Raw genomic sequence first — 121,057 nt, 5'->3', positions numbered from 1 at the left:
CCTAGCAATCCTCCGTGCTCCCCCTATCCATCCCTCGCTCCCCCTCCCCACCCCAATCCCTGGCCACCCTGCTGCTTTCCCCGTAACCCCTGCCCTCTTCACCAGCTTCTTTCCCGATTCTCTTCTGGGGGTTCCCTCGCGTCCGGCCTCCCCGCCGCGAGCCCGGACGCAGACGTTCCAAACACTTCCCGCTGAGGTCCCAGGTCTCGTGGATCAGAGAACGGCCGCCCCGGCTCTGCCCATTTCGAATTCCTGTCCAGCAGAAGCATCCTACGTGGCTGTGGTTTCAACGCCCCCCCGAAGCTTGCGGTGGCTAGTCCGGCCGCAGCCGCAGCCAGAACAGCGGGGGCATGAGCCAGACGCGAGTGTACACCTTCCTCGAAAAAACACGCTCACGAGTCAAAGCAGTCCAAAGCACAAACACGCAAGTGAGACCTGCGTCACGAATGCCAGGCCGCAGCCCCAGTAGGGCTGCAGCGTCAGACGCCAAGAACCCAAGATGGCAATGCGACGATCAGGAAGGGCGCATAAAGGGAGCCTCTGTGAAGTGACTCAGGGGCGCCTGGGTGGCTCAGTCGGTTACATGTGCAACCAGCGGCAGCTCCGCTCATGGGTTCGGGCCCCGCGTCAGGCTCTGTGCTGAGGCTCAGAGCCTGGAGCCGGCTTCCGACTCTGTGTCTCCCTCTCTCATTCTCTCTCTCTCTGCCCCTCCCCCCGCTTGCACTCTGTGTGTGTCTCTCTCTCACACGAAAATAAACAAACACTAAAAAAACTTTTAAAGTGATTGAAGTTTTTTGAAAATAAGCAGCCATTGGAAAAACTAGGACTAGATTTTGCTGCTCGTGTCTGTTTTCAAATAGAGGAATCTGCACAGTAACTCACGTAACCAACACCGCTGATCAAACGGTGTGGTGGGGTTGGTTTTTGTTTTGGGGGGCGGAGAGTTGGTAGGAATATTTCAGAGCAGTTCCTGTCGTCTTCACAACTAGCTAGTGGTCATTTCACGCACATTTCTAATTTTAGAGCAGTTCCTTTCCTCTTCACAACTAGCTAGTGGTCATTTCATGCACATTTCTGGAACTGTCAGTTTTTGGAAAACTCCCGATCAAGTTTCTTTTACGTCTGAGCCCTTGCACATACATCTGCTCTTTCTGGTACTGCTACAGGTCTGTGCCTTAGAAACACAAAAACTCTCACCCATCTTCCGTAACTTCCGTCACAAGAGAAAGAACCGTGGTGCATTGATGCTTATTTTTTATGTTCCGCTGAGTATATTCCTGGCAGGAGACAATTTCCATTTGGACTAGGTGTCACTGATCGCCACGTTCTCCTACTGACAGGTCCGTACACGGGACGGCTGGATGAAATTTCCACAGAGCACCTTCTCTGTCTGGGTCTGCACATCTCAGTCTTGCTTCTCTTCCATGACCCAAACTCTACGCCCGGCGCCGTAGGACGTGTTTGTATCACAGTGTAGTCCCCGGCACTAAATTTCCATGTCACGAACAGTAGGAGTCTGGCCGGATGCCATGTGCCTCACGGGGCGGGGGTCCAGCAATAATAGGGAAGTGACTGAGAACCCCATACACATATTTCCCTAACTCCACACTAAATGGGTTTCCAGCTCAGTTTCCCTTTAGTCAGATGCCAAAAATGCCCGGCACCGCTCGCCGCAAAGAGAGGCGTTACGGAAGGGAGTGAAAAGAAAAACCGGCATTAACCAAGATGCGTCAAAATCTCTTACAATTGCAAATTTTACAAAAATATATGAGCATATTGTTGTGCCCTCTCCCAGGGCACGGGAGGAGGCTTATACAAACAAGGGGGCCCGTGGCTAAGTCTCACTAGCTTTACCGTAGATCCAGGCTTATCAACAAAGAAACACCGTCCAGAACCTGTGAAGAAAGGTTGAACTACTCGTAAGAATTACGGACGTAAGAAATGAAACCGCTCTTCATAGAAGAGGCAGCCCAGACGGCCATGATGCTCTGCCAAGATATTCAACCTCAACAAACATGAAAATTAAGACAACCAGATGAAATGTTACGCCATGCAAACTAGATCATGTTAATAGCTCAGTAATGCAGGATGTCGGCAACGTTGGAGACTTATATATGGCTGCTGGACTGTAAATTGATACGACTTGACCATACTGAGCAAAGTTGAATCGCACAACATCCCTAAGTTTCTGGGGAGTCCCCAGAGCAGACCCCCACACACCTGCGCACAAGAGACATGCACAAGGATGTTCACTGCAGCACTGTTTGTGACATAAAGCAAGAGGAGACTAACTGTCTGGGTACAGGAGTGACAAATCGTCTAAGATTTGTTCATAAAATTGAAAACGATCCAACCAAGGATAATGAAACCACTACAACGAATTAACGGGTTAATTTTTCGGTTTTAGAAATATGGATATAATATTTGTCAAGTAGGCTTCATTCCCAGTGGAGCCCAACACAGGGCTTGAGCTCATGACCCTGAGACCAAGACCTGAGCTGAAATCAGCTGTGGGATGCTTAACTGACTGAGCCACCCAGGGGCCCCATTATGGATATAATTTTCAATCATTTAATTTAAATCGTATAATTTTGAATCATCTCAATCAAATCACATCAATGTCAAATGACTTACAGAGGTTTATATCACTTACCCACAATTAAAGAGACATAAAACAGTTGTTTGTATTAGTTATGGATTCATATATACTAGGAAACTTACCAGAACGTACATGGGAATGATGTACATCTGTAGCAGGATTCTCTCACAGGCTTTTTAATTTCCAGGAAGCAACTTGATTCATGCCGGCCCTGCTCGATTGGGTTCGCACCCAAAGAACTGAGCCCCGAACGTCATGTGGCACAGTTTTTTCTACACTTGCTATTTCTTTGTCTCCCATATACGGCAACACACACAGACATGCAGTCCGATTAAGTAGCCTCGGTTTACGAGGTCATGAGAGATGTTGTCACGGAGGCGCATAGCCAGGTTACCTTGAAGTTTTCTCTCCCTTTGTTTTCTCTCTCCTTAGGGAGGAGACGGTAACCACACACCCACTTCAAGACTGTGGCTACTGTCCAAAACTGTGAAGGATCTCGGATTTTGCCCTCCTTCCAAACGAGCAACGTAGCCCGCCAGGGCCAGGGTCACGGATGCCGGAAAGAGACACGGGATTCCTGGGTCAGAGACAAAGGACTTCAACCCTCAAGGCAGAGCAGGCGGTGGGCACTTCACGTTTGCATCGGTTCCCCCTGCTTCCCAAGGTCCGCGGGGGTGATGCTAAGTGGCCCAGGTGGGGGCCAGGGTTCTGATTATAGCTGAGGAACCCCAAACCTGTATGATTTTTATCTGTACACAGACTAACACACACACACACACACACGTGGTCCATACGTGATCTACCGGTTCTGCCTCTCCAGTGGAACGCCGACTGGTACGGAGGCCATCTGACTCTGTCAAATCTGCTGCTACAGGACTTGGTCTTACACAGATGAGGAAACTGAAGTCCGCTGATGTGAGTTGCTCCGTGCCGGTGCCAGAGCTGGGATGGAAATTCACGTCCCTCTCTCTGTGCCCATTACTCTCAGTGCTCTTTCCTCTGTGCTGTTTACGCCAACATTCCCCAGAGGCGAAACTGTATTGGTCTTCGAGATCTTCGCTGCAGAGAATCTTTACTCCTTACAGCGTTAAACTTAAAACTCTCCGGGGTGCCTGGCGGACCCGGTCGGCAGAGGGTGTGACGCGTGATCTCGGGGTGGTGAGTTCGAGCCCCACCCTGGGTGGAGCGATTACTTAAAAATAAAATCTTTTTTAAAAATATTCTGCACAGATGCAAACACTTGCCTGTCCAGGCAAGCTCCGCTGAGCCTCGGCGACAAAAATGGCCAATTCTCTTGTCCCTAGTCCAATTCCAGATGCTTGGTGGGTCCTCACGCGGTGATTTACAAGTTAGAAGTGGGTTACTTGCTCATTTATCGCCCTGTCCCTGGTCCTCTCTGTCGTCACCACCAACTGCAGAGGAAGGGGGCACAGCGGCCCCAGGTAAAAATGATTGCTACACGCCCTCCACACCTGCTGATTCTCCCCTCATTCTGTGCTTTCTTATTGTCTTTGGCTGCCGCCCATAGCCAAGTGTGATGCAGTCATCAATAGTCACTTCACCTCGATCTGATGTCCTCCTCTCTGGAACTCGCTTAATTACTAGCTAAGTGACCTGATAATTTGTACGGCCGGCAGTATTGTAAGCAAGAAAAAATTAACTAGATATTCGCCACAGATAATCTTGACATAATAGAAGAAGGTTTGTTTGGTTTTTTTGGTCTCAACCCGAAAGAATCACAAATTGGGGCAGGGTGGGGGGGGGAGGACTAGAGTAGGTCAGGCTCCAGGAGATACATTCTTAGGGGGTTCTTTTTCATTGGCTTTCAAATCCTCTCACTTGTTATGACCGACTCCATTCATGGGTGATGCTAAACCAGTGTTTTTTTCATCTGAAAAGTGAATGGACTACAAGAGATGCATTCTAAAACCCCTGTGACAAAACCACCCTTCGGCCACCAGCAGTGTGCAGGGGCTAAATTTACTTTGCCATGGTGTGGTCGTCATTGGGGGAGAGGGAGAGAGTAAGGATCTGTGAAAAGAAGGTACACATTCTCCCTGCCAGTGATCCAGAGAGAAGGTGGGAAACCACAGAAGAAACATGCCAGCGTTCTGGGCATCAGTCTTGGTTTGGAGATGAATGAATTTCACTGTCTGCTAAGAGTATTTTGACTAGTGAGCGAAAAGATAATCTTCCAGAATGGAGGGCTGGGTGGGAGCTCAACAGGGAACTACAGACACAGAATTCAGACGCAAAGCAGTCCTTCCCATCGGATTCCATGTATATGAAGGCCAAGAACAGGTTAAACTAATGGTCAGAAGAGTGTTCCTCTTGGAGGTGAGTATCGCCTTGGAAAAGGGCAGCCTTCTGGGCTGCTGAAAACATTCTATACCTTGATCTTGTCGAGAGTTCTGTAAGTAGTTACATTTGTAAGCATTCATCAAGCCATATGCTTAAGGTTTATTTACTTCCTGAATGTTACATCCCAATACAAATTTTAAAACATCTTAAATAGAGTCCAAAAAACATGAAGGTTATTGAATTCTTGGTAGAAGAAAAACTTCGTAGTTTTCTAAATGTATGTAACCTGTTAGGTTTAGTTTCCCCCTATAAGCACGAAGCTTCTAGAAAAAAGAAAAAGACCTTCCAGCCTGCTTTGTGGGTCACTGTGGAATGGTCATGTGTCCTCACCTGAGCCAGCCATAGAGCCCAGCACAGTAGAGGCTGTGGTGATTTGAAAGATTGGTCAGAAATCTAGAAGCTGGAAACTCGAACTGCCCCTCCTCATGGAACATTCTCTCTCCATTGCCAACCCAAGGGGATCTGGGTTCGATTCTGCTAGGGAGAACAACAGTTTCCCTTCCCGGTCCCTTCTGTACTTTGGTGCTCGTGATCCAAGATCCTAACAGCAGCCCAAGAGCCAGGATGTGTATGCTATCACCAGGGAGACGAGCTGAGAGCCGTGGGACCTTGACCGTGCCCGAACTAGGAGCCAGCCCCAGCATGGAGACAGCCTCCACGAGCCAACCAGAGAGAGAGGTTGGTCCATCTGGAGCGTGCCTTGCGCTTAGCGCAGAATCTTGCCAGTAGAGACCCGCAGAGACCGTATGTTGGATCCTCCCGTGGGAAAGCCTTTACCTAAAGGGATGATCTCCCTTTACTAGGTTAGACCAGCCGCGCGCGCTAACAAAGCTTTCTACTCGCCACGGTTTTTAACCATTGGCCTTGAGAGGTGTTTCCAATTCCATTTTGTTCACGATAAATGTCAAGGTTCAGCTCCATTTCCTCCACCTTGAAGGCGTTTTTGGTGCCTTTGTATAGGCCAAACACCCAGGCCTAACGTGGCCTCTAACACCGTGAAACTTGGAATTAACGAGCCTCTGCGTGACCGTGTTGGGCCGGCGTAAATGGGACACCCGCAGTGAGTGACAGAAACCCCAAACCAACCAACTCAGCAGGAATGGAATGTGGGCCCCTGCCCCCCCGCCCACTGAACGCCTGCCGAGTGGGAGGAGGGGAGGCAGTCCCCCCAAGAGTGTGGGGAGGGGGGTGCAATTCTTGTCCCAGAAGGCCGGGGTGCCGGGCAGACAAACATGTCTCTACAACGAGGCTCGAAAAGATTTAATACCCTCAGACCACAGAGGCTCTTCCCTGCACCTTTTCTGGCACCGCATATCCGCCCCCCTACCCCCCCCCCCCGGACCTCTGCTCCAGGAAGCACGTGCTTGCTCAGTCTACCAACCCCACCAACCGGCCAGGAACCATCAAGGGGCTCAGGAAGGTGGGAAGGGGGTAAAGCGAATAAGAGGGAGGGCGCTGAGACATATGCCAGAGCAATGCCCCAGGTGCCATTCTCCAACTTTGACACCCAGTCCCTAAGCCAGAATCCGGCTCCTGCGCAAATGCCCTATTTCAACCCGCTCGTACTCACCCAAATCGAGTCCAGTCTTGGGGGAAAGTGGCAAACACCCACTGCCTCAAATATCTGTTATCGAGATTTGTTTTAACGGCATAGTTTTTACACTCTCCTCATATCAGCACCTCCCCTCCCCTCCGCTCAGTCCCAGGAGGTGCCCCCGGAGCGACAGGAAGCCCCCGGAAGCATCTGGAAGGCCTGGCATAGGTATGGTGTGGCGGGCAGAGGCCTTTGGTGGCGAGGCCGGCTCACCGGGAGCGGGGAGGGCTACGGAAGCCACACGGACCAAATAAAGACCCCACGAGGGGAGACACCTTCGACAGAGCAGGCTCTAGGGAGAATTACAAAGCTCTACTGCCTGCCTGCCTAAAAGAATTGTATTAACTCTTTATTCCGGTGCGATTTACGTTTCTCTTCAACTCAGTGTGACAGGCTTCAATCTCTGAAGCGACATCACTGTTGTCTTATAACAAGCTGCACGAGCAAGGAGGTGCTGTAAAAGCACCTGGGTGGCTCAGTCGGTTATGCGTCCGACTTCAGCTCAGGTCATATCTCATGGTTCACGAGTTCAAGCCCTGCGTTGGGCTCTGTGCTGACAGCTCAGAGCCTGGAGCCTGCTTCGGATTCTGTGTGTTCCTCTCTCTCTGCCTTACCCCCGCTCTCACTCTCTCTCTTTGTCTCTCTCTCTCTTTCTCTCAAAAATAATAAACATTTTAAAATATTTATTTTTCAAAAAAGCTCCAAAGTTAGTCTAGGACGTCAGAGACTCCATCAGTCATTAAATGACTTAGGCAATCAAGGGCTGTTCTCCCAGGCAGAAATTAGCCCCGAACTATCTGGAGAAAACACCAGAAAGCATATTGTTCTGGCTGCATGGCCCACACCATGCAAATAGAGACCCTCAGTGCACAACCAACTGTCATTTCATGTGTTTAAAAAGCATCACAGATTTGGAGCGCCTGGGTGGACCAATCGGCTAATTGTCTGACCTCAGCTCGGGTCACGTTCTCGGGGTTGTGTGAGTTCGAGCCCCGCGTCGGGCTCTGTGCTGACCGCTCAGAGCCCGGAGCCTGCTTCAGAATCTGTGTCTCCTTCTCTCTCTGCCCCTCCCCCGCTCACGCTTTGTCTCACTCTGTTTCTCAAAAATAAATCAATGTAAAAAAAAAAAAATTAAAAAAGGAAAAAAAAGAAACTCTTATCTGAAGCCAGGTTCCTATAGTACCTATCCCTCGATTTCTCTGGTCTGGGCAAGTAGGTTCCAAACTTGGCTCTGTAGGATCTGTTTTGAAAGGCAGATTCCTGGACTCCAGCCCTAACGATGCTGATCCGGTTGGTACGGAATGTGCCCAGGAACGTGTGTTTTGTTTTTTTTTTTTTTAATGTTTATTTATTTATTTTTGAGACAGAGAGAGACAGAGCACGAACAGGGGAGGAGCAGAGAGAGAGGGAGACACAGAATCCAAAACGGGCTCCAGGCTCGAGCCGTCAGCCCAGAGCCCGACGCGGGGCTCGAGCCCACGGGCCGCGAGATCGTGACCTGAGCCGAAGCCGGACGCTCAACCGACCGAACCACCCAGGCGCCCCTGGAATGCGTGTTTCTGACAGGTGCCCCTGGTGATCCCGGCACGGGGGGCTCCAAGGACCCGTATTTGGAAGCAACGGCTCTGCCCACACCTTCTCCGGCTCCTCAGTCACTGCCCGTGGGCTCTGCCTCAGACGAGGAGCCCTGGGTAACACAGCGTGTTCCTGGGCTCCCCACGCTGACACGCTACCCCGACCCGGACACGTGTCTCCGAGCTCTGCCGTCCCGCGAGCTCCACGGCTGTCCTCCTAGCACGCACGCACTGCACGCCAAGTTGCATTTGGCCAGTGTTTATTGGGCACCTACTATAGGCAAGGCACCGGGTGCTGTGGGGTACAAAGACGAGAAGGCTAGTCCTCACCCTCAAGGGGTTCACAGTCTAGGGGGAGAGAGACACATTCACAGGTGACAAAAACACAAGGCAGGATGGGGCGAGCTCCACAAAACGGAGGCAAAAACCGGCGGGGCAGGATCACACGTGCCCAGGCACCTCAGGGGTATGATGTGGGCAGTGACGCCTCAGCCGGCCCCCGGGGGGGAGGGGCGGGAGTCCCAGAGGCGGGACGGAACCGAGAAGGACAGCTGAGGCGCCGAGAAGGCACAGAGGTGGCAAAGTCCACGGAACGTTGAGACAACAGGCAGAACGTCGACCTCGACGGAAACGTAGGACGCTAATGGGGTCACGCAGGGAAGCTGGAGGCTCGACGGTCGACGGTGTCCTTCCGGCCAGGAGGTAGGACTTCGTGCTGTAGGCAACGGGGAGCCATGGACGGTTTCTGAGCAAGGGAAGGTCACGGTCTCATCTCCTCCATCCCAGGCACGGAGCTGTGAGTAAACCGTGACTAGCTCTCTGCGCGTTCACGTCACTCGGTGGCCTTACGCCCTCCCTTGGCCTCAGAGCAGAAGCCCGGTGGCCACAGATGCTTTGCAGGGCGGCACGAGGCTGGAAAGCCTCAGGCCAGGTGAGCTCAGACAGAACAGGAAGTGGGGCCTTCTGGAACCATTTGGAAGTGAGGGGCAGGGCCGAGGGAGGTGCTCGGTGAGCTTTGGTTACCTAAGCGGGTCGCAGATGAGCTGCAGAGAAAAACGGGAGCGTAAAGAGACACCAGGGAGCCTCATCAGACTAAATCATCTCCCGTAAGCCACCCACCCCCCCCCCCAGCTCACTGGGCGAGGCGACCCCGCAGTCTAACTTCCTGGGATCCGCAGGTGGGGTTTCTAAAAGCTCTACACATAGAAGGTTCTCCGCTGACACCCTCCCTAGGATCCTGCCTAACCATCCAGTGAAGAGGGAGAATGGCGCCCTCCCCCACCCGGGCCACCCCAGCCCGAGAAGGGATGCGAGGCCACCGCCGTCCAGGTGGACACGGCGATGCTGGTCAGCGAAGGCTCCCCCAGAACCTCCATGCCGGCTGAAGCGGGTGCCTGGGCAGAGAGGGGCGAAGTCACGGCCGGGCTCCCCAGGAGAAACGTCCCCGGGGAGCTGGCGTGCACGTCTGGGCCCGGCCCGGCGGGGCCCCCGCCGCTGTTACTGATGGTCCACAGGCACGGGTAGGGGCTGCAGAGACAGAGACACAGACGCTTGCTGAGGGCCCCGGCCTCGGGACAGAGCACCCGGCCACGGCTTTCCTTCCAGCTCTGACCCAGAGGGCCCAACCTGTGAGTGAGACCCCTCCCTGGAAGAGAGGGGACGTGACGGACACAACGATCGGGACACCCAGGGTCGGAAAACCCGGGTTCGCGTCCCGGTCTCCCGCTTACTGCCCCCGAGACCCTGGTCCAGGCAATACCTCTGAGCCTCGGCTTCCTCACCTTCAAGATCTGGAGTGATGATGATGTGCACGTTACAGACGCTATCACGAGGATTAGACAACAACGAGGATACGAGGCCTCGCACAGGGTGCTCACCCAACGTTGGGCGTTATAATGAACTCCTCCATTGCTGGCTCCCAAACCCAACTGCTTGCTGGAACCACTTAGCAAGTTCTGACGCCTGGGTCCCGCTGCCAGAGAGCCTCGGGTTTTTACCAGTCTGGCGTGCCGCTTGGGGATCAGGACTTTTTAAAAGCTTTCCGGTCGACAGTAACGCGCAGCAAATTTTGCGCCCGAACATAGATGAAATGACTGCGGTCGGTCGGGACAGGCCGGGTAAATGCCAGCGCCCTAAGCCTTCAGCCATCGCGATGTCCTGACATTTTAGAGTCTCTGTTATCGCCTGATACTGAGCTACGGGAGAACGGGCTCGTTGCGCAGTGACGGCACTGGACGCGTTTGCTGTTCTCCAGCAAAATCGCGACGGGAGTCGGTAACGGGTTAAAGATGCTGCTGGGGCGGGGTGGGGGGGGCGCCTGGGTGGCTCAGTCGGTTAAGCGTCCGACTTCAGCTCAGGTCACGACCTCGCGGTCCGTGAGTTCGAGCCCCGCGTCGGGCTCGGGGCTGATGGCTCAGAGCCTGGAGCCTGCTTCCGATTCTGTGTCTCCCTCTCTCTCTGCCCCTCCCCCGTTTGTGCTCTGTCTCTCTCTGTCCCAAAAATAAATAAACGTTAAAAAAAAAATTTTTTTTTTAAAAAGATGAGGTCTCTTCTACGGCATCGCCCGCGGCAGGGCCCCTGCCTGATGCCCCGTGGGCCAGTGGGAGAACCAAGCACTTGGTGACACCACCTACTGGATGACCTTCAGGACGTCTTTAACGTGTCTGAGCTACGGTTTCTCCAACAGTAAGACAGGGACTTTAACAGCAGCCTCGTGGATGTCGCTGAATACTGTAAAGAACTAACAAAATATCTAGGACAGAACCTGCCACGTGATCGTTTACCATCTTCAAGGACTCGCTTGCTCACTTCGTGCCACCACAACCCGAACCCGTGCTTTTCCTTTAGGTAATCCAGCCGCGTACCGACCGATAGGGACAAAACGTGAGCCATAACCGCCAGGCTTCGTTTGCTAGCAGCCACACGTTTTAAAAAAGACAAAAGAAGGAAAAAATGCACTTATTGGTAATAATATCTTATGGAACCAAAAACGTGCAAAAAATTATTTCAACATGCATTCAAGGTAAAAAAAAAAAAAAAAAAAAGAAGAGTTGAGATGTTTAATTCTTTGTTTCCTGCCCAGTCTTCAGACTTCTGTGTACTCACAGTACACGTCCATGGGGACCTGCTGCATTTCAAGGGTTCAGTCTCCGCAGGCGACCGCTGGCTGCTGCATGGGGTAGCCCAGTGCCAGACCCTGATCGCCACGGCCACATCAGTACCAAAACCATCAAGATCCTAGCAACCCCAGCAACACCCACGCAAGCTTGTTAAATGCAGAATCTCGGGCTCCAACCCAGACCTGTTCATCAGACTGTGCATTTTTTTAGAGTTCTTACTTATGTTGAGAGAGAGAGACTCGGTGAGCAGGGGAGGGGCAGAGAGAGGGGGAGATAGAGAGCATCCCAAGCCGGCTCCGTGCTGTCGACACAGAGCCCGATGTGGGGCTCAGTCTCACGCACCGTGAGATCATGACCTGAGCCGAAATCAAGACTCAGACGCTTAACCAACTGAGCCGCCCAGGCACCCAGATCGTGCATTTTAACAGCATCCCAGGTGATTTTTTTTTTTTAATGTTTACTTATTTTTGAGAGAGAGAGAGAGAGAGAGAGAGAGAGAGAGACAGAGTGCAAGCGGGAAAGGGTCAGAGAGAGAGGGAGACACAGAATCCAAAGCAGGCTCCAGGCTCTGAACTGTCAGCACAGAGCCCGACGCGGGGCTCGAACCCACAAACCAGGAGACCACGACCCGAGCAGAAGTCAGACACTTAACCGACCGAGCCCCCGCCTCCCAGGTGATACTAACACCCATCTAAGTGTGAGCAGCCCTGTTGTAGACCAAAGCACTACGTCCCCCTAACATTTTCTAGACCAGCAAATCACAAGTTACCAGACATCTCCCAAGACCCCCCTTTTCATTTTGGGTCCCTTCTAGGACCTTCTCAAAACTCTGCACACGGAACTGAACGCAGCAGCGGACATTTACGTGGACCGCTGCCGCTTACAACGCATCTTAATGCGTGTCCTCCTTGTGAGCTCACCGTGACCTACCGAGCCGCTCATATCATTTCCGTCTTAGCGATAAGAAAGCGGACGCTCGGTGAGGCTCAGGAAACCTCCTGGAGCCACAAAGCCCATACCAGGTAGAACCAGGACTGAAGCCAGTGTCCGTCAAACTCCAAGGTCCCTCCCTGTCCCTTTCCCCACACCGATCTCCAGAAGTTCTCCGGTGCGTGAGTTCCGCCTCGGGTCCGGCATGCTACATTCTGCCCTGTTACCTGGGTTGCGGGCCAGGCACCCACCGTCCGTTCCCCTGTTCGGATGGGTGGCTTAGGAGAGCACCGACAACTCAGGGTCTCGGCATACAGTTGAGCAGGTGCTCTCCCACTCCCTTCTCTCTGAAAGTGAAAAGCCTATCCTGTTTTCATGTTCCCTTCCTAGTGGCTTAGGAGTCAGGACAATGGCTTAGGCCAAGGCACCCGAGGAAGAAGAATGACCTTGAGTCTCCAGTGCTAATGTCAAGACCTCGAGACCACCAATGAGCACGTTGCTGGCGTTGGTCTTACCTAGGCCCTGGATTGATCGGCCCGCTGGTGTGGGGTACAGACAGGATGCTGGTGTGGGGTGTGGAAGATAAGGAAGTCCAGCTGTCGGCTCCGGAGAAGACTTGCAGGTTATTGCTGGAGCTTTCTATCAAATTCACTTTGGGGAAATAACAACAGTTCAGTTGATGGGGTGTGTACAACACGCAACGATGGCAGCCAGTGATATTATTCGAGGGCGAAACGTGACCGTGGCTCGTGCCACAGGGGCCAGTAGTTTGTTAGTGCTTTCCGAGGGAAACGGCAAAGAAGGAAGCCCTCAGGAATACAGAACGTCAACCACATGGCACGTTCCGGTCCTATCTTACTCTGCACAACAGCGACCTGTCCTCTCCCCTTTGCCCATGGGGCTCAGAGAGGAGAGGTGATCCGCGCTTCGTGACACAGACCCGTCTGACTCATCACCACCCTCACGCCCCCTGAAGAACGGATCGTGTCAGCATCCCCTCAACACAGGCCGAAGGGCCCGCCAGTGCCCCAGACGAGATTTCTAAGGACCCACACCTTATTCTTCTCAGCAACCCCAAGTACATTTAAACACCTCAAGAACAGTGTCTTCTACGTCTTTGGCTCTCCATGGGCACGTCTTCTACGTGCATAAATAAGAGAGAGGAGGGAGGCAGGCCGAGGAGAGCGAGGAAGAACATTCCAGTGCGCACACCTGGCTGGCCCAGTCGCTCCTCGTCAGGATGGGGCACCTGCAGCTTCTTCAGCCCCAGCTCTGTTTCCTCCACCTTTCCCTCCACGCTCTGTTCCAAATCCGTTCCCCGGACACCCTGGGTCCCCTCCCCCCCACCCCGGGCCTTTGCTCACCCCACTCTTACCTCAGGGCCCTTCGCCTCTCCTGGGCCCCCTGCCTTCCGCCTTCCGCCTCTGCTCACCCCCACCTCTGTCCGCTTCTATTCACCCTGCGAATCTCAACTTAAGGGTTAACCCCTCCGGGGCAGTTACGGCTGCTCGTTTCCCTCCGTTCCCACAGCACCTGGGCTTAGGTGTGTTCTAGAATGTCTCTCAGACTGTAACGTGCAGGAGAATCACCTAGGGATCTCATTAAAATGTAGACTCGTCCAGAAGGAGAGCCCGAGAGTCTACCTTTCTAACGAGTTCCCAGGTGATGCTGTAGGTCCGAGGGCCACACGAGAGCTCTCACTGCCTGGTGTTACGATTCGGTATTCATGTATCCGCATGGGCCCGAGTTTCCTCAGGGAAGAAACTATCCCTTCATCACCTTCCCATCCACTGTCTGGACGAGGGCCTGGCGTGTAGCAGGGGCTCAGAAGCTGTGTTTTACGTGCTGACCGTGGGAAAGGACCGGGAAGCAGAGCGAGAACGCTGCCCACTTTCTCGTGTCATTAAGCTACATTCTATTCCTTCCCGGAAGCAGCTCTCAAGGCTGCTGGGAGTGGCACACGAAGGGACACAGAGACAGGCAGCCGGTGACCCAGAAAGCCCTCTGCAGACAGAGCTCAGGGTGGGATCTTAACCCTCTCCTCCGACTCCCATGCCATGAATCTCACTTATTTCTTTAGACAACAACAAAAAAAAATGTTTAATGTTTCCTCATCTTTATTTCGAATCAGAGAGACAGAGAGAGAGAGAGAGAGAGAGAGAATCCCCAGCAGCCTCCGCACCATCACTGCAGACCTCGAGCTCATGAATCGTGAGATCAGGACCTGAGCCAACATCAGGAACAACCCAGAGTCTGGGTCTTTAGGAAGACCCAGAGGTCTTCCTAAAAGCTCCCCAGTTCTGGGCCCCGCGTCCCCCGGATGTAATACAAGTGAGGAAAAGAGCCCCGCGGAGGCGGTGAGCGGAGGCCCTTCACCCCCATGAGAAACCAGGAGACCGAGCGTCTTACGAAACAATTATAAAACACGAATAATGTTATAACTACATAACCAACTATTAGTATACAAAATAAAACATTACAATGACAGGGCGCCCGGGTGGCCCAGTCGGTTAAGCGTCCGACTCCGGCTCGGGTCACGATCTCACGGGTCGCGGGTTCGAGCCCCGCATCGGGCTCTGGGCTGCCAGCTCGGAGCCTGGAGCCTGCTTCAGACTCTGTGTCCCGCTCCCTCCCTTCCCCTCCCCTGCTCACACTCTCTCTCTCTCTCTCTCTCTCTCTCTCTCAAAAATAAAGAAACATGAAAAGTTTTTTAAAAAGCCATCACAATGATATTACCCAATACTATTACCTATATTCGGATGCTTCTTTTTACTACCCGCTGTGTACCCATTTCTCGGCACCACCGCCCCCCTTACCCACACCCCCAAGGGCCTAATTCGCAAAATCACACACCTGAGGGAGAATGGTTTCTATGCATGTAGGCAGAAGGATAGGGAGCCTGCCGGTGACCGCGGAGGCCAGGATAGTGCTCATAGCCATGGTGGGTGTGGGTTGCGGACAGAGGCAAGGGTGTCGCATACTGGTAACTGGCGTTTCCTGCTGCACACGCTCCGTCAGGATTGGAAAAGATCCAGCCTCCCACTAGAATAGACAAGAGGAAGACACAGAGACCGACTCTGAACTCCCACACCAAAAGGCAGCTGACCAGCCAATGCACATACTGCGTCTCTGTGTGAACGACGCTGAACATCCGCCCGGGGTAGCGACGGGGACCGCGGCCGCCGCCACCCCCCTTCCACAGCAGCACCGAAGCTGGCTTCTTTGGAGAAGGATGACAGTTCCTATCAAAGTTGGGAAAGCCTCTGGAGGAACGCTGGGCCCGAGCGACATAAAAGACCGTTTGAATGAAAAGTTACAGAAATGCAAAAGTGAAGTTGCTTCTGACTTCACTGAATTAAATTAAAAGTCAGTCTGAGAAGCAATAACCTGTTGATGTTACATGCATATGTAATGTCCAGCTGGGGGGGGAATGTTTCATGTGGTTACACAGGCGTGAAGGCCTCTTTCTGCCCAGCGGGAAAGGTGTCGGTGGTTCTCATTCCAAGCAAGACGAGCCAGGATGGCTCACAGAAACTTGGTTTTGAATGGAAAACAAAAAACATGAAAGAAAGAAAAGGCATTGGAAGAAAGAAAGAAAGAGAGAAAGAAAGAAAGAAAGAAAGAAAGAGAGAGGAAGGAAGGAAGGAAGGAAGGAAGGAAGGAAGGAAGGAAGGAGAAAGAAAGAAAAAGAAAGAAAGAAAGAAAGAAAGAAAGAAAGAAAGAAAGAAAGAAAAGAAAGAAGGGAGAAAGAAAGAAAGAAAGAAAGAAAAAAGAAAGAAGGAAGGAAGGAAGGGAAAGAAAGAAAGAAAGAAAGAAAGGAGGGAGGAAGGAAGGAAGGAAGGAAGGAAGGAAGGAAGGAAAAAGAGAGAGAAAGAAAGAAAGAAAGAAAGAAAGAAAGAAAGAAAAGAAAGAAGGGAGAAAGAAAGAAAGAGGAAGGAAGGAAGGAAGGGAAAGAAAGAAAGAAAGAAAGAAAGAAAAGAAAGAAAGGGAGGGAGGGAGGGAGGAAGGAAGGAAGGAAGGAAGGACGGAAGAAAGGAAGGAAGGAGGGAAGGAAAGAAGGAAGGAAGAAAAAAGAGAGAAAGAAAGAAAGAAAGAAAGAAAGAAAAGAAAGAAGGGAGAAAGAAAGAAAGGAAGGAAGGAAGAGGAAAGAAAGAAAGAAAGAAAGAAAGAAAGAAAGAAAGAAAGAAAGAAAGAAAGAAAGAAAGAAAGAAAAGAAAGAAAGAAGGAAGGAAGAAGAAAGAAAGAAAGAAAGAAAGAAAGAAAGAAAGAGAGAAAGAAAGAAAAGAAAAAAGAAAAGTTTGTCTGATGCAGGTGTCCAGTGGGCAAAACCAGGCATGTGGTCACCCTGAACTGGACTCCTGCCCCCTTGTTTGCCACATTAAGGGACACACCTGAAGAAGCTCGCTGAGAAGACCGTAACGTGTGAGCTTGGAAAAGATGCGGTTCACAAGCGGGTACTATACACAAGGCCTGGTATTCCAGCTCCCTTTAAAAAGTGTTTTTCTGAGAGCTCCTCCCTTCGATGCACGATATTGCTGCTCCACAGTGAGCATGTGCAGAGGCGCAGGGGACCGAGCGAGTAGAGGGCCCCCCACCCCCAGCTGGACCCGAGCAAACCCCCACAATTCACATTAGAGCGTCTCCGACACCAGGGTTAACTTTCTGCTCTGACATCACTCACCCGGGATTCTGCTGCAGCTTTAGGGGGCTTCCTCCCCTCCTCCCATGCCATCCAGACATGGGGAGGCCAGTGCCCTGTTAGGGACGCCCAGCCCCCAGTGGCATATCACTCACCTCGCCCTATGGCTTTCCTGTCAGCCTCCCCAGTCTCCCCCACGTATGCAAGGGAAACGCTGCAGTGGTGACCAACACAAAAATGGGCAAACACTAAGAACAGGGGCAATTCAGGCCAGACTGACAAGGGTGTGGGGTGCAGAGTGGAGACGGAGGAGACAGTCCTGAGCCTCTCGGAGGTGAAAACTTGAGTCTGAGAAATCCATCACCCCCTGCCTATCTCCTGCCTGAGTTTCAGTCCAGTCCCCCAGGAACACCAGTTCTCTCTGGGAATTCTAGAAAGGGCATACACATGTCTTGAGTGGAAGAAACAACCTGTGGAGTCTTGAAAGAAGCTTTGGAACACAACAGGTAGGGTCCGAGTGCAGTCTGGGTGGGGTGGCTCCAGTGTTCCCCCCCCCCTACCCCAGGCATGTCCCACCACTGTCCACCCAACTCACAGTGAGAATAGGCCACGTGCTGGCTCTCAGAGACAGCTTCCGGAATGTCTTTTAGGTGATTCCTGAAAGAGAGGAAAGTACACCATGGCCATCCAGCGTATTCTACAAGTCCTGCGGAAAGTCTACCCCATATTCTCTCTGCAAAGCACTCTATATCTTTTATCTCGAATCTCTCCCTCCCCTTCTTCCTCCAGGATACTTTATCTAATGTGCAATTCCTCTTTGAATTTCAAGTTCATGTGACTCCAGCTTGCCATATTTATAGCTATCCCTGTTTAGTCTGATCTCACTGATTTGGGGTCACTGCTCCCGCCTGGCGAAATTCAAGCAATAGCAACAGCTAGGATTTGCGTAGGACTTCGGGGCACAAACACATCTGTGATATGCTAGAACCACCGATAATCCCGGGGGGGAAATATTCCTATGTCAATTTTACAGATTTTAAAAGTGGACGTCAGGGGCGCCTGGGTGGCTCAGTCAGTTAAGCGTCCGACTTCGGCTCAGGTCACGATCTCGCGGTCCGTGAGTTCGAGCCCCGCGTCGGGCTCTGGGCTGATGGCTCGGAGCCTGGAGCCTGCTTCCGATTCTGTGTCTCCCTCTCTCTCTGCCCCTCCCCCGTTCATGCTCTGTCTCTCTCTGTCTCAAAAATAAATAAACGTTAAAAAAAAAAATTTTTTTAAAGTGGACGTCAGCAAGGTTAAGTGACTTAAGTAAGGTCACACAGCCAGGAAACGGCAAAGCTAGGACTCCAAGTCAGGACCGCATATTCAAAGTTCTGTTATCTCACACATCAGATTTTTTTTTATTTTTTTAGGCCTTTGGTTATCTGAAATTACATTAAATCAAATATTGACAGGATGGACAAAGTCCTTTGATAGAAGTCAATGGTAAGCACTATTTTTCTTTTCTTTTTTTCCCTAGAATGGAGAGGAAAAACGCAAAGATGTACAGCCACTGGCCTAAAGTGACCATTCACGATCCCAGAAGTCTCTGAACGTTCTTCTCTCAAAAGCTCTCTCCTTTATGAGCTACCTGTATGAATCACTCACCTCTCCTAGGCACCATGCAGTTAAAAAAAAAAAATTGAAACCATACTACTCAGAGATAATCGGAGGAGGGGAGGAGTGAATTATTAAAAATCTGAATCACTTAATTATGTTTTCTTAAACGTGCCTGTGCTACTTTCGAGAACTGGTAGTAAAACAGAGCTGACAAAACATTGCCAGTTATGAGGTTCCCCTGGAGCCCTGCTTAAGGGACAGATAATTAGGAACTTTGTTGAATTGCGATGATTTTGTTGAAGATCGAATTGAATGTTGCAAACCTCTTTCTATCAGAGGGAGTGTGTGTCCTTTCAAGATCATCCTGTCATCAATCTCACATTTGCAGAAGCCAACCCGCAAGATTTCGCTGCAATTTCTCTACTCACCTCTCCTTGGCATCCAAGAAGGCTTTGGCAAAAGGGTTGTACTTGATTTTGAGAGCTGTTATCTTGCGTTTACAAAGACAAGAAGCGTTAGTGAAAGCGGAACACGTTACGAGCAGGCAGAACCCTGTATCTCCACCTGTGAATTTCTGTCCAATCGGAAGGATTCCCCCTCTCTTCCCTTTTCTCCCTGTCTGCGTATCTTTGCTTCCTTCTGCACGAAATTACTAGTACACCGTTCCTGACAAAGGATGCTATATTGTGGCTGCAGCGAAAAAGGCAAACGCAGCAAAAGCGAGCAAGGGAAGGACAAAATTAGAAAGGAGCAAAGCCTGATGTGCTAAGCCTGCCATGTCTTCTTTTATTTATTCGTCCTTTTTTTTTTTATTGAACACCCCCCCCCCAAAACATCCCCATGTCAGTTTTCTAGTCCCTGGGAACACAGTCGGAGTGATTCCCCCTCACCCAGAGAGTACGGCCCAATGTCACTCCATAAGTCTTCGGGGATCACTTACTCCTTGGGCCACGTTCATGTTCACACAACCACAGATTCTCCCTCCCACCCGCCTTCGCGCCAACCCGCTGGACTTCGCGGGCGTCCTTTTTCTTCAGCGCCCCCAGACGTACATACACGTGTATATGACGCGTGTGTGCTCTCGTGACCTCAGTGTAAGTGATTTGAGGGCAGTGCACACATCTGTGATGCCCATCACAGCAGTCCCAGCAGGTACTAAGACTCAACAAATATTTTGCTGAATGAATAAGCGTTGGAAAGAATGTTCGCTGCAGCAAGGGCCTGGGGGCAGGAAGAAAAGTGAAATAAAAGCACGCCTCTTTCTGGCCCCGGGAATGCGGAAGAAATCAGAAGAGGGAGGAAAGCCACAGAGCCTGATGCGAGTGACCTGGTCTTTCTCCTGGCCTAAACCCGGGGGGAGGGGGGAGTGGGGAGAGAAGGGGGGGTGTTCGGGTGCATTGGGAGACCTAGCATGCAGCCCCAGGTGCAATGCACCCTCTCAGGGTGCATCTACACCCATTTGGCTGGAAAGTGTTGGAAGTAGAGGGAGGCTCTAAGGTGGGGTTTCCTGGGCTTGATTCCCAGGGGGGGAGATCAAGGTGGAAACACAGCATGAGGCTGGGGAGCTTGCCGGAGGGGTGGCCTTAGCCAGGCTGGTGGTCCAGATGGGACTCTCTAGCACCCACCCAGCAGGCAGCCTGACTAAGGGAGCAGGTGGGAGTAAGTGGGCAGGGGCATCGCCGTGGAGACCGAAGGGGCTAGGGCTTAGTCCCCAACACCTCCTCCCCACTCTCTAGAGTCGCAAAAGCCACACCCTCCCCTCAAAGACCCAGACTCCACCATAGGGAGAGAAGCAGGGCAGGGAAGGCCGTCTAGAACACAAGCCTGTTTTAGCCTACGGTCAGCACCACCTGAGGGCCTGTTTAAATGATCTAATATTTAACTGATCTAATCTTTAACTGCTTGGAGGCACTCGGCCAAGAGGCCAGACGACTTACAGAAAAGAAATTACGTTTTCTCTGCACGTCTGTGATGGGAGTTAGACCTACAATTCAATTTCACCTCGAGGCACTAAGGTAGCCGTTTCCAAATCCGAACGCTCATCATCAGAATCCTTTAGGGAGACTTTAAAAACTACAGATTCGGGGCACCATCCCTGGAGATTCTGACTCCATTGGCTGGGCGGGGGTCGGGGAGGGGGGAGCTCCAAATCTTTTAAAGCTTCCAAATAAAGATCTACAGCTTAAAGCAGTAATAAGATACTTTGGGGTTGTTCTGTTTTGTTTTGTTTCACCTAACAGATTATCAAAACTGAAAAGGGCTGATCGTCACCCGTGTCGGGAACCGTGGGAGGGTTGCAGAGGCGTGGGCTCTCTGGGGGAGGTAACTTGGTGATGTCCCACGATTCTCAACCCACCCCCTCCTTGACAGAGAATTCCATTTCTAGATGTTCATCCATGCAAGCAAACAGCGGGGGCGGAGGTACTGGCATATTCTTTGCAGCATCACGGGTCAGAGCAAATAAAACACCTGTAAACAACCTAATAGCCACCCTGGGGAGCTGATTGCCCGAAAGACCGTATATCCCCCGCAGGCACTTCAGAAAAAGAGATATGCCTGAACCTAATCACATAGAAAGATATCCATAATATGCGGCTAAATGGGAAATAAAAAGAAATTTTCAGACCAATATTGTACTTCATTAGCCAACTTATGTAAGTCTATATTCTCATATATATTTACATATACAGAGAATACGTGTCGGGGGAAGACACACACTTTAAGCTGTTATTTGTGGCGGCCTTGGGGAGTTGGATTCAAAAGGCAGAAGGGAAAGAATACATTTTTACCTTTTGTTTGTAATTTTCACTGAACGTAGTTCTGCACTATGTATTTATTGTGGGAAGTTTCTGTAATGAACCTGTATACTTAAAAAAAGTGTTCGGTTTTTTTTAAGTTTAGTCAGAAAGGCTCTAACCCGCCCCCAGCCCCTCCGATGACACACAGACCTGGAAAGCCCTAGAAGGTGCACACGGACCCAAATGTCCTGTGCCCAAACTAATCCACAGAGGCCAGGTTCTGCCTCCTCGGCTCAAAGCGCCAGCGGCTCCCGTGGGGCAGGAAAGACCTCAGTGTGCTCAGCCCGAGCCAACAGGACAGTGAGCCTAACCCAAGCCGGAGGCGGGCGTGCAGGGATCGGCTCTCACAGACCCGCTCCTGGAGCAGGAGACCGCCCGGCTCTGAGCACCAGCTCTGGGCCGAGCGCACGCCGGGCCCAGAACACAAAGACTCCTGGGTCTGTTGGTTTTAACGCAGTGCACAACCGTGCACCAGGAGAGCAAGGGTGGCAGGCCTTTGGCCAACAGGCAAGAGGGAGTGGAGAGTGGCTTCCTCCTGCTTAACTTCATCTCCGCTGGGGTGTTCCGGACTCTAGCTCTGCTAGATTCACCGGTGAATCCCAGAAACCCACCTCTCACCCACGCTTGGTCCCCATCCCCCACCCTCTTCCAGGGGACAGCCGCCCAGGCACGCGCCTGTGCACACTCACCTCCTCGTTCTGATAGGCGGTCACGGCTATGAACTGGGTTTCTGGGAAGGAGCAGTTCATCACCATTCGATGGGCACCTCCGACGCGCACTATGTGAACCTGAGGTTCGTATTTATGCAGAGAATTCAACATTATCTGTTGAGGTGGGAGAGGAAGAGAAGGAGAAGCCATGCAGAGCCTGGTGTAGCACAGGCAATAGTGACCCCTTTGGTTGGTCCCAGGCTGGGCACCCAAGCCCGGTCAGGGCCACACGTTTCGAATCCGGGTCACCAGAGCTGCCACCACACGATTCCCTTGTCTGAGAACTGAATGGCGGGGGGGGGGGGGGGTGTTATTCAGAAGCTCCCAGGGAGCATGAAATGAGAGCTTATGCTAGGATTGCCAGAAAGTTCTAAAGCGTTCGGTTCTCTGCCAACATCATGCCTTCCTTTTCTCTCTCTCTCGCTCTCTCTGGCTCTCTCCCTATTTTCAGAACAACAGTGTGGATTTCGATCCATTAAAACATACTGTTTTTCTCCATATGAGGAATCCTGACATCTCAAAATGCTGACGTGGCTGCCTTTTGCGAGCGACTAGCTAAAGAGTAAGGATGTCTGACGTCTGACGGTTACCTAGCACCCACTCTGCGATTCACACAGAAGCCTTCTTAAAAGTCTTAAGTCGTGGGGGCGCCTGGGCGGCTCAGTCGGTTAACCTTCTGACTCACGTTTTTTGGGCTCGGGTCATGATCTCAGGGTTCGTGAGTTCGAGCCCCACTGCGCTGACAGTGCAGAGCCTGTGTGAGATTCTTTCTTCCTTTCTCTCTCTCTCTCTGCCTCTCTCTCAAAATAAACAAAGTTAAAAGAAAAAGAAAGAAAACGTCTTCGGTTGTGACATGTGGGAGGCAAGAACAGGTCGCTTTTCAGTTTCCTGTTTTAATAAAGAACTGAAACCTTCTGACTATTGCCCAGGCTTGGGTGGGTCACCTCCTCCTCCTAAACCGTCAACTCCCGGGTCCCGGCTGGTTAAACATGGGGATCAGAGGAGGCCACAGAGATGGAGGGCTGAGAGGCCGACAACAGGAAATAGGGGCGAGGGCCTCGCCTCCCAGCTCCGGCTCTGAACAGCCTACAGAGTTCCCCCACGCTGGCCCCCCCAAACGGTCTACATTTTATAACATAAATCACAACCTTACACATTACGCTAGTATCCGCTAAACAAAGGAGGAAAAAGCCCCAAATTCGTGTTTACTCTGATTGGAGACCTTAAATAAAACCTTCCTTCTTTAAGGTGTGTTTGTTGTTCTGAAAACCCGAAGCGGATTCAATATTCTATTGACAATTATCATCATGCCCGAGCCGAGGTAGCAATTATTTCATTTGGGAGCTGCTTTTTATTAAGGCATTTGTCTATTGCCAACATGCCACTTATACCAAAACAGAGGAGAGAGAACAACAAAACCCTGGTACCCATAACCATCTCCTCCTCCGGGGGCTGGGTAAAAAACCCCACACAAGACAAAACTCTGAAAGGGCCCTCGATGATTAAGTAAACTACCGCGCTCTCTCCCTCTCTCTTAACATCAGGAAGTCCATTAAAAACTGAAAGCACCAATTAAGAGCTGTTTATTCCTGTTCACATTTGGACTCCGGGGAATAATTGGCTTCCATGGGAGAAGAGGCCGGTGAGGACCCCTCTAATTGCCTAAATGCACCCTTGATATTTCTTGATTGGTGGTGTGGGGCGGTCGGGGGGGCCAGGCGATCAGGCGACCCGATCTTACCTGCCCTCCTCCATTGAGCTTGTTTGTCAGTTTCACTTTGCTGAAGGAGATGGGAGCTTTCATCCAGTGGGCCCCAAAGTTGGGGGAGTCCGGGTGGATGTAGACGCAGCTGTGGCTGGAGACCTCTGGCTTGCCCGCGGGCACCCATTCCCCGTTGACATACTTCCAGCGGTGACTGTCCGTTGGGACGAAGTCCAGCAGGAGGGAGTACATGGCATTGGGGTCCAGGCCCGTGACACTGATCTTTAGGACGGGGAACATCCGTCTAAAAGAAGAGGCAGAAACTGAGTCACAGGGGGGATGGTGGCGGGTTCGGGCCACCCTTCGCCTGGTCCGGCCGTCTCTCCACTGCGCGGAGACCTTCCGTGGAGAGCCTCGGGGTACAGCGAGTGCCCCAGGACAGCAGCCCCCCCATTCCTGAGCCTCTTTTTTTACAAATGCATTTTAGACTGGGGTTTTAGGGGCGCGCCTGGGGAGCTCAGTCAGTTAAGTGTCGGACTCTTGATTTTGGCTCAGGTTACGTGATATCGAACCCCGTGCTGGGCTCTATGCTAACAACGGGGAGCCTACTTGGGATTCCCTCTCTCCCTCTCTCTCTGCCCCTCCCCCCGTGCATTCTCGCTCTCAAAATAAATAGAGTTAAATATGTCTATATCTATAGAGATATATGGGTTTTACTGAAAACCACTGTGCTCCATTTTAAAGTCTGAAAACCATTAATCTAGTCATTTGACAGAGGACCCCGAAGCCCAAAGCCTATCGTCACATGCCACGTTCTCACGGAGTCCTTTCTTCAAAGACTTCCTCCGGGCACACATCAGTTCTTCCATTAAGGCCACAAACCAGTCCTTCCCCTGTCACAGAGAACACTAGCTCTGAATGACAGCAATAGCGTTGAACGGCGAAAACGTGGTTTCATGGTAAAAATAAGTGAGGGAACGCTTGGCTCTACAGAGCTAGACCAGTTCCTTCCCTGCGTGACTTCTCAGAGCCTTTAATCTACGAATGTGCACGATAAACCTCCGAGCAGATGAGGACTGTGCACACACGGAACTTATAGGACAGTGGAACCATCCTTTCACTGAGCATTTTGTGCGAATTTGTGTTCAAGGGATGTACTCGGAGACGCACCGATCTGGAGTCCTCGGTCCTTCTTCCACCTTCTAGAACGGTGCCAGCAAATGTGCTCTCACATGCGTGGAGAGGCTACCTCGCTTGGCTGCTCCCTCTCTCTGGTTTGTTTTCCCTTCACCGAATGTCCTAAGTCGCTCTAATCTATCCTCAAAAGACCTGGTTTCCGGACATGCCCCCTCCACCACCTGATGGCCCCGGACGTCATCGTATTGTGAACACGTCTTTTGAAACCCAAATCTCCACATTGAGAAGCTAATAACCGAGAGTCCCTTGCTACCCAAGGCGGTCCCCCGACCCAGCAGCACCAGGATCACCTGGAAGCTCATCAGAAACGCGGAACCTCCGACCTCACTCCAGACCCACTTTTCCCAAAGCCCCGGGTGCGTCACAGGAACATTAAAGCTGAAGCGGTACTTAGCTTCAAAGCCTCTTTGGCTTTGAAGACAACAACGAAGGAGGGGCGCCTGGCTGGCCCAGTCAGTTAAGCGTCTGACTCTTAATTTCGGCCCAGGTCATGATCTCTCTAAGGCCTGGCGCCCAGTGAGTGCTTTGCAAGCGTCGGATGTTCTGTCATTACGTCCAAGCCCTTCAGCTGGCCCAGCTCTGCTTCTGTTCCAGAATCCTGCCCCGGGGCAGTGACTTGGGAAGTTGGAAACGCGGGACACCAGCTCCACCTCCCTTCTGCCAGGCTGACAGGTGCCAGTTCCCTCCGCCTTTCTCTCTGGAGAGAAGAAGTCTGGGCAGAACAGAGGAGTGACTGCTGACGGCTTTGGGTTCCCTTTTAGGGAATGTTCTGGAATTAGATAGCGGTGATGGCTGACTATTTTAAAAACTATTGAATTGTATACTCTACAAAGGATGAATTCGATAGCATAGGAATTCTTTCTCCAAAACAAAACAAAAAAAAAAGAGCAAACTAATAACTTACACCACCACGGTTTTTTTTCTCCAGCAGGATCACAGTTATTTGCCCAGAGACCCTGGCCTTGGCATCACGAGTGGGAAATGCTAAAGGTCTCCTCCTTCCCCCGGCTCCCAGCAGAACTGTCTCTCCCTTCCCTCTGTCTTGGTGGGCACAAGGAGACAAAATCTAAATAGGAGGTTACGACAAGTATGTGAGTTAAAAGAAGTTTCTAGGAAAAAATGCATCAGATGATGCACCTCGAATCCAGATCCTGCCTGAACACGGCGTTACTCACCTGTCTCTCCTCTCCATTAATGATGAGACTTTCATGATAAGGAAAATGAGGATTCTCCCCGCGGGAGGCTCCCTGTGTCATCTAAATTCTTCCATTTGTGCATTCTTTTTCTTTTTTTTTTTTAATGTTTTATTTATATTTTTGAGAGAGAGACAGAGCATGAGGGGAGGAGGGGCAGAGAGAGGGGGAGACAGAATCCGAAGCAGGCTCCAGGTTCTGAGCTGTCAGCACAGAGCCCAACACGGGGCACGAACCGACGAACTGTGATATCATGACCTGAGCCGAAGTGGGCTGCTTCACCGACTGAGCCACCCGGGCGCCCCCTCTTTTGCTTTTTCTCCGACAGAAGGATTTCATCTATTCTCTTCTCTCATATCAGACTGAACTATTCCCTTTCGCAATATATTTTAATGTTTTCCGTTATTTTAATAATCCTGGCCACGTATAGAAAACGAAGCCCCGGGGCACCTGGGTGGCTCAGTTGGTTAAGCGTCTAACTCTTGGTTTCAACTCAGGCCACGATCTCGTGGTTTGTGAGTTTGAGCCCCGTGTCAGGCTCTGTGCTGCTGGTACAGAGCCTGCTTGGGATTCTGTCTGTCTCCCTCTCTCTCTGCCCCTCCTGTGCTCACGGTTTCTCTCTCTCTCAAAATAAATGAACTTGAAAGGAAAGAAAGAAAGAAAGAAAGAAAGAAAGAAAGAAAGAAAGAAAGAAGAAAGAAAGAAAGATAGAAAAAGCAGAAACCTCCTGAAAACACAAATGTCATTTGCAAAGAATCACAAAAGCGGGCATCAGAAATGATCGTAGCGGTCAGATTGGGTCACTTTGACAGCCAGGAGCCTGGCTTGTTTCCACGACGTACACAGAGAAGAGATGGTCTGGTTCCTGGTCCTTTGCTTTCTCTGAAATGCTGAAGTTTGGGTTTGGGTTTGGGTTTTTCAAGAAAACTCAGGAATTAAATGTGGATCACTGTCGTTTCACACACAAAGTTAGAGAGCACCGGAAGTTTTCTCAGTAAGGATATGCGGTACGTGTGAAAGCAATAAAAAGAAAAGAAAGCTCACGTAACACATCTTCTCACACTAAAGTGCGAGGAAGGACACGGCTGCTCCAGCACGTGGCCGGGCTGTTCTCTCCATGGTGTGATCGTATAACTCTGCCTTAAGATTTACGAGATGACTTAACGTAAGACAGTTTTTCCAGCGACAGCAGCTAAACACGGAATTTTACGGCACCCGGGACTTAACGTATGTGCGTCTCACTCACGTCTCATTTTGCCCCACGGAGGTAAATGTTGCCATGCCCATTTCACAGATTGTGCACTTGGGGTTCAGGAGGTACATGTCCGTGCTCCTCTGACTCTGCCCCACTGCCTCCTCCTCTGGTACGTTCACCACACCTTTTCTCTCTCCTTTTCTCTTCTTAAATTGAAGTATAGTTTACGCCCATAACACTAGTTTCGGGTGCACAACATAGTGTCGTTCCTTTAATATTTTTTTTAATGTTTTCTTTAGTTTTTGAGAGAGAGACAGACAGAGGGTGAGCAGGGGAGGGGCAGAGAGAGAGAGGGAGACACAGAATCCGAAGCAGGCTCCAGGCTCCCAGCTGTCAGCACAGAGCCCGACGCGGGGCTCGAACCCACGCACCGCGAGATCATGACCTGAGCTGAAGTCGGACGCTTAACTGACTGAGCCACCCAGGAGCCCAGGATGAACTGCACTTCTAATCTGGTTGATTTTCCTCCTTCTGTTTCCAAGGTATGGCTCACCACAGAGGAGCCCCAGAGTTGGTGAGGAGCTGAGAAATATGTAAGTCGGTCCCTAATTCGGGAGTTGGGGGGGAAGGAGAGAGACAGAAAGAAGGGGGAAGACAGGGAGAAAGAGGGAAGGAGGGAGAGGGAGAGAGGGAGGGAGGGAGAGAGAGACAGAGAGAGAGAGGAATAGAGAAGCAAATGCAGCAGGGTGAAAAAAGCATTCCCCAGAACCATGCTTGAGGGACCACAGGTGGTTGGGCCTTGCCCGTGAACTCTGCTTTGCTAGGAGGTCGGTTCCTCCCTCTGTCTTCTCCTAACGGATCTTGAGAGCCAGCGCTGCGAAGGAGGCTACGAGGAGTGACGTTGGCAGGAAGACAGGGGGCAGCTGTTGGAGGTGGGGAACAGCAGAGATGGTTAAAGGTAATATTCACCTTCCGCTCTCACCGCGGAACTATAATATTCGTCAACTACCCGTCAGGATGTGTGTGTGTGTGCACGCGCGTGTGCACGCGTGTGTCGAGGCTTGTGCGACGGTAAGCAGCCTTAAGAGTAGCAGAAGGAACCTGGTTAGCAGAAGGCAGCTGGCAGCAATACCCACGATCCCCATGAATCCTAACTGTGAACTCTGGGGGGAAACGGTGTGTGAGCTACGGGGCAGGGAAAAGCATTTGCCTGATGCACAGCCTCTGTTTCCCCCCCTCTCGCACGGTCAGCTCGCTGCCCTTAATCACTGGCAAATTCAACTTAATGATTCCCCACGCTTGTTTGTTTGTTTATAACACATGGGCACACCAATTACATCTGAAATGCTTCCAATTTCTGAAAACGTGTGCAAGGCAAATCGAATCAGAACTGAGTCGAAATTATTTAACTGCGTGGAAATACATGGGAAATACGGCCTTTTCCACTCAGGTGAAGACGGTATAGTAAAGACAACAAGAGGCACAGGCGATTTCATATATTTGCCTCGGAAGCCTGGAATAAGGGTTCTGTTGTTGTTGTTGTTGTTGTTGTTGTTGTGGTTTTCTCCGACCTAAAATTGAAGTTCCTGGCTCCAAGGATTGAGATGAAAGAGAATACTCGTCAAGCTACACACCCTACAGATGATTCAAATGAGCTCTAGGGGGATGTTATAATTGTTGCTGTTGTAGCTGAAAGACGACTGAAGAGGGAAAACTAAAAGTTGTATTTAGAAAGGGGGAAGGGGGAAAGGGAGGAGGGGAAGAAAAGGAAGGACAGGGAGTGAGGCAGGAGAGACGGAGGGAGGAATGAAACCCATCAGGGTCCCGGTTTCTGGGGATAATCCAGGGGGAAGTCCTTTCTTTACTACCTCTGATCAATGTCAGAGAGAAGCCTCCTCTGTGTGTGTGTGTGTGTGTGTGTGTGTGTGTGTGTGTACACACACACACACACACACACACACATATATATATATATACTGAATTCTTTCATCAGCCCACCCTATGTTATTTCAAAACTTGCTATTAACACAGAACAAGGAGACATCAAGTGGACAGGAGCTATCTGATTACCCTCATTGAAGCTTCTAGACCCCCAAAAGTCTGCCCACAGGGGCAGGCGGGTTATGTGAATGGAAAGGGCTACAGCTGGGTGTTAAATACCAGAAACAGTCTTCCGCACAGAGAAGGGCCACGGGGGCATGCGCCCCGGGCTCAGGAGTTGGTCTGGAAGCAGGGATGAAGCATCTGGAGATAGTGGGTCTGCAGGCAGAGGCCGGGGGTACAGAGGAGATACGCAGGGACAGACGGTTAAGGGAAGACAAGAGGACAGGAACAAGAACGATCTTTTGGTATCGAGAACGTTAAGATGTGGCTAACAATCTAACCTGTGAAAATACGAGATAGGGAGTAGTTCCAGGCCACGCTCACTCACGATCCACCGTGTCAATTTCTTAGACATGTGTCTTCCCTTCTTTATCTGAAGTATAAGGGGAACGGTCTCCTCCTGGAAGAATCTCGATCCTAAGGGGTTCAGAGACCTTTAAGAGAACCTGAGAAATGACTCAGTTCACTGGAGGAAGGGAAATGACAGCAGGACCTCCACAGATAAGACTAACCGAGTTGGCTGACATGAGACTTTTCTACAAAGGCTATTTTTTCACATATCTAACATTAAAGGACTTTAAACTTGGGAAGATTTTCCAATTTTACATATGCAGAAAAAGTATTTAGGTGAACAGAGGCACGTGGAAGCCATTCCCAAATTGTAAAATTACGGGGCACCCGCGTGGCAGTGTCATAATTCTCCCAGGTAGACAAGGGATGGTTCAATGTCAGTACTGTGCATTTCATTCAAACATAGGAAAGCAAGACATCGGGGACGGAGGCATTTTGCACGAGGGCAGAAGCCTGCCAGAGGTCCTGCTGGCCCCAACTCTTCTCTCTTACCAGCATTTCTCCGAAGGGCCACAATTGGAGCTCTGCTGAAACTGAGCATACCGAAAATGCTTTCTGACTTTTGTACTTGTTGACCTTGTGAACCAAGGGTTCTGTGAGCATCGTCTGACTCTCGGGAGCCAGTCTGGCCAAGCTGGGAGCAGAGAGATTTTCTTTCAAAATATTTGCATCTCCTCTGCTTAAGCGAAACCTCCCACTATTACCCTGACAGCCACTTAGCAGGGCTGGATTTAATAGAATCCAAGAAATGCCACCGGAGATCGGTTTCTGTTAATCTCTCATGTGTGGCGATGGGAAAAAAGCGGGTCTCTTCTCTTTTCTCAGACAGTATGTTATGGCTTCAGCAACTATTCCTGCGATGGTTCTCCCGTCACCACAAACATACACAATCTCAAAGGAACCCTCACCACAAACACACACGACGAAGCAGACGTCGCGACAGGCAGTGAGATGAAATTTGCCCTTTGGCTCCCGATCTTCAGCTAAGTCCACAATTCCCTGGCAAGTTTGCTACCCTTAAGAGGAAACATCCGGCTTCCAAATAAAGTTGACTTTCACCTTATCCGAACGGCGGTGGAGCTCAGGTCGGCTCCAAGATATGCAGTCAGTCAAAACATAATATCACCTCCCGACTAACTTGCCTAAGGCCCCCACTTATGGTAATTTCCCAGGATTTCTCCATGGAGAATGCATGCAAGGTGACTTCATTCTCTGCTCTGACCTCGGGAAATTAATCAAGCTGGCTGGGGGAAAGCCGTCTGAGATTGTTCTTCTCGTGAGCATTTTAATCCGACTCGGCTGCCTCTGAGTGAAGAGCGGCAGCCTCTTCCATTTTCGGGGGGTCTCACCTCCCTCGCCAAGCCCCCCCGCAGCCCAGGCCGGGCCGCAGATCCACTCACCTGCCATTCTTGGTCACGATCATTTCGTTAGTGACTTCCTTGAATCTCTGCCAGAGAGGCGCGTCCTCCAGGATGATCTGAAGCTGCTTCTCCGTAGGGTCACCTTTTTCCCTCCCTGCCTGAAGCTCACTTTCTACCACGTTGAGCAGCCGAGAAACAGTGCCATCACTGGTCTTCTGGGCGCCCAGCTTGCTCATGGCCATAGGCCCCTCTCAAACTTGGCCGCGGAGCGTCGTGACCTACCTCGAGCCTGCGTCCAGCTCCTTCCTCCTCTCACCTGCCTGCTTTTCCAACCCAGCCCGGCAATGCCTGGGGAGCTGGGGAGAAGATGCTTTGGCTCTCGCCTAAGCTCCTAGCATGACACCCCTTAAAGTCTCCAAATTATACCACCAACCTGTTAAGCTTCAGTGGGGAGGGGAGGGGGAGGGCGGGGAGAGGTAGGAAGAAAAAGCCCTCTCTTAATTACTCATTGGATCAGGTGGGAGAGAGCCTGGCTTTCCCATTGGCTGCTGTGCATAGAATAGACATTTAAGAAGAGTACTCCATCCAAATTATCAGGCTTTTATCTTGTTGTACCTGAAGAGGTCTAATCACTGTTTTGAGGACCATTTTCCCATTAATTAAAACTGTTCCAGGCCCGGACTGCGACAATCAGGCAAATCATGTTTGTGTATAAATCGTGGCATGTGGTACCTATAGGAAAAGAGCTCCTGGGGAGAATCGCCAAACTTGAGGCCAAAGCAGGCTGTCCTGCCACAGTCAGGAACCCAAATCCCTCCGATATCTACCAGCCCCGGATGGAAGAGCAAACACGAAAGGCCAAAGGCACCACGCCAGGGAATATGGCAGCCGTACCCAAGAGTGAGTGAAGATGTTCTGTGTGCCACCCACTCAACGGTCAGAGATCCAGAGAAAGGGGAAAGAGCCAGGGCCCCCTTCCTCCCGGCACACCCCCTACTGCTCCTCTCCCTCCTCCGGGACCCCTGTGCACACACAGGACCCCAGCACCTCCCGCAATCAGATCTCCAAACCTCGTCCTTCCTCCCTAGAAGTCAAAGCCCCAGTTTTGTTGAGTCCAGCCCCCGCCAGAGGGAGGAAAAAAAAAACTCACTCAGCATCGTATTACCCTCTCCAAGGAAGCACCGCCCTCAGTGAGTGAAAATAAGCTGTTGACATTACTAGGCAGAGCAACTTGGACCCAGAAGGATCCAGAAGGATCCAGAAGGGCTCCACAAGGGCTCTCGGGCTTTCCTCTTAGACGGCCCGTGACCTATCTGGCATTCTGGGGTGAAGCCCCATTTTCCCTGGGAAGATACTGCCGTAGATGCTTCATTTACCCATGACACACAGTACAAGCCGGGGAGGCGGGGGCAAGGACAGAGCTGGCCAGTGGTAGATCCCCGGGGGTTAGGAGTTTCTCTCTCATTAGAACCCAAAGAGGATTAAAGGGAAAATACAAGCAAAAAAAGAGAAGAGAAAGTCAGGGTAAGGATGATACTCAAAACGCACTCAGTGCCTAGCAAGTGCCAAATACTGGTGACACGTCACATCCAGCGACAAATGAGGCCGAGTAGCCTGCGCCTTCGTGGAATTAACAACCTGATGCGGAAAATGAAAAATGCTCAGCGGTGACGACTCTCTGCAGACTGCGTAACGGGTGGGGTAGTGGCACCCAGCAAGGCGGGGAAGATCCTAACTAGAGAGGGTTGTGTGGAAAACCCCGGAGGAGCAGACAGTCTTGCCGAAACCGACGAGATGCCAAGGACACAGTCGGGGAAGAGTCGGGGAAGAGTTCCGGGCAGAGGAACCCCAAGCGGTTCCTGGCACGGGTGGGCCAGTCAAAGAACTGTGGGAGGCGGGGCCGGAAGGGGGCTGCAGAGAGAGTAGAGGAAGATTTGCTCCGAGGGGGGCCTCGTAAACTATGGCAAGGAACCGGATGGTATCCAACGTGAGACAGGAAACCCGCGGACAGAATGAAGCAGGAAGGCAGCATGATTTGCTTTGTACTTTTCAAAGTCTGATTTGTACCGAACAGACTAGTCAAAGGCAAGGGTTGAAGTAAAGAGATTAGGAAGCTGTTACGGTGGTTCAGGCAAGAGGCGGTGGTGGCTCAGCCTGAGTGGTGGCAGTGGCCGCAAAGATGTGAACGGACTCCAGATACATCTTAGAAGCAGATATGACAGGGGCGCCTGGGTGGCTCAGTCAGTTAAGCGTCCGACTTCGGCTCAGGTCACGATCTTGCGGTCCGTGGGTTTGAGCCCCACGTTGGGCTCTGTGCTGATGGCTCGGAGCCCGGAGCCTGCTTCGGATTCTGTGTCTCCCTCTCTCTCTGTTCCTCCCCTGTTCTCTCTCTCTCTCTCTCTCTCAAAAATAAATAAAGATTAAAAAAAAAAGGAGCAGATATGACAGAACTCTAGGGACTCCGTGAGGGGCAGAGGGGGAGTGAGGAACTATGTACGTGATGAATAATTAGTAGACGGCACGGCCGTGTGCTGAGATGGGGAAGGCTGGGGGCAGAGGTACAGCTTTGGATAGTGGAATCAAAATGTCGTTTTTCTGCGCAACACTGAGATGACTGATAGACGCATTAATGGCCCTCCCAAAGATGTCCGTGCCCTACACCCTGGCACCTGTGAGTATGATCTCACGGGGTAAAAAGGGATTCTGATGCTCGACGTCATATGACATCAGGGAACGGCAGATGAAACCAACAATGAGATACCACTCAACACCTGTTAGAATGGCCCAACTCCCAAACACTAACGGCACCAAATGCCGCCGAGGACGTGAAATGACAGGAGCTCTCATTCGTTGCCGGCGGGAATCCAAAATGGCACGGCCACTTGGGAAGACAGTCCGGTGGTTTCTCACAAAACTAAACACCGTAGGGTCTGGCAATCTCTTTCCTTGGTATTTACCCAAAGTTGTTGAAAATTTATGTCCACACAAAAAACATGCACACAGATTTTTAGCAGCTTTATTCATAATGGCCCAAAGTTGGAAGCAACCCAGATGTCCTTTAGCGGGTGAATGGATACATAGACCGTGGTCCATCCAGACCGTGGGACCCTACTCACCACCAAAAAGAGATGGCCTGTCAACGATGAAAAGACACGGGAGAATGAACCGAAGTGCATTTTGCGCAGTGAAAGACGCCCATTTGAAAAGGCTACCTACTGTACGATTCCAACCATAGGACGTCTTAGAAATGGCAAAACTATGCAAAAGCGAAAAGGTCGATGGTTGCCAGGGGTTGGGGAGAAAGAGGAAGAGGGGTGAACAGGACTTTCAGGGCAGTGAAAATACTCTGTAAATTACCGTAATGACAGATACCTGTCATTACACATTTGTCCAAACCCACAGAATGTACAACAGTAAGAAGGAGCCCTCATGAAAAGTATGGAATTGAGGCACCTGGGTGGCTCGGTCGGTTGGGCGTCCGACTTCGGCTCAGGTCATGATCTCACGGTCCGTGGGTTCGAGCCCCGCATCGGGCTCTGGGCTGACGGCTCAGAGCCTGGAGCCTGCTTCCGATTCTGTGTCTCCCTCTCTCTCTGCTCCTCCCCTGTTCATGCTCTGTCTCTCTCCGTCTCAAAGATAAATAAACGTTCAAAAAAAAAAATTAAAAAAAAAAAAAAAAGAAAAGTATGGAATTGGGGTAATGATGGTGTATCGATGCAGTCCATCGACTGTAACCAATTTAGCATTCTGGTGCTGGATGTTGAAGGCAGGGGAGGCTGCGGGGGGGAGACGGAGGGGCAGAAGGCGTATGGGAAATCTGTATACTTTCAGCTCAATATTACTGTAAACTTAAAACTGCTCTAAAAACTAAAACCTATTAAGGGAAGGGGGTGGGGAGCCCTCTAGATGTGACTAAATTAAAGATCCGGAGATGGGGAGAATATCCAGAATTACGGAGGGAGCTCAGTGTAATCGCAAAGGTCTTTATAGGAAGGAGCAAACGGATCTGGAAGCCAACAGAGAAGGTAAAATGGACGGAAGCAGAGGTCAGAGAGGAGAAAAGATGCTATATTCCGCTGGCTTTGAAAATGGAGGAGGGAGTCCCAAGCCAAGGAATCTAAGCAGCCTCCAGGGGATACAAAGGCAAGGAAATGGATTCCGCCCCTAGAGCTTCCAGAAGGAGCATCTGCCATCATCCGGATTTTAGCCCAGTGAAACTGATTGGACTTTGGACCTCCAGAACTAGAAGATAAATTTGTGCTGTTTTAAAGAAACTGAGTTTGTGGCATTGTGTTACAGCAACAATAAGAGACTAACACGAAGACCTTAAGACACGCCTCCAAGTAGAGATTTCCAAAAGGCACTGCTTAGAATCGTGGCACAAGTGTGGCTCTGAGCTGCCTAGCAGCCAATGCAAAAAAAGGGGGGGATGCAATCTGGCATACATTACACCGTGTTCATAAAATACAAACGACCCATTTGCGCATGAGAAAATGTTCCCACGAATCTAAAGAATCCTAAAGAAAACAGAGGGCAATACAGTCAACGATGTTTCCCCCAAAGAGTCCATAACACCAGTGAGAAGAGGACTCTTGTTTTCAAGGAATTTAACAAGCTACGAGGGAGAAAGAGACATATGCTCTGGGAACTCTAATACAGAGTGTGCAAGGTGTTTTGGAAGTACCAAAAAAGGGAGAAAAGTAGGAAATAATAATAGTGTTCTTTTCTTGTCAGTCATATCCCAAACCATGTGCTCCTGAAAACTAGGTTAGCTCATGAGTTTCTTCAACCAGCAGGCCCCTGAGAGGATGGCCCTTAGGGAACAGCACACGCAGTGGCCATGGGGCAGCCCCAAGACAGGGTCCCCAAGCAATAAAAAATGGTTTACGCTCTCTTGGCTTTATGTCTGGCCTCTTTCCAGCCTGTGCCACCTCTGAAATCTGTATTATATTAGGCATTTTTTTTAATGTTTTTATTTATTTTTGAGACAGAGAGAGACAGAGCATGAGCAGGGGAGGGGCAGAGAGAGAGGGAGAAACAGAATCCGAAGCAGGCTCCAGGCTCTGAGCTGTCATCACAGAGCCCGGTGTGGGGCTCGAACTCATGAGCCATGAGATCATGACCTGAGCTGAAGTCAGACGCTTAATGGACTGAGCCACCCAGGCACCCCAATTTTTTAATTTTTTTTTTTTTTTAGTTTTTTTAATGTTTATTTATTTGTGAGAGAGAAGGAAAGAGAGTGAGAGCACACATGGGGGAGGGGCAGAGAGAGAGGGAGACACAGAATCCGAAGCAGCCTCCAGGCTCTGAGCCATCAGCACAGGGCCCAACGCAGGGCTCGAACTCACAGACTGTGAGATCATGACCTGAGCTGAAGTCGGACGCTTAACCGACCGAGCCACCCAGGTGCCCCGATATATTAGACATTTTAGATGGAACCACACGGAACCACATGAAACGGCTGATACTCAACATACGTTTTACCTGGAAACAACGGCAATTTCATATGACTCAATCTAATTCTTGGATTTAAGCTAATATAAAATGCCTTGACTATATACTAATACCATCTATATAATAATACCATTTTACTTGGATAATTGTTTTCTAGTTACTAAGTATCTTATCAAAGATGACTTTGAGAAGTATAAGGGAGAAAATAAAAACTTTCCATCATCTCAACACCCAGAGAGCCTGTTAACAAGTCTGCCGTAGATACTTTTTACTTACAAATATATGCACGCTTTCTCCTTTAAAAAATGGGATTTGAAAACCGCGTGGCAGATTGAACACATGCATTCGTTCATATCTGCTCCCCACCAAGCCCCTCTAAAATGGCACTAAGGAAATACACAGTGTAAACCCACAGGGTTGAAAAGTACAGAAGAGGAAATGGGGGCAGATAAGAGCGGTCAACAAATGCTGGAAACTGACGAAACAAATGGATGTTGGAAACTGACGAAACAAATGGATGCCCCCCGGCTGATGTAGCAGATCAGAGAAAAGTGGAGATCCAGGCTTTCCAGGCAGAAGCCGTAAGAAGCAAGCCAGCGTGTGCCCGGCAACTCCGAAATACCTCAGGGATCGGATGCATCGCATACCTGTGACACCCAGGGGGGTGGGTGCTTCTGGCTAGGACCAAACAGGAGGAGGTCTTGAAACTTTATATAAGAGCACCGGGTGTTGTATGGAAACCGATTTGACAATAAATTTCATATTTAAAAAAAAGAAAGAAAAAAATAATAAATAAGTAAATAAATAAATAGTGCTATACTGAGGTTTGTTTTTGAAATACTGATTAATGGCAGGGTGACAAATGGACAGAGACAGGGAGGCTAGCCAGGAGCCCGTTACAGGAGTTCAGGGGAGGGATGCCAAGGTCATGAGCCAGTCAATGGCAGTAAGTCATGTGAGGAAAGCGGGGACACTGGCTCATTAGCAGATAAAGTCCACATAACTCTGGCATCAATTAGATGTGGGGATTAAGAGAGAGGAAGGAGTTAGGAAGCCTCAACAACTTTGAGTCTTGAGTGACCGGTCAACGCCAATACCATGAGTGGCCATAAGGAACACAGGAGAATCAGCGTTGAAAAGACAATGTTGGGAAATGTTTGAGTTGACTCCTGGACAACCCACTGAAAATGTTGGAGGGAATTGAAAATAGGCTCAGCAGCGCCTAGGTGGCTGAGTTGGTTAAGCGTCTGACTTCAGCTCCGGTCGTCATCTCGTGGTTTGTGAGTTCAAGCCCTGCGCTGGGCTCTGTGCCATCAGCTCGGAGCCCGGAGCTTGCTTCGGATTCTGTGTGTTCCTCTCTCTGCCCCTCCCCTGCTCGCGCTCTGCCTCTCTCTCTCTCTCTCTCTCTCTCTCTCTCTCTCTCTCTCTCTCAAAAATAAATAAACGTTTAAAAGAAAAAAAGAAACTTTGTATAAGAAACAAGTTAACCTTTAGATCCCCCCCCCCTCCTCCAGCCAGGCAATTCTCCTTCCCCTATTGCAACAGAAAACAAGAGACTTGACTTTCAGGAGAGAGAGGGTTTTGAGAGGATTTGTACTCAGAGACAACAGTCACTGATGGGGGCAGGAGTGAGGACCACACTGAAAACAGAGGATTAAGACACGCTCCTTGCATAATAGATTTGATGAGTCCTCAGTGAGACGACACATCCCCAATCACCACTGACCGTAATCAAATAGGGGAAGCCAACATTTGTAAAGCCCTGCCCATGCGCACTGGCATTCCATAGGGATTGATGTGCCTCGCCCTTAAATACAACCACACAGATCGTCGGGTTTCAGGCACAGAAGTCAGACCAAAGGGGGAAAAAAGGAATTAAAAAAGGAATTCTGAAGACACAGAGACAATTTTGCAATCTCATCGAAGACTTGGGGAGTCTTTTTCCAACGTCATTCAGGTCGTTGTCAGAATTCTGTTCCTTCGGCTCAGTCCGTGAACTTCTGACTCTGGCTCAGGTCATGACCTCACGGCTCATGCGTTTTGAGGGTTTGAAGTCAAATGTTACGTGGTTCTTCCTAGATGTGGGGAATGCTGCACTTTCCACAAAGTGGCAAACCACCCCCCGCCCTCCCCCCCATACACCACAAAGACACGCTACACAACCAAAAAACGTCAACACAATTAAAAATATACATACCATTCCGATCTATGAAGAAGCTCTGCCCGGTGACTGAAAATTACAAGGGAGAGAAGGAACTGAGATGTCACGCAAACCCCAAGCACCGAACATCCTGGCCGCTTGCTCCCCCCGTGGAGACCAGAACCACGGCGGTCAGCTCAGCCACACATCGGGTCGCGTCCGCAAATCCACTAGATCAACTGAGGCTCCGCCTTTTCACCAAAGCTTCCCCACGGGCAGGAGTGGGATACGGGTGCTGCCCACGCCCCTCGTGAGGGAGCACTACGTAACTACCCCACCGATGAGCCCAACTCCTCTTCACCTCGCATTTGACGTGTAACGAGGAAATCCGCTATGTAAGCAAACCCGTCGCGAATTCTAGAACAAAGCAAAGACCTCGCGTTGTAGAAATCCCCAGCCCGTAAGAATCTTGTGTAGATGTGGACGTTCACTTACGGGCCTGCTTCCAAGAGGGCTGGGTGCTCAGTGTGTGCTCGGCACCACGTCCGACCTCAGGGAGTTCAGGGTGCGAGGAGACCGACAAGTTACCTGCCGTGGAAGTTCGGCAGGAAGGTCACTGGAGGAGGCCCAAGAAAGGGAGAGCCAGGGACACCTGCACAGAGCAGGGGACACCTAAGCTGAGTCTTGGAAGTCTTGCCTTGGGCTCGGGAGGAGCTGCGTTCCAGGAAGAGAGAATGAATAGTCCACTAAAAAGGCCAGAGGAAGCAAAACACCGAGCATGGAAATAACATCAAGGAGTTGAGCCTGTGGAACGTTAGACTAGACAGGACAGGGCAGCCGGGCTTTGGATGTTCAGTGCTTCCCACGAGTCAACAATTTTAGGTGGCACGAGGGCTAACGCTGGTTATCGTAACAGAGAAGTGTAACCAGCATGTGAAACCCATGCCTTTAAGGACACGGTTTCTTAGGACCAAAAAAAGTAAAACTAGGGGCACCTGGGTGGCATCCAACTTCAGCTCAGGGCATGATCTCACGGTTCGTGAGTTCGAGCCCTGCATCGGGGCCTCTGCTGTCGGCCCGGAGCCCACTTCAGATCTTCTATAACCTTCTCTCTCTGCCTCTCCCTCCCTTCCTTTCTCTCTCTCTCTCTCAAGAATACTTTTTTTAAGTAAAACTAGAAAAGAGATGTCGCTTACATTAAAATGTTAATAAGGCAATGGCGAAGGTAGACCTTGAACCTCACAAAGGCAGGGAGATGACTAGCGTTTAGCAAAGTTGCCATGCGTGATGAGTCCTGGGGCAAGCAAGCGGACAAGCCGATGGGAGCACCATTTTCGGGAGAGTGCTATTTAGGAGGCGTGGAAGCTGGGAGGGAAAGCAACGGGAGGCAGACAGGCAGGGAACAGCTGCAGCTCGCGAGGGGTGAGGGAGAGCCACGAGGGGCATCGGGGAAGGAGGACACGGCAAGGGTGAGAGCTATTTAGAGGGCAGGGTCCACGGAAGTGGCAGTCCCTGGCGTGGCTGTCAAGGGAGAAGGCACATGCGGTGATGGTCAAGCATCTGGCAGGACGGCCCGGCAGGTGGCTGGACCGCTCTCCAGGACGGAACAGAGAAGAACCGGGAGGAGCTGGCTCCATGTTCCCCACGGGCAGGGGCATTAAGGCCCAAGAAGAGTCAGCAGTGCACAAGCCGGCTGTGAGCACACCCTGGGACACCACCCGAACATCGGGAGCTGGCAGCCGGGCCGGGTAGATACCCGGTTCGGTGACCTCTGGCCTCGCACGCTGCTGAAGGGATCAAGAGGGCGACACGTTCCCCTTCGGCCTGACAACTCAGTAAGTTCGATCTCACAGGCCCAGCAGCTGCTCTGCTGTCCCGCTGCCAGGCGAGGAGGTTGGGGAGGGGGGGGGGGCGGTTATTAATTAAGATGTGCGGTCTAGGTGACACCCGATAGCACTGCTGTGTCCTCGGGCACAGAGCGGCCCGTGTCTCGGACTTAAAGGGCAAAAATTGAAAGCCACGCAACCTGAGCTCATGAGCTCGCGCTGCCCTGAACATCCGTGCCCGGATCCCTGAGCACACCCGCAGAAGTCATGTCTGCACATTCAGTCCCTGCAGCCTGCGGAAACCGAACACCTTTCTCCGCCCACCTCCAGCGGCACCGGGAAATTAACACTCACCCAGGTATTGGTCATAATTAAACTGAACAAAAAGACAGCTGCTCCTACCTTTCTTTTTTAATCACCAACATGCAGCCCTAGGGATTACTAGCTTTGGGGTGATTTAGGGAGGATTACTCTTTCATTAGTGTCTGGGGTCAGTTCCAATACAATGTCATTAGAGCCTTTTAAGAGACCCTCCTGGGCCAGCGGCCCATCCCTTTCCATGTCTGAAAGGTTAGATTTTACAAAGCCACGGGCAACCTACTTATCAGGCCCCCCACATGCCTGTGATTTTTCACCAGAAATACCACCCCAAGATGAATTCTGCCCACGTTCTGCAGACATTCTGCTCTGAGTTTCTAGGTGAGAATGGCATTCTAAATCCCCCGTTCAGACTCCAACAACGATAAGAAGGAACAGCAGTGAGATAGGAATAGGGCTGTCCTTCGGTGTTGACAAAGTTGAAAGATCTGTGACATCCCTGTATAGCTATCCACCGTACGTCTACCGACCACACCCCTTCCGCAGCGAAATCAGGGACACACACACGGTGACACGGACTTTTATTCAATCAGCAAACGCTCGAGTGTCTATGGTCCTTCAGGCGGTTTGCCGAGGGTTGGGGATACAAGGCAAAAGTAGGCAAAAAGAGACACAGCCCGTGCCTTCGCGGAACTGAGTCTGCAAAGGACAATGGCACGCGTCAGGGAGGTGAGGGAAGGCCTCCCAGAGGATACGAGGCTCACTTTGAAATCTGGTGGGCAAGCAAGATGGGCGAAGAGGAGAAATCCGGGCAGATGGAACCACATGTGCAAGGCCCGCATGGCGTGACGGAAAGAGGCTCATGAAGGCCACAGGCAGGCGGAAAGGGAGGCAGAGGCTAGACCATGCAAGACCCCGCAGTCTTGTGGGTCAAAGTACGCAACACTGCCTCCTCCTAAAAGTAACCACTCTGGTTACATTGAAGAGGGGTGGACAAATTAGGAGCGTTTCCTTACCTCCAACAGTGACGGTGGTAAGTTGGACGCATTACCTCTGCTCTGTTTACAATACCCACCTTCCCACCAATAGCCACAAGGACCTCCAAAGACGTTCACAGCAAGTTGGAGCCCAGGCAGACACACAATTTGGGTGGCTTTTCCCTGTGTGCTTAGTCAATCTCCGTTTTTCTGCCCATTCATAAGAATCGCTTGGATTTTCCTGCACTTTTAGATCAGCTGCCGAATTTTTATTTTCAGGTGAACTCTGCACTTTCTATAAATTTCTCAATTTCACCTTGTACTTCCTCTTGAAGAATGTTTATGAAAATGTTAAAATAGAAGCAATTTCAAAAAAAAAAAAATAGAAGCAATTTCAATTTTGATCCCCAGTGGACTTCACTATTCGACATATTCCCTTCTTTCTTAGTTTAATCCCCTGAATCCCATGAGAATTCAAGTTTCACTTGTTTAGAAAATGAAACGTTTCTCTCTAGAAACTTGTTAGTGATTTTTTTAAAGCTATTTTCCATTGATTGATTGTTTTATCTCCCTTGAATCAAGCTCTATGATATTCTAACTAGAAGCTAACATTTCCTCCTTCTTCATGAGTTAGCTTACGGATAAACATGACTCCAGAAAACAGAAGCATGAGTTCTACGCAACAGTTCAGAAGTAAAGTTGAAAGTAGATTTTTGGGAGTGGAGGGATGGGCGAAATAAGTGAAGGAGATTAAGAGGTACAAACTTCTAGTTATAAAACAAGTGAGTCACAGAGATAAAGAGTACAACATACAGAATGTAGTCAATAATATCGTATTAACTTTGTACGGTGACAGATGGTAACTGGACTTACCACGTGAGCATTTCCTAATGCATACAATTGTCAAATCATCCTGTTGCATACATGAAACAAATATGATATCTGTCAACTATACTTCAATTTAAATGAATGAATGAGGGGCGTCTGGTGGCTCAGTCTGGTAAGCGTCCGATTTTGGCTGAGGTCATGATCTCACAGTACTTGAGCTTGAACCCCGGATCAGGCTCTGTGCTGACAGCTCGGAGCCTGGAGCCTGCTTCAGATTCTGTGTCTCCCTCTCTCTCTCTGCCCCTCTCCCGCTTGCACTGTCTCTCAAAAATAAACAAACATGAAAAACGTTTTTTTAAATAAATGAAAATAGAGTGCAGAAAAAAAGAAAGACTTTCAATTATTCACTATGTATATGTGTAAGTCTAATGAGAACAGTCTTTTATAATAAAAAACACACATGTGTATATATGAATAACTAAAAGGTTTTTTTAACGTACAACTGAAGTATTTTACCTAAGCTACATGTAACGTTATCTTCTAATACTAAATTCTGAAGCAGAAAAATTTGAAGGCACCCAGCAAACTACTCTGGCTATGAGGAAGGTAAGAAGAATGAAATCAAATTTCATTTGATTTGATACAACTTGAAAGAAGATGGCAAATAAATGTGAGGGGCTCCTGGGTGGCTCAGTCAGTTGGGCATCTGAGTTCGGCTCAGGTCATGATCTCACATTCCGTGAGTTCGAGCCCCGTGTCAGGCTCTGTGCTGACAGCTCAGAGCCTGGAGCCTCTTCAGATTCTGTCTCTCTCTCTCTCTCTCTCTCTCTCTCTCTCTGCCCCTCTCCCGTTCACACTCTCTCAAAACTAAATAAACATTTAAAAAAAATTTTTTTAAAAAGGAGAATATGTGAGAGATGAGCGAAAAATGTCAAAACCAAAAAGGCTGAGAAGGGAACTAAAATGGTCATTGCCTTTATTAGTAAAAGCTTAAGAATTTTAGGGGCACCTGGGCGGCTCGGTCAGTTAAGCATCAGACTCTGATTTCAGTTCAGGTCACGATCTCACGGTTCGTGGGTTTGAGCCCCACATCTGGCTCTGTGCTGACATTTCAGAACCTGCTTGGGATTCTCTCTTTCCCTCGTTCTGCCCCTCCCCCAGCTCATGCTTGTTCTGTCTCACTCAAAATAAATAAATAAAAACTTTAAAAATTATAAAAAAACATAGAAAGGTCATTTGTGGCTATGACAGAACCTCAAAAGGTGATAGGAGGGCATTTTTGTTTCCATTAATGGCAAACCAAATAATCTGGAACGAGTCCGTATGCTGAGGACAAACAGATAATCTGAACAAAACATAATCATCTACTTGAAGTCATCAGAGAGCCAACAAGACAGCAAAGAACTGCAAGGTCAGGACAGGCAGGAAGACAGAGGTTAGGGAAGCGATTCGGGTATTTGCAGTGCTTCTCCCGGGAAGGTTTTGCCGATGGCAAAAGAGGAGGCTAACGATCCGAAGCACTTTGAAGGCCTCCTGAGTCTCGAGGGGCGGGGAGACTAGGGTGCAAAGAGGTCGAACAGCTGATACAGCTCCTTCATCTTTGCATTTGGCCTTGAAGAGCTGTGCCCCAGGAGAGTGAGCCAGGAGTAACCTTGGCTGGTAGTCACCTTGAATTTACCCTGAGTTGCCGGTACCCCCCAACCAGTTGCCAGAACACATGTAAATGGTCTCTGGAAGGTCCCGGGCTGCAAATTATTTCAACTAAGCTCTCTGCAAATGCAGCACTTAGCACATGATAAAAATAGGCAGACAGGGGGAAAAGACAACAAAAGGAAAACCACGAAAACCAGAAAAAGCAAAGGACACTAGAAACAGAACTGCAAAGGCTTCAGATGATGGATTTGACAGACCCACGCCGGCCATTATCAGGGAGAAAAAAGACAGTGTAGGCTGTTGGGATTCTCTCTGTTCCTCTCTGACCCTCCCCGTTCATGCGCTTCCTCTCTCTCTCAAAATAAACTTTAAAAAAGGTAAAAGGAAAAAACAACTCTGAAGAAAGCCAAGGAAGTGACACTATAATGCCAGGATAGTCATCTTTGAAGGTGGGGTAAAGGAAGTAGTAACTGGCCAGGAGCATAAGGGAATGTTGAGATGCTGGCAATGTCCTATTTTTTTTTTAATGTTATTTCTGAGAGAGGGAGAGGGAAGAGTGCAAGCAGGGGAAAGGCAGAGAGGCAGAGAGGCAGAGAGGCAGAGAGGCAGAGAGAGAGAGAGAGAGAGAGAGAGAGAGAGAGAGAGAGAGAGAATCTGAAGGAAGCTGTGAGCTGTTAGCACAGGGCCCAACATGGGGCTTGAACCCACAAACCATGAGATCGTGACCTGAGCCAAAGTCGGACCCTTAACCGACTGAGCCACCCAGGCACCCCTACAATATCCTATTTCTTGACCTGGGTGGTGGTTATACCATCACTTTGAAATAACTCGAGCCATACCTTACTGTGTTTTGTATTTTGTTTCTGTGTTTTATTTTTTTGTTGTTAAAATAAACAAGTATTTTAAAACTAATTGAATGGAAAGAATAGTTAAATCCACATTATAATTCACATGTCTCTCTCAACAATTGATAGAAATAGACAAAATCAGTATGGTTAGAACTTGAACAACACTGGAGCACCTGGGAGGCTCAGTCAGTTAAGCATCCGACTTCAGCTCAGGTCACGATCTCACAGCTCATGGGTTCGAGCCCCGCATCAGGCTCCATGCTGATGGCTCAGAACCTGGAGCCTGCTTTGGATTCTGTGTCTCCCTCGCTCTCTGCCCCTCCCCCTCTCATGCTCTGTCTCCGTCTCTCTCAAAAATAAACATTAAAAAAATATATTTTTTAAAGAACTTGAACAACACTGCCAACCAATTGGCCTAATTGATATTTATAGAACACTCCACCCAACTGCTGAATACGCATTCTTTTCAAATACACATGGGGCATCCACCAAGATAGACTATATGCAGGACCTAAAACAAGTCCCAGTACGTGTTAAAGGATGAAAATCATTTAGAATATGTTTGCTGACTACAACAGAATTACAAACCAGTAATAGATATCTGGAAAATCCCCAAACATCGGAAAATTAAACACACATCTAAGTAACCAATGGGTCAAGGGGCACCTGGGTGGCTCAGTCGGTTAAGCATCTGACTCTTACTTTCAGCTCAGGCAACGATCTCACAGTTCGTTCAGTTTGGGCCCCACGTGGGGCTCTGCACTAACAGCACAGAGTCTATTTGGGATTCTCTCCCCACCCCACCCCCCCCTTCCCCTGCTCCTCCTCTCTCTCAAAATAACTTAAAAAAAAAAAAAGATTTTAAGCAATCATTGTGTAAAAGAAGAAATTATAGGGAAGCAGAATATCTTAAACTGGGCGAGGCCATGTTTGGGAGGGGCAGGGAGTGGAGATATAGTGTGAGGTTGGGGTAGGGAAAGACAGGGAGGGGAGGAGGTGGTGAAGCCAGAAGCAGGGGGAGGGGGAAGGGGAGAAAAGGCGGGGTGGTGAGCTGGGATTGTGGAGGCAGTCCAGAGGTGGATGGTAGTAATAATAAAAAGGCAAAAAAGAAAATATTTTGAACTTTATTAAACTGAAAAACACAACATACCAAAATTTGTGAGATGCAACCAAGGCTGTGCTTCCAAGGAAATTTATGGTATTCAGTTATATTAGAAAAGAAGGAAGATCTAAAAGCAATTATTTAAGCTCCCACCTTAAAAAGCTAGAAAAGTTAAACCCAAAGTATAAAGAAAGAAACAAAGGTAAGAAAAGAAACCAATTAAATAAAAAATAGACAACAGTGAAAATCAATGAAACCAAACACATCATAAAAGTGCACGTACACAAAAAACACAAGTGTAATGATTTATCGGAGTGAACACCTTGTAAGTTACCACTTGATCAAGAAATAGGACAACCAGGGCCCAGAGCCCTCCTCCAGTGTCCCTTCCCCAATCACCAACCTCTTCATACTTCAGGTCATCACTATCCTAACTCCATGCAAATGAAGTGTAAAGTCCTACTCTTCATTATAATCTTACCACCGAAGGATGTATTTTTAGCCTAGGTTTGGGTTTTACCTGCTTTAACTTATATAATGTTAACACAGTATAAGAGGTGTTGGCTGGCCATTCATATACTTTTGTCAAATGTCTGCTCAAAACTTGTGGGGCACCTGGGTGGCTCAGTCAGTTAAGTATCGATTTCAGCTCAGGTCATGATCTCACGGCCCATGAGCTCGAGGCCCGTGTCGGGCTCTGTGCTGACACCTCAAAGCCTGGAGCCTGCTTCGGATTCTGTGTCTCCCTCTCTCTCTCTCTGCCCGCCCCCCACCCCCCCCCCCCCCCCGCTCACGCTCTGTCTAAAAAAAATAAACATTAAAAAAAAGTTTTTTTTTAATATCTGCTCAAAACTTTTTAACTAGTTTGTCTTTGAAATGATCAATAAAATCATAAATGTTCAGCCCGACTGACCAAGATAAAGGAGACACAAATTACCAGTACCATCGGCAAAGAGAGAACAACCATAGCTACAAATCCTAGAACACTAAAAGAAGAGCGAAATATTATGAACAACTTGATACAAACTAGTTTAGACAGTGACTAAACCAGCTAGGTGTGTAGGAATACTCCAACAAAACAAAAACGTTTGACATTTCTTACCTTCAAAACTCTTCAAAACTTAGAGCCATGTTATCCCCAAGTCTTTGGAGAAAGACGACTACATACCAGGTTAGCTCAAAAACAACTTTAAGTGCTTAACAATGCATATGCTGCGTACTACGAACGCAAAATAAGGGCAGGGTCTTATCTTGCAGTCATACAACCTTCATTTGGCTTAGTGACTCCCGGGAAAACAAACATGAATATGAGACAGTATTAGATTTATTAAAGACCATAATGCAATCATTTATTGGAGAAGGAAACAAAAAGCAAGAGAAGAAAAATTAACAACAGTTTTATAATGTTTTGGGGGAAAAAACAGCTTCATCGTCCGCAAAATTCTTTCCCTTTGAGATGCATTAGCAAAAAAAGAAACACTTTTATGAAACAGAATCTCAAGGTAGGAAAAGTAGCAGACAAGAATATATTTTTGGATTTAAAAAACTCAGTTATGCAATCAGCAGCATTCAAAATTAGTTGAGTATCTCTATACAATTGCAAAAATCGATTCATGTTTTAACAAAGTGTTTTAAAAGCTCAAGGTATTACAACAGGCACAATGTTCTGAAGGCATGTAAATTATCCACAGGCTTTGAACATCTTTATCCCCAACTTCACAATCAGAATTTACAAAAGCCACAAAAGATCAGAGCTGGGAGGATTTAACATTTTTCCTTTCCTTGTTCAAAGTGGCAAAGTCAAGCAAACATTGAAAAAGGCAAAACAAACACTCTTCACAGCAGAAGGACCACGAAACTGGAAGTCAACTAGACTTCTCCTTTAGGGTGTCCATCGCTTCTCGGCCTTTTGGCTAAGATCAAGTGTAGGGTGTCCAACAAATGCCAAGATTCACTTGTGCTTACAAGTAAAGGCTCACTAGCTGCAGCACGGAAGTTCAACAGACAGAGGACAACACTCTGCCCACATACATCTTTATTTGGTCTTCAAGGATACCTCACAAGGATGTTGAGGCCAGGCAGCCCCCTCAATCGGGGAATGTTTGTCCGCGAAGGTTTTTTGGTTACCTTGTGGTAAATACACACATCAGCATCAGCTGTTTATGACAACGCTGTGGACTGACTTTTCATTTCAAATAGCCGCATCTGGTCCTAGAGGACTACCTATCACCTGTCTAGTGAACTCGCTCTTGCCTGCTTTCAGCTCATCCCGTCCACAGAAAATGTTTTGTGCACTTCTCAGCCCATCATCAGCCTATCAGCTCCTGCTAGGAAGAATGGAATTGTATTTGGTCGGTGTGCATTAAACAAGGGCCCCGCGGCTCCCGTCTGCCTCACCGGGCTCTGCCCACAAGCTTTAGGGTCAGATCCCTGCCAGCATGAGTTTTCGAGCTTCGTGAGGCCTTTCTGCACAACGAATCCCTGAGCAACCAAGAACAAAGCCTGGTGTAGCAGAGACTCGAAGTGTGGCCTGTGATAGAACTGGAAACAGCCCAGACGGGACTACACGGCCTATCCTGAAGGAACTGGGCTCAAATAAACCGCAAAACACTTTTTACTCAACTAAAAATGCTCCAGATCTCAGAATTTCCTAAAATTCATGAACTGTGACTTAGAAGGTACGTGATTTAAAGGCACGTGATTTAATCGCCCAAGTTTTTCAATAAGAATTTCCAAAAAGTCAAACATCCTACATTCTTTTGTTAATATCCTATCAAGAGTTTCAGATATAAATCTGTATTTAACTTCAGATGTAGGTCTGTTAGCTTTTTATAAACTGTTATCTGAGAAAAACTACAGGACATCTTAAAACACCCAAAACATTTTTTAGATTTTAAAAATCAAGAAAACTATGCCAAAAATCTACAAACTTGGGTTTTCTTCATTGGCTGAAAATGAAAATGAGCATTTCATTTGCTGAAAAGGAGGTCCAGGACGGGTTGTAAACTTGTAACTAATTTGTAACCCTGCAGCTGACTCTGGTTGGGTGTTGTCGGAGGGAAGAGGTGAGGCAGGCAGCCAGCCCTGGTGTGGGCTGCCCCATGGAAAAGGGAACCCACCGCCACGGGAACCGAGGGCTGAGTTCAGTTTCCTAACTCAGTCCCCCAAGGGACACACGGCCACACCTGTCACCTGTCACGCTCCTGGAGCTCTCAAAAGCAGAAGCAGCCAAACCAGTTATCTCCCATACCCTGTTCCCAGGGTGTGCCTTACTTCTTCATCACTTTTTCTAATGGAAGTATCCAAAGTAATTGATTTAGATGCATCTCACGGTTTGATTTCCTGCTCCCTGAGCGCACCCTGATTGGGGTGGGAGGGAGGGGGCCCTCAGAGGGATACCCCACGAAGTCCCCATACAACGAGGGAGAGAGGCTCTGAGCACTGAGATCAGCAGCCCAGTGGAAATGCCCAGGTGGGGACGGTGTCCCACTTTCCCAGGGAACAGCCAGCCAGGCCCGGGCAGCAGTGGCCAGGGAGGGACACGGCCACACACACGATCTGGCAGCCAGAGCTGCCTGTGAGCACTGTCGGTGGGCAGAAGGGAAACCTCCTAGGTGGTGAGACGGGTGGCAGGGGGTCCAATGGCAGGCTCCGAGGGTGGGGGGATGGCTGTCCAGCCTTGGGGAGCAGAGGGAAGAGCACTGGGGGCACTGCTCCCATGCAGCTGGAGGCACCCCCTTGGGGAGCATACTTCCCAGGCGCAAAAAAAAGTCACCTCAATGGTTCCCTTCGTTCCAAAAATGCAACGACCTCTGCTTCCCCCAGCGGTGAACAGGCAGGACAGCGGGCAGGGAAGCCAAGACGGCCGCCAGCCTGCCGGCCACGGGGTCCGAACTCTAATTTCCCACTCACCCCCCCACCCCCAACGAGGGTGCTTACAACCAGAACTGTTGCCTGGTTACAGATTTCAGCGGATCTGACATGGATTTCTTCCTCCCACAGTGCAGTGGGCAGAAACAAGTAGGGAAAACCAAAGGGGGAGGTGGCAGAAGGGAAATGCAGGAGTCTGGAAGATTCTGAAAGACGGGATCATCCAAAAGCTGCCGACACTGTCCAGACGGAGCTGTGTGCGCGCCAACCGATCGCAGGCCACACGTTAGGGCAAAGCAGGTGTTTTAACGCAAGAACCCGCGCCCTCTACTGGTGAGACCTGGAGGGACCACTGCCCTGAGGCTATTCCCTCTCTTCGGTGCCGGAAACAGGGCCAAGAGCCTGCAAAGTCACTGCGAATATTACAGGAGACAATGCATGGCCACGTCTACTGTGCTAGACATAATGCTAGATAAATATTTTCTTAGATAAGTTAGCCGTCAGGGACATTCATCCTGTCCCCTTCAAAGGTCACCTGTTATCTCTGGGACTAAGTAATAATACCTTCCTTTCACAGAGATATCCTGTACCTATCCTGGGCCCCGGGCTAAGCACCTGATACACAGCTCACTGATGTACTACGATGATCCAGCGGGAACTGTTATCTCCTTTGTTTCTAAACAGATAAGCAAAGTGAGGAACGGAGCTCAAGTAACTTGTTCAACCTGACACCTGCATGTGACTGAGTCACAACACACACAGACCCGTTGGCCGTTAAAGCCCACATCCGTCACCACCAAGCTACACAGCCCTGGTGACATCTCAAAGGCTGTCTCGACCTCGTGTCCCACAAAGTCCAGTCCAGACATTGAAAAGGGTCACAGGGATCAGCCTTTTAGTTACTCCAGGCTGGGTGGAGCCCGTAGAGACAGGCTAGCCTCACATCAGCTCCGAAGAGAGGGAACAATGGACACTCCTGACCTCTTCTGGGCCCCTTCCTAGAGCACTTCTGAGATCTGAGCGACCTCCTGGAGCCGCCTCAGACGTGCAAGAGCTCCACAAAAGCCAGAAGGTAGCACATAACTTCCCTTTCTGGCTGAAGGCAGGTTAGGGACCTCGGGATAAAACAGGGTGCCCTCCACAGCCTAGAGAGGACTGGGTAAGACCGGCTCCCTCACTCTGGCCCTATCGGGCCAGCTCATACCTCCCAGCTCGGAGGAAAACGCTAGCAGCTCTGAGGTCTCAGCTTCTCAGCTGCAACAGGAGAAAGAATTTAGCAATTGGCCACAAGCAAGGAGACCACGAGTGGACATCACAGCCTCTGGTTTGGAGGTCCCGGAGCCAGAACCCGAGTGGACTAGCCAGACCTGGGTAGAGAACAGAAAGGCGACCCCAAAGACACTTCACTTGTGGGCTTGCTTTAGAGGCCCTGCAATGCCAAGAACTCTGGCCATCAAGGCAGGGTATTTATGATGGTCAGGCAGCAAGGAGGAGCTGAAAGGGCACACAAAGGAACAACGGAGATCCCACGGATCCAGAAGGAAGCTTCCCCAAAGGGAGGCTGGGCAGGAGGCAGTGCAGTGACGTAAAGAGAACGGGACCGGAAAAGGCACGGGCTTGGCTGGTGAAAACAGAACAGGCAAAACAGTTAGAGGAGGCACCTCCAGAGCCACACTGGGAAACGCGGGGTCGTGGAGGAGACTGGAGCTGGGGCACCCAGGCTCCAGGCCCAGTTCTGCCACCGGCTGTGACTTTAGGGAAATCTGCTAACCTCTCTGAGCCTGCTTTCCTGGACTGCCCAGTGACAGAACCATCACCTCCTTGTCACCGGGCTCTCGTGAGGACCAGACGAAGCCCAGGGGACAATGCACCCTGTGTGTAGATGGGGCCAGCAACGGAACCACCCGACGGTCCACGGCGTCCCGCCCCGGTGTCTGCGGCTGGGGCTCGAGTGCAAACACTGGCACTTGTTTAAAGGTCACTGGGCAGGCGTGCCTCCTTCCTGCGGGCCCCACAGTGGGGCTCTGTCTTCCCACCCACTCACCCCTGGCCCCATTCCAGGGCAGAATGGAAAATGGGATCAGTTTAAAAGCGACATTTATAAATAATGGAAAAAAAAACAAAAAATACAGTAGGGAGCAGCGAGAGTTTTCACCTCCTGCCAGCTCTCGTGCAAAAGCAAACCGTGTGTGTTCTGTCGCAGCTCTGTCCCCAGTCTAGTTCTAAGAGGTCATGAGGAAAGATTGGGGGGGTGGGGTAAGGGGGAGAAAGGAAACCTCAAGAGAAAAAGAGTGTGCACTGAAATATCATCGTCAGGTGTGGAATCAGAAGACCAAGAAGGCTCACATTCAGATTTGAAAACAACACGTGTCACCAAAAAGTGCTCCTTTTCCAGGTCACTCCATGGCCAGGCCTTCCACGGGTTTGTATACAGAGGTCACCGCAGAGAACCACTGGTTCCCAGACCCCAGACCAGAAGCACGTCCACACTGTGTGAGGCGGCGGCGGTCGGGGAGGATGGTCTCCACGCTGAGGGCAAGTCTACCAAGTCCCCGTTGACCCCCAAACTCTGTCCCTTATTGTCGCACCCCTGCCTTCTCTGATGGCGCTGCCTGTCGTCCCCTGGGGATCACTGGCTCCCCAAGGCTTATCTGCTGCTGCTTAACGAGGTTTTTATTTACGAGACTCCAGGGGAACACCATCCAAAGAGGAAACAGGTGCATGAGGAATATTCTACTCCCTAAGATCCAGAACCCATCTCTCACACCGTGCTATAGACGTTTGGGTCTGCGAAACCAACACTGCCTCCAAAAGCAGCCCTCCAATGTTCGGCTCACAAGCAACACGCGGCTGCGAGAGAAAAGGCACGTGTCTGCAAGAGGTTTAGAAGGTATTTACAAAACCGTCCACCAGCTTCCGGGCATGGTGCCTTCTTCCAAAGCTTTGCAAAAACGGACCGTGGGTTATGCAAGACACACAGCAAAACACTTCTTCACAGCATCCCTAGGAGGAAAAGCACAGAGATAAATGAGAGGTCATCACCCCAAAGGCCCCGTAAGCGGTAAAGCCCCTCCTTTAGATTTCCAGGGTACCCAGAGTAGCACCCAGCGGAGCAGAAAGCACCTGCACTACGGGGTCAATCTACCTGGCACCAAACCTCAGCTCCAAATTAGTGTTACTGTGGGCAAGTTATTTGTCTTGCTGAGTTTCAGATTCCTCATCTGTAACAGGGGGTGTCCCTCTCACCCTAAAGACCAGCCGCAGGAACGAATACACCGGAGTAGGTATTTAATAACTGATAGCCATTCATGATAACCAAAGGAGAAGACAGGGGAAAAAGTAGAGATTATCAGAAACCAAGAGTTTAGGACTGTGTGTTTTAATAGCAACCAGAATCACTCTACGCGCTGAAAACATTAGATCAAATAGTCACCAGGGCCTTTCTTCGTGCTAAGCAAGCAGCAGAAACCTGCTAAGGGACAGCTGTCAGGAGCTCCCTAGCATAGGGGGCTCTCTGGAGTGACTGAGGGTGTATTAACCTGCTGTATTAGGCCTGCACCAGGCACTTACTCCTCAGAACTCAGTGTCCAGCGTGGAAGGAAAGAGTGGGTACCCAATTACTGTCCCAGCCCCACCAAACCCGGCTGTGTGCCAGGGCTCCCACCCCAGTCCCTCTGCTCTCCACTGCCCCTACACCAAGGATACTGGGAGTCACGGAGGCAGGCAGGGGTAAGTGCATGCATTTGCATGAGCGGGCGCTGTGTCTTAATACAAAGATAATTTCTAGAGCTGCACTTCTTAAGATATGTTCTGTCCTGTAGTCCTGGGAGATGCTCTGCACAAGAAAGGGTTTTACAACCAAGTAAGATCCCTCATGGCAGCTGACAACACACACAACATATTCAAGGACCCGGAACGCCCACCTAATTTTGCTTAACCTCTACCCAAACGTATCTGACCACAGAAGCCTTTTCCACCACATAACCACTATTTCTGTGGAACACTGTGGGAGCGCAGGGCCTCTCTCTGTGATTCCTGCCCTACTAGTCAGCACACGAAATTCACTGCTACAAGTAGCTTTCTATCATCCGGTCCATCACTTGTGCCTAAGCTCCAGAAATGCCGATCCAGGTCAAGTCTGCAACCCTTGAAGAACGGCACCACGCAGGCCCAGCTTCATGGGTAAGAGACGTGTAGAGTTGCACCGGGCCGCCTACTTCAAAGGTTCCACGCCTAGGTTAATGCCCTGTGGTTGCCATCGTGAAGTCCTCCGTCATTTTTTTTTTTAATAGTATTTTTTTTTTCAACTTTTTTTTTTTTTTTTTTTTTTTTTGGGGGACAGAGAGAGACAGAGCATGAACGGGGGAGGGGCAGAGAGAGAGGGAGACACAGAATCGGAAACAGGCTCCAGGCTCTGAGCTGTCAGCCCAGAGCCCGACGCGGGGCTCGAACTCACGGACCGCGAGATCGTGACCTGGCTGAAGTCGGACACTTAACCGACTGTGCCACCCAGGTGCCCCTCCGTCATTTTTTTAACAAGGAGCCCACATTTACATTTCGCACCAGGCCCTGCAAACTAGGCTACTGGTCCGGGCACGATGACACATTCACCCTGTTGGCAAGCTGATAAATACCTCACTGGAGGCTCAGGCTTATTTCATGCAAAAACCTAGTTTCCCAAGACAGCCCCCCATCTCCCCGAACCGGCTGGGTCAGCAGGCTGAATCTTCCTGTTATTCCCCTAGAACCCGCTCCCGAGCCACAGGGCTGCCCTTGCGTTGATGGACTTGTGAACCTCTCGTCGGACACCCCCCGGCGTCTTCAAATCCCTGTCGACAGCACACTCAGAATGCGTGAAGACGCAGGGCTGCTCTCCCTCCTTCCCCGCTCCCATGCGATTTTTCTTCTCCACGGTTAAGGAAAAACCTTCTTTTTTTAGTTGACAGGTGGTGACAGAGATGAGTGGAGATCGAATGGTTGCAGGAGAACAGAGTCAGGCAAAGATCACAGTTTTGAGAGGCCCATGGCTGAAGGGCCAATTGAAGGCGGTGTGGAAGCTGGAAGCGGGGGGTGATCTGGTCCAACGCTCTGCTTATCCACTGAGTCCACTAAGGCCAGAGGGGTCCAGCAAGTTGCCTAAGGTCACACTGCTACTTAGGAAACCCTGGTCCTCCGAGAACTGGCCCTGCTTATTTTCCGTCTGTAAACTCTTCTCAGACACTCTCAATGACACCGCGAGAAAACGGGCATGAGTTTAGACGCCTCCCCCTCTTCCTCGGTGATATTAAAGTGACATTCCCCTTGCAAATCTCCGCAAAGCTGCAAGTTACAAAGAGTGATCGTGTGCACAAACACACTCTGTATCACAGGAGAATGTTCACGCCACCGGAACTGGTGGTCCTGGGTCAGCGCCTGTTGTCCCTGAGACATGGGGGAGCGGGGTGGAGAGGACCCTCGGCTTCCTAATCTACAAAACAGGTATATGACATTTACCTGTTTGTCTCAAAGAATTTCAATGAAGGTAATATGTGCTCTCTGAAAGCGCTCTGAACTAAACGCCCTTCGCGAACATACCATCAGCCCCAAGGGACGGAAGTTACGGTCCGAAATACAGTCCGTCTTACCTTGCATATGGAATGAAGGAAAGGCTATACCTGCAACGAAAACAAACACAAGTGGAAATTAGACGGAGGGAGTGGAAGATCACACACTGGGAGGAACGGGCCCTGAGCTGTGACCCTCTCCCTCCCCAGCGTGCAGGCCGCACACACGCACACGCACGCTCACACCCACACGTGAACGCGAGCTGTGCCACACGTTCAGGTGGGGAGGGAGGTAGGGTCGTCTGTGGCCAGAGAAGAAGGGCAGAAGACCCACATGGAAGCAACCCTGTCCCCTCAGCCTCACAAGGTCACTGCTGTAACCAAACGAGCCAGCAGATCCCACATATCCAGGTGGTACAGAGCCCTATTCTGAAACAGTACCAAATAAAACCCTGATCACTTGTCCTCTAATATTTACAAATCCTCGACAGAGTGTAACTGACAGGGATAATTTTCTGCTCTGTTGCTATTAAGCTTGAAAGAAAAGAGAACAGAAAGAAAAAAACCCACGACCAACTGCTCAACGGATAAAAACATAAGCAAGCTATGCTATGATTCTTCGAGAGCCCAGTTGGCTCAGCCCCTTCTGAGAGGAGGACCCTGCAGGGAGGAGGCAACAACCCTAACGGACCAGGCCCGTGTGTCAGGCAGGGAGTGAGTTGGTCGGCCCGCAAAGAGCACAACACCGTCGGTCCTGGCAGGGATATGGCCATCTGCCTGAGCCCATATGAATGCTGAGCCTCTGAAAACTGGATTCGAATTCAGTCTATCAGAAAGGCATGTGCGTGTGGGTACCAGTTTCGGCCCCCAGAAGAAACCACAATAAAACATAAGTCATGAAACCTGACCCTTTCGGCACCTACTCCCAGAACGTGTCATTAAAAATCAGGCCATCGTTCTTCTCATACTCCCCGTACATGGAAGCTCGTTCACTTGTGGACACAGCAAATCCCAAAAAGCATTTGGGAAGTCTATTTATTCAGAAGTCCAAAATCACGAAAGGGAGGGACGGGTGCTCAGCTTGCGGTCTGGCGAGCAGGGGCACAGCCATTCTGCGGCCCTGTCCCCTTTGCCCTAGAGCAAACCCTCTTACTTTCCCAAGTGGATCAGCACACCATAGAAACTGCTGAGGCAGGCATGAATCATCCCCTGACAAACTCCGGAAGTACTACAGAAACGTCTCAGAAGCCATCGATTCCACCACCCTCTCCCTCCGATGTTGGGCCCGTCTGAAAGGGCCCGAACCTGCAGCCCCACCACCGGCCCCCAATAACGGGGTCTCCAGCGCCCGATCACCGTGCGTGGCTCTTGAGCGACAGCACCCCGGCCTTGCCAACCGGCCTCCAGTGCACATGCTGGTCCCACCGCCCACAGCCGCGTGGCTTTCCGTTTCACCATTCACCTCCTGCTGACAATTCCCTCTTTGTGCTTCCGCTGAATGATTCATTCCATCACAAACATAACATCACGACTTCCGTACCGCTCTCCTTTCCTTCGATGTCTCCCTGACTCACAAGCCTCCTCCTACCAGCCCCTGTAACACTTCATCGTCCTTGCTCTGACCGGACATAAGTGACTGAGTCACATTTATCACATCTCAAAATCAACCGTGAGCCCCGCACAAAAATGCCGCACCGGGCAAACGATCGGCCTCCCCTGGCCACCCAAGACCACTAACGTCACCTGTTGGCTCCGGGGCCTGACTTCACTCGCACCACGGAGAATCCTTAAGTTGAAAAGTGTCTGTCTTTCTCTCCTCCTACCCACACCACGTGGAGTTTAATCTCCTTCAGCTGCACTAGTCAGAGATGGAGGTGGGAGGGGGCTACGTAAAACAGCACTTACCACGTCAGGGCCAAGGACTGCAAAATGCAGAAGATGAGAGCGAGCCCCTTGTTATGCCACTGAAAGAAAACAACGGTTACCGCACAGTGCGTGACGAGGGGCATAAACCAGAAAGGGCAAGGGAAATTAAAATGCACACTCACCCAGAAGGCAGAACACAGGGTGAGTGTAAAACACAGCTAGAGGAGAGGGAAAACACGAATTAATACAGCAACAACACGGAGAAAAATACTGTTAAGACTTCACCGTTGGCAAACGTTAACGATGCTTCTCCCGCTGCAGTGACCCGATTCCGTGATGATCATGGCAACCGAAGGCACCCTTCATTGCAAAGCACTGGACCCACGTGGAGGCTTGCGAGTTACCCACATTTGGCAGAAGAGTTAAAATCCCCAGGAAACGAAACCGGCCAGTAAGAACTGATGTGGATTAAAAAGAACTGAATTGGGGCACCTGGGTGGCTCAGTCGGTTGAGCGTCCGACTTCGGCTCAGGTCGTGATCTCGCGGTCTGTGAGTTCAGGCCCCTCATCAGGCTCTGTGCTGACAGCTCAGAGCCTGGAGCCTGGAGCCTGGAGCCTGGTTCGGATTCTGGGTCTCCCTCTCTCTCTGCCCCTGCCCTGCTGTGCTGTCGCTCTCTCTCTCAAAAATAAATAAACATTAAAAAAAAATTTAAGGGGAGTCTGGGTGGCTCAGTCGGTTAAGCGTCCGACTTCGGCTCAGGTTGTGATCTCGTGGTCCGTGAGTTCGAGCTCAGAGCCTGGAGCCTGTTTCAGGTTCTGTGTCTCCCTCTCTCTGACCCTCCCCCGTTCACGCTCTGTCTCAAAAATAAACATTAAAAAAAAATTTTTTTTTTTTTTAAAAAAGAAAGAAAGCAAGCAACAAGCAGACCCGTGTCAGAAAAACGGATGAATGGGGCCGCTGGGCAGCTCAGGCAGTTAAACGTCTGACTCTTGATTTCCTAATTACCGCTCAGGTCACAATCTCATCATTCGCGAGATCGAAACCCACATGGGTCTCTGTGCTGACAACCCAGGGCCTGCTTGGGATTCTCTCTCTGCCCTTGCCCCCGCCCCCACACTCCCTCTCTCTTTCCAGGTTCTTCCCGCTAAGCTCTGCCTGTGCGTGGCTTCCCCCGTCCCCAGGAGGGTGTCCCAGCTCTCTTACTACCACATCAGTATGGCCAATTTCACAATCCCTCTGGGGTGCAGAGCCGGCAGGACCCTAACACCAACTGCAACAGCAAGGGGGTAATTATCAGACACCGAATTCTCCCTGTGTGACGGTGGCTACCAGCATCAGGCAGTAAGTCAAGACGAAAGGAAAACGAAAAGCAGTCTTTAGGTTTAAGACAAGAAAAATCCCATACGGCGGAAATAAAAACGGCCATTTGACAAACGCAGCTAAAAGGCAGACCTTACCAGCACCATGACAGTCGCAATCAGGCGCGTCGGCTCGAACATTCGCTTCAGCTGTTTCATGGGCCCCATGAGGAAGACGGTGCTAAGGGGGAAACGTACACAGGCCTTCAGCCCAGAACGGAACCCCAAGCTGCCCCCCATCCCCTCCCCCAAGGTGACTGGCGGTAATCACAGCAGTCAGAGCAGCCGACGTGTGGGGGCACCTGGGGGGCTCGGTCGGCTAAGCGTCCGACTTCAGCTCGGGTCATGATCTCGCGGTCCGTGAGTTCGAACCCCGGGTCGGGCTCTGTGCTGACACCTCTCTCCGCCCCTCCCTCAGCTGCACTCTGTCTCTCACATGCCATCATGTGAAAAGTTCTCACTATATGCCAAGTGCTGTGCTTAAGGGCCTCGGGTGCATCACTGTCACGGAATCCTTCACCAACTGTGGGGCTGACGACAGGAAAACATTGTACTTACTTGGCAGATGACAAAACTGAACGGTGGAAGGATCTGTTACCTATCCAGGTTCCCCCCCACCCCAACCCCAGTGCATCAGGCAGTAAGTGCATGGAGGTCTGTTGCAGCCACCAGGTCAGAGGACCCCTCTAAGGGGTGCTGCCTTGCCTCCTTACCGTCCTACCCATGGAAACAAATGAACAAACCAAACACTCGGGTACTTTTAAAAAGAAAAACCACAGGGACGCCTCGGTGGCTCAGTCCGTTGAGCGGCCGACTCTTAATATGGGCTCAGGTCATGATCTCAGGGTTGGGAGATCGAGCCCTGGGTCGGGCTCTGCACTCAACATGGAGCCTGCTTCAGATATTATTTCTCTCTCCCTCTGCCCCTCTCCCCTGCTTGCTCTCTCTAAAAGAAAAAAGAAAAAAAAAAAAAAAAAAAACGAAAGCCACATCTGACAGGTAGAGGTTGTTTAGGTTAAAAAGTAGCACCTTTCATTTTCTTTCATAATCTGCAGAGAATAATTCTACAGGTGGTATCATCTATTATTTGTTCAATGTTTGCTAGATGCCAGATAGGACATCCCCGACCTCATTCCATCCCTCAGCAACTATGTGAATTAGGTGTTACAACACTTATTTTCAGAGATGAGAAAACGAAGCTTAGAAAGGCTAACTTACTTATCCACAATCTCACAGTTAGGAACTTCAAGAGCTGGCATTCAAACCCCCATCTATTGGATCCAAAGCTCCAAAAGAAATCCCTAGTGTGCTTTCAGGAGGAGTGGAACTTGAGAGATGGCCTGTGAGAGGAACCACACGCAGACCCTCATGCCTAACCCCTGAGGGTCATATCTGTCATGTGTCTGGGTTCCTGGCAGAAATGCCCCACGTGGCGTCACCCTGGGGAGTAACTGGTATTAACCAGTGTTTAACAAGCCAACCGGCAGATGACATTAGCTACTGGGTGATGGTAAAACAACAAATTTAAAACATAGGTCTATGTCTCTGTAAACTGCCAGTAACTTTCAACCTGAATTCATAGCTGTGCTTTTTTTTTTTTTTAATGTTTTATTTATTTTTGAGAGAGAGGGAAAGCGGGAGGGACGGAGAGGGAGACACAGAATCCGAAGACAGGCTCCAGGCTCTGAGCTAGCTGTCAGCACAGAGCCCAACGCGGGGCTCGAACCCACAAACCGCGAGATCATGACCTGAGCCAAAGTCGGATGCTCGACCGACTGGGCCACCCAGGCGCCCCACATAGTTTCACTCTTAAGTCAGGTATTTTAGCCAACACTGAACAAGGAGAGCCAAGGCTGGCATTCAAAATTAAGTGCAGCATACCTACGAAAATATAACACATTATAGGCAAAGCCATAAACTCCTAGCCACACCCCGGAAATAATCATCGGCTCCCTTTGCTACTTCCATAGGCAGTGAAGAGCTGACCCCATTAGGGTTTGCTAAATAGTTCTGGACTAACAACACACTCCTTCCTGTATTTATGGTCAATCTGTAGACTACATTACAGCCGACGCTGTCTGCCCAGAGCAAAACCCTCCAAAAGTTAGTATGTGAGAGAGCTTTAGAGACGAGATTAGACACCTCGGCGAGCCAGCGTTTTACTCTCTTAGGCCTTCATAAAGTAAGCTCTTAGAAGGTAAACAGAGTCAAAGACTCACTCATTTGGTTAACATTTCTGGCTAAAACCAAAACTAGGTCTGGGAACAATTAGGGACGGACAGTTAAGACAGAGGCAGCCCTTGTCAAGTGGCTTAGAGACTTTTAACAAGCCAGTGTAATAAAATGCTATCCGTACTGTCGTGTCAATATACCTGGGGTACACAGAACCCCATATGAAAGAAGAGGTCATTGATTCCGGTTGGGGTGGGGAGAGGTCACAAGGAGAAAGAAGTTTCGAAGGAGGGGAGACTTTTGAGCAAAGTCTTGACAAGCGAGCAAAAGGATGGGGGTGGGGCACAGAGAGGGAGAGACAGACAGGGCAGCACTCCAGGCAGAGAAATTAGCCCCAGAATGGGCACAAAGAAGTCTGGGGAAATTACAAGAAGGTCAGCCTGGCTGGGGAGTGGAAGTAGGTGAAGACACATCTCGAAGGGCCCCTCCTGCATGCACACACCTGTGCCGGAAATGAGGCACCACTACAGACAGTTAGGCAGGGAGGTCACTGAATGGCTCTACAGCTCTGTGGAAAATGGCCTGGGGAGGGACAATAAAGGAGGCAGAGAAGCCAGCAGAGGAATCCTGTAGGAGTTCAGACGGGAAGTGATGCGGGCCAGAGCTAAGAGCAGCACAGGGGTCACCATGTCCAAGAAGCCTTCCCTGGCTCCCTGGGTCAGATGATGGCAGCTGCCCCTCCCTGAGCACCCCCTTTCTCCATGCCCTATTATGTTACCAGCTCATGTCCGCCTGGCTGGCCAGTGAGCTCCACTGCGGGAGGACCCAATCCGCACTTGTCTTTGAGAGCTCAGAGCCCAGCCCAGGGTGTGATCAGGGCTTACTCACTGAGCATGTGAGTCGATCAGTCAGGGACAATAGCCACGGAGACCAAGAAGAAGCCAATAAGAGGTCGGCACCAAGCCACGGTGAGTAATAACGGGGGCCGCGGCTTGGACACCTGAGACTCTGAGACCATTCACTGAGACGCAGGGGAAGGAGGAGGGAGAGGAAAGGTCACGGAGTTCAGGCTCCAGGAGGACCATATAGTCAGGCCCGCACTCCCAGCTCAGAGCAGGACTGTTGCTGTCAGCCCGAAGGTGTGGCTGAAGCGTGAACTGCACTTGACCTGGGGTATCTGGGCACCTGCAACGTGCAGAATGGGCTGCCCTGACCTCAGGCGCCAAGAGCCAGGTGCGAGATGGTGTTCAGCAGGCAGAATAGTAATACAGCCCATCTGCAGCCTCGGGCCCGCTGGGCCCTTGTAAAATCACCACTCAAGTCTCTGGCCGCAGCAGGCCAGGGTGCCGAGAGGGCTGTGCGGTCAACCCCGAAGAAACCATTCAATGGCTCCGTGCGCGGTTCCCTCAGACACAAAATCACAACAGTAACTATATCCCAGGGGACTTCAAAAATAAACTAACACACTGGGTGCTGTACGGAAACCAATTTGACGATAAATTATATTTAAAATACAAAAACAACAACAAAAAAACCAAAAATAAACTAAGATACCAAAGTATTCTATGGGCGTGATGTATATATTTTTTTTTTGGACGTGATGTATTTTAACGACCTCTTTTCCCACCAAATCCTTAGAACTACGAAAGCATCCTCCTTCTCCTCCCTCGAGCACAATCCACACCCATTTTCCCATCCCGTGACCGGCTACGCTTAGATTAGGAAAGAGAAACAAAAAAACTGTTACCTTCCAATCGATGCGATGTTACCAAAGGTGTAAAACACCGCGAAGAGGTACAGTCCCTTTCTGGGGACCCAGAGCAGAAGAGTTCCCTAGAAGATAAAGCACAGGGTGTTTGTACACAAGGACCCCCTCCTGCCACAGCCACACAAGCAAGAGCCCACGGAGAAACACGTGCTCCTCCCCGCCTTCCTCAGCACCTCCCAACCTCTGTCTCTTATCCACACATCTCATGAAGCGCCAGAGAGAAAAGGCAGGGCACAGAAAGGGAAGACGACAGAGGGAAGGAGGGCCGGGGTGGAGAAAAACCAAGCGAGGAGAGGGACATCTCACCAGCAGTGAGCAGACAATTCCTGCAGCAAAACACGCAATGAAGCCTTTTATTCTGGTGCCCCAGCTTAACGAAGATGCCTCGACGACCTGAAATTTTCAAAAAAACTGATTACATACACATATATGCATATTATAGCACCAAAACCAAGGTGCATGTAATTATTTTTTTTGATGAGAGAGAGAGTGCAGGGGAGGGATACAGAGAGCATCCCAAGAAGGCTCTGCTCTACCGGCACAGAGCCCGATGTGGGGCTCGAACCCACAAACTGCCAGATCATGACCTGAGCAGAAAACAAGAGTCAGATGCTTAACCAGCTGAGCCCCCCCAGGCGCCCAGGAAGCACATAATTAGAGGTAGTGCGTGAGTCTGTACTGCGGAAGGCAGGAACAAAGAACCCGACTCACTCAGAGCTCCAAGAGCCCTCGGGAGTCATGGACTCCAGCTCGTTATCCATCCATGAATCTCCTCTCCAGCAGCACATGAGAAGTCACCGAGCCTCCCTCCGGATGAACATCTGCAGAGGTGGGAACTCTCCGCCTGCGGCACAAACCATTTCCCGCCCAGTGATGCAAGGCGGCAGACCCTAGAGCCGCCCAGGCAGGACGAGGTCAACTGGAAAGGCATGGACTCCACCAGGCAGGGGCCCAGGAAACGGGGACAAGACAGGGACAGGCGCTCAGGCAGTTGGGTCCGCTGGGCATCGTCTCCTGCATCAACCAGCCAAGCTTCGGCAGGAGCTGCTCCCAGCGGCACCTGAGACCTCGAAGGACTGAGGCTCTCGTCCGTGTCGGGCTCCCGGCTGAATGTATTCACTCCTGGCACACACAGGTGTGTGCCGCAGGGTGCTGGCATCGGCCAAGTCACCCAAGGGTGAGACAAATCCCAGTTAATTCACGACTGCCCTACTCTTCTGACTCTCTGCTACCATGATCAGGTTCAAAGGATGCCAAAAACAACTCTGCTAAAACAGGGGAGCCTGCAGGTGGCTCCCCAGGGATCGCCCCCCACCCCATGTCAAAGGGGACAGCCACGCAGTCACGCCAGAGGCCTTCTGAGTCTGTCCACCCCATGAAAGTGGCCACCGCTGCTCCAAGCTGGGGACAGGCAGCTGCCACTCAGACCAAAGGTCCTGCCTCCTGCCCAACCACCCCAGCGTATTCACACAAGGTTCACCTCGCGTGGCCATCAGAGTCTCCATCCAGCAACGGGGGGGGGAGGGAAGCGGCCAGCAGCATTTCCACCCGCTGATGGAGGAAGGAGGGGGTGGCAGAAGCTGCAAGGGCCACTAGATTGGCAACTCCTTCAACCGCGACTGCTCCCAACTCAGGAACCTGTTTTCAACCTGCTCTCCCAACTTCCTGTCAAACCAGAAGCTTGAAGAGAAGGACCAGATGCTCTTCCAGGTGTGGCCGGCATCGCTACAGAATGGCCTAACTTCCATTTGGGAGAAGGGGAGCATTCCGAGCAGTTCTGGTTTCTTCCTTCAGAAAGGAAAGGGACATGTTGGTTCCATTCTCAAGCTGAATTTCCATCCAAATGTCACCCTACTGGGGAGGCTGGGTGGCTCAGTCAGTTAAGCATCTGACACTTGACCTCGGCTCATGGCACGACCTCACCATTTGTGAGTTCGAGCCCCGCGTCGGGCTCCGTGCTGGCAGCGTGGAGCCTGCTTGGGATTCTCTCTCTCCCTCTCTCTCTGCCCCTCCCCTGCTTGCGAGCCTGCATGCCAGGGCTTTCTCTCCCTCTCTCAAAATAAGGGAAGAAAAACATTTTAACAAAAAGGCACCTGGATAGAATTTGCAGGCAATCTGCTCACAAGCTGTCTGGCAGTTAGAACAAAGGTCTCTTTGACTCCGGGATTGGGAAAAGAAAGGCTCTTGCCAAAAGAAAGAAAAGCTAACAATTGTTGGAGGAAACCCGGCTGGTAACCAGAAGGTGAGAAAGGAATACTGATCATTCCTGTGCTTTCAAAGGTACCACTCCTTCCTTCCTCCTCCCTGGAATCCTTGATGGAAAACCTAAGACCTATACTTTTAGAAAGAAGCCCTCTGAAACTAAAGGTTGAAGGTGTATTTATGAAGGTGAGACATCAATTAAAAAACTCGTCGGGTAGCTTTTCGTGATTAGGCACTGCGGAGGAGTTTTTATTAATCACCTAGTTTCACATGTACAGAACTAGAACTTTCCGGCTGGGGAAACCGAGGCCCGCGGAATACACACCAAAAACGTAAAATGTTACTTGGCCTTCCACAAAGGAAAACAAGAGCGAAAAAGCGCTCGAAATAGGAAACGAACATTCTGTGCGGCTGCGCAGACCGCAGCTGGACGGGACCATCCCACGGGAACGGTCCCGCGAACACGCAGGCAGCCTCACGAGGTCCCGGGCGCCTGCAGCGTCTGTATGCAGACTGGGGGCCCAGAGACACAACACGGTTCGGCGGTGGAGACGGGCCACAACAACCAGAGGTGACCAAAGGCGGGGGGGGGGGGGGGAGGAGGGTCAGGCGCACAACTAAGGGCCGCCGCGCGGGGGCAGCGGGCAGGGGAGGCTGCGGGACCGTCGCCGAGCCCAGGCGACCTCCCCGACGCCGGCTCCCTCCGCCTGGCTCTCGGGGGCCCGCACGCCCTCCCGCCTGGCCCGGCCCCGGAGCCCGGGGAGGCCGGCGGGGCTGGGGGGCGAGCGGGTGGGGAACCCCGAGACGGCGCCTGCCCCCGCGGGCGTTCCCGCGGTTCTGCTCCGGCGCCGCCCTCCCGAGCGGGCCTGCGGGGCGGGGAACGCTCAGGGGGCGCCGGGCCCCAGCGCACCGCACAGGCCGACCGCCCGGAGCAGAGCGCCCGGCACCTGTGGCGGCGCAGGGGCGGGGGGGGGCGCTGGACCCGCGCCCGGCCGACCGGGGGCAGGACGCACTCGGGCGGCGCTGCTTTCCAGGAAAGCCTGGAAAGGTTCCCGCTGGCCCGCAGCGGGCGCGCTCACCTCGGCCAGGCCGCCCCGGTCCTCGGTGTCCTGGCCGCTGAGCACCTTCTTCAGCTTGTCCATCCCGGGCCCGGTCGGCGCCGCGCAGCCCCGCTCGGCCGCCTGTTGCGCTCGAGTCGGCGGCTCTTCCGGGTGCCGGGCCCGCCGCCGCCGCCCGCCAACCACGGCGCGCCCCGCCCAGGTACCTGCCCACCTGGCGGCCGCCCGCGCAGGCGCCCCGAGGCTTTTGGGGCGGGGGCTGCGGCCGGGGGTAGGGGGCGGGCCGCTCGGGGGTTAAGGGCCGCCCAGCCTGGCTCTGCGACCGGGCGTCGCCCCGCGAAGCCAGCCGACTCCAACCCGCCGCCCTCGCGGCCCTCGTTCCTTCCGCGTTGATTGAGCACCTACAGCATACGGTGCACAATGCCAGATGTTTGACACACAGATGCAGAACTGGACCGACACCATCCCTGCCTTCAAGGACCTTTAGAGACCCCCCTCCTCTCCTGCCGGGAAGAGGAGGGAAGGAAGCACTTGGAGTTGGCTGTGTGACGGGAAGGGGGAGGAAAGCCGAATGTTGGACTTTGCAACGGAGCCAATTTTACTAGTTCTGCAATTAGGCGGGTAGTTTGGTAATGTCCGAGGAACATTCTCCACGAGCGTCTTAAACGTACCTTTCGCTCCCCTGTCTTCCCGGGGCTGCTGATTCATTCTTTTAGTTGGTCGGTCATTCACTCCAAAAAACATTTATTGAATTTCTATGCCAATGAAGAAATACGCAGTTCTGCTCTCCAAGTGGGTAAAGTTCCAGATGCCAGTCTGGATGAATGGATAAAGACGATGTGGCATGTCTGTATAGAATGGAATATTACTCGGTGATCAGAAAGAATGAAATCTTACCATTTGCGACGTGGAAGGAACTAGAGGGTATTATGCTAAGTGAAATAAGTCAGTCAGAGAAAGACAAATGTCATATGATTTCACTCATGTGGAATTTAAGAAACAAAACAGGTGAACATAGGGGAAGGGAAGCAAACGTAAGATAAAAACGGAGAGGGAGACAAACCAGAAGAGACTCTTAAATGCAGAGAACAAACTGAGGATTGCTGGTGGGGTGTTGCTGGGTGGGGTGATGGCCTAACTGGGTGATGGGCATTAAGGAGGGCAATTGGGGGGTGTCTGGGTGGCTCAGATGGTTAAGCAACCGACATCGGCTCAGGTCATGATCTCATGGTTTGTGGGTTCAAGCCCCGCGTTGGGCTCTGTGCTGACAGGTCAGAGCCTGGCGTCTGCTTCCGATTCTGTGTCTCCCTCTCTCTCTGCCCCTCACCTGCTCTCTCTCTCTCTGTCTCTCTCTTTCTCTCTGAAAAAAATGAATAGACATTAAAAAAATATTTAATATGCAATATATGACAAGGTGTAATGCATGTGTGTTGATATACACACGGGGAGAATTGTTCTTTTTTCTGTAATTACTGATGGTTTTCTGAAATGAAAAGAGTAGGATTTTTTTTAAATATTCTTAGCAATGTTAAATATCTTGGTCTTCCTCAACTCTGTTCATGACGCCCTGACCTGACCCTTCTATGAGCTGCATACATGATCTGGTGATGTGGTCAAGGTACCAGGGGTCACACTGTGAAAACCATGTCTGTGATATCCATACGTCTGAGAACCACTGGTCCCATGGACCCCTCTCAACAACCAGCTCTTCTTGAGCTTTGTTTCCTTTTCCCAAAGTGGGAGTTTCTCAAGGCTGGGTTATCTGCCCTCTCTTCTCTCCCTTTCCACACTCACCTCCGGAAAGCTGATTCCTTTCAGGGTTTACAACACTTTTCTCCAATCCTTTACAGCTTGCAAAGTCCTTTCACTGGCGTCAGAGGATATAGGTTTGAGTCTAGACTCCTCCCTTTATTAGTTTTGGGACCGTGGGACATTTATTTAACCTTTCCAAGACTTGGTTTTTCTCATTTGTAAAAGGAGAGTAATAGTCATACCTACTCCTAGAGTTTTAGGGGGGAGTAGATGAGCTAATGAGTAGAAAATGCTTAGCATATTTTTTTTTCGACAAATGCTGCCAGGACGGTGAATGTCCGCATACAACAGGATGACGTTGGACCTCCTTCTCTCACCATAAGCAAATGGACATCAGCTGGTGAATGGATGAATGAAGTGTGGTAACTCTATACAATGGAATATTATTCTGCAACGAAAAGGAGTGACGTAATGTACACATGCTTCAACATGGATAAACCTTGGAAGCATGTTGCTAAGTGAAGGAAGGCACACATTAAAGGCCACCTGTTCAGATTTCATATATGTGAGAGTTCCATAATGGGCAAATCCAAAGACAAAAAGCAGATGAGTGGTTTCCACAGTCTGGGGACAGAGGGTCACGGGAAGTAATAGCTAATGGATAGAGGGTTCCTCTGGGGGTGATGAAATGTTCTAAAATCAATCGTGGTGATGGTTGCACAACTCTGTGAAAACACCAAAACAAAACAAAACATTGAATTGTACACTTGGAGTGAATTTTATGGTATATACATTTCATGGCAATAAAGCTGCTGAAAACATGCTTAGCACAGTGCCTAATGGGTGTTTCCCAATCCATGAATGTTATTTATTAGAAAATGTAACAGATGTTCACTCTTCTCTTGCCCTAAATGTATCCGAGTTTGAACCCAAAATATTGGACTCCTAATTTATCTACAGAGCAGGGACCCATGTACAAGGTGACTCATTGTGACATTGCTTATAATACCTAAAGATTGGAAACAAGCCAGAAGTCCATCAGTGGGAGGAGTGGTTACGTAAATTATGATACATCCATTCGCAAGAATACAAGGCAGTCGTGAGAAAGAAAAGAATGAGGGGCACCTGGGTGGCTCTGTTAAGCGTCCGACTTCGGCTCAGGTCATGATCTTGCGGTTCGTGAGTTCAAGCCCCGCATCGAGCTCTACGCTGACAGCTCCGAGCCTGGAGCCTGCTTCAGATTCCGTCTCCCTCTCTCTCTACCCCTCCCCTGCTCATGCTCTATCTCTCTCTCAAAAGTAAATAAACATAAACAAAAATTTTTAAGAAAGAGAAGAATGAGGAAGCTTTTTATATATTGATATGAAACTATCTCTGAGATATGTTGTTAGGAGAAAAAAATCAGATCCAAACAAATAGGTAAAAGGTAGATAGGTAGATGCATGACGGATAGGATATGTGTGTAGACATATCTGTATTTACTTACATATACGTAAAATACATCTGGAAGGATAGAAAAACAAAACCAAGAATAAACAAACAAAAATACTGATGTTACTCTTTACCTCCAGGGAGGGAAACCAGGTGACTGTGGGGCAGAGAACTTTTCCCTGTGTATCTACTGACTTTTCAGTTATGAACCTTGCCAATGTATCTGCTATTCAAAATAAATAGAGACACAAAAAGGTTACATACTCTATGATCCCATTTATATGAAATACCTAGAACAGATAAATCTATGGAAACCAAAAGCAGAGTGGTGGTTGCTAGGGGCTGGGGGAGGGGTTACTGGGGAGAAACTGGTTAAGGAGATGAAAACATTTGGGAACAAGATAGGGATGTGGCGGCACGATATTGTGACTGTACTAAATGCAACTGAATTGTTCGCTTTGAAATGGTTCATTGTATTTTATGAAAATTTCACTCAATGAATTATTTTTTGAAAGACAAAGAGGGAGAGGAAAAGGAAAAGCGGGGGGTGGGGGGTGAGGGGGAGACAGGGAAGGGAGGAAGGAAGGGGAGGGAAGGGAAGGGAGAATGTAGAACAGAACAGCAAAACAGAATGGCAGCTGACCTGGAAGGTTTTGAGCCAACAGCTTTGTATGCAGAGGCCTGTGCTAAGTCAGGAATTGGGGGAGGAGACAGTTGTCACAGTGATCCAGTGATCAGGAAGTCGGAGGGAGAAGACCAGACATTGGGAAGGACACCAGAGCCGATGGGTGCCTACCGCCTTCCGTCCTGGGCGCTCCCCTGGTGTCCAGCGCCCATCCTTCACCTTGGGGCTCCTCGATTGCCAAGCTAAGGTTGTTTTTCCCTCTAGCAAAGCATTAGACGGTAGGGGGCTCCTGGAGGAATGTTCTACTCTGTCTGTGCCTCAAGTACTTGTCAACGAGCTGCAGGTTATAAGGAAGTTTAATTTTAGCTGCCATTTCCTTCTTGCCTTTGTTCCCCACATCGCTATGGAGGTGTGATGTTGGGGCTCCTGGAAACTGAGTCTGCAAGGTTTCTGGAGATTAGGCTTTTGATAAGATTGCCCTTTTCTTGTCATTTACTAAGATATTTGTAAACTGATGGAGACCCACGTCCTGGATGACTGTGATCTCTATCCATTAACCATCTGTTTTCTTTCCTTTCCTTGGTCCTTTGGGCAGCCAGGAGTGCCCGAGGAATGTCACACACCTCCCACCTGGGGAGGGCGGGGGGGGGGGGGCGCTAGCTTGCACTCTGTCCCCAGCCCACTCCACGCTCCCTCATCACCCACCATCGCATTGCCATTGGAAGGATCCAGAGCACCAATGTCTCCTGCCCACCCCGAGCCCTCCTCAGAGCCACCTTCGAGGCTCGCACTCACCCGCTCCCAGCACCCCCTGCATTTGTGGCCGGTCCCAGCTGGGTGCCTAAGGCTCTGTAGCCCCAGCAGGGCCAGGAAGCTTCTATTAACACTTAACACAAAAGGCTGATTAATCTCCACCCCGGACAGTAGTGACATGGGAGCCAAGGCAAGCTGCACAAGCGACCCCCCCCCCACCCAGGTGGGGTCTGTGTGATATTCCTCAGGCCCTCCTGGCTGCCCAAGGACCAAGGAAAGGAAAGAAAACAAATGGTGAACTGATAAAGATCACAGTCCTACAGGACCGGAGTCTCCATCGGTTTGCAACTGTCTGATTGATTTACAAGAAAAAGGGCACTCTCCAGAAACCTATGGACTCCCTTTCCTGGAGCCCTAACCTCATCCTCCCCTCCACTGGGATGTGGGGAAACAAAGGCAAGAAGAGAGTATAGACAAAATTCAATCTCTTTATAACCCGCAGCCCATTGACAAATACTTGAGGCACAGACACTTTAGAACGTTCCTCCAGGAAACCCCCACCTAATGTTAATGTTTTGCCAGAGGGAAAAATAACTTTAGCTCCCCAACGGCAAGGCCCCCAGGACCTTAGGAGTCCTCTTTAGCATATGAAAGTCCTTTGGGAAACCTCTCTCTTTCCTTCCGCCCCCTCCCACCAACTCCAGAGTATAAAACCATCACTCCTGACAACCCAGGGCAGCTCTTTCTGCCCAGCGGTCCTGTCCCTGCGCTCCAATAAAACCACCCTCTGGCACCAAAGACATCTCAAGAATTCTTTCTTGGCCATCAGCTCCAGACCCCCACCACGGCTCCAAAACTGCATCAGTCGGGGTAGCGCCCGAACTTCTCCAGGGACCCCCAGAATTTCCAGCTCCCACAAGCATTCCGGGACTCACTCCTCCCCGGGCCACCAACGTGCCTCTGACGCCCCCACCACCAGGGCAAGAAAACCAACCGTGCAGTGACTGTCCCTGCCAGCCCCTCCCAAGGGGACTGTTGTGTCGGTGCCGCTCTGTCCCCTGCCATGTGAACCTGCTCCATCCCACGCTAATGGCCTGAAGGAAGATTCTCCGCAAGTCTTCCCCTCCGCTCCGTTTCTCCCGCCTCCGTCCCAGTCGCCCCACATCCAGAAGGCGGCACTCGCTTCCACAGTGGCCTCCCTGCCTCGCCACGCTTGCACCTCAAGCCCACCCGGCCACCACCACAGCTGTGGTCACCTTCATGCTCCATATTCATGGGGTCACGCCGGGACTCAGAGGCCCCCACCGGCTTCCCACTGCCTGAAGGCCTCTCCTGGCATTCAAGGCCCCTTTACTTTTTTATTATTTTTTTTAATGATTATTTATTTTGGGAGACAGAGAGACAGAGTGGGGGAGGGGCAGAGAGAGAGGGAGACAGAGGATCCAAAGCGGGCTCCGCTCTGTCAGCACAGAGCCCCACGCGGGGCTCGAACTCACGAACCATGAGATCGTGACCTGAGCTGAAGTCGGACGCTTAACCGACGGAGCCACCCAGGCGCCCCTGTAAACACTACACTTTAAAATGAAAAGTGAGGGGCGCCTGGGAGGCTCCGTCGGTTAAGCGTCCGACTCTCGATCTCAGCTCAGGTCATGGTCTCAATGTTTGTGAGTTCGAGGCCGGCATCGGGCTCATACTGATGGCGCAGAGCCTGCTTGGGATTCTCTCTCTCTCTCCCTCTCTCCACCCCTCCCATGCACGCATGCATGCTCTTTCTCCTTCTTGCCCTCTCACTCTCTCTCTTTCTCTCAGAAATAACTTAAAATGAAAAATTCAGGGGTGCCTGGGTGGTTCGGTTGGGTAAGCGTCTGACTCTTGATCTCAGCTCAGGTCGTGATCTCACAGTTCGTGAGTTCGAGCCCCACATCGGGCTTTAGGCTGGTAGTGCGGAGACCGCTTGGGATTCGCCATCTCCCTCGCTCTCTGCCCCTCCCCCTCTTGCTCTCTCTGTCTCTCTCGCTCTCAAAAATAAAGAAATAAACTTAATTTTTTTTTTAAATATTAAAAAATGAGGGGTGCATGAGTGGCTCAGTCGGTTAAGCATCCGACTTCGGCTCAGGTCATGATCCTGCGGTTTGTGGGTTCAAGCCCCACGTCGGGCTCTGTGCTGACAGCTCAGGGCCGGGAGCCTGCTTCGGATTCTGTGTCTCCCTCTCTCTCTGCCCCTCCCCCACTCACACTCTGGTCTCTGCCTCTCTCAAAGATAAAATTAAAAACCATTAAGAAAAAACAATTTTCTTTTTTTAATTAAAAAGTGAAACATGCATTATTCCTGCTAAATATGCATGACACTTCGGCTCGGATGTCACTGGCAGGCTCTGAAAGTCCAAGAGGACATCACGTGCGGGTGGTTCCTGCATTTGAACGTGGCCAAAACATCCCAGTAAGAGTCGGGAAGTCTGTCGGTGTCACACACAGTGCCTGGCTTGCAGGTGGCCTGTTCGACAAGCCCGGCAGAGGCCAGCGCGTGAAATCCGCCCCATCTCGCTGTTTCCGAGTCATCTGTGCTCGGGAGGCTGATTCCAGCCTGGCTCCGCGGGCTCGGCCGCGTCCTGCTCAAGACCGGCCACCCTGCCCGTGGTAACCCGGCTCTCGCCAAGGAGGGAATCGAGGCTCATCACGCAGTCGGGACGCCTGAGCCCCTCCCCGAACCGACCTGCAGGCTGTCACCCCGGCCAGACACGGAGACTCTGCTGTGGCTTCCTTCAACCCACCGTCCGGCCGTGCTGTTTCATGCCACCTGCAGTGAATGTCCTCAGAAGGTTCTCTCGGATGCCCACACACTCCACGGCCCTTGGGAACTTAGGGGCGCTGAGTTGTTGCCCTGCTCACAATCTCCCGCCACGTGGAAAGCTGCACGATGTCTCCCACAAGATACCCGCGTCTAATATCTGGAACCCAAGAAGGAGGCAGAGGGCGAAGACTTCTGGGCGGCTCCGTCGCTTGAGCATCTGACTCCAGCTCGGGTCGTTCCCAAGTTCAAGCTCAAGCGTCCGCTCTCAGCTGTCAGCTTCAGATGCAATGTCCCCCCTTCTCTCTCTCTCTCTCTCTCTCTCTCTCTCAAAAATAAACATTTAAAAAAAAAAAAAGGAGGAGGTGAAGGGAGACTTAGACCCAAGAGAAGATAATGTGACCTTGAAGTCACGTGGTCACAAGCCAAGGAATGCTTGAAGCCAGCAGCTGCTAGAAGCCGGAAGAGGTAGGAAAACGTGGTTCCTGAACTCATTCCCCACCTTGACCTCCTGGAAAACACCTCTTCTCTTCCCATCCTCGTCCCCTTGTCTCCCCCACACACACAGTGCTCCAAAGACAATACGCTTTTTCTCCCATTTGCACGAAGGTCTCGTGCACAGACCCTGTCTTATTTGTCTTTGTATCTCCAGCACCAAGCGCAGAACCTGGGACACATAGCAGGTGCTAAATAGCCTACTCCAGTCACTGCCCTGAAGGTTAGCCGTTGTCCTCACTCCCCACGATGCCCCCAGGCTGAGTGAGCGTGTACTCCTGCATAGCTCTTCTGGGCATCTGTCTCGCCAGGGTGGACAAGCAGGGGGCTCTGGATGAAGTTTTATGTAAGCCTAGTTAAATTGCATCCTCCCCTCGGCACCAACTAAAATCAAAATCACTTTCAGAGTCTCCAAGGAGTCTGTATCCAGGGAGCTGGGGAGGTAGCCCCAGGACACCGGGTGGTCCTCCTCGGGCACCGATGGACAACATTAACATAGAAATGACAGGAACTGAGGTATGCATTCCTGGTGATTCAAAACAATTTTTTCTTATGTTTATTTCTGAGACAGAGAGAGACAGAGCATGGGTGGGGGAGGGGCGCGGAATCAGAGAGAGAGGGAGACACGGAATCTGAAACAGGTTCCAGGCTCCGAGCTGTCAGCACAGAGCCCGACGCGGGGCTCGACCCCACAAACCGTGAGATCATGACCTGAGCCGAAGTCAGTCACTCAACTGACTGAGCCACCCAGGCACCCCACATTCTTGGTGATTTTAAAGAAAAAGGCCTCAAGATATCAAGATTGAATGTCTTAATAGATCTGGAAGGGAAAAAAGGGAGGGACGGAAGGAAAGCCAAGTCCTCAGAGGCTAGAAAAAGGATTGTCTACAGCAATGTTGACAAACCCCAGCTACACACAGAGCAGATAAGACGTGGTTGTGGCAGGTGCACCCCCATCACAGTTATGAGAGCCTGGGGCTCTGCAACTGTGCGAATCCTGAACTTTGTTCTTTTGTTCTGATCCCTTGCTTACCAAGCAGCCTCCTGCATTATAACCTACTTCCAGGAAGCTGTCAGCCCTCTGTGTCATCGTCACAAGTTAGACCTTGGACTTGTGAAGATCACAGACTGGACTATGAAGGGCTATGCTGCCCTGTGGGCATTTATCTGGGCAACCAGGCTTCCTCTCTATTTCAGATGAGTGTTCGTGCCTTTTTTCGACTCTTCCACAGAAACCTAATAAATACAGGAGAGAAGGGGCCCTTATTTAGCCAACCAGGTTAGTGGTTCTTATTCTATTTTGGTGTCACAGACCTTTTTGAGAATATGATTGCCATAGAGCCACTCTCCATGTGCCCACGTGCAGAAAAGTCGCCTAAAATTCCAAGGGGCCAGCGTATGGAGACCGGACGTTCAGCCATTGACTATGGATCCCTGAGTGAGATCCCCAGGCTCAAGGGAAAGCAGACACCTACTAGCTTTCTTTTTCTCCAAGTACTAGATTTCTCTGTGTGTTCGCTTGATTTTAGCGATAATGTTTCCAGAATCCCTTTGGGGAGAGGCTTGATCACTGAAAGGTCAGAAAGGCTGCTGAAGGGTAATGGCTTGATATCTAGCTATCGTCTTCATTTATTCTCCCCTCCCTTGTAAGTCCTTTATCAATTTACAGTCCAGCTTGCCGATCAAGGAAGAGTTCTGTGGACAGAAACCAAAGAAACCATTAGCGTCCAGGAGTGCACAGAATTGGGGACAATACGAACAAGACTCTTCTGCCAATCACTGCGGGGGGGGGGGGGACAACGTTTGCAATACGTCGATTTGGAGGTTGCGGTATGGGTGCGGTCATGGCGCCCCGCCTCGTATTCCCTTACCCACCTGAATCCACCTGCACTGTGGCAGACGTCCTCAAGCACCTTCCTGTGTGTGTGTGTGTGTGTGTGTGTGTGTGTGTTGAGGGGGGGTGGTGAGGAGGAAGCGACCACCCCAAAACTGGGATGGCCCCAGCTTCCCATCCTCTGCTGGGAGAATCTGAGCTATGTTCCGCACACTATGTCAGAAGTCTCCAGCAGTATTTTCAAAACTTTTTTTTATTTTACTAAAAAACATTTTTTTTAATGTCTATTTATTTGGGGGAGACCGCACAAACAGGGGAGGGGCAGAGAGAAAGAGGAAGACACAGAATCCGAAGCAGGAGCCAGGCTCTGTGGTGTCAGCACAGAGCCTCACTCAGGGCTCGAGCCCACAAACCGTGAGATGGTGACCTGAGCCGAAGTTGGACGCTCAACCGGCGGAGCCCCCCCAGGCGCCCCAGAAGTCTCCGGCAATATTAAGCCCAGGTGATCACGGAGGGACCCCTGCATTCGGTACCCCCCTCCCCCACTTTGGCCTTTTCTCCTTTATCTCTTTCCCCACTTTCTGACTTGTTCCGAGATTACCTCCCCAACTACCTGCCTCCTGGTTATTGTCTCGGGACACGATCTGCTCTGGAGGGCGTCTAAACGGAGACAGGGTGGGACTGGCCCCGAGGGGCGTTCCTTTCCATCTCACACCCCCGTACCGAGGCCTGTCACTGTGACATTGGTGCTGGCTTCAAATCCACCTGGGTGTTTCCTCTGCCAGTGCCCTAAATACATCATAAATAGGAAACCCCACGCACCTATAGATGTTTACTGCGGACGAGACCAGTCCAGGCAGATTGTCCACAAGCACCGCCTGACGCTGCGGTTCCAACGCAACTCAGGAAAGCCCTCGCACGGGAACAGACCTCACGTTCACCTGAGTGTCGCGTCCCCGTGATGGCTAAGCGTGCCCCCACGGGAAAGACTGGGGGGAGAATCTGGTATGCGGTGAATCCCTGCAGGAAACCAGGCAGGTAAGTAAGCAAAGATTATTTCTGGTTTCTGGAACCTTGTTTTGGTAGACTGAGCGACCCTTCTTCACAAAGTGACTGAGGGAAATGGCTGACAGTCGCAAAACGTGAGGCTTTTTTTTTTTTTTTAAATTTTTTTTAACGTTTATTTATTTTTGAGACAGAGAGAGACAGAGCATGAACAGGGGAGGGGCAGAGAGAGAGGGAGACACAGAATCTGAAACAGGCTCCAGGCTCTGAGCTGCCAGCACAGAGCCCGACGCGGGGCTCGAACTCACGGACCGTGAGATCATGACCTGAGCCGAAGTCGGACGCTTAACCGACCGAGCCACCCAGGCGCCCCAAAACGTGAGGCTTTAAGTCCTCTCACGGGAGCGCTGTTTGGTCCACTGGCGATCCCCTCTTAAGCCACCCATCTGCCACAGACCTGCCCGTCCCACAGCGCCCCCCAGCCACCAGCCCAATTCCGCGAGAGCCTCCTTTGTTGAAATACCTGTCTCCATGTCTGGTGTTCCCGGCCTGGCCTCTGCTGTCACTTACCGATGCCTCCATGCCACCGATGGAAACTCTGTCATCTTACCTTAAAGCATTCAGCACAGGGGACAACTCCTTCTTATTTTATTTTTTGAATGTATTTATTTATTTGGAGAGAGCGAGACCACAAGCAGGGGAGGGGCAGGGAGAGAGGGAGAGAGAACCCCAAGCAGCCTCCGCACTGTCAGCTGCAGAGCCGGAAGCGGGACTTGAGCTCACGCACTGTGAGATCATGACCCGAGCTGAAACGGAGAGTCGGACGCTCAGCCGACTGAGCCACCCAGGCGCCCCAACAACTCCTTTTTTTAAGAACACTGTGCTCGGGGGGCGCCTGGGTGGCTCCGTCGGTTAAGCGTCCGACTTCGGCTCAGGTCACGATCTCTCGGTCCGTGAGTTCGAGCCCTGCGTCGGGCTCTGGGCTGACGGCTCGGAGCCTGGAGCCTGCTTCCGATTCTGTGTCTCCCTCTCTCTTCCCCGCTCATGCTCTGTCTCTCAAAAATGAATAAACGTTAAAAAACTTTTTTTTTAAATAAAATAAAAATAAAAACACGGTGCTCTTCCCTTGGCTTCCACGATCCTACACTCCTCTGGTTTCTACCTACCCACTGGTAGGTCTTTCTTTCCTCTCCGCTCAGGGCTCCGGCCAGGGCCTCGTTCATGTCCTTAAAAAAGCCTCTCCAGGTGCTCCCATTCACTGCTGTGACTTTACATGCCACCTGTGTTGGTGATGACCCCAACTCCTTTATCTTCGACGTCTCTGGAGCTGCCCGTTCGTCGCCCGCTAAACCGCACATCAGACACGGCCGCGTGGGTGTCTCACAGGCGTTCCGGACCTGATGTGCTCACGCAGAACGTTTGTTCCCAAGCCTGTCTCCCTGTGTGTGTCCGGCACATTGCAGAGCACCAACATCTCCCCACTCGGGGAGGCAAAAACCTAAACATCCGCCTTCATTCCTCCGTTTCCTTTCTTCCTTCTGCCGAATTTATCAGGAAATCCAATAAAGGCAGCCTTCAAGGTATATTCTGAGTCGGGGCACCGGGGTGGCTCAGCCGGTGCAGCATCTGATTTCGGCTCAAGTCATGATCTCGCAGTTGGTGGGTTCGAGCCCCACGTCGGGCTCTGTGCTGACAGCTCGAAGCCTGGGGCCTTGTTTCGGATTCTGTGTCTCCCTCTCTCTTTGCCCCCGCCCCCCCCAGTTGTGCTCTCTCTCTCTCTCTCTCTCTCTCTCTCAAAAATAAATAAACAATAAAAATATTTCAAAGTATATCTGAGTCTCGTTTTCTTCCTTGCTGTAACCCTAGTTCAAAAGGCACCGTCACTCAGCTGGCTGTCTGCCGGCCTCCTCGATGTGTTCCCTGCCTCTCCTCCTAACGCCTTCAATTCATCCTCATGTCACAGCTAAAGTGAATTTCTTTTTTTTTTTTTTAATGTTTATGTATTTATTTCTGGGGGGAGGGGTGAAGAGAGGGAGACCGAGAATCCCGGAAGCAGGCCCCATGCTATCAGCGGAGCTCGAACTCATGAACCGTGAGCCAAAGTCGGAAGCCCAACCAAATGAGCCCCCCAGGTGCCCCAACGGCTAAAGTGAATTTAAAATGTAAGTCACATCACTTGCCCCCAGGCCTAACTTCTTGTTTCTCATTGCCTCAAACTCCGTCTTCCTTAAAAGAGGACTAGAAACCCCTTCGTGGGTCTCAGCTGGCTGCAACCGGCCCCTTCGGACTCACCCTGGGCTCTATCCACTTCCAGGAAAGAGCCAATCTTTCCTGCCGTGAGGACTGTTCTCGTACTGCTCCTCCCTGAGAAAGCCCTTCCCACCCTGAACAAATCCCCTGGTCAGCTTCTTTTCATCCTTCAGGTTGCAAGTTCAATGACATTCCCCAGACTGCCTCTTTTTCTTATGTAAATGGCTCCTCAAATTCTGTTTTTTTTTAAATTCTTTTTTTAACGTTTATTTATTTTTGAGACAGAGAGAGACAGAGCATGAACGGGGGAGGGGCAGAGAGAGAGGGAGACACAGAATCGGAAGCAGGCTCCAGGCTCCGAGCCGTCAGCCCAGAGCCCGACGTGGGGCTCGAACCCACGGACCGCGAGATCGTGACCTGAGCTGAAGTCAGACGCTTAACCGACGGAGCCACCCAGGCGCCCCGTAATTCTCTGTGTTTTTAAATGAATGTTTGTTGAGGTGTAATAACAAGGAGATTCGTAGCACATTCCTTCACCTTTCCCCAGTTTCCTTCCCCGCCCTTTGTGCTCAGGGGCCTCCCCCTGCCCTGGCAACCACTGATCCGATTTCTGCCCAACAGGGTTGCCTTTTCCAGAACGTTGCTGTGACGGTTAATTTTATGTCAGCCCGACTGGGACACAGGGTGCCCAGGCAGGCATTGGGTCAGCTGGGTCAGACGTTATCCTGGGTGTGTCTGTGGCGGTGTTTCTGAAAGCGATTAGAGGTTTTTTTAAGTTTATTTTTGAGAGAAAGAGAGAGAGAGAGACAGAGAGAGCGAGTGGGGGAGGGGCAGAGAGAGAAGAGAGAGAGAGAATCCCAAGCAGGCTCTGCACTGTCAGCCCAGAGCTTGACGCGGGGCTCGAACTCCTAACCGGTGAGGTCGCGACCTGGGCCGAAACCAAGAGTCAGACCGAGCCGCCCAGGGCCCCCCAAAGAGACGAACATCTGAGGGGGCTGCCCGGTGCAGCCGGTGGGCCTCCTTCCTGTGGATGGGCCTCACCCAACCGTCTGAAGACCTGAAGAGAACCAAACGCTGCTGGGGAGTGACCTCCTCCTGCCTGTTGAGCCGGAACAAAGGTCTTCTCCGACTTTTGTACTTAAGCTGAAAAAACATTGGCTCTTCTTGGCTCTCAAGGCTTTCTCAAGCCTGCTGGCTTTCAGAACAGAAGTCACGCCATTGGCCCTCCTGGGTCCCCAGCTTGCCCACTAAAGCTCTTGGGACCTCGCGGAATCTATGGAGATAGACACACGCACACGTATCTGCCCATCCTATTGGTTCTGTTTCTCTGAAGAACCCCAACACGGCCACAGAAATGAAGTCGGGGGCGCCTGGGCGAGGCCAGTGTGTGGACCCGTTTTATCTAGGAGCTGAAAGGTAAGTGAAAGCTGACATTCGCGAGAAACCGCCAAACTGTTTTTCAAAGCGGTTGAACGGATTTCACGTTCTCCCGAACAGCCTATGAGATTCTGGTTGTTTCACATCCTCACTGACGGTGGTCTCGCCCGTTTTTAAATTGCAGCTGTTGCAACAGGCGTAGCGGCGGTGAGGTTTGGGGGTGATGGCGGGGTTCGCAGCTGAAGGCCAAGAAAGAATTCCTGAAGACGTCTTTGGTGCAGAAAAGGTGATTTTATTAATGCACGGGGACAGGATCCACGGGCAGGAAGAGCTGCCCCGGGGTTGCGAAAGAGAGGCTGGTTTTATACCGTGGAGTTGGGGGAGCTAAAGCCAAGAGGAAGTTTCTTAAAGGGATTTCCATATGCTAAGGAAGATTCCCAGGATAGTGGAGGCCTAGCTATTTTCAAGCTAAGGTTGTTTTCCCCTCTAGCAAAGCGTTATCATTCAGTAGGGAGTTCCTGGAGTTTAGGCTCTTGAGAAGATATTTGTAAACTGAGGGCGACTCTAGCAGTTTAACCATTTGTTTTGTGTCCTTTCCTTTGTTCCTGGGCAGCCGGACGTGCCTGAGGAATGTTACACTTCTCCCACCTGGGGGCGGGGTCTCCCACCCGGGGGCGGGGTCTCCCACCCGGGGGCGGGGTCTTTGCCGGATGTCAGCTCCCTCATCAGTGGTATCTTACTGGTTTTAATTTGCATTTGCCTAATAGGTGATGATTTCGAGCATCTTTTCATACGCGTTTTTACCATCCGCAGCGTTTACCCATTTTCAGTTGGGTTATTGTGTTACAAGAGTTCTTTATGCATTCTAGATACAAGTCCTATGTCCTATATGTGTCTTGGAAATCTTTTCTCTCAGTCTGTGGCTTGTCTGTTGATACGCGTTAAGAGTGTCTTTCAAACAGTGGAAGTTTTTTATCGTAATTTTTTTAAACACCTGTTTGTTTTTGAGACACAGAGAGTGTGAGCCGGGGAGGGCAGAGAGAGAGGGAGACACAGAATCCGAAGCAGGCTCCGGGCTCTGAGCACAGAGGCTGGTGCGGGGCTCTAATCCACGAACCATATAGGATCTGAGCCAAAGTCGGACGCTTAACTGACTGAACCACCCAGGCGTGGACACACGCTACACACACACACACACACACACACACACACACACACACACACGTGCGCGCACAAGCGAGGGAGGGGCAGAGAGGGAGAGAAAAACTTCGAGAAAAATGTCAGCACAGAGCCTAAGGCGGGGTGTCAGTACGGAGCCTGGTGTGGGGCTCGGAGCCGGTCGCGGGGCGCGAGCTCACAAACCATGAGATCTTGACCTGAGCTGAAACCAAGAATCAGAGTCAGATGCTTACCCGACTGAGCCACCCGAGTCCCCGCCTGCTAGGACTTTTCACGGGATTACACTAACTATAGATCAGTCCTGGGAGAACTGGCATATTAACATCTTGAGTCTTTAATTTTACAAATGTGGTATTTGTCTCCATTTACTCAGGACTTCCTTAATTTCTCTTATCCTAAGTTATTTGGGATTTCCCAGATACCTTTCTGTTATTGGTTTTTACTAGTTTTAATTCTACATATAAGTTTTTTATGGCCCAGAATATTCTCTACCTCGGTGGATGTTCCCTAAACATTTGAAGACGGTGTGCATTATACTGTTACGTGAATTTCATGCCCACCTCCCCATGGTAGCGGGTCATGTTATCCATGTAGGATCCCGGGCCCAGGTTTTTCTGTCCCTCCTCTGACCTTGGAGGATATTGGCTTGTACTCCTCCTCGGCAGTAATGGTTCTTTGGCTGTGTCCAAAGGCAGAACATTTCCTACTCCCGCACAGGCAAATGGGTTTTGTCTTTATTCCTCCCCTAGAGGTGTTGGATTTTTGCCTGAGCCCCAGGGGTGATAGGATTTGCTGCGCCTCCCTGAGCAGCCTAAAGCTTTTGCATCTTCTGGAAATGGGTCTGGGGAAGTGGGCAGGGCTTCATACCTACCTATCCCTCGGCAGTAGCCAATTACATCCCGAATGCTTGAACCAGCGACGAGGGAGGCGGGGGGCTTTCTGGTCTCCAGCCTGCCCCTGTGTTTCTTGTGAACACTTGGTATAGGCCACTGGGAAAGATCTTGTGTGGGGAAGTCCCCCGATTTGAAACTCTCAGCTATGCCAAATTCTTAAACTCCTTTAAGAACTTAACATTCTAGATTATCTTTAGCTGCTCATATAGTGGCCGCTTCCTTCTTGAGCACTCTTTCTAGAAGGAAATGGGTGCATATCCCATCTCCTGTTGGAGCGCTGATCACTCCCCGGGATTGTGTGCTCCGTCTCCCAACTTCAGCTCTCTGACACGCTCGAGGAAAGCTGGAATTTTGTAGATTATCCAGAAGTTTTTCCTTATGAGGTCACAGTCTCGAGACTTTCTACACCCTGTTCAGAAGCAGAACGGACTACCTCAACTAACGGTGATTTTGTTATTGTCTGCAATCAGTTATTATTTCCGTCATTATACTTATTAAAATTTGTAAATTTGTAATTATTTCTGTTTTGTTTCCCCCACTTAACTTTAAGACCGTGAAAACATACACTCTGTCTCTTCATGATCGTAATCCCTCGCGCCGAGTGCTACATTGCACACCAAGCCCTTAAAACTAAACAAAATGATACTTACGGCAGATATTTCTTTTTTCAAAAATCATTAGCCCACCATACAGCAAACACTGGCTGATTAAAACATCCACAGAAGTACCGGGGGGCAGGGGAGGGCCGAGGAAGAGGAAGAACGAGGGCCCAAAAGCTAAACTGGGAGATTATATTCTGAACTATCTGCTGGATTTTCATTTATCATCTGCCCAGAGAATCTGGCTGTGATGCTGCCCAAGTTCAAAACAAAGCGCAAATGAGACAAGGATACCACACACTTCTTTCATGAAGCTTCGGGAACAACTGAAATAAATGAACTAGCAAAAAACATAGATCAGTAATTCCTTATTGTTTATTCTTTTCTTACAAAAAGACACTTGGAACAAATAAATACAAAATGGCATACGTCTTATTTAGCAATGGGCAAATACAGGTTTTTCTGGGTACTGTCCACAGGGATGAACTAAAGGAGCTTCCGGAAGTGCCCTCATCCTATCAGCTTCCCAACCCTCTGTTTAAAAAAAAAAAAAAAAGTCAATTCTTTTCATTCCTCACAGTTTTCAACAATGGAGTCTCAAAATAAGTAACCTAGCCCTGACTCAGAGACAAAGACATCTGATTCAAGGTCAGCACGTATATAATGACGTTGCCCCGAAACTTCAACTAATGAATATTGAGTTTTCATTTCTTGTATCTTGTATGAATAAAGAGTTTATTCTGTTCAAATCTGCATGGCAAATAAAATACAACAGAAAGCTGAGTACAATATATACACTTTTCTGTCCTAAGAGAAAACATTAAATACAGGTATATTTAATATACAGTGAACATGCCATGTATTTTCTTGAAGCCAACAAAATCCCCATTTCCTATACCCTGCAGGTGATGCAGAAGGCAAACGAATACCAAAATCACTTCTGACAAAATGTAGCTAACAAAATTAGCTAGACGGTAATACAAATTCAATATTCAATGGATTTATTCATTCCACGGTTGCATGGAAAAGGAAGTAAAAAACGTCAAGTACAAGTAGAACCACACGTAAGAAAAAGCACCTACGGATGGAGGAGGGACAGCTCTGGGAGCCTGCCTGGGAGAGGCACACCTCGCTCAGGTGCTTCCAAGGACAGAACACCCTAGTTCGCCGAAACCCTAGGTTACTCAGTTCTGTGTCTGAAATCTTCTCTAAGACGTCAAAAGTCAGTTTAAACATAGAGGGGAGAGATTTTTTTTTAACCTGTGGGTAAAGATCATGAAAGTCTGACACTGATTTTCCTAAAAGGCAACTCACGACTCTCCAGAAGTACGAATAAACATCAAAAAGCCCAAAGTAAAGAGCTAGCAGTACATCAACATGCGTGGTCAGGAATCCCGTGAAACTCACAAGGTGCTGCGGTTCGGTGATTTCCACGAACCTCCTCCCGGGAGAAGACAGTCTTTCGTGACGGATGCGGATTGTGCCCACTGCTCACGAGACGCACACACATCGAGACTCGTGAGCTCCCACTTTGTGACAATTTAGAAATCCAAATTTGGCTCCAGAAAATATAAATCTGGAATAGGACTCTGCAGATAGACCATACAAGTAGCAGCTGAGTGGAACCTGCCTGCAACAATCCTGTATTTACTTTTTTTTTTTTTTTCCTTTAAGGCTACAGAAAATCTGCACATAGACAAGGCGATTAATTCTCATAATAAAAATACCCCCTCCAAGGAGCTAAGGTCTCCAGTCAGATTCCATGGTGAGCAGACGTTGTGTGGCACATTCTATTCCACAGGTGTACTTTCTGGTGGGTCTGCAGGCTTAGGATCAATTCTTTCTGGGAACAGTAGCTTCTCACAAACTGCCTCCTTTATTGGTAAATACTGTGATATTTCGTTGGGTTCCGTGAAGAGGGAAGGTGAAACGTGCTGGGAGATACATAAATCGTATTAGTATATATTCAGTCACTGCACTGATACTTTTTGGCAATGCTTTGGTTCAAGCATGCATAAAGCATGACAATTCTAAAGTGAGTGGCAATCGACGTCTATGAGGACGTATAGGTGTTTCTAATGAGAACGGGTACCTCGTTACTGGATCATTCGGCCCTGTTACCGAATGACTTCCTCAAAGCTCACAGGGACAGATTATTTATAACGCTCCCACAGATGTATTAAGAATTTAATACATCTTAATCCAATCCCCTTTCCCTGCTGCTTTTGTACCTTGAAAGCACTAGCCTTCGGGTAGAGCCCAGTTACGGGGTCTACGCCAGACTCTTAAGTAACGTTTCTAACCCACGAACGTGCTCCCCCCAGAAGGAAACAAGCGCTAGGGGCGAAAAAGAATAACAAGTTTACAGAAAGGTGGCACCTGGGAAACAACCCATTACAGAATCCTACAGACTTGGAGAAGCCCTTTACAAGTCCCAGAGGGGCAAGAAAATAAAGGACGTTAGGTGAAAACAAGTTGCGGTACAGAATTACCACACTTTAAGAAAAAAATCAGAAAAGCAGACTAGGTAGAAAGAAGTTACGGGGGGACGAGGCGCTAAGTGGAATGAACATCCAATTGGTGCCAGTGCCAGACCCACCGCCAACCAACTCTGGGTCTGTTTCTCCACCATAAAAAGTGGAAATTAGACTGGATGATGGTGCTGCTACCCATAACAACCCTGTCCTGGTATCTGGGGTGAATTCAGAGAAGTTACGCTCCAGGAGGCTTTATCTTATAGGTGGGCTTATTAGGTGAGTCGCTAGATCTAGGGAGGCAGATGTGGCTGGAAATACACAAAATGAAACATTAAAAGTCAACTTCTAGAAACTGGTATTCAAACACCGTACCATTAAATTAGCAATTTTGCTCTCTCGTGATGTATATTCTCGTAACATGTAGGTCTTGTCCGCCTATGTGGAAAGATAAAAAAAAAGGTTGCAATAAATATTTCTATTGTTACCAAATAGTTTCTATTAAACACAACCACCTATGACAACAGAACAGGTTGCAAAAGCAGCATAAAGTCTGATAAGAATATCTTATTCTGTAATGAGATAACTAATCTCACCAAGAATTCTGAATTATTGATTCCAATCTCTATAAATCACAGTGATAGCATATGTAAACAGATTTGATAATTACCAACTAAGAGAAACACAGCCAAAGTTTTACTATGAAAGAAAGTATGTATATTTACAAATGAGATATGCAAGACATTTTAATATTACCGCATGTTTGGAACTATACCTTTTCCTTAAGCTATAGTTATCTACTTACATAACCAGGCTACTCTTATGTTTAAAAAAACAAAACAAAACAAAACAAAAGAAAGCTTTACCAAATTTTATTCTCTCCTATTTCCACAAAATTCTTGTCAAATTGCTTATTTAATAAAGCAAGTTTTTGGTACTTCAATTTTTCCCATTTATGACTTTTTACTTATGTATTTAAGTAGTCTCCATGCCCATTATGGGGCTTGAACTCACGACCCTGAGATTAAGAGTCCTCTGCTCTACTGACTGAGCCAGCCAGGCACCCTCCATTTACAACTGTTTAAAATTAGGTGTTAGAGGCTGTTTCAGATTCTGTGTTTCCCTCTCTCTGACCCTCCCCCATTCATGCTCTGTCTCTCTCTGTCTCAAAAATAAATAAACGTTAAAAAAAAAAAAAAATTAAAATTAGGTGTTAGAGGGGCGCCTGGTGGCTCAGTTAAGCATCTGACTTTGACTCAGGTCATGATCTCACAATTTGTGAGTTCGAGCCCCGCGTTGAGCTCTGTGCTGACAGCTCAGAGCCTGCAGCCTGCTTCAGATTCTATGTCTCCCCCTCTCTCTCTCTCTCTCTCTGCCCCTCCCCTGCTTGCACTCTGTCTCTCTCTCAAAAATAAATAAACATCAAAAAAAAATTTTTTAATAAAATTAGGTTTTAAAAAGCAATGTATTACAATTTGTTTTTTGGTGAGACATTATTCAATAAAAGAAAAATCACATAAGATTAAACTCCCTTAAAGTTTTATCCTTTTTTTAATTTTAGAGAGAGAGTGCAAGCCAGGGCCTGGGGCAGAGGGAGAAAGAGAGAATTGCAAGCAGGCTCCACACTCAGTGCAGAGCCTGACATGGGGCTCGATCCCACGACCCTGGGATCATGACCTGAAGCTGAAATCAAGAGGCTCAACTGAGCCACCCAGGCACCCCAACTTTTATTCTTTTCTATCAACAAAAACACATTAATGCTTAAGGAAAAATTAGATGATATAAAAGTATAATATATAAGTACAGCTTCTATAGATAATACTATCTTTAACTTAGAAATCTCTACACAAAATCTTATATAGATTCATACTTGCTTTTTTCTTTTCTTTTTAAAAAAAAAATTTTTTTTTTAATTTTTTTAACATTTATTTATTTTTGAGAAGAGAGAGACAGAGCATGAACGGGGGAGGGTCAGAGAGAGGGAGACACAGAATCTGAAACAGGCTCCAGGCTCTGAGCTGTCAGCACAGAGCCCAACTCGGGGCTCGAACTCACGGACCGTGAAATCATGACCTGAGCCGAAGTCGGCCGCTTAACCAACTGAGCCACCCAGGCGCCCCGCTTTTTTCTTTTAAAAATTTTTAATGTTTATTTATTTTTGAGAGAGAGCACAAGTGGGGGAGGGGCAGAGAGAGAGGGGGACAGAGGATCGGAAGGAGGCTCCGTGCTGACAGCAGCCAGACTGATGCAGGGCTTGAACTCACAAACCACGAGATCACAAGCTGAGCCGAGGTGGGACCCTCAACCAACCGAGCCACCCAGGTGCCCCCATGATTGCTTTTTAAAATTCAACACTGAGGGGCGCCTAGGTGGCTCAGCTGGTTAAGCGTCGAACTCTTGGATTTTGACTCAGGTCACGATCCCAGGGTTGTGAGACCAGCCCCACAACGGAACCTGCTCGGGATTCTCTCTTTCCTTCTGTCACTCCCCGGCTCGTGCATGCACGTACACTCTCAAAAATAGATGAACGAATGTTTAAAATTCAACACTGAGATGCAGATCTTTACGTATCAGTTAAATACAACTTCTGCCATTCATGTTAATGGATCTATACTTTTCTACTATATGGATATAAATTAAACAATTTAAATCAGTGCCCATTCAGTGGGCATTAAGCTCCTTCTCTCCTTTTTGCTATTATAAACAACAGGATTGCCATGAACATTCATATATATATACATATATATATATATGTATGTGTATATACATTTATATATAGATACACATACGTATATATATACATTATATATATTATACATTATACATTATATATATTACATATATGTATATGTACATATGTATATATACATATTATATATGTATAATATATATAATGTATATATACATATATAATGTATATATATAATGTATATATATGTATATATACATTACATATATATATAAATGTACAACTGCCTGATTAATATTTGCAGATTACTGTATAAGAATGATTTTAGGATAAATTCCTAAGAAATACTGTTGACTTAAAGCATAAGCATTTTTAAAACTTAGATTTCATCTTTTCTGAAGGAGAAAAATGCAGTCAATCTTTAGTACTTCGCTATCACTTATTAAAAGAAAAAGATCGCAAAAAAAAAAAGAAAAGAAAAAGATCACAGTTACCATGTTATTTCAAGGAAAAAAGCCCCACCCGTCTATAAGTGCAGGATTTGGGAAAACACCAATCCAACCTCACCCTACTGGGTACAAATCTCACTTCTGCCACCCAATAACTGTGTAACTTGGGTAAGTTACTTACTCTGTCTTTGCTGTAGTTGCCACAGCTATAAACAGCGATGATAACAGGACTTATTTCACAGGGTGGTTGTGAGAGTTCACTGTTCCTAGGACTGCCCAACTGGTACTGGTGTTCCCTTCGCTAAGTCACCATTCTACATGATCACAGATCTGAGGGTACAAATCCATTCCACAAGGACAGGCTGCTATAAGCTATTAGAAGACTTTTCATGCCTTCAATTTAAGCCTCCTCCTTTTTTTAACTTTTCTGAAAACCTTGTATGTTAACAGTTCCTTCAGAGGTGAGTACAGAGCTTTCAAACTTTAGAACAACTATCAAAATGATTATGTAATACAAATTTCAGTAGGTCATGTAATTGTTGTTTTGTTTTGTTTGAAGTTTATTTGAGAGAGAGAGACCATGATCGGGAAAGGGGCAGAGAGAGAGGGAGAGAGAGAATTCCAAACATGTTCTGTGCTGTCAGCACAGAGCTCGACGAGGGGCTCGATCCCACGAACCTCGAGATCATGACCTGAGCTGAAATCAAAAGTCAGACGCTTGACTAAATGAACCACCCAGGTGCCCCCTCGTGATTGGTATTTTTTTTTTTTAATTTTTTTAACGTTTATTTATTTTTGAGACAGAGAGAGACACAGCATGAACGGGGGAGGGGCAGAGAGAGAGGGAGACACAGAATCAGAAGCAGGCTCCAGGCTCTGAGCCATCAGCCCAGAGCCCGATGCGGGGCTCGAACTCACGGACCGTGAGATCGTGACCCGGGCTGAAGTCGGACGCTTAACCGACTGAGCCACCCAGGCGCCCCGTGATTGGTATTTTTAATATCAAGACATTATATAAACAATACATATGAAACACAAAGGTAAGAGTTAAGGGACAGGTTTTTTTTTTTTTTAAGTTTATTTTGAGAGAGAGGGTGAGCAGGGGAGGGGCAGAGAGAGAGAGAGAAAGAGAATCCCAAGCAGAGTCTGCACTGTCAGCACACAGCCCAATGCAGGGCTCGATCTCACGAACCTTGAGATAATGACCTGAGCCCAGATCAAGACCTGGATGCTTAACTGAGTCACCCAGGCACCCCAGGGACAGGTTTCTTAAACACAGCTTAAGTACACGTGAAGTTTTTAAAAAGGCATCAGACATCCTCTACTGAGGAGGAACACTGGGGAGCGTCTTTCAGAAAACATTTTCAGCTACCAGAACTTTCAGAAAGGAAGATGTGATGCGGTCAATAGTGAACGTAGAACACCCAATCTTCAAGGTTAGAAGGACTGCCATAAATTATAAAGCATTATTTCATTTCAAATTCTCAGACAGACAGTGAAAGAACACGAACGAGCCCAACATCAACTAGTACATTCATTAAATAAGAAGAGATACCTCATGGTAAAGTCTTGTGTCATTCATTCTGATAAGCACTCCATCGATTCTCAAGAAAAATCGCAACAGCAGGAAAAAACTAGAAGGCATTACTCTCTGGAAAAAAAAAAATAGTACGTTAATATTTTAATGAAAACTAAATGCTATTACTTTGCTGAGAAAATAAATTTTTTTAAAAGGCATCAGAGAAAAGCTGAATTAGCAGTATACAGAAATCTCTGAACTAAAGGTTCTTTGTCATAGCACCAACTTAGTCCTGTTCTATTCTATTCTATTCTATTCTATTCTATTCTATTCTATTCTATTCTATTCTATTCTATTCTATTCTAAATATCCTGGCTTCAGTTTCCTACAATAGAAAAATATTTTTTAGGTCAAAAGATAATTGAGGTTAAAAAGACTTAACACTTACTACGTAATATGAAAATTACAATGTTCACTTTAAAAACGGACAGTACTTGGGGTGCCTGGGTGGCTCAGTCGGGTTGGGCGTCCGACTTCGGCCCAGGCCGTGATCCCACGGTTCATGGGTTCGAGCCCCGCGTCGGGCCCTGTGCTGACAGCTCAGAGCCTGGAGCCTAAATTCTGTGTCTCCCTCTCTCTCTGCCCCTTCCCTACTCGCGCTCTGTCGCTCTCTCTCAAAAATAAGTAAACATTGAAAAAAAAAATGTTAAAAACTGACAGTACTTACCATTAATGTCAACACCAGTAATACCAAAAGGAAAGAATAACCTATTTCTTTGTTTTTACTCATCTCTACTCACTTTACATTAAATGAAGGCGAGAACTTAAACGAAATGCTCTAATTCAGTGCAATCGATTAAGTATTATTTCATACTGCCGAAGACTGGTTTATCAGATCATTATAACATGTTCTTGGCATCTTTCGTCTATGCCACATCTACACATTTCTGTTTTCCAAGCGTAAGCCAGGGAAAAAAGACAGAGACAGTGAGAGAGTAAGAAGGTGGGTCCTGGTGGCAGGGAGGGAGGGGTTGGATATTGTGGGGCCTTTAGATCTTTAAAGGGAATATGCTTGTGGGCACTTGGCTGTCTTAGTTGGTAAAGCATATGATTCTTGATCTTGGGGTCATGAGTGCAAGCCCCACATTGGGGGTAGAGATTACTAAAAATAAAATAAAATAAAATAAAATAAAATAAAATAAAATAAAATAAAATAAAATAAAATATAGACCATTTCTTAAAATAAAATAAAATAAAATAAAATAAAGACCATTTCTTAAAAAAAAAAAAAAAAAGCTTGACCATTTACTAAATAAACACTCGTCGTCTACTAAGTGTCCAGTTCTAACTATAAGTAGATCTTGGATTTATATAAAAAGATACAATCCCAGTGGTCAAGAAGTTTATCAAAGAGGGAAACAGAGAAAAAAAAAAATGATGTGGTAGATATAGTAACAGAGGTATGCACAAGGTTCAATAAGCACTCAGAGAAAGTCCCGAAGTTGGCTGAAGAAAGTTAGAGAAGGCAACGGAAAGCTGACCATGGAAAGAAGAGCTGGGGGCGAGAAGGAGAATTCCAAAAAGAGGAAACAGCATGTATAACAAGTACCGAGGCACGGAATAGAAGATACACGCAGGGAACTGAGTGAGTTGTAGAAGGACAGGGCAACATTAATGAAGAGCGAAGAAATAACACGATAACCCACTAACAACAGTGGCTTTACTACCTAGAGAGTCACCAGCCACAGGCCAAGCTCTCCTGCCCTAGGACCTTTACGAGCCCTGTTCCCTGACCTAATGCCTACTGGCCTCAGATCTCGGTGTAAATATCACTTGTACACAGAAGCTTCTCCTACCATTCTATGACCACAGGCTTCTGTTATTCTCTCTCCATTCCCTTATAAACGAAAAGATTTGTAACTACAGCCGTTCACGTGTTAACTTGCTTAAAGCCCATCTGCCCCCACTTAGACCGCAGGCTCCATAACTGCGAACATCTTCTCTGGTCATCACTTTGTCCCTGCTGTCTAGACAAGCAGCGAGCACACGGTGGGTGCTCGTCAGCGACTCCCTGTAGGAAAGAGAGGCTGGAGCTCTCTTTGCCGGGGAAAAGGCCCACAGTCACACTGCCTTCGGGTGGGATTATCAGCAGCAGACTTCAAAGCAAAACCCAGAATAAAGAAGGGCTGGAGGAAGAACCTGACCTAGACAAGTTGCTATGTCACAGCCAACTGACTGGGAAGCAGCGTTACTTGACAGAGTGCTCTTTGTAATTACTGGAAAGACTCACTGGCCACATTTCCCCACATTTCCAAGTGGGTTATCGACAGTTACACTGGGCACAACACAGGAGGCGAGCTGAAGTAACGTTTCAGGGTGGCGGAGGGCAGAGCAGGAGTCAGAAGACCCAAGTGCTCGTCCTAATTCCGCAATTTAACTGTGTATTTTAAGACGGCAGTTCTCTCACAGGGGATGTTTGGAAATTTCTGAGGGTGTTTTTTGTCGTCACAATGATATTAGGCAGTTAAAGACCAGAGACGTTAGATGTTCTGTAACGCACAGGACCATCCTATACAACAAAGTCCAATCCTGCATCCACAAAACTTCCAAAGATCTTCTCTGGCATTCATGTGGGGAAAAAGATAACAATAGCAATAAACACAAACAAATACATACATACATAAATAAGCCAACAATTTATACTGACCTCACCTTAGACCCTAACTCCATTTTACATACAAATACAAAACACACTGAATTTCCGGGCACGCAATTACTTTGCAAATCAAGGAAAGATTCTACTTTATTTCATTTGGAACTTTACTAAAGGGTTGTTCACCATTTTTGAAAAATTACATCACCAACGGCAGTCTTGATTGTGTTATCTGAGTCACTGGCTGCTACCTGGCACCCCTATCAGCCTTCACTTGTAGCTGTCACATTCACAGTGATTCAATATGCAAATGTAAGTATAGGACTGCTTCATTATGACTTTAGTCATATTGTCATATGCAGTCATATTTAGTCATATGCAGTCATATTATGCATATTCATACGTACATACTGAAATACATCGTTTATTCTAAATCAATTTCCTTTTATTTCTCTTTTATCTTATAATTAGGACAGGATGTTGGTTTACTGGAAAGAAGGTGGGTTATAGTATCTATGAAATTCATTTCACGGTAGTAAAAGGGAGGGGGTGTTAAAAGTATTTGGTTAGGAAGAAAAAAAAAAAAAAAGGAGCAACGAGGGGAAGTAGGTTGAGAACCAGTAACTCAGATCAAGATCCTAAACCACCTAAAGTCTCCTTCTTCATCTATAAAACTAGGGGGTGTGAAGAAACCGTTCCTTAGACCCTGTCTCCGTAAAACACGACCATTCTATAAGACTACTTCAACAAAAGCCACCTCAGCACAGGCTTTGTGGAATTTTTTGTACCACAGAGATGAGATACGTGCCTACCTGATATACTTGGATTCTTTTTTATTTTTTTTTTAATTTTTAAAAAAAAAAATTTTTTTTTAACATTTATTTATTTTTGAGACAGAGAGAGACACAGCATGAACGGGGGAGGGGCAGAGAGAGAGGGAGACACAGAATCCGAAGCAGGCTCCAGGCTCTGAGCCATCAGCCCAGAGCCCGACGCGGGGCTCGAACTCATGGACCGCGAGATCGTGACCTGAGCTGAAGTCGGACGCTTAACCGACTGAGCCACCCAGGCGCCCCTGATATACTTGGATTCTGAGGTAAAACATGGAAGCAGAGGGTAGACCACATTCACTCCTGACTACTCAGAATGGAACTAACCACCCAATGGAAAAAAGACAGTCTCTTTAGCAAATGGTGCTGGGAGAACACCTGGACAGCAACAGGCCGAAGAAGGAAACTGGACACTTTCTTACACCAGACACAAAAAGAAATTCAAAATGGATGAAAGACCTCAATCTGAGATAGGAAGCCATCAAAATCCTACAGGAGAAAACAGGCAGCAACCGCTTTGAACTCGGCCACCACAACTGCTTACTCGACGTGTCTCCAGAGGCAAGGGAACTGGAAGTAAAAATGAACTATTGGGACCTCATCAAGATAAAAAGCTTCCGCACGGCAAAGGAAACAATCAACAAAACTGAAAGGCAACCAAGGGAATGGGAGAAGATATTTGCAAATGGCATATCAGAGAAAGGGTTAGTATCTAAAATCTATACACAACTTACCAAAATCAACACCCAAAAAAAACAAATAATCCAGTGAAGAAATGGGCAGGAGACATGAATAGACACTGTTCCAAAGAAGACATCCAGATGGCCAACAGACACATGAAAAGATGCTCAACGTCACTCATCATCAGGGAAATACAAATCAAAACCACAATGGGATACCTCCTCATACCTGTCAGAATCGCTAAAATTAACAACTCAGGAAAGAACAGATGTTGACGAGGATGCAGAAAAAAGGGAACCCTTTTGCACTGTTGGTGGGAATGCAAACTTTGTGCAGCCACTCTGGAAAACAGTATGGAGGTTCCTCAAAAAATTAAAAATAGAACTACTCTACAACCCAGCAATTACACTACTAGGCATTTATCCAAAGGATACAAAAATGCTGATTCAAAGGGGCACACGCACCCCAATGTTTATAGCAGCACTGTCAACAATAGCCAAAGTATGGAAAGAGCCCAAATGTCCATATACTGATGAATGGATAAAGAAGATGTGGCATACAATGGAATACTACTTGGTGATAAAACAGAATGAAATCTTGCCATTTGCAACAATGCGGATGGAACCAGAGGGTATTATGCTAAGTGACGTAAGTCGGCCAGAGGAAGACAAATATCATATGATTTCCCTCATATGGAATTTGAGAAACTCACCAGGTGAACACAGGGGAAGGGAAGGAAAAATAAGATAAAAACAGAGAGGGAGGCGAACTATAAGAGACTCTTAAATACGGAGAACAGACTGAGGGTTGCTGGAAGGTGTTGGGTGGGAGGATGGGTTAAATGGGTGATGGGCGTGAAGGAGGGCACTTGCTGGGATGAGCACTGGGTGTCTTACATAAGAGATGAATCACTGGGTTCTAATCCTGAAGCCGACACTACACTGTATGTTAAATGCATTAAATGAATTAAAAAAAAAAAAAAAAAAGAATGGAACTAACCATTAGCTGGTTACATAACATCACTGCCAGTATTTGGGAGATAGGAAATGTATTTTCTCTGAAAGTTAAAACCTTGCGTATCAGCATGAAAATAGCTTTTCTTTAGATCTTAAGAGTAGTCCTATAAACTATAAATCATACCAAGGACAGTAGATTATAACACAAAATCCTAGCCTAAAAACATAGCTGAAAGAAGCTACCTTAGAAACACAAAACAAAAATTAATTCCTAGAATACCTCATAATTAGATATAGGTAATGCCACCCACACAAAATTATCAAAACTCATAATAAACTCACTGAACTAAATCGAAAAACCTCATGGTGCACAGAGCTCCACTCTTTCTCCCTGGGGAACTGTGTCACAAGGAAACCATTATTATTTTTTGAATTAAAATGGTCTAGGTTTAGAATTTAAATTTTAAGATGGTAAAAATACTTCAAAACCTGAAACAAACTAAGTTAAAAGCAACTTAAAAGGCTCCATCCAACGATAACAGGAATCTAAAGTTGCTTTGGGGGCGCCTGGGTGGCTCAGTGAGTTAAGCGTCTGACTTCAGCTCAGGTCATGATCTCATGGTTCGTTGAGTTTGAGCCCCTTAGCAGTCGGGCCCTGTCCTGACAGCTCAGAGCCTGGAGCCTGCTTCAGGTCCTATGTCTCCCCCTCTCTCTGCCACCCCCGGCTCGTGCTCTCTTTCGCAAAAATAAATAGACGTTAAAAAAAAATTTAAAGGGGCGCCTGGGGCTCAGTCGGTTAAGCAGCCAATTCTTGACTTCAGCTCAGGTCATGATCTCCTAGTGAGTGAGCTCGAGCCCCACATCAGGCTCTGCACTGACAGAATGGAACCTGCTTGGGATTTTCTCTTTCTGCCCCTCCCCTGCTTGCACTCTCTCAAAATAAATAAACTTAAAAAATTTTTTTTAAATAAGTAAGTTACTTTGTTTATGTAAGTAGTTTCCACATTACAGTATCATTTCTTTACAGGGTGCTTTATAATTATTATAGAAACCAAGAAACCAAGAAATCAAGCATTCATAAGCAACTAGCTTCACAAATTCTAAAATAAGAACTTTTTAGTAGTTTTCTGGCCAAGATTAAAATACCAAGTGGGGCTCGAACCCACGGACCATGAGATCATGACCTGAGCCGAAGCCGGATGTTCAACAGACTGAGCCACCCAGGCGCCCCCTTTATGATGTTCTTAATAAATAACATTCTTTTCTCTAGCTTACTTTATTGTAACAATACGGTATATAATATATATAACGTACAAAAAATGTGTAATCAACTGTTAACGTTATCAGTAAGACTTCCAGTCAACAGTAGGCTATTAGAAGTTAAGTTTTTGGGGAATTAAAAGTGACACAACGAGGGGGCGCCTGGGTGGCTCAGTCGGTTAAGTGGCCGACTTTGGCTCAGGTCATGATCTCATGGTCCTTGAGTTCGAGCCCCGAGTCGGGCTCTGTGCTGACAGCTCGGAGCCTGGAGCCTGTTTCAGATTCTGTGTCTCCCTCTCTCTGTTCCTCCCCCGTTCATGCTCCGTCTCTCTCTCTCTCTCCTTCAAAAAAATAAAAATAAAAACATAAAAAAAAAAAGTTACACAACGATTTTCAACTGTGGACAGAGGGTTGCTGGTTGCCCTAATTCCCTCACTATTCGAGAGTCAATGGTATATTCCATACCCACAGTCAAACACCTAGCCATAAGGAAAGATATAAGGTAATCCTTAAACATTTACGCTTATTTTTAGAAGTTCCTTGGAGAGCTCTGTTAAAACTAAAAATGATCTGAGACGGTTCAGATTTTATTTGAGAGCAACTGGGAAACACATAGACTTTAAATCAGAAAAAGTTCTATGTCAAAAAGGCCAGGTGAAGGGCATCGAGTGAGCTTTATGTGCAAAGTACCTAGCAAGGGCTCTGGAAATGATCGTCACACTTGGTCACACTTCGTCACACTTCGTTCTACATTTCATCACACTTCGTTCTCAGGCCTTTTCTGACCTCTTCTCTCCATTCCCACGTGCGTCTACCCAACTTTCCAGTCAGATAGCTAAGGGTACCACGGTCAGACAAGAAATATTCTTTGTCCCATAGTGCAGAGACAACTAAATCTCTAATCTGTTTAGGTAATTCTGATAAAACTCCAGCTTTGGGAATCACTGGATGAGAGGTAAGCTTATCTACACGCAGACCCCCTTTCCTCCCATCACCACAGAAGCATCTCTCCTGTCTAAGGCTAATCCTCCCTCCCACGATCTGGATCCTAGAAGATTATGAGCAAAGACAAACTGATCCACTGTGTGACTGATCTTAGGCAAGTTACTTAATATCTCTGACCCTCCATTTCCTCTCACTGAGCAGAATTTTCTGGAGAATTAAATGAGATGATATAAATAAGCTATATGTGAAATAATAGAAAATACATATATAGGTCTCTGCTTCTAGTTCCTGACAGAGGGCTTCTGAAACCCTTATAAATTTCTAAGTGAGAAAGGCACTTAGGAACATCTTCGGTTCTAATGAGGCGATTCTGGGGGGGCTCCTGGGTGGGGGCTGGTCCCCAGAAAGACCAGGCCATGATTAGAAGCTTGGAATTTCCAGCTCCACCCCTCATTTTCCAGAGAGAAGAGAGGGGTCGGAAACGGGAGTTAATAATTGATCATGCCTTGTGAGGGAGCCTCCATAAAATCCTAGTAGGATGGGGTTCAGAGACTTTCCAGGTTGGTGAACACATCTATATACTAGGAGGGTAATGTACCCCAACTCCAAGGGGGCAGAACTCCTGCACCTGGGACCATCCCACACCTCCCCCTATATCTCTCTCATCCGGGTGTTCATCCATACCTCTGTTACCATACCCTTTAATAAACTGGTGAGCATAAGACAAAGAATATTTCTTGTCTGACTATCCATAGTACATTTGGCTACGTTCCCCTGAGGTCTACGAGCTGTTGTCGCAAATAATTAAATCCAAGGAGAGGAGGTCACGGGAACCTCCAATTTGTAGCCAAGATGGACAGAAGTTGTGGGGAACGTAGGGACCTATGACCCCTGGTGGCTGGCGCCGAAGACGTAGGGCGAGGGATGGCGGTCTTGTGGGCTTGAGCCCTTAACCTAGGAGATCTGACACTATCCCCAAGTCGATAGTGAGGCCAGTGTCCCAGAATTCTGGGTGTCGGTAAAAGTACCACACACATCTGATGTCGGAAACATTTTGAGCGTTAAGAGTAAAGGAGAGACACAGGAGGAGAAGACTGGAGTTCTTCCAACCCAGGGTCCCACAGTAAATTTTTCCTCCCGGTAAAGGCTCAAAGCCTTCCTCTTCCCTCCCCTCTTCTTCCTCCTCCAAAACCTCACACCATTCATTTTCTCCCCTCTCTACCAGGGACTGCTTCCTGTGAGCACCTGATCAACGCTAGTCTTCCCCATGTTAAAAAAGCAAAAAGCACATGCTCACGCACACCTGTCAACCGCGTGTCCTCTCTTAGGCGTGTCCCTGTGTCTTCTCCATCTAGGAAGCTTTTTGGAAGTCTGGTCTACTCTGTCTCCACCTCCACATCTTTCCTTTACTTCCTAACCATGTAACTTAAACTGCACTTGCAGAGGTGAATCCCGGTATCTTAGTTGCCATAACCAATAAGTTTTTTAGTCTGGTGGACACCATCACATTCTAAGATCTCCTTACAGCACGACGCTGCCCCTTCACGTCCTTCTTCTTGCAAAGCTGTGCCTCCTTAGCTTCCCAGGCACCACGTTCCTGGTTTCTCACCCGCATTTATATTTACCAGGCTAGTCTGTGCTTAGAGAAGCAACTTCATTTATCCACACCGCACTGCTGGGAACTATGGCATTTATTTAGGGCAATATGTGTTTCACTGTCAGAAAGAAACGCTATCCGAATGAAATTCTTCCAGGCATCCTTAAAATGCAACCCTATCCCACGTCACTTTTAAAAGTAACACGAGGTAAAAGAAAGAACGTGATAGGATGACACTTCTCTTCAGTTATCTAATGCTAGAATAACGACACAGACGAGATAGCACAAGGAAAACTTTGTTGCTAATTAGTTTCATGACCTTAGGTAAATGAACCCTTTGGGCCTTGTCTATAAAATACAGAAGCTAGACTAAGTGATTCTCTACCAATTCATCGTAATTCCAAAATGCTATGGTTGTACAGAAAAACGTGGCTTTAAAATATATTGCTGTTTTGACTTGTGGACAAAACAATAATTTCAATCCCAACACTGACAACCATTATGCTCCACGAACTATTTCTAACATTTTTTTTTAATGTTTATTTATGTTTGAGAGATAGAGAGAGAGTGCGAGCAGGGGAGGGGCAGAGAGAGAGGGAGACACAGAGTTTGAAGCAGGCTCCCGGCTCTGGGCTGTCAGCACAGAGCCCGACATGGGGCTCGAATCCACGATCGGTGAGATCGTGACCTGAGCAAACGTCAGGACGCCCAACCGAGCCACCCAGGTGCCCCATCTAAGAGCTATTTCTGATGCTAGGGTCCTGTCTTTGAGAGACCTTCTAGTAAGTTCTATACTTGAGGGGTTAAGAAAAAGTGCTCCTGGGGGTCTGGAAGAGGAATACTGAACTCTTCCCCGGGGGAGCTGTGGTGCATCTTACAGAGGAGGTGACATTTTGGCTGGGCCTTGAGGGATAAGGCACGTAACACAAAGTTTCAGTAGAAGATGTCCCGTGAAGTGTTAGAAACACAGTTCTGACCTAATAGTAAACACATATGAGTCAATGCGAATGAGCTATTTATTACCCTTCTTAAACACGTTCCACCGACAACACTGTAGACGGAAGTACCTTCCACTGATAGAAGAGAGTACAAACGGAGAAGGGGGTTTTACACTTGTCGTTTCTGTCACCTCTGTGCTGGCGAAGGACGTGCAGTTTCTGGAGCACCCAAATTCTGACCCCCCAAGGTGCCGTCTGCAGATCCTTTCGATATAATTTTTAACTCAAGAGTGAAAATTAATCCATAATTTTCATTCTAATTAAATAATCAGCAAAAAAAAAAAAAAAAAAACAAAAACAAAAAACAAAAACTACAAAGCAGTCAGGCAGCTCTTGAAAGAAAATGTTCTACCAAAGCCTTAGGAATGTACTAAGATTTTATGAACTTTATAATGGATAGTAAGACGTACTCTAGACCCACGTGATACTTTACATGATATCATGTTAAGACACTGTGATTCTAAGTGAGCTTTATATCTCTAACCAATGGGAAGAATGGAAGAAAGAAGTTAATTTAGTTTTACTTAATTTATTATTATTATTATTTATTTGAGAGAGACAGAGAGAGAGTGCTGCACGTGGGGTGGGGAGGGCAGAAGAAGAGAAAGAGAGAGAGAGAGAGAGAGAGAGAGAGAGAGAGAGAGAGAGAGAATCTCAAGCAGGCTCAACACTCAGCGCGGAGCCCAATGGGGGGCTTGATCCCAAGACCCTGGGATCATGCCCTGAGCTGAAATCAAGAGTTGGACGCTCAACGGACTCAGCCACCCAAGCACCCCTGGAAGAAAGACGTTCATTTTATAATACTCACAATTTTCACACTCAGGCTTGAAACTCCATGATCATGAAGTTCATCCTCAAACAGGAGAACTTCTTCAAAAAACTTAATCTGTTCTCTGGCTTTCAGTTTCTCCGTATCTATATGGTCTGTTGTAGGTACGACCTGAAAGAAAAAATTTCGGAAGGAACACATGAAAATTGAAGGAGCTGGAGACACAGGAGAACAGTCTTCCCACCGGTCTTTTCTGCATGGCCAAAGCACACAGCTCTACACCTGGGTGTCCTCAGTAGACACAAAAGATGAGGTATGTGCCTTGTCCCTCAAACGCTGACAACACAAAAGGTGGCTGATACTGTAGCCTTACAAGACAGACTCAAAATTCTTCAGCTTTCATATAAGTCAAGTTAAAATCAAGTGTTCTTGGGGCGCCTGGGTGGCTCAGTCGGTTGGGCGTCTGACTTCAGCTCAGGTCATGATCTCACGGTCTGTGAGTTCAAGCCCCCGTGTCGGGCTCTGTGCTGACAGCTCGGAGCCTGGAGCCTGCTTCGGATTCTGTGTCTGCCTCTCTCTCTGACCCTCCCCCGTTCATGCTCTGTCTCTCTGTGTCTCAAAAATAAATAAACATTAAAAAAAAATTTTTTTTTTAAAAATCAAGTGTTCTGTTGTGATTATGAGAAAAATCAATCCTCTGAACATTAGTCAGCGTGATGGACGACTGCTATCATAGACACCCAGAGCGGTTTTGTGCGGTGAAAGTCTACTTGGAAAAAACATCGGTATGGAACTTACAAAAAATTCCCATTAGAGTCTTGCTCTGTATTTTAGATTCGCAGCCTAGCTCCCCCAAGCCTACAAAACAGTGTTTTAAATACTGAGGTAAATTAAGAACTTTCCGAGAAATTCTGAGGGAAGAACTCCTAGCATTCTGGGCTTCTGAGGATGCTGGCCAGTTTTTCACCGTGTTATTTCGCAGCTCACGGACACACAGATTCACAACCCAACGAGAGCGTCACCAATGCTAATAAGGCAGGTCCTATCGGTAGCTCACTAAATCGGTAGCTCACATCATTCTTTACTCCATCCAATTTCACTACAAAATGTTGAGCTTTTCCATTCTTTGACATAGTTGTATCATAAATTAACACAACGGGGGCGCCTGGGTGGCTCAGTCAGTTGAGCGTCCGACTTCGGCTCAGGTCATGATCTCGCAGTCTGAGTTTGAGCCCCGCGTCGGGTTCTGTGCTGAGAGCTCGGAGCCTGGAGCCTGCTTCGGATTCTGTGTCTCCCTCTCTCTGCCCCTTCCCCGCTCATGCTCTGTCTCTCTCTGTCTCTCAAAAATGAATAAACATTAAAAAAAATTTTTTTTAAATATTTGGAAGAGAAAACAATTAGATAAAACATGGGTTAAGGATATTGATTATATTTAATTTATCTATACTATCTTCTTCATTTACAAGGGCAAGTATATTTAAAACACATTTGCTCTTTCTCTTTTCTCTTTCTTAACTCTTTTCATGTTCTCACTAAACTCAGGCATCTGAAAAGGGGAAAAAAACCAAAACCAACAGCTAAATTTAAAATGTAACAAGTACTTCTGACTCCTAGTATTGTCAGAATGAGTAACCCAGACAAACCCTCTTGCTTAAAAGCTGGACGAAGAAACAAAAATTTCTGAAAAGCATCAAACGGTCAAGATCCTGAAGAATTCCTGAACTGAGATCTGCCAAGAGCACTGGAACCCAGAAAAAGTGAAAGTGAGCCTGTAGTTGGCTGGCTTTGGCCTTGACGCATCTGTAATGGCCGCTCCAGGGGAGAGGCTGGGGTCTGCTAGTTCCTGGCCCCATCACTGCTCAGTGCTAAGGACAGGGACGTTGGAGAATTCCCCGCGCCCCTCCTGAATTGGGGATGGCACCCTAGGGGGCCACACTGGTGTCACAGCTTATGTTACAGGCCCAGAAACCTCAAACACGGGTCCCAGACCAGAGGTTAGCAAATTAAGACCCGAAAGCCAGATGTGTCCAGATGTGGCCCTATCACCCATTTTTGCATGAACTGGGAACTAAGAATCATTTTTACATTTTTTCAATTGGAAAAAAAAAAAAAAAGAATATTCCAGAGCACATGAAATTCAAATTCATGACATGAAATTCTATGTAAGAATTCACATAGATCTCACACTGTGGAACGCACATTTCCACGTCCCTAAGTAAAATGTTACCGAAACAAAGCCGTGCCCGTTTGTTTACTTCCTGTCCATGGCTACGTTCAACTACAACAGCACAGCTGGGCAGCTGCTCATAAACCCTCCCGCCCTCAGAGCCTCAAGTATTTCCTACCTTTACAGAAAGTTTGTACAACTGTGTCTCTGACTCTGAATACCCTCGGCTGCCTGTCAGAACTGCCTTCTGGGGAAAAAACATCATCATCCTGGGACTCAAAACTAAGGCGGTCAGGTCCATCAGGAGCCTGCGCACCATAAACCAGAACCAACAGAAGAACAGGCCAATAGGACAAGACCCAAGGGACCCCAGATACTGGAAATGAGGCCCGAGCTGTTCAGCAACAACGCACGCTAGATTCAAGGAAATCAAAGCTAAGGCTGAAAAATGCCATAATATACTAGGAAATGTTTTTTGAAAAAGAAGTGTGATCAGGAAGGGTCCCGCTGGAGGGTGGTTGCAATGTTCTATTTTTTTTTTCCTGAGTGGTTACATTTCACAAATCATTACACTGTAACTTCATGTTTTCGGAGTTGACAACCGTTAAAAGGCTTACAAAAAATATGGAACACCGCATTCTTGACACCTGACAAGAAAAATGAGCCCGAGTTACATCCTTCGAAGAAGTCCTCCCTCACGTCAGATGGAGGTTTATGATAAGGAAGTCACTTGATTTATAGGTGTTTTTAAATTTACCATATAAAGTCAACTAATGCTAAATACTAAGAACCCTATTTTAAATTTGTTTCAAAAATGTCCTCTTTAAATATTACTGAAAGCAGTAATACATGTATGTACACATTGAGATATATATTTGCCATTTATTTTTTTTTTAACGTTTTTATTTATTTTTGAGACAGGGAGAGACAGAGCATGAACAGGGGAGGGTCAGAGAGAGAGAGACACAGAATCCGAAGCAGGCTCCAGGCTCTGAGCTGTCAGCACAGAGCCCGACATGGGGCTCGAACTCACAGACCGTGAGATCATGACCTGAGCCGAAGTCGGACGCTTAACCGACTGAGCCACCCAGGCGCCCCTATATTTGCCATTTTATATATATATATATATATATATATATATATATATATATATATATATATATATATATATGGTGGTAAGGACAAGAAAGTTTTTTCTTTTCTTTTTTTTTTTTTTTAAAAAGTTTATTTACTCATTTTTGAGAAAGAGAGAGAGAGCAAGCATGCACACGAGCAGGGAAGGGGCAGAGAGACGGGGAGAGTGAATCCCGAGCAGGCTCCATGCCGCCAGCACAGCTCAAAGCCCGACGTGGGGCTCGAACCCCCAAAGCATGAGATCATGACCTGAGCCTAGATGGACAGTCTGACGCTTCACCCACTGAGTCACCCAGGTGTCCTAGGATGCCTTAATAAAATTGCCTTTATGCACCCCCCCCCCCAAAAAAAAAGTACCAATTGTCAGTTTTTCAAGATGAAAAAGTTCCGGAAACTGGCTGCACAACAATATGAATATGCTTATTTACCACTAAATATATTTAGAAATTAAGATGGTAAGTTTTGTTGTTTTTTACCACAGTAAAAAAAAAAAAAAAAAAAAAAAGTTCAAAACATTAAATCACACTGAAGGAGTTGGCAAATGTTCCAACATGCTTTAAAAAAAATGCTTTTTAAATGTGTGGACATTACACACATTTTATTCCAAAAAAGCAATATCATTAGAAGAGGCAGTCTTCTACTCTATTCTCCTACAATGTCAGTTTACGTATTTAACCGAAAAGAAGAAAATGGCCACATTTTGCCAGGTACCTTTTAGGCATCTGACCTCCTAACATTCCTTAAAAACAATTTTTTTAATGTTTATTTATTTTTGAGAGAGACAGAGACAGAATGCGAGTGGGTTAGCTATTAGCACAGAGCCCGACGCGGGGCTTGAACTCACAAGCTGTGAGATCTGACCTGAGCCGAAGTCGGACGCTCAACTGACTGAGCCACCCAGGCGCCCTATGACCTCCTAACATTCTTATACCATAATCTTTGAGATGTTCCTACGGTGGCCCAGCCAATACATAGCAAAGCTGGATTTGAAAGCAGCCAGCACAACTCTATGACTGGCTTTCTTCTCTTAAATTATGCTACAACTCATGAGTAAGAGGTAAAACAACTCAAAAAAGAGTGAGAAAGCACTACACACACACACACACACACACACACACACACACACACACACACACACACACCAGCAGCTCCCAGCAATTAAAAGGCAAGAATTTAAGTGCAAAAGAAAAGGTGTCATTCTAATGCCTCATTCTGACATTCTTACTGTTCATATAAGATATATGCTCCTACACAGGCATATATTTCCTATATACACTAGGGCTTTTGATTTCAGAAAGGGTGTAAGCATTAAATAATTTAAAACCCCAAGTAATATTATAGATCAAAAAAACCCTTAGGTATTAAGAAAGTCAAATGCAAAAAATGTGCCCGTGGAGTGATCTTCCACATACAACATGCTTACCAATAAGCTACAGCATTGGTATTGTGTTATCAAGAGATACATACTTTAAGATCTTGAACCTATTTCTTCATCCACGAAACGAGGATAAGAAGGCCTATCCTACAAGGTTATTTTGAAGATTAAGCAACAAAGTTTTAACACTTTTGCCTAGAAAACAGGTACTCAAGGGGCGCCTGGGTGGCTCAGTCGGTTAAGCATCCGACTTCGGCTCAGGTCAGGATCTCATGGTTCGTGAGTGTGAGCCCCACGTCGGGCTCTGTGCTGACAGCTCAGAGCCTGGAGCCTGCTTTGGATTCTGTGTCTCCCTCTCTCTCTGTCCCTCCCTTGCTCATGCTCTGTCTCTGTCTCTGTCTCTGTCTCTCTCTCTCTCTCAAAAATAAACATTAAAAAAATTAAAAAAAAAAGATACTCAATTTTTTAAGAAAGCAAAGGAACGTACTCACAACTCTGTTTAGACCATAAAGCAAGAATAAATATTTAGATACTATATCTATATATCTACTTCTAGTCTTGGTATTTCAATAATATTACTTTAGTTCCCCTGACGTTTGAGATATATTATTAATAACAGCAGCTACCATTTATTGAGATCTTGCTGTATAACAGACACTGTGCTCAACACTTTACATATGTAATCTTATTTACTTCCCACAACTGCTATTATCCAGTTTACCAAAGTGAGAAACAGTATTCAGCAAGATTAAATTGCTTTTCCAAGTTGAGCGATGGTGCTGGGATCTGAACCCAGGCCTGCCAAAGCCTGAACTCCAGTAAGCAGGTGATCACACCGCTATTTGTCAGCAACGCCTCAGGACAAATTGCATTACAGGCGGAAGCGTCAGGAAGAGGACTGAACACACGCTTTTCGCCTCCCACTACTCTCCTTTTCCCGTTTCTACTGCCGTGGTTCTAGCTCCTCGGTCACAGCTAATGCTACTTCATAACCTAGGGGAGGCTTTTTAGAAGTCATCATTCCTGCCCAGGGTTAAAACAAGTTCCCATTTCTTCACTCCCGGCAATGAAATCTCAAATGGACTGTGTTCTTTACAAAGTTTTTCAATCAGGAGTGAGACAGAAAGGAGAACGTTCATCAGTGAAGTATTAAGGGGCTGACATAACCTTGCTCCCCACAGACTGTAAAGGAGGGATTTTTGTCTGTTCTCTGCTGTATCCATGGCTCCTAGGTTTGGCGCCTGGCACAGAGAAGAGCTCAAGAGCGAGTCAGTGAGTGAATGAATACATGTTCTCTCAAAAAATGTGTGTATTTGTCTCAGAAGCAGCACAGAAAAATAGTAAAGCTTGGATTATAAGAGCGGCAAAAACTGAGAACTGAATTCCTGCTTTAAGTTCTGTCTTCCCAAGACTAAAAATCTCTGTAGAGACCAGAAGCCCATACACAACTCATCTCCTTAACACTTCTGCCTAAGCACCAACACATGATATAGGGTCTCCAATAAATATTTCATTTACGGTAAAATAATTTCGTTCTCCATAATGTTATCTCTGATCATCAGAGACATGCAACCTAAGCCAGATTTTCACTTCAGTCATACGGTCTGATTTCGAAATGTAGCTAAGCTCCCAATACGACACCAACCAAATCCACTTTCCCAGCATCATTCACCGCGAAGCAAATCTCTTCCCAAGTAGGACTCACACAGATGCAACTTCGCATTATTAATACGGGGCTTTCGAATTCACCTAGAGCTTTCCCACAGATTATCTCCTATCTAAACTCTGATGTGAGGTAAATATGTCTGTTTACCCAAATTACTAATAAATTGAGACTCAGATTCGGTAACTGGCCTGGAATCATACCAGGTTCACACATAGTGCAGGAAGGCCAAAAACATAAGCGGTCTGAACAAAGGTCCTATCTGCCCACCTACCTGTTCATCTGGAAAACCGTAAGCTATTAACTAGCAGGTTCTGTCTCAATCACCCAATTAACCACACCAAGAACAGATGCACATTTGAATGCTTTTTTTTTTTTTTTTTCATGTTTATTGTTGAGAGACTGAGACAGAGCGTGAGCAGGGGAGGGGCAGAGAGAGAGGGAGACACAGAATCCAAAGCAGGCTCCAGGCTCTGAGCTGTCGGCACAGAGCCCGACACGGGGCTCGAACCCAGGAGCTGTAAGATCATGACCTGAGCGGAAGTCAGACGCTTAAGCGACTGAGCCGCCCCAGGTGCCCCTTGAATGCTTCTTGACAGTGATAACGATAACATTAAGGCGGTTTGCCATGGTTACTTTTGAGAATAAAAATTGTTTCACTGTGGCCTTCTTATTTTCGGCTTATAATCAATTAGCAAAACCCCTTCACATTAGGTTCTGAAGCTTCCCCTCACTAGAAAGAAAGTGGGATGAAAGTAATAGCAAAAATAATCCATTACTAGAAAGTTCTAATGCTGAGACTGTCCAAGACAGCTAGTGACTTTATCATAAAAGCAAAAAATAAAGATTTACCTTTAACTTAAGTGATTCTCCAAGTAACGTTCCCTTATAATCCGTTGTGTAGGTCCAATCGTATGGTTTAACAACTTCCTTGGAGTGTTCGCCCTCCGTCCTCAAATATTAAAATGAGAAGGATCAGATTCAGTGATGCAGAATATAGGCTGTCTGTATTCATATATCACACCAAGTTACATTCTACAAATAATGCAAATATCCTAATACACACATACATATACTTGTCATAATTCACTAATACAAGATCCTTCTTGGTTTGTCTGCATATTTACAGTTATTAAACTCGTCATATGCTGATGTGGTCTCTCCAATTAGTTAGTATACTCCTTGAGGACACAGTTTAAAGGTGTTATTGGGGCACCTGGGTGGCTCAGTCGGTTAAGCGTCCGACTTCAGCTCAGGTCAAGATCTTGCGGTCCGTGAGTCCGTGAGTTCGAGCCCTGTGTCGGGCTCTGGGCTGATGGCTCGGAGCCTGGCGCCTGCTTCCGATTCTGTGTCTCCCTCTCTCTCTGACCCTCCCCCGTTCATGCTCTGTCTCTCTCTGTCTCAAAAATAAATAAACGTTAAAAAAAAAATTAAAAAAAATAATAAATAAAGGCGTTATTATACTTCTTGGTATCTTGCAAGGTACCTAGTTAGTATACGATAGGCACAAAGTAAATAACTGCCGATTTGATTATCAAAGAAAACACGTTTTTCTTTATTTTAATGCTCCTCACATTTATAGTTCAAATCATCAGTAAACAGTTTTCTTCAAAAACAGGAACAGTGAAGTACACAGCCTACTGTGTCTTCACCAAGGAACACTGAAAGCTCAAAAATGTAAACCTTGCATGGCTCAACTCAACTGTAATTCAATTTAACCCAACAAGTATTTAAAAGGTAGGGTAACTAATCTCCGTTTTATGGATGGGAAAAATGACTTCTAGAATGATCCAACTATTAAGTTAATAATAATACCTGCGCTTCACTCTCATAAAATACACATATCATGACAGAAGATTTCTGTCAACTCTTCTTTTTCATTTTTTTTTTAATGTTTATTTATTTTTGAGAGAGAGAAAGAGAGAGAGAGCGCAAGCAGGAGAGGGGCAGAGAGAGGGGGACACACTGAATCCAAAGCAGGCTCCAAGCTCTGGGCTGTCAGCTCAGAGCCCGAGGTGGGGCTCAAACTCACGAACCGCAAGATCATGACCTGAGCCGAAGTCAGATGCCTAACCGACTGAGACACCCAGGTGCCCCACTCTTCTTTTTCACTTAACCCATAAATGTTGAGATTCTTACCTGCTTTCCTGCCACTCTTCGGCACAGGCTACTTTAAGCATTCCTTGATAGTTGTTTACACATCTTAAGGCATCCGTAGCGTTGAACTCAATCCCAAAGCCAGAGCCGTGCTGGATTCTTAAAACGTTGTCTCCAAACATCATTTCAGGCAGAGATGGCATATGTAATTCATCGGCTAACCTACGCAAAACCAAAAGTCAGGTAATATTTCCAATATGTGTATAATTATAAAGTGTGCAACAGAGGCAAAAATTTAAATGTGCCCTGAGTAAAGTTCTAAGGGACCCCAAAGAAGGCACGGGACTTTAGTGCAAGTGTTCTACGACAGCCACTTTAGCAGATCAGAAGGTTTTCTTTTCGATTTTCTTTTTTTTTAAGACTTCTGGATTTTTTTTTTAACGTTTTTTTTTTTTAATTTATTTTTGATACAGAGAGAGAGAGAGCATGAACAGGGGAGGGGCAGAGAGAGAGGGAGACACAGAATCCGAAGCAGGCTCCAGGCTCTGAGCTGTCAGCACAGAGCCCGATGCGGGGCTCAAACCCACAAACCGTGAGATCATGACCCGAGCCGAAGTTGGACGCTCAACCGACTGAGCCACCCAGGCGCCCCTGGATTTTTTTTTTTAATGTTTATTTTATATATATAAAAATAAATATTTTAGTATTTATTTTTGAGAGAGTGAGCATGAGCATGAGAGAGGGGGAGAAAAGAGGATCCAAAGCAGAGGGCTCCATGCTGACAGCAGAGTGCCCGACACGGGGCTCAAACTCATGAACCCTGAGATCAGGACCTGAGCCGAAGTGGGCCACTTAACCGACTGAACCACCCAGGTGCCCCGAGACTTCTGCATTTTTGAACAGTTACACAGCTATTATTGTTAGATAAGGTAAAATAACACTATATTAAAGAATATATTCTTACATAAATCCAATAAAAGATCACACATATCCTAAGACCACAATTACCCTCTTTCTAATTGCTTTAGATTTATTTCCAATCAGACATACCAATCAAGTCTTGCATACATATTAAAAACAAACAAGCCAAGAAAACTACATGAACAAATTAAACAATGGAAAAAAATACTGATTCCTACTAGAAACATCTATTTCATTCCTGGGTCATCAAAGGCCCACCACTTTCAAGAATAAATATGGGTTCCAATCCTCCTATGACTGCCTAGGAGATGACCTAACATACCACAGTCTCATGTTTCCATAAGCTTCATGTTTCTGGTAGACTTTTTGTTCTTACACAATTATATTAATTAAAGTTACGAAGAAAATATAGCAATTAAAGATGCTGTCTCTTGTAGGAAAACAACTTTTCCAGTATAATTCTCAACTTGTCACGTTTTATTTTTTTTAATGTTTTATTTTATATTACAGACAGAGAGAGAGAGAGAGACAAAGCGTGAGCAGGGGAGGGGCAGAGAGATGGAGACAGAATCCGAAGCAGGCTCCAGGGTCCAAGCTGAGACAACTCAACACAGAGCCCGACGCAGGGCTCGAACTCACAAGCAGTGAGATCATGACGCTTAACCAACTGAGCCACCCAGGTGCCCTGCCTTGTCACAAGTTTTAAAAGGTGGTAATGAAGAAGGCAAAAGCACCAAGGCTGATGAGGGAAACCAGCACTTGCTTACATGGATTTCTGGAAGGATTGTGCAAATCTACAGTCTATCCCCTGGGGCACCAATTAGGGAGAAAGTACCGGGAATTTCATCAAATTTATTTTCTGACTCCAAAGAGCAGCAATGGGAAATCTGTAATAAAAAAATAATCTCCAAAGCAGAAAAGAGCTATACACATTGACGTTCAAAACCATCTTATTTATAATAGTAAAAAAGAAATAGTTGGAATGTCCGAATATAAGGAAATAAACCATAATGTAAACTTCGGTCTATCCATACGATGAATGAAACATTATAGAATCGTTAAAAATGTTTAACAAGAAAATATAATAATGTAGAAAAATGTTTATGACACAATAGTAATAATAGTAATAATAATAATAATAAAAATAGTAATAAAAAAATAATAATAGTAATACATCTGTGTATGTATGTGTGCACCTATCAGTGATTTAACATTTTAAGCTGCACATCTTTAAGGTATCTAATAATGTTAATTGTTCATCATAAATTTAAGTAAAATGTATTCATTATCAGGAAATAGAAAATATTGGGATGCCTGAGTGGTTCAATGGGTTAAATGTCCGACTTTTTTTTTTTTTTTTTTTAAGCATTTATTAATTTTTGAGAGACAGAGCGCGCGTGGGATAGAGGCAGAGAGAGGAGACACAGAATCCGAAGCAGGTTCCAGGCTCTGAGCGAGCTGTCAGCACAAAGAGCCCGACGTGGCGTTCGAACCATGAGATTATGACCTGAGCTGAAGTCTGATGCTCAACTGACTGAGCCACCCAGGCGCCCGAAGCGTATGACTCTGATCTTAGCTCAGGTCTTGATCTCGGGGCCGTGAGTTCAAGCCCCCACGTTGGGTTTTGTGCTGGGCGTGAAGCCTGCTTAAAAAAAAAAAAAAAGGAAATAGAAAATATCAAGTACTAGAGAGATTAACACACCTATGTTCATAGCAGCACTATTCACAATTGCCAACATGTGGAAACCACCTAACGTCCACTCACAGATGTACGGATAAAGGAAACATGGTTTATCCACACAACGGAACACAATGCAACCTTAAAAAAAAAGAAGGAAATTCTGCGATATGCAACAACGTGGATGAGCCTTGAGGGCCTCATAAACCAGTCCCAGAAAGACAGACACTGCATGATTCTACTTAAATGATGTATCTAAAAGAGTCACATTTACAGAATCACAAAATGGAATTGTGGGGGCGCCTGAGTGGCTCAGTCGGTTAAGCGTCCGACTTCAGCTCAGGTCACGATCTCACAGTCCGTGAGTTCGAGCCCCACGTCGGGCTCTGTGCTATCAGTTCAGAGCCTGGAGCCTGCTTCGGATTCTGTGTCTCCCTCGCTCTCTGCCCCTCCCCCACTCACGTTCTGTCTCTCTCTATCAAAAAATGAATAAACGTTAAAAAAAATTTTTTTTTAAAAAGTGGAACGGTGGTTACTAAAGGTTGGGGGGGTGGGGAAAGAAGTTACTAATCAACAGACACAAATTTTCAGTCAAGCAAGAGGAATAAGCTCTAGAAATCTGCTGTACCTGTAGTTAATAATAAAGTATTGTAAACTTAAAAACGTGTAAAGAGGGGAACTACAAAAGACCCTGAATAGCCAAAGCAATCTTGAGAAAGAAGAACAAAGATAGAGGTATGATGCTCCCTGATTTCAACAAAGCTATAGTAATCAAAACAGTACAGTGCTGGCTCAAAAACAGACACACTGATCAATGGAACAGACTAGAGAGGCCAGAAATAAGCCCACACTTATATGGTCAATTCATCAAAGGAGGCAAGACTATACGAAGAGGAAAAAACAGTCTCTTCAATAAGTGGTGTAGGGAACACTGGAAAATTACATGCAAAACAATGAAACTGAGCGTTGCTTGGGTGGACCCGTTGATTGAAAATCCGACTCTTGATTTTGGCTTAGGTCATGATCCCAGCGTCATGAAATCCAGCCCTGTGTCGGGCTCCATGCACTGAGCATAGCACTTGCTTGCTTGAGATTCTGAATCTCTCTCCCTCTCCCTAACTCATGCACACACACGCTCTCTCTCTAAAATATAAACAAACAAAGAAAAAGAATGAAACTGAACCACTTTCTTACACCATACACAAAAATAAAATCAAAATTCAAAATAGATTAAAGACAATTTCATTGTAAGCCCAGAAACTATAAAACTCCTAGAAGGAAATATTGGGCAATAAACTCCTTGACATCAGTCTTAGCAATATTTTTTGGATCCGTCTCCTCAAGCAAGGGCAACAAAAACAATAAATAAATGGGACTCCATAAAACTAAAAAGCTTTTACAGAGCGAAAGAAACCATCAACAAAATGAAAAGGCAATTTACCCAACGGGAAAAGATATTTGCAAATGAAATAACCAATAAGGGATGAATATCCAAAATATGTAAAGAACTCACACAACTCAATAAAAAAATTAAAAAAAAAAAAACCACCCAAACAATCTAATTAAAAATGGGCAGAGCAGCTAAAAAATAAAAATAAAAATAAAAATGGGCAGAGCAGCGGAATAGACATTTCTCCAAAAAAGACATACAGATACATGAAAAGATGCTCAACATTACTAATCATCAGGAAAACGCAAATCAAAACCCTATTGAGATATCTGCCTATCAGAATGGCTAAAATTAAAAAGACAAGAAATAACAAGTGTTAACAAGGATGTGGAGAAAAGGGAACCCTCATATACTGTTGATGGGAATACAAAATGGTGCAGCCATTTTGCAGTCTATGGAAAAGACTATGGAGGTTCCTCCAAAAATTAAAAATAGAACTACCATACGATCCAGCAATTGTACTTGTGGGTATTTATTTGAACAAAACCAAAACACCAATTTGCAAAGATATATGTACTATGTTCACTGCAGCATTATTTACAATAGCCAAGATATGAAAGCAACTGGTGTCCGTTGAAGGATAAATGGATAAAGATATAAATATAGACAGATATATACACACACATACTTCCAAGAAAAAAAAGTGCAAACTCCCAAGGGGGAAAAAAAAATTTATTACAAACATAGATCTCATGTTAAGTATTTCTACTACAATAAAGCAAAATTTAAAAAAATTTTGTTTAATGTTTATTCATTGTTGAGAGAGAGGGAGAGAGAGAGAGAGAGAGAGAGAGAGAGAGAGAGAGACAGGGGAGAGTGAATGGGGGAGGGGCAGAGAAAAGAGGGGACAGAGGATCCAAACTGACAGCAGAGAGCCGGGTGCATGTGAGGCTCGAACTCACAAACCATGAGATCATGACCTGAGCCCAAGTCTGACCAGGCCACCGAGGGGCCCCTACACCAAGATTTAAAAAAAAAAAAAAAAAAAAAAAAATTAAATACTTCAAAGATTAAATAAGATGAAGACTGAATGTATTAGGACAAAAATTCCATAAAAAAGCACTCAATTAAATAAATTTTAACTACTTAATGGAATAACGCACACATGAAATAAGACATGATTCTGAATTTTCCCCAATATACCTGAAAAAATCTAGGGGTCTTACAAAATACTCCGGTTATGTACATAAAATAATTAGTCACTAATTTACACTGCTAAACCATCCTTTCATGACTGTCTTCCCTGGTGACTTCCTCTGCCTGAATCTTAAAATACCCTAGGGTTCCCTAGGATACCATCCCATAACCTTTCCTTTTCTTCAGGATGACTTCTACATGATCCTAGGTCACGCCCAAGGCTCCAGATGTCAACTATAAGCTGATGATTCCCAAATCTAAACCCACCGACAGTCATTTTTTGGAGTTCCAAGACAAATGCCCACCACTCTAGGACCCCCGCGCGACTCACACTTCAACCATCTCAACTCATCCTCTAGCCAACAACTGCCCCCATCAGTTCCTCCTCCTGTGCCCACCGTGTTCAATGGCGAGGCTTCCCATTCCTATTCCCAAGCCAGAAATCTTCTCATCGGCATAGATTTCTCCTCTCTCCTCCCTCCTGCTGTCAAGTGGCCATCCAGGCACCTAATCTCCTGAAACCTCTCCTCTCCTCTGCCCTTTCTAACTGGTCTCCTTACCCAGTCCTGTGGCCTTCCGATCCATCCTCCGCATCCCACACACACCCCCCCCCAACCCCCGAGAAATCTTTCCGAGTGCACATCTGCCCAGGTCACTCCTTCGTACAAAAGGACACCGGCGGGAGCCCCCATACAATACCAACTCCTCAGCCTGGCATACAAATTCCCTCAGTAGCTCCACTCCCCTGGGGCCCTCCCATTTCCCACTACTCCCGCTCTGGTACCTCTCGCTCCAACCAGGCAGAAACGGTTCTTCGAACAAATGGAGGCCCGCACTCTCCCCGGCCTCCCGGCTTTCCACGTGTCCCCTGACAGCCCCAAACTCTGTCCAGATCCTGTTCAGGCATCACAAACGCCTCCCGGCTCGCCCCATGCCTGGCCTCCCGGCTTCACACACGCGACCACCCCCACCCCGTGCCTCTGATTTTCATCAAGATCCACTCGGGCATCCGAATTTCCCGGACGCCTTGTCCCCTCTCAACGATCTCAAATAACCTCGCGTACACGTCTCTATCCGTTATTCACCCGGCATTACAATGGCCTCTCCGTCTCTCTCCTAAGACGGTCAATTCCTGCAAGAGGCTCTTTCATCTGCCGTATCTCAAGCGCCTGGCACAGCACCTGACGCGCTCAAAATCCAAGCACATGTATCATCCCCGCTATCGACCCCCAAGAAAACCGGGCCCAGCCACTCAGGAAGCAACGGTCTAAAGGTGTGGCAGGCTGGGGCAGGTAGGGACCTGCGGCGAGGGCGAAGTCCACCGGAACAGTCAAGCGCCGCTCAAACCCGGGCGGAGTGACAGTTGCACGAAGGCAGCGCCTGGCGAACCCCCCACCGCAGGGCGGGAGGTGGCGACAGGATTCTCTCCCGATGTCATTTCGAAGGTCCCGTCCTCAGGGACGGAGCCTCCGCCCCGGGGAGGGTTGGGGCTGCGTGCAGCTCGCCCTGCCTCCCGCCCAGGCCCAGCTCCCCGGCCCGCGCCCCGCGCCGCGTCGCGTCCCGAGTCCCGGAGCCTCACTTCTCCACATCCGCTGACTTCATGATGTGGGTTTTGGCCGCCGTCAGCTTCCAGGGCCCGAAGGAGAAGTCCTGGTGGCTGCTCTGGAAGCCGTGGATCATCATGGCCGAGGCGGCGCCGGCGCGGGCCTCGCGGAACAGGCTGGAGCAGCGGCGGCAGCGGCGGCGGCCGACACCGGTTCCTCCGCCTCCGTCCAGCCCAGCCCCCTCGGCTTCCGAGCCGTCCATGCCCAGCCCCTTCCCGCCCCGCCCCCTGCCGGCCGACCCGGACGCAGGCCCTCCTTTCCGCCTACCCCGCCCTTTCGATTTTTGCTTCCGGGACCAGGCGCCAATGTTGCGTGACCCACGTCTGACGTCACGATGCACCGGAAAACAGCCTAGGGGAGAAAACGCTGAGGGGCGGGGCTTCGGCGGCAGTGGGTGTGGTCAGGGACGCACCGCCCCCGTCCCCGGACTCATGGGAGCGTCATCCGATACTTGCTGGTACCGATGGGAGTACTTAACGGAATGCCGGAGGTGGAGAAAGCGAGTTCTACAAGGCCTTTCCGGACCTCGCAAAGCAGTGTGATTACCTGGCATTTTGGCGAATCGTTGTGCAAAGGAGAGGCCCCTATATTCTTCTGTTGAGGCCACAGAACAGAAATCCTTGTAATTTAGGAGGTCCTGCACCAAGCGTTACATGACTTAGAAGTGGACACGTAACTACTTTTAACTAAGACAGACTCCTGTCAAAAATTTCATCCTTCGTACAGGTCAAGGCTCTCCTGGTCCAGGCCCCTGATATGGTGGAAGCAATACCGGAGAGACCGGTGCTAAATCCACTTCTGCAGTGCTGTTTTGTGCATCCTTGGGCAAATCACTTAACTGATGATTTGGGGTTCAGTTGCCGCAAAACAGCATGGCTTGGTGTTAGGACATTTCCCAAATCTGTCTTTCCGGTCTCGTTTCCAGAAACTCCCTCTTAGCCCTACCCATCTGCACTCAGCCTTACTTCTAAGCCCTTATTCTTGCTGTTCTCTTAAACCTATTAAGCGTATTCAGACCTATCCCGTTTCAGACTCAACCTGGCACCTTTTAAAAATATAGATTCTCCAGCCCCTGGGCCTCACCCTAGCCAAGGAATGATTTGCCTTGATCAGATACGTCTTCAAAAGGCTTTTCCTAAACCCTGGAGCTGGATGTACTTCTTTCTCTGGGCCAACATGTTGATTTAAATCAACTTCAGTGTCCACTCATCCAAATGATTGTCAAAATGTAAGCACTGCTATTTGCCAACCATTCGTTTTATTACAAAAATAGCACTCTCACCCTGTCTTACAACAGAGCTTGACAATGGAATTCCTAGACATGATTTCAGCGATACAAGGCAGGACTGCCTTCCCCTTGAAATGTGTGTTATCTATCTATCTATCTATCTATCTATCTATCCATTTATCTATCCAATTTCATCTAAAATTTCAAATACTCCTAGATAGAGCAACGGGCCACTGATTTGCTTAATCGGTCATTTACATCTTAGTCTAAATGATTTTATTATAGCATTTTCTGTAAGCTGGCCTTGACAGAGAAGTACCAGGCCACACTATCCAGACCTGAGTCAGTGCTTTCCCACCTACCCTTCCAAAACATTTGTCCTCCCAGATTTTCCTAGGCAAGATATGATGAAGACTGCCTATTAGAAGGAGTTTTTAATTTAAATTTAAAATCTAACATTTTAACCCGTTGTCTCTATGGCCTCCAATTCAGCAACTTATTAGAGTTTTTAAGACTAAAATTCTTGAGAGTACAAAGAAACAAATCTTTAAAGGTACAATTTAAAGCACTCACACATTAGAGGAGTGCCTGGATTGCTTAACTGGTTAAGCATTCGACTCTTGGTTTCAGCGCAGGTCATAATCTCACGGTTCATGAGTTCAAGCCCCCAGTTGGGCTCTGTGCTGACAGTGCAGAGCCTGCTTGGGATTCTCTCTCTCCTGCTCTCTCTGCCCCTGTCCTGCTCATGCTTTCTCTCTCTGTCTCTCAAAATAAATAAATAAACTTAAAGAAAGATAAAGCACTCACACATTAGAGAGATATTTAGGCATTAACTGGGTACTGTCCGTCCCCATTCAAGTATTATCATGCAAAAACTATCTGCTTTATAAAACTGGTTCTAGGGAAGGCATAATACCTGGGACGTGATTCTTCAGCTAGATTGGACAAAGGATGTTTGAACCGCAAAATCAAGCCATCTACCACTCAAGTTTGTCAAGATTCAGTTCTGAGAACAACCAACGGGTTATTATAGAAATTTGCTCATTACACAGGCTTTTTGGGGCACTGAACTGTGGTGACAGAATCTGTGTTAGGCCTAAGGACACAGCAGGAAATAAGACAGGCAAGATCCCTTTCGTCTTAGAGCTTTCATGATAATGGAGAAGACAGGTAATAAGTAAGTAAACAAATACGATTTATAATTTCATAAATGGATAAGTTCTGTGCAGAAAATTAAGCAACTTAGGTAGAAACAGTTAAGTTGTGTGTGTGTGTGTGTGTGTGTGTGTGTGTGTGTGTGTGTGTTTGGGGACAGAGAGCAGACTGTACAGATGGAGTGATCAGACGAGCCCATTACTGGGAGTGTCTAGGAGATGAGTCGAAAAATGTGGGCATGGGCCAAATTGAGAAGGAACTTGAATGTCATGCTGAAGAACCTGGGACTTTTTCCAATGGGTGATTAGGGGCCACTGCCTCCGTGAGATAGTGTGATGGCCTAAACTTGTGTCTTCAAAGTGAGATCCATGCACACATATCCTCATACTGCAAAATGCATTGGAGGGGAGGAAGAAAATATTAACACTTCTATTTATATTTATCTCCCGCCTTTTTTAGTTCTGTTTTTGTGCATGTTTCATAATGTATATAATATATCACATATTCATGTGTATTTTATTTGCAAACAAATATTGGGATGTGTGCTCGATTTTTTACAGATATTAATGTCAGGTGATCAAATGACCTTGTGGACCATCGACCTACTTGAAGGCAGTAGTCGAGGGGTTAGAGAGGCGAGGACAGATATGGGAGAGGGCTAGGTGACTGATTGGATGTTAGAGAAGCATCCGGTCTGTGGCCTGGATATCACAACACCGTAATCAGGATGCCTGTCAACTAACCTGTGTATTCTGCGATGACAAAGAAAGACAGGGACCCCCAAGAGAAAAGACACGATCATATAAAAAGAGAGGAAAAGGAATTTTCTGAGGAAGAGCCTGTGGAAACGAAGTCCGACTTGCTTTGTTCCCCCATATGCGAAATTCCAGATGATGCACATGGGCACGGAATGCTAAGATCTGTGTGAGGCGGGGGCGTTTCTAGAAGAAAGATCGTGGTCATTAAACAGTAGATATTGTTCAAGTATGTATATGGCATCAGTTATAATTTGATTTAACTGTCTCTTCTATTTCAGAGTGATTCCCTTCTGCTCTGCAAGAGAGCATGCAGAAAGATGAACCTTAAAACTGCAAACAATTTGGCCACGTTGCCCATCTACAAGGCTGCCCAGCTTCTCCCTCGTTCTAGGGGTTCAGGGTCTGTGAACTGACTCCGATCTGGGAATTAGGGAGCAGCTGTGGCTTCCGTGGCGATCCCAGTTTGTTTGTTTCACTATACTCGGGGTTGTGTTGGTAGTACACGTCAAGGGGAACCTTAAGGTATCGCTCATCTATTTCTGGCCTCGGGACCCACTGTCAGTTACCCCCGCATTCCCAAGATCTCTGTGGGTCAACCCGTTCTGATGATCACTCTGTCTTTGCTGCCTATTATAGTCACCGTACTCACCTTGCCTCTGGCCGGTTAAGTACCGCTATTTGGTTTTTGCCATCTTGGACATCGCTACATCCTCACGGAAATCATGGAGTCCACTCTTAATGGCACATCTCCTATCTCCATCCCTGCCTTGCAGAAGCCAGCCAACGAAACACCCCTCAAGGATGGCGGTGCCCCTTCCGTCAGTGTATTTCTGGGTAAAGGGCACGGACTCTAGTCCTCTCGGGACATAATTAGGAGGCGGATGAGCAGGTGACGTGAGCGAAATCCATGCCAACGTGCTTGTCCCCTACGTCTTTGCGTTACTTCTCCGTTAAACGAAAGAAACTCGGGATCTCTAGTTCCGGCATCACGGGTCATGGTTGAGATCAAGTTGCAGTGAGCCTACCGAACGAACGAGTCCCAGCTGCTCACACCAGCACATCGAATCCACAGACCGGCGCATTCGGCTCTCTGTAAAATTACATTCCTCCTTCGCTGGACCAGCATCCTCAGCATGGAAATACAGATTTCCTGGAATCTGGCTGCTGGTTTCCTGGAATCTTGCCAACGTAAGTTACCAAGTTATTGTGATTCGTTTGCTGTTTACAAGTTCGAGATGTGACTTTGCATCTTGCCCTCTGGATGCCCTGACAGTGAATATAGCTAAGGATCCAGAAGCCACGAGAAGGGGTAGGTGTTGGGCGCAGAGAGAACTGGCACCCTCTTGCCAGGTGTCTGCCTCAAAGGAGGTCATCCTAGAGCCTTGAAGCAAACCAGGACCATCTTAAAGACAGGAAGGGGGCTAGCGATTGAGGGAACAGGGTATTTAAAGTTTTCTCAAATCTCACTGCCTCAGCGCTAAACATCCCACTCGGGCGTCGAATATATGTTCTAAAGTCCCCAAAGAGGCCTGTGAGCTACGGGCACCTGGGTGGCTCGGTCATTTACGCATCTGACTTTAGCTCAGGTCACGATCTCATGGGGTGTGAGTTTGAGCCCCATGTTGGGCTGTCTGCTGGAGCCTACTTCAGATCCTCTGTCTCTCTCTCTCTCTCTCTGCACCACTCTCTCTCTCTCTCAACAATAAATAAACATTTAAAAAAAAAGAGGCTTGCAGGTCGTCTACCTGCAAGGCCATCACTGTGGCTCATTTTGTGCTATTGTAGCTTCATAGCTCTAACAGGCCAGAGATACTTATAACAGGTGACCATAGACACTCCCTGAATTTCTGGCTTACAGTGCACGAGGCCAAGGATTTAAGCTG

The 121,057-nt window shown here is 48.0% G+C and overlaps 3 protein-coding genes and 1 long non-coding RNA gene across 6 annotated transcripts; 1 reads left to right on the top strand and 3 right to left on the bottom strand.

The window, feature by feature from the left end:
* Positions 1–8,385: 8,385 nt before the first annotated feature.
* On the bottom strand, positions 8,386–31,264 carry TBX19 (T-box transcription factor 19). The gene is made up of 8 exons (XM_007077006.3): positions 31,062–31,264; positions 23,662–23,926; positions 21,900–22,034; positions 18,841–18,902; positions 17,412–17,473; positions 15,031–15,219; positions 12,693–12,828; positions 8,386–9,655 (listed from the first exon to the last, which is right to left on the bottom strand). The coding sequence occupies exons 1-8, from the start codon at positions 31,262–31,264 to the stop codon at positions 9,370–9,372; spliced, it is 1,338 nt and encodes a 445-aa protein (XP_007077068.3). The 3' UTR covers positions 8,386–9,369.
* A 16,222-nt stretch (positions 31,265–47,486) lies between these two features.
* SFT2D2 (SFT2 domain containing 2) lies at positions 47,487–66,230 on the bottom strand. Of its 2 annotated transcripts, XM_042975907.1 has the most exons (8): positions 66,028–66,226; positions 63,053–63,139; positions 62,726–62,811; positions 58,906–58,987; positions 57,630–57,665; positions 57,487–57,545; positions 55,663–55,692; positions 47,487–53,041 (listed from the first exon to the last, which is right to left on the bottom strand). In XM_042975907.1, the coding sequence occupies exons 1-8, from the start codon at positions 66,088–66,090 to the stop codon at positions 53,002–53,004; spliced, it is 483 nt and encodes a 160-aa protein (XP_042831841.1). In that variant the 5' UTR covers positions 66,091–66,226; the 3' UTR covers positions 47,487–53,001. The 2 variants fall into 2 exon arrangements, with proteins under 2 accessions (XP_042831841.1, XP_042831842.1); XM_042975908.1 differs by lacking the exon at positions 57,630–57,665 and having other exon boundaries at positions 66,028–66,230.
* A 17,114-nt stretch (positions 66,231–83,344) lies between these two features.
* On the bottom strand, positions 83,345–116,229 carry TIPRL (TOR signaling pathway regulator). Of its 2 annotated transcripts, none has more exons than XM_042976171.1 (7): positions 116,009–116,229; positions 109,286–109,465; positions 107,999–108,098; positions 100,847–100,978; positions 90,155–90,250; positions 85,837–85,899; positions 83,345–84,921 (listed from the first exon to the last, which is right to left on the bottom strand). In XM_042976171.1, the coding sequence occupies exons 1-7, from the start codon at positions 116,110–116,112 to the stop codon at positions 84,778–84,780; spliced, it is 819 nt and encodes a 272-aa protein (XP_042832105.1). In that variant the 5' UTR covers positions 116,113–116,229; the 3' UTR covers positions 83,345–84,777. The 2 variants fall into 2 exon arrangements, with proteins under 2 accessions (XP_042832105.1, XP_042832106.1); XM_042976172.1 differs by lacking the exon at positions 116,009–116,229 and adding an exon at positions 115,730–115,952.
* Positions 116,230–116,444: 215 nt separating this feature from the next.
* LOC122235817 lies at positions 116,445–120,767 on the top strand. The gene is made up of 3 exons (XR_006213880.1): positions 116,445–117,261; positions 118,164–118,438; positions 119,453–120,767. It is a non-coding gene; the product is annotated as an uncharacterized LOC122235817 (long non-coding RNA).
* Positions 120,768–121,057: the final 290 nt, after the last annotated feature.

Source organism: Panthera tigris, chromosome F3, assembly GCF_018350195.1.
Source record: "Panthera tigris isolate Pti1 chromosome F3, P.tigris_Pti1_mat1.1, whole genome shotgun sequence".
Lineage (NCBI taxonomy): Eukaryota > Metazoa > Chordata > Mammalia > Carnivora > Felidae > Panthera > Panthera tigris.
This window is presented reverse-complemented; position numbering and strand designations above follow the sequence as displayed.

Excerpts from the sequence above, each read along its gene's own strand:
- TBX19 (XM_007077006.3), bottom strand. The coding sequence starts at position 31,264 with ATGGCCATGAGCAAGCTGGGCGCCCAGAAGACCAGTGATGGCACTGTT. Across the intron at positions 18,903-21,899 it reads CCGCCTATCAGAACGAGGAG|ATAACAGCTCTCAAAATCAA; the intron begins GTGAGTGTGCAC and ends TGTAAACGCAAG. Across the intron at positions 15,220-17,411 it reads GCACGTGGCCTATTCTCACT|TGGGAGGCTGGATCTTTTCC; the intron begins GTGAGTTGGGTG and ends TGTCTATTCTAG.
- SFT2D2 (XM_042975907.1), bottom strand. The coding sequence starts at position 66,090 with ATGGACAAGCTGAAGAAGGTGCTCAGCGGCCAGGACACCGAGGACCGG. Across the intron at positions 63,140-66,027 it reads ACCGGGGCGGCCTGGCCGAG|GTCGTCGAGGCATCTTCGTT; the intron begins GTGAGCGCGCCC and ends TGAAAATTTCAG. Across the intron at positions 57,666-58,905 it reads TTGCGACTGTCATGGTGCTG|CTGTGTTTTACACTCACCCT; the intron begins GTAAGGTCTGCC and ends CCTCTCCTCTAG.
- TIPRL (XM_042976171.1), bottom strand. The coding sequence starts at position 116,112 with ATGATGATCCACGGCTTCCAGAGCAGCCACCAGGACTTCTCCTTCGGG. Across the intron at positions 109,466-116,008 it reads AAGTCAGCGGATGTGGAGAA|GTTAGCCGATGAATTACATA; the intron begins GTGAGGCTCCGG and ends GGTTTTGCGTAG. Across the intron at positions 84,922-85,836 it reads GCAAAATTGCTAATTTAATG|CACGTTTCACCTTCCCTCTT; the intron begins GTACGGTGTTTG and ends TGTATCTCCCAG.